General features: G+C 33.8%; 7 protein-coding genes across 10 annotated transcripts in view; 3 read left to right on the top strand and 4 right to left on the bottom strand.

Annotated features, from left to right (window-relative positions):
• Positions 1-1,320, bottom strand: part of LOC129892621 (uncharacterized) — a 1,655-nt gene extending 335 nt beyond the window's left edge. The window contains exons 1-2 of the mRNA XM_055968202.1: positions 747-1,320; positions 1-184 (exon numbers count right to left, since the gene is read on the bottom strand). The exon at positions 1-184 is cut by the window's left edge and continues 335 nt beyond it. Of these exons, the coding sequence (XP_055824177.1) occupies positions 1-184; positions 747-788 (226 nt within the window). The 5' untranslated portion in view covers positions 789-1,320. The remainder of the gene's footprint in view (positions 185-746) is intronic.
• A 33,467-nt stretch (positions 1,321-34,787) lies between these two features.
• Positions 34,788-39,404, top strand: LOC129891371 (choline monooxygenase, chloroplastic-like). Its single transcript, XM_055966710.1, has 10 exons — positions 34,788-35,116; positions 37,136-37,181; positions 37,373-37,508; positions 37,718-37,792; positions 37,887-38,099; positions 38,358-38,453; positions 38,564-38,679; positions 38,767-38,860; positions 38,938-38,988; positions 39,134-39,404. Exons 1-10 carry the CDS (start codon positions 34,831-34,833, stop codon positions 39,221-39,223), a joined length of 1,203 nt encoding a protein of 400 aa, XP_055822685.1. The 5' UTR covers positions 34,788-34,830; the 3' UTR covers positions 39,224-39,404.
• Positions 39,405-45,636: 6,232 nt separating this feature from the next.
• On the top strand, positions 45,637-50,226 carry LOC129891370 (choline monooxygenase, chloroplastic). Its single transcript, XM_055966709.1, has 10 exons — positions 45,637-46,000; positions 46,775-46,820; positions 47,010-47,145; positions 47,655-47,729; positions 47,835-48,047; positions 48,317-48,412; positions 48,567-48,688; positions 48,771-48,864; positions 49,783-49,833; positions 49,917-50,226. Exons 1-10 carry the CDS (start codon positions 45,715-45,717, stop codon positions 50,052-50,054), a joined length of 1,257 nt encoding a protein of 418 aa, XP_055822684.1. The 5' UTR covers positions 45,637-45,714; the 3' UTR covers positions 50,055-50,226.
• A 507-nt stretch (positions 50,227-50,733) lies between these two features.
• Positions 50,734-75,023, bottom strand: LOC129891369 (calcium-transporting ATPase 10, plasma membrane-type-like). Of its 4 annotated transcripts, none has more exons than XM_055966706.1 (35): positions 74,964-75,023; positions 74,624-74,699; positions 70,511-70,752; positions 68,670-68,786; positions 68,538-68,577; positions 67,535-67,659; positions 67,297-67,428; positions 67,097-67,186; positions 66,275-66,344; positions 64,835-64,905; positions 64,642-64,725; positions 64,480-64,557; positions 64,333-64,404; positions 63,973-64,056; positions 63,806-63,888; positions 63,612-63,720; positions 63,480-63,535; positions 63,212-63,254; positions 63,058-63,141; positions 62,742-62,879; positions 60,570-60,635; positions 60,386-60,484; positions 59,519-59,626; positions 58,965-59,132; positions 57,672-57,731; positions 55,692-55,856; positions 55,500-55,616; positions 54,987-55,085; positions 53,945-54,082; positions 53,731-53,831; positions 52,446-52,491; positions 52,221-52,355; positions 51,417-51,524; positions 51,203-51,294; positions 50,734-51,123 (listed from the first exon to the last, which is right to left on the bottom strand). In XM_055966706.1, the coding sequence occupies exons 3-35, from the start codon at positions 70,667-70,669 to the stop codon at positions 51,018-51,020; spliced, it is 3,243 nt and encodes a 1,080-aa protein (XP_055822681.1). In that variant the 5' UTR covers positions 70,670-70,752; positions 74,624-74,699; positions 74,964-75,023; the 3' UTR covers positions 50,734-51,017. The 4 variants fall into 4 exon arrangements, with proteins under 4 accessions (XP_055822681.1, XP_055822683.1, XP_055822680.1 ...); XM_055966708.1 differs by having other exon boundaries at positions 70,511-70,695; XM_055966705.1 differs by lacking the exons at positions 74,624-74,699; positions 74,964-75,023 and adding an exon at positions 71,074-71,227.
• A 12,587-nt stretch (positions 75,024-87,610) lies between these two features.
• Positions 87,611-96,351, bottom strand: LOC129891368 (suppressor protein SRP40). Its single transcript, XM_055966703.1, has 8 exons — positions 96,023-96,351; positions 94,537-94,601; positions 94,081-94,121; positions 93,803-93,999; positions 93,282-93,698; positions 88,892-88,981; positions 88,720-88,781; positions 87,611-87,963 (listed from the first exon to the last, which is right to left on the bottom strand). Exons 1-8 carry the CDS (start codon positions 96,278-96,280, stop codon positions 87,858-87,860), a joined length of 1,236 nt encoding a protein of 411 aa, XP_055822678.1. The 5' UTR covers positions 96,281-96,351; the 3' UTR covers positions 87,611-87,857.
• A 7,693-nt stretch (positions 96,352-104,044) lies between these two features.
• LOC129891367 (ABC transporter E family member 2-like) lies at positions 104,045-115,247 on the bottom strand. Its single transcript, XM_055966702.1, has 12 exons — positions 115,116-115,247; positions 114,893-115,032; positions 108,938-109,023; positions 108,754-108,851; positions 108,550-108,667; positions 108,383-108,472; positions 107,392-107,696; positions 107,111-107,306; positions 106,852-107,037; positions 106,486-106,755; positions 104,728-104,973; positions 104,045-104,535 (listed from the first exon to the last, which is right to left on the bottom strand). Exons 2-12 carry the CDS (start codon positions 114,996-114,998, stop codon positions 104,416-104,418), a joined length of 1,821 nt encoding a protein of 606 aa, XP_055822677.1. The 5' UTR covers positions 114,999-115,032; positions 115,116-115,247; the 3' UTR covers positions 104,045-104,415.
• A 24,004-nt stretch (positions 115,248-139,251) lies between these two features.
• LOC129892963 (uncharacterized) lies at positions 139,252-139,773 on the top strand. Its single transcript, XM_055968464.1, is given in 1 exon segment — positions 139,252-139,773. A coding segment is annotated over 1 exon segment (522 nt).
• The last annotated feature ends 4,406 nt before the right edge of the window (positions 139,774-144,179 follow it).

Below are 144,179 nucleotides of genomic sequence, written 5' to 3'. Positions count from 1 at the left end.
AGTAACCAGAGCAGTATAGGTGCATGTCTGTAATATTTTTGCTCGTCAACGCTGCAATTGCGTGTAGACATGGTATTTCATCTAGTTGAATCCTTCCACAATTGCATATTTTTCTTTCAAGACACAACATGTATCTTCTTCCTGATTCATAAAAAGAATATAGATATTCTGATGAAGCAACAACCTGCAAAAAAATTTATCACAAATATGAATATAGAACTGAAAAAAATTAAAAAACTATGTATCAATCAGATACATTCTATTAAATAACTGATGTATACCTTCATTCTCAAACACTTTATCGTGTTTAATATTAGGATATCTTCGAATTTTCTATCCAAAATCTATTTTGTATAAGCTGCTATTTCCCTATTTTTGCAGTTTCAAGCATCAAATAACATTCTCATCTCTTCCAAAAAGTCAATTATAGGCAACTCTCGTACTTCAACAAGACATCCATTGATACATTCTGTGATGTTAGAAGTCATCATTCTCCCCATGTTGACAGTTGCAGAAATTTTTGACCACTTTTTGTACCCCGCATTTTTTAAATACTCTTTCACCCTGTGATTAATTTTTTCCACTTTTGCCATTATTTTTTTGAATTTATCGTTATGGTATGCCTTGGACATTGAGTAGAAGAGGTCACTTAATATAGTTTTGGTCCTCCTGTAGTTAGTGCACACATTTTTCCATATATGCCATATACATGCAAAGTGAGGAACATTGGAAAACATAATACTTACACTCTTCATTGTGCTTTCGTTCCTATTTGATACAACACACATATTGTCCCTCTCACAAAATGCATCTCTGAAATACTGAAAAAATCACGATCATGATAAATCATTTTCTGTATCAACAACACCATACGCTAATGGCAATATGCAATCTAAAAATAATTCTTAGCCAAAACATAGTTAGTATAGTACATCAGATACACAATAAATATATTAAATAAGATGATACATTGCTATTCAATACCTAACAATAGAAAAAAGTAATACCTGACCCATCAAGTGTGTTAGCTGATATAAATATTCCTTTATAAGGTCCATCAAAATGAGCACCGTCAACAATAACTACAGGTCTGCAAAACTGAAACCCCCTCATCAATGGCTTTAAAGCTATGAATAGATACATGAACTCATCGCTTAGTGACTTTTGCACTGCTATGTACGAATTTGGATACACGGTATCTAGCATATGGATGTATATAGGTATTTGCCTATATTCATCAATAGGTTTACCTCTTAACATCTCTAAAGCATGTGCCTTTGCACGCGATGCTTGTTGATAGGTAATATCAACCCTATAGGCTGATGTAATATCCTCTCTTATATCATTAGGGCGTGAATTCTCTTATGATTAACTAATTTAGTTGTAGTAAATGCACTAACAAAAGCCTTTGTAGCATGAACTTTGTAGAAAATCATTCTCTTAAGGGACATGAATGTTCACTATTGAAATATCTTACTTTGAATATATTGAAGTTTTTTTCCTACACGATGCTTTCATTCTCCAACAACAGTCGTCTAAATAGAATATTAACATATAACTGCATATTTTTAGGAAAAGTTATTAACATGTACAAGATACATAAAGTTTCCTATGTATCATGACCAAATATAATATTGAAAAGTACATATTATAGCAAAATATTTTTCAATTGTACCAGATACATAATAATTTTTATGTATCATAACTAAAAAATAAAAAACTAATTTTCAAAAATAGCAAAATAGTAGGAAAACTTATTAAACTTTATTAGATACATAAGATTATTATGTATCATGAATAAAAAAAATAAAAAAACTGAGTGAACTTGATACAACTTGAAATGTACAGAGAGTTGTTTAACCATTGGGATACAATGTTTAGTAATGTATCAAGATTCAGATTTTCACTCATTTTCTATAAAACAAATTTAAAACTACATGTATCAGACAGTTCTTAAACACTTAAAGTCAATGCATCAAACTCAATATGTATATCTCTACACACTATATATATGTATCTATATTTTATCATAAGTCTAAATAAATATCAGATTTGTTAATGATACATTACATTTCAATGTATCATTAACATTTCAGAACTCATTTAATACCATATACATAGCAAAATATGTTCAAATGCTCATACCTTTTATTGTCAGATCTTTTAACTTTGAAATTGAATTCATTATCAATTTTTTATTTGGCCATTACAGCAACTAGTGTTGCTTTGTCCTTATACAATTGCTTCTTCTTTACTTCCACACCAATTGTATTCTTTATGTAGTTCGTCACTTCCAATTCGAGTATATAACAGGTAGCAGCATTCTCAGATTCACCTAAACTAAGAACTTGTGTATCATTTGTGCTTGCTTCAACACAAACAATTGCACCAGATATAGCATCGAATGATTGTATCTAACAACTCTTTCTATCTGATGTTGTTATGCACAAGGGATACATTGTGAATTCAAGCTCGTTCTTCTTCAACTTTATGTAAAGATTAACACCCATATCATTATGAATAATCATTGACGATGAGTTACATTGAACGATCTATCGGATTTCAATATTTTTCAATAATTCATCGATGCTCAATTCAGCAGCAATTGCTAATTTTAGATTCAGAACAATATATTATCGTCAACTATGATTCCATCACTTATGTATCTTTCATAACTCACCTCAGATTCCCAAACTCCAGAATGTCTCAGTAAAATCAAAATATTCATCTTCAATAGTTTGATGAATTTCGAAATTTTGTATTGCAAATTGAAAGAATACTATGCTCTGCTTGTTTAGATTTTTGAATTTTCAAATTCTACAATCTGTTACGGTTTGTTTGGGGTTAATTTCCTTCTTTTACTTCGTGATTGCTTGAAAGATGAAAACTAAATTTAATTTACGTTACCTCTCCATAAAAAACTCAACAACATTAATTACTATGTATCAATTCAGTATGCATCAGGCTATACAGTTATGTATCTTAAAAATGTGCCAAAATTAGGAAATTCGGGTAATTTAAGAAAGAGTAGGAATGAGTTGTAATTGGGCTTTTCACAATGAAATTTTAGTAAAATTTACATATCTAAATGAAAGCTAATTTAGGGGAACAAATTGAATAGACAAAACATAATTTTTCACAAAATACAACAAGCGGTACAAAAAATAAAGAAATCTAAAGTCATTCATTGATTAAGGCAAAACCTAAGTTGCTCGAACTCGGGTGTAGGTGTCCGAGACGGATACGAATTTGAGGGTTGGATTCGGCAAAATCTAAATTTTAAGATTCGGAGATACGAATTCGGGTATGGATACGGGTGCGGAAATTCGGCTAAAAATATTCAATATTATAAAAATTTAGTTATAAAGGTAAAGATATTCTTCCCCGAGAAAAGAAAAAGAAAGTCATTTAAGACCTTCCACAAACTCTCCTTACAGATCGTTGCTATTGTCTACCATAAGTCGAACACAAGTGTTATGTTGGAAAAAGAGGTTTAAAATTAATTTCAACTTTATAGAGAAAAAATTAATTTTAGAAAAGAAGAGTCGTCACTTAATTTTTTAAAGAAATTAAGAAAACTTAATTTAAAGACCCTACCAAATTTAAGTCTTAAAAATTTAGAGAAAAAGGTACGAGGTTCTTATTTCCAATTTGAGAAGGTGTTAAGCATTCAAAGTGGCCGCTAACGCGTGGTTATCCGACGATTTGAAAAATTATTTGACTATCTTTTGAAAATATTAATTTAAAAGTAAACAAAGACTTTAAAATTATTTTTTTGAAAAAATAATCAAACTTAAACATTGAAAATAATATACATGTATATATATAAAAAAAAGTAAAATTTTATCAAATGACTAAGTAACGGTAGAAAATCATTTAAAGAGTAATTAACAGAAAATGATTTATCTTTAGGGGAATCTAATTAAGTTAAAACAAATTAAAATTAACATCTAAGCAAACATAAATAACATATGTAAATAAATTATTACAACCCGAATCAATATAAATAAACAATAAATAACACATGAAAATATGGCCCGACAGTTAGTTTCTGTACGCCTGGACTAAGCTGTTGGACCACATGTATTTTGGGCCTTTGGCCCATTTTTCTTTTGTATACCACTGATGTATATCAGTGTATATTTCACATTTTCCCCTTGTATCTCTTGTATATCAAATATACAGCCTGTACATTAGTCAATTTTACCGACACCTATAAATCAGCTACGGGGACCTGTATATCGACTTTTGTTGATGAGGTTGGAAAGGAGATTTGGGCCTCCTTGGCCCAAAAAAAATAGAATACACAGGAGGTAAGAGTCCATCTTCAGAAGGCAATATATCTAAAGACAATAGACCACGGTAGTTATAAATCAATTAAAATTAAATTAAACCATATATACTATTGGATTATTACATGCATAGCTTCAAAATGTAGATAGGGGGATAATCACTGTATTAACCTGCTCCACCAAATTAAACTCTTACCAAATCTTAATTCGATACTAAATAAAATTAAGAAATAAAAATGAACTACTATCAATGCCTACCATAACAGATTTGGGATTGAGCTAACACACCATGATAAATTAAAAGAATGGAATAGATTACCATGAAGGGGGAAAGGAACAAAGAACTTAAAATGTATCAAATTATATTTCAAATTTATGAGAAACTGGAAATAGATGGAAAGATAAAAGAAGCAAGGGAAGGACCTAAAGAAATGAAACTGAATTTATCCAAAACAGGTTTGGTCCAACATAAGAGTCTCAAAGCATGATATATACTATACCCATTGCTTAAACATTTTAAAAAGAATAGGACCTATTATATAAGTGATATTAAATAATACGACTTAAAAGGCTCCAATTACTCAAAAACAGTGAATATCAGTCAAGCCTTCAAAATATTCGTACTCTCTCGGATTTGTGCTAAAATATACATCAAACGAACCAGAATATTGCCAACAAGAAAGAACAACATATTGTCATTAAATGTTGAAACCAAATTGCCGCCACACGAACACTTAATCATGCCACGAATTATAACAACTTTAAAACAACCGAACCATGCTTTCTTTGATTCAATACGGGGAATAAGCGGAGTAGTTGTAAATCAAAATATACCCAAGAGATAAGCTTTACACCTTAACAGCAAAAAACATACCCATTTGAACGAAATGATCTTGAGCATATAATAGCAACTAAAACCCATAGATTATTGCTAGATTTGAAAACAAAATTCCTAAAGTTGAGTTCATATTATGCATATTTTGTATTGTTATAGCTAAATAGCATGTTTAGAAACTTTCAGGTCTAAGTGAGTACAAATGGACATTAGAAGCATGATTTGATGGAAATTGGAACTCAAGGGAGAAATAAAATCACAAGGCGACTAAAATGCACTGCAACAAAGCAAATCGACATCACGGAATAAGGACCTATAGTTTTTATTCCAAAACATAGAATGTATTGGCCAAAATAGTATAGTCCATGCCAGGTCTGCGACCTGAAGAATCAACAATGAAGAAATAAAATTATTTCACGAGGTAGTGTGGTCCGCGACAAGTCCGCATCACGGACCTTGAAAATATGTTGATCAAAAACTGAAGCGTAAAATTATTTGGCAAAGCAGTGTGGTCTGCGATAAATCCGCGTTGCGGACCTCGGACATGTGCAAGCTAATTAGTCCCAAAAGCAGAAAATGATATTTTATGTTGAAACAAGACAAGTCTACATCGCGAATTTCAGTGTGATTTCTTTAACAACACATTTTCTAGTGCTATAAAGAACACTTTTACATTTTTTATTGAGTGCACTGGTTCTTGTCGGAGAGAAGCTGAAGAAAGACGGGAGAAGACCTAGTTTGGTGATATTTTCTCCTTTCTTTTTACCTTAAATTCAAGTTTATGTTATAAATGATTCATGTAATTATCTCACAAACTATGAGGGGCTAAATTCCCTTGTTCTTGGGTTGTAGCCATAAGATGAAAGCTTAATTCTTGTTTGTTTTGGTTGAAAATGGGTTTCATATGAGGTTAGTCTTATATTCTTGTTTTAATTATTTTAATTCTTGATCATCATTGAAACATATTTGTTGTCTATCCTTAACTCGGAAGATGAAAGGAAGATAGAACATTAAAATATCAGGAGCATGTTTGTTTTAGAGTTGTCTAGAATAATCAGTGTATAGAATGATTGTGACACATATCTATACACCATGTTTGGTTGCTAAACAGGATGAAAAGATTAATGCATTTTTGTTGGTTCATGCTTATCCCCGCTCAACGATGTAGTTAAGCTGTCAACAAGAATAGGCAATTAGAGATTGGAAGATCATAATTGTAAAATCAACCCTGTAAATCAGTAATTGGGAACCCCTTGGATACCGAGGTAAAGGAGATTAAATCGAAAATCTTAAATTGCTTCAACCTAAGGACTCTTCTTTAAATTGATAACTCTAATTGACATCTTTTAAGTAGTTTTCACCTAGATTTGGTATTATCATTCATAGATATAAACAAACTTAACTTTTTGAGACACACACTAATAATTCAATTCATTGCAAAGTTAACTAAGCCTAGTTGCATGTTTTCTGTGGGTTCGACATTCGGCTCTCAAAAAGAGTCACTATATTACTTTTGAGACCACTATACTTGCGTGTGCATTTGGAGAACAATAAGTTTTTGACGTCATTGTCGGGGACTTATGTTTAATTTGGCAATAGCTATCTTTGCAAAATTTAGTGCTAGTGTTAACAACTTGATATTGGCTGAAAAGATTTGTTGCAGGTAACTGAGACATTACACTGGATAGAGACAAGGAGCTTGTAGATCCATTAACCGAGTCTGAATATTTTTTCCAGTAAAAGCGGTGAACAAAAGCTTCAAAAAACTTAATACATAAACTTAATCTAGCGGTTAATCATGATTTAGAAGGAGAAGTCTTGCCAGAAGAGATCCCCGTGGAGATGGCAACCAGGACAGTGTGTGATATGGCAGTCCCACTCATAGCAAATGTTACCTCTAGCATCCAAAAACCTTCAGTTGGAAGAAGGTTTGAACTAAAACAGAACATGGTAGAATTATTGCACTTTAATGGTCAGTTTACAAGTTTACCACATGAAGATCCCCAAGTCCACATTCAGAACTCTTTGGAGATTAGCAACACATATACGCCTAATGGGGTATCTCCTAACTATGTGAGGTTAACATTGTTTCCCTTTTCTTTGTTGGGGGAAGCCAAGAGGTGGCTAAAGTCAGAACCACCAAATTCAATCACTTCATGGAATGATTTGGTTCGCAAATTTCTTATTAGGTTCTTTCCTTCGGGGAGATGGCTAAGTTGAGGGCTGAAATTTTGAGCTTTAAGCAAAAATTTGGAGAAAATTTATACCAATCTTGAGACAGATTTAAATCGTTACTCATTAGTTTCCCTCACCATTATCAAGCTAATGAGGTGTTGGTCCATACCTTCATAGAAGGGTTGGAACCCAATACCAAAATTCTTTTTGATTCTGGTGCAGGTAGAAAATATATGATGAGCTATATACATTGGTTAATCGCATATCTCAAGGAAACTCAAAGTGGAACAGAGGAAATGTTAGACATGTCGTTCAAAAGTAAGTAGGCATGTTAGAAGTTTACACAGTAACTGATTGACAACATAAATTGCAGCAATGCAAAATATGATGATAATATATTTCAACATTTTAGCAAAAGGACAGCAGCGAGCTTCAATGAGCATGGTTCAGCAACAACACATGTGGTGTCAGGTATGTGGAAGCAGTGAACATGTGGCTGAATATTGTGGAACAAATCCAGAGTTAGTAAATTTTATAGGTAATGCACCTAGGAGTGGTGGAAATCATAACTATGAAAACACTTACAACCCAAATTGGAGAAACTATCCTAACTTCTCATAGAGTGGTAATCAACAAAACCAACAACAAGGGCAGACTCAATATATACCACAAGAAGGTGGACAACAGTAAAACAATCATGGTCAAGGGTATAATAATCAAAGTTAAGAAAATCAAGAATCAGGAAAATCAGAAAGCATGAGTGTAGAGGACATGTTGAAACAGATCATGACAGACCAAGCTAATTTAGCTACAGATGTTCGACAGAATCAGCTAGCTACTCAGAATTTAGAAAAACAGCTTAAGAAATTGGCAAATGCACAAAGTTCTTGCCAGCAAGGGGGTTTACCAGGTAACACTGACCCAAATCCCAAACAGGTAATTATCGTGAGTACTCGTTGTGGTCTTCCCCTAACTGAATTGGCTCCCAAAGCGGCAGAATAAAAGGCAAAGAGCAAATTGGGGAAGAAGGTGAACCCAGCGGATCAAAAACAGTTGAGGAACCAAAGACAAAACCTCATTCCCCTTTCCTACAAAAGTTTAAAAAGAAGAAAGAAGAGGAGTGTTTTGCAAAGTTCATAGACTTGTTGAAACAAGTGCAAATTAATTCACCTTTAATTGATGTTTTGCAGGAAACACCAAAATATGCTAAGTTTGTAAAAGATACAACAACAACAACCCAGTGAAATCCCACAATATGGGGTCTGGAGAGGGTAAAGTGTACGCAGACCTGACTCCTACCAAGGTAGGACGGCTGTTTCTAAAAGACCCTCGGCTCAGTAAAATCAAAAAAGAAAGTCACATACAAATAAGAAGTTCAAAGCAATATGAAAAAGCAAGTAACGAAAGTAGTCCAGATAAGATAGAGCAATCAAAATACAGAAAGTACAAAAAGTAATGAAAATAATAAATAATACCAGGCATCAGACGACAGGAAATTATAGTGCGCTAGTACACTTACTAATAAGGAAGAATAACGAGACTATGAACTAGCCTTCTACCCTAATGTTGGTCCTCCACACTCTCCTATCTAAGGTCATATCCTTGGTAATTTGTAACTGTGCTATGTCCTGTCTAATGACCTCTCCCCAATATTTCTTCGGCCTACCCCTGCCTCTTCTAAAACCATCCATGGCTAACCTCTCATACCTCCACACTAGGGCATCTGTGTCTCTCCTCTTTATATGCCCAAATCATCTAAATCGCATTTCCCGTATCTTGTCTTTCACCGAGGCCACTCCTACCTTATTTCGAATAGACTCATTTCTAATCTTGTCACTTTTGGTATGCCCACTCATCCATCTCAACATTCTCATTTCACCAACTTTCATCTTTTGAACGTGAAATACCTTAACTGGCCAACACTCCGTATCGTATAACATAGCCGGTCTAACCACCACTTTGTAGAACTTGCCCTTAAGTTGTGGTGGCACCTTCTTTTCACATAACACACTGGAAGCGAGTCTCCATTTCATCCACCCTTCCCTAATACGATGTGTGACATCATCATCACTCTCCCCATTGCCTTGCATAATAGACCCAAGGTACTTGAAACTACTTTTCTTTTGGATGACCTGGTCAGCAAGCCTAACTTCCATGCCAACCTCCTAAGGTGTCTCACTGAACTTGCACTCTAAGTACTCTGTCTTGGTCCTACTCATCTTAAACCCTTTAGACTCCAAGGTCTATCTCCAATCCTTCAGCTTAGCATTAACTCCGATATGAGTCTCATCGATCAATACTATGTCGTCCGCGAAAAGCATACACCATGGCACCTCACCCTAAATTTGTCGCGTCAATCCATCTATCACCAAGGCAAATAAAAACAAACTAAGAGCTGATCCCTGATGCAACCCCATCACAATTGGAAAGTGCTCTAAGTTACCTCCGACTATCCTTACCCTGGTTTTGGCACCCTCATACATGTCCTTGATCACCCTAATGTATGCCGCAGGTACGCCTTTAGCCTCCAAACATCTCCATAGTATCTCTCATGGAACTTTATTGTAGGCCTTTTCTAGGTCGATGAATACCATATGCAAGTCCCTCTTCCTCTCCCTGTATTGCTCCACCAGTCTCCTCATAAGATGGATGGCTTCTGTAGTTGAGCGTCCAGGCATAAATCCGAACTGGTTCTCTGAAATAGACACGCCTCTCCTTACCCTCATCTCCACCACTTTTTCCCACACTTTCATAGTATGGCTTAGAATCTTGATACCTCTATAGTTGTTGCAACTCTGGATATCCCCTTTATTTTTGTATAGAGGGATCATTACGCTCGACCTCCATTCTTTGGGTATCACTATCGTCTTAAAGATGACATTAAATAACCTAGTCAGCCACTCTAAACCTGCCGAGCTCGCGCTCTTCCAAAATTCCATAGGAACCTCATCAGGTTCGGTCGCTCTTCCCCAGCGCATCCTACGAACAAATCCCTTAACCTCCTCGACCATAATACTCGTACAACACCTAAAATCGTGAGAACACCCTGTATGTTCCAGATCTCCCAACACAATCTCTTTGTCCCCTTCCTTATTCAAGAGTTTATGGAAGTAGGACTGCCATCTCTGTTTAATGAGGGTCTCGTCTATAAATACTTTTCCATGCTCGTTCTTAATATACTTCACTTGATCCACATCGCGTGCCCTTCTCTCTCGCGCCCTAGCTAGCCATAACAAATTCCTATCCCCGTCTTTCTCTTCTAGTTCAGCATAAAGGCATTCAAAAGCTGTCATTTTTGCTATCGAAATAGCCAACTTCGCCTTCTTCTTTGCTATCTTATAAAGTTCTCCATTCGTCCACTTCTCCACCTCATCCTTGCTTTCCATCAACTTTGCATACGCCATCTTCTTTGCTTCCACCTTCCCTTATATTTCTCTATTCCACCACCAGTCTCCTTGATGCCGGCTACGACTACCTATCGAGACTCCCAACATTTCCCTTGCTACAACCCTAATACAATTAGCCGTCCTATCCCACATACTGTTCGCATCCCTGCCACTATCCCAGGCCCCCATATTATTTAATTTCTCTCCCATCTCCAAGGCACTAGCTGTGGTCAAACTCCCCCATCTAATTCTAGGACGGTCATCCCCTACCCTCCTCTTCTTCGTCATCTTGATACCTAAATCCATCACTAAGAGCTTATGTCGGGTTGTAAGGTTGTCGATCGAGATGATATTACAGTCTTTGCACAGATCTTTGTCATCCTTCCTAAGGAGTAAATACTCTATTTGAGTCTTAGTCACCGAACTGCGGTAGGTTACTAAGTGATCCTCCTTCTTTGGGAAACTTGAATTGGTTATCATCAACCCAAAAGCTCTTGCGAAATCCAAAAGTGAAAATCCTCCTCTATTTCTGTCACCGAAGCCAAAGCCTCCATGCACATCATCATACCCTTCCGAAATAGACCTGATGTGCCCATTGAAATCCCCTCCTACGAAAAGCTTCTTAGTAGGCGGTATGCCTCCCACTAACTCATCCAAATCCTCCCAAAAATGCCTCTTATCCTCCTTTCTTAAGCCCGTTTGTGGTGCATACGCACTAATAATGTTCAACGTAATCCCTTCAACGACCACCTTAATCGACATCATCCTATCAGTGACTCTCCTAACCTCCACTACCTGATCCCTTAAATCACTATCTACTAAAATGCCTACCCCATTCCTGTACTTTGATCTACCAGAGAACCAAAGCTTATACCCGTCTACCTTCTTAGCTTTAGACCCTATCCATTTAGTCTCTTGGACACAAGCTATATTAATCTTCCTTTTCTTTAGAATCTTAACTAGCTCTATAGATTTTCTCGTTAACATACCAATGTTCCAAGAACCTACTCTTAGTCTAGACGCTTCTTTAACCCACTTACCTCTTCTTACCCTCAGCCCTGTCCCTATCCCCATCCCTATCCCCGAGCAAGAACATGACCCTAGTCTACCATCATTATCTAAAGCCACTAAAATGCGTATGAGCTAATAAATTATTCAAATAGATTATTCAAAGGTCAAGTCAGTAAAATATAACTACAAATGTATGGACAAAGAATAGATATAAAAGGATAAAAGATATAAAAATTGGAGGTACCAACTCCAGTCAAAATTAACCTGATTGCCACCAAAAGTGAGTTCCTCGGTGTGGACAGAGCTGACCAGCCGTGTTCCTAGACATAAAACTAATATCTTCTTCTGCTCAGGAAATCAATGTGCGGCAATTACTGAGAATTTTCAATAGTGCAAAATGTATATCCCACTATCCGTAAACCTCATATCTAATAACCTTATAACAAAGAGGTGGAAAAATTATACCATTATATGTATAAATATATATATATATATATATATAAATATATACACACATTTTTCTATAGATAAAAATCTCTTTGGATTTGTTTTTTTGTTGTGAGAGAAGAGAGGAAAAAAAATTGAATGAAGATGTCGGTGGTTTCTGGCGAATTATCGGAGTTTAGTGCTAGAGTTAAATGCCGGAGAAAATAGAGACGGGTGGCTAATAAGAGCAAGTTAGCTGAATTTGAAACAGTGGCACTCACTGAAGAGTGTAGTTCAAGAATATTGAACAAAGTTAAGCTTTCAGCTAAACAAAAAGATCCAGGTAGTTTCACAGTACAGGTAACTATTGGTAAGTATAGTAATGCAAGAGGTCTTTGTGATTTGGATGCTAGTATTAACTTGATGTCTAGATCTATTCTTAAGAAATTAGGCCTAAGAAAACTTAAAGCAACAACTATTTTGCTATAGTTAGCTGATCGTTCTGTAGCGAGACCTGACGAAATCATTGAAGATATGTTAGTACAAGTGGGATCCCTCATCTTTCCTATTGATTTTGTTATTTTAGATTTTGAGGCTGACCCTAATGTTTCTTTTATATTGGGACGTCCACTCTTTGCAACAGGCGGGGCACTTATTGGTGTGGCTGCAGGTAGGTTAACCATGAAAGCACATGACAAAGTGAAAGTGTTTGATGTATATCATGAACTGAAGTTGCCTATAGTCTATGAAGAGCTTTCTGTTGTAACCATTATAGATAAGGAAGTCTCAACTCAATGCATTGTAGCAAATAATCCATTGGCGAAAGTCGTGATGGGTCAAGATATTGAAGAGGACATGAAATTTAAAGAGTTAGCTAGTGTGATTAATATGCCAAATATCAATATGTGGAAGAAGAATGTGGAACCCTTGAATAGAGAATTGGGTCCTTCAACCAAGCCTTCTCTGGAAGAAGCTCCTAAATTGGAGTTGAAACAATTGCTAGCACATCTCAGGTATGTTTTTCTTGGAGTAAATAATACCTTACCTGTAATTATTTTGTCTACTTTGTCTAAGGCACAAGTCACAACAACACTTGAGATGCTAAAAAAGAATAAAAAGGCAATTGGATGGAAAATGACCGATCTTCATGGGTATCAGCCCCGCTTTGTACATGCATAAAATTTTCATGGAAGAAGGATATAAGGCTAGTGCACAACCACAACGCTGTTTGAACCCCATCATGAAAGAGGTTGTAAATAAAGAGTTAATTAATTGGCTAGATGCAGGCATGATATACCCAATCTCTGATAGTAAGTGGGTAAGCCCAATTCACTATTTACCAAAGAAAGGGAGAATGACTGTGGTGATCAATGAAAAAAAAGAGTCAATCCCCACAAGAACAGTAACTAGGTGGCGCATATGCATGGACTACAGAAAGTTGAATGATGCCACAAGAAAAGATCACTACCCTATACCTTTTATTGACCAAATACTTGACAGATTAGCAGGCTAAGAGTACTACTGTTTCTTAGATGGGTATTCATATTACAATCAAATTACCATTGTACTAAAGGATATTTGTCATGACCTAACTCTGTAGGTCGTAACTGGTGTCTGAACTGGACACCTGTACACATATCTGTTATCTATAACTAATTCGCAACTAAACATGATATGAGACTTAAGGAAATAGAATTTCATCTCAAAATTGTCTCATATTTATATATATTTATACCAAATCCATATGTCTCTTGGGGAGTCACAATCGTCAAAAGATAACATAGTATGTGAGCCGACAAGGCTATCATTACATGTAGGAACATCCCACTATAGACATATACACAAGCTGACAAGGCTTCCTCTACACACCTCATTCCAAAATGTACATACATGCAATCCGACATGACTGCCACTACAAAAGGGAATATCCCCGAACACATAAATCATTAATGTAGCTAGATAATGTCTATATACAACCCACATATATGTCTATAGGCCTCTAAAAATATCAATAATAACATATGATGGGACAGGGCCCCACCGTACCCCTAGATAAATAAATATATACATCAAAATATCTATACCAAAAGTCTAGGCTCTTGGACAATGGAGCACTTTCAAAACAGCTGAGTGGAAATTCTAAGCTGGTGGATCCCCGAAATGAATATCTGTACCTGCGGGCATGAAATACATCCCCCCAAAGAGAGAGAGTTAGTAGGAAATATGTACCGAGTATATAAAGCATAACATATCATAAATGAGATCACATCTAAAGTAGAGATTTAGGAGACAAACATGTAAATCAAGAAATCATTGTACCTGTATTTTATAATAAAGTTATACCTATCATTGACATATGTCGTACCCAGTCCATCATGGGACTTGGTAAATAAAGTTGTGTCATCATATTATCATATCATTACATCATCATATCGTCATATATATATATACCGTAACTGGACCTCTAGTAAGAGACTCAGTGAATAAAGTCGTATCATCATATCCATTTACCGTACCCAGCCCTCTAGTAAGGGACTCGGTGAATAAAGTTGTGTACACATATACCGTACATGGCTCGTCATGGGACTCGGTGCCATAATCATATCATTGCCTCATCATATACCGTACCTGTCCCTAGTAAGAGACTCGGTGAATAATGTAGTAAAATATGCATACCCGACCGTAGCGAGGGACTTGGTAGATAATATAGTGGAACTATACATGATAACATACCCGATCTATCGTAAGACTCAGTGGATAATATAATAACAATATGCACGAATAAGGTATAATTATCAACCATGTGTAACCATCATCTGAGACTCAATAGAATGAGTAAAATAAGCTAACCCTCGAATATCAAAATGATAGTTATGTTAAGTTCTCTCTAACTATCATCATGAACTATGTAAATAAAGCCTCAGGGATCATAGACATATATCAAATTAATATGAGACAACTTATAATAGTTAAGGACACTAGTCATCATAGAGCCTTTTTTAAAAAAATAGGAGTTTTTTTTCGTATCAATCACTATCCAATCATATAGAAGACTTGAGGGCGGTAGCTCAATTATTCCAAGAGTTCCAACATTAAGGAGTGGAAAAGAATCATAAATTATATCGAAATATGAATTATACCAAATTAGGATGGCTGGAATCATACACATGTATCAAAATATAATGATATAAGTTCTAGGAAATCAAGAACATTAGCCATCCTAGCATATCTAGGAATAAGAGCTTCTTTGGAATTTTATATATTTGTCGTCTGTTTGTTTCATATGGATCATGCCAAAAGAAAGAAAGATTAGCTTTACACACTAACTACTTCCCAACGTATAAAAGACTTGAGAAGCAATAGCTCAATTATTGTAAGAGTTCTAACATCAAGAAGTGAATAAGAATCATGAATCACGCTCAAAGCTTATGAATAGAATTACCCTAAATTTCATATACATATCATTCGTCACTTATATCTAAGACATGCCCTAAAGAAAGAAGGGATAGGCTTTACATAACTTTAGCGTTTATCCACACACAATATGAATATGCTGCCCTATTGGGTCTCAACCTATATTAATACGTTAAGCATTATGGTTAGGCTATGGAAAGGCATAAAACGTACTTCGTCGTTAGTAGGTTATTTCTAGAAAGAATTGGACAACACCTCCCCTATAATGCTCACTCTCCTCGTCTCCAAATCAGCCATACAACCACCAAGAAACATCAACAATCACACATTAAAATACCATGTTAACACTAGCCAAAACGAGATTCAAAAATATTCTGAATAGCTCACATAACATTCGACTTTCATTAATTATCAACATGGCGACTGCCGACTACGATGCTATCGGATTATTCCTAATAGGTTGCAGCTACCACACCTTATCAAAATGATTCATAATAGCCCAACAATTAACCATACAATGCATAATCATAACTACACTTAATTCTTCAATTCAACACAAGCAACCACACATTACAAGCAACCCTTAAATCAATTACAACTCCAACTTGACATGTCGAATGCTTTCATTTTCATTTTTTAATAAGCCACAATAACAACTACCACATTAATCGATATTAATCCACCATTAGTTTAGAACAACCCCAATATGGTTCAAATAAAGATTTAACATTAACATATACAATCTCTTCACTTTTAACACATAATCCATGATAATAATAGCAACAACGACAATCAAACCAATCTAATTCAAGCAACTCTAAATCTGTCCATTTCAACAATAACAATAATCATGGAGTTTTTTTGCTTCCAATTCCATTTAATATAAGTTAATCTGTTCATTATAATATTATTTGTAAGTTAAGACAGCCCACATTCATAACATCCGACAACAATCCAAATCCACATACAACTATTATATCTTAAGTCATCTTTAATGAACATAGTCTTAATATTTTCATCGGAGCATTCCTACAACAATTCAACCAACAAACAACACAACATATAACCTTAAATATTTAATCTTCCAAGCTCAACAAGAACAATAACAACATATCAAAACAACCCCTAATTAACAACATAAGGATGCTCAAAAATATTATGAACACCTACAACACGTCAAGCAAACCATCTCTAATTTTTATACGTTATTTCATACAATCTTTTTATCTAATTTGATGACATATCACAGCAGCCCCATGACAGTAACATCACCATATAAATGCAAGAAACCCATGTTAATGTTACACCAAGTTCAACCACAACCCATAAATATCATACCAAAGAGCTCCAAAATATATATACAATATCTTCATACACTTTAGTCTTCCAAATTCAAGAACAACAACTCATCACTAATATAAACAATTATTATACATAATCACACAGCTAATTTCATCCATTTAATCCACTTAAAATAGCCCCTTAATCCATAAATCTCAATAAATCAACAAACGAGTTTATAACGCTATTTTCTCCGTTCTAATCCGTTAAAACACTAAATAAACATCTTAACAATGAAAAAGAGACCTTAATATTACTTCAAGTGTGCAACAACCACATTAACACTTCTCCTTCTTGGCTGATATTTTTAGCTCAAATTGAAGACAACGCGACGTACAACACTTTTCTCTTCATGAGCTTCAAGATTCAGGGCTTCAATTATGGTCAATTTTGGTGTTTCTCTCTAGGGTTCTCCTCCCTCACTCTCTCTGGAAATTTCTGGACATTGTTTGGGTCTAAAAGCTGAAAGGAAAGTTGAAAAATTCAATTTAATGGCGTGGGTATTGGGCCTGACCCGAATTGGAATCAAGTTGGGTCGAATCCACTATTTAGTTTGGCCTGTCAGAATTAAAATATCCATATATTCTTATCCCGATGTCATATTCTGACCCACAATCTGTGGTTGGAAAAATATTTTAATTATTTACAACTTTTATTTTGAGAGTTTTCCCAAATTCCAAAATTCTGAAGAAGTTATGGCCTCGCGAAGTCAGATCACCCAAAAATATGACTTAAAAAAACTTTTTGATGGCTTCCACTTTGAATTGGCTCAAGGGTTCTTCTTGAGTTGTTTTTAACTTCACATATATTATCCATATAACTTATCATATGTTCTTTTTATAAAAATCCCATCATGTGGGCCCCATCTCAGCTTACGGTTATGAGGGCTATATATCTTTTAACATATTATTTCAATCATATTGTTCGAACTCCAATTATTATACCCATGCTATCATCATGCTACTATAGTATAATTTCATTCTTTATACTTGTAACATGTGTTTCTCTTCGAGCTCACATTAAGCCATTTGTAACCTTAGTTACACAACCTTTTCTGGGGTGTAACAATATTCACATGCCCTTACGGGACGTATACATTCAAGCATATGTCATTTGGTCTTTGCAATGCTCCTGCCACTTTTCAGAGGTACATGATTGCGATATTTCATTATATGGTGGAAAAGTTTGTAAAGGTTTTCATGGATGACTTTTTAGTTTTTGGAGAGTTTTTTTATCTATGTTTGAAAAATCAAGAGAACGTACTAGCAAGGTGTGAAGAAACAAATCTCTTCTTAAACTGGGAAAAATGTCATTTCCTGGTAAAAGAGGGTATTGTGTTGGGACATAAAGTATCAAAAGATGGTTTGGAGGTAGACAAAGCTAAAATTGAAGTGATTGAGAAACTTCCACCACCAATTTCAGTAAAAGGAGTTTGTAGTTTTCTAAGTCATGTCAGATTCTACCGGCGATTCATCAAAGATTTTTCAAAGATCGCTAGACCCATGTGCAGTTTCTTGAAAAGAAGGTAAAATTTATTGATGATAAATGTTTGTAGACCTTTTAACTTTTAAAGAAGAAGTTGATTAAAGCCCCCATCCTGCTAGCTCCTAACTGGGAGTTACCTTTTGTGCTAATGTGTGACGCAAGCGACACAGCAGTTAGAGCAGTTCTGGGATAAAGAAATAAGAGAATTTTTTACTCCAGTTATTATGCCAACAAGACTCTTGACTCTACTCAGACCAACTACACGGTTACGGAGAAGGAAATGCTGGCATTAGTTTATGTGTTCGATAAATTCCGTTCTTACTTGGTAGGTACAAAAGTGATTATTTTTTCTAACCATGCAGCTCTTAGGTACCTATTCAAAAAGAAAGATGCCAAGCCAAGGCTCATTAGATGGATTCTGTTGCTACAAGAGTTCGATATTGAAATCAAAGATAGAAGGGGATGCAAAAATCAAATAGCAAAGCATCTATCAAGATTAGAGGATTCATCCCATGTCGGTGAGCAAAAATTAATAAAGAAAGAGTTTCCAGATGAGAAATTATTGGCAATAGAAGTACAAGAACTACCATGGTATGCAGATATTATGAACTACATTGTTAGTGGAGTGTCTTCTCCTAATGCTACGTCGCAGAAAAAGAAGAATCTTATGCATGATGCTAGGTTCTACATACGGGATGAACCTTATTTATTCAAGAAAGGCATTGACAGAATGGTTAGGAGGTGTGTACCAAAAGCGGAGGTGCACCAAGTGTTGGATAGTTGCCATTCATCACCATACAGCAACCATCATGGAGGAGAGCGCACTGCGCATAAGGTACTTCAGTCTGGGTTCTTTTGGCCTACATTGTTCAAAGACGCTGCAGGGTATGTAAAATTAGTGTCAATGAATAGGCACAATCTCAAGGAGACATGAAATTCTATTGAACAACATTTTAGAGGTTGAAATCTTTGATGTATGAGGAATGGATTTCATGGCTCCATTTCCACCATCTTGTGGGAGTCAATATATCTTGGTGGCAGTGAATTATGTATCTAAATGGGTTGAAACAGTAGCCTTTCCCATGAATGACTCGAAGGTGGTAAGCAAGTTTCTAAAGAAGCATATCTTCACTCGTTTTGGAACTCCAGGGCAATTATTAGTGATGGAGGATCACATTTTACCAATCAAACAGTAAAGAACCTCTTGGCCAAATTCGGGGTACGCCATAAGGTGGCTATAACTTATCATCCACAAACTAGTGGACAGGTGGAAGTCTCTAATAGGGAAGTGAAACAAATTCTGCAAAAGACTGTCAATGCGCAACGGAAGGATTAGGCAGAAAAGCTAGATAAGGCATTATTGGCATATAGAACTGTGTATAAAACCCTCATCGGAACATCCCTTTATAAAATGGTGTTTGGTAAAGCATGTCACTTGTCGGTAGATCTAGAGCATCAAGCCTACGAGGCAATCAAAAAGCTCAACCTTAATTCTGAGCTAGCAGGACAGAAGAGGTTAGATCAGTTGCATGAGTTAGAAGAATTTAGGCTCCACGCCAATGAGAACGCCAAGCTTTACAAGGAGAAAACCAAGCGATGACACGATAAGCACATCATCACTCGTACTTTTGAACTAGGACAAAAGGTACTCCATTTAACTCTAGACTTAAGCTTTTTTCAGGAAAGTTGCAGTCCAAATGGAGTGGACCTTTCGAAGTCGTGCGTATGACACCAAATGGAGCTGTAGAATTGAGGAATGCAATGAAGACGTCCACATTTTTGGTTAATAGAAAAAGGGTTAAGATTACTTCAAGGAGGATATTGATCGTGAGGAGGAAGTCATAGAATTGGACAATGAGTGAAGCAATAGCTGGATTGTGCCACGATAATAAATTAAGCGCTACGCGGGAGGCAACCTGTGAGGTATTGTGTGTTTTAATTAAAAAATTTAGTTGCTTATTTTGGTTTTACTAACATTTAATGTTGTTGAGTATATAAGCTAGTTTGTAAAATATAAGAGCATAAAAGAGGCGATTTGGACATAACACAAACAGTGTGGTCCGCGATAAGTCCGCGTTGCGGACCTACTCCATTTCAGTGAAAAATATTGCCCAGGTATATTTCGAAGATGTTGAAAAATAATTCACAAAGAAAGTCCGCGCCAAGTCCGCATCGCGGACTTGGCTTATTTCAGCACAAAAATGCAACTTGGAGTCTTGGAATGCAAAAACAGACGCGGACCTTGGCCTATTTTTAGGAGGAATGCAATTTAAGAATTTTGGATGCAAAACAGTAAGGTCCGCGAAAATATCACATCGCATACCTAGAGCATTTTTTGGAAAACTGAAGATTAAAGAGGGGTTTGACCCATTTTTAATGGGTAGACCTACTGAAAATAGTTTTAAAACCCCTTCAACCCCATTTTTCCTCATTTCAAATGTTTTTCTTCATCTTCAACTCTCAAAAATCTCTCAAATCCGCGACGTCCCTTGCAATTTTCGAACTAATTTCTGTGGAATTTCTACTTTATCACCAAAAAGGTATGTGTTCTTGAACTACTTTGATGACCTAAAGTGTTGAAATCTACATATAGTGAGTTCTTGTGCCTTTAATTGATTTCCATTGAGTTTTAGAATGAAGTGCTTATGGGTATGAGTAAAACAATTGTGTAGAAATTCCGTGTGATTATTAACTGATTAAGGGTTTAGTTTTTGAACTCTAACCCTAATTTTGATGCTTAAAGGGTAATGGATTTTGTAATGGTTATGGGTATTGTGTGTTGAATTCTTGAGTAAATATGCATATATTAATGAGTTAGAGCCGAGTTTGATTTGTGAAGAAGTGTGGAATGTAGTCTATTGTGTTTCAAATCATGTTTTGAAAACATGCCTGCAGTAATGTTGAAGTTATATGCCTATTTATGCTTAACCTTGAATAAAATGTTGGGTTGATTTTTAGAGTAATTATAGGTTTAGTGAGGGTGATAAAGTAGTGTTGTGAAGTTTGGATTGAAATAGTTGTAGTGTTCAATTATGCAGATTAATTGTTTCCTTCCCAGAAATATGGTAAATTAAGGGGACTGTTCTGGAACTCATATAGAATGAGAATCATCATGTTAATAATTGTGAAGTATGGGTTGGTTTGTTAGCATATTTGTGCATAGTAGTCAAATGAAGGGAAGTCTGAGTACCTTCATATCATTTGTGTGCTAATGCAATGTGTAAGTGTATGGTACGGGACCTAATTTCTAATGCTAAGTCAAGATCTTATGTTTTGTTATTGGTTGGGTTATTTGCAGTAAACATGTCAACCAGCAGAAGACCAGGAAAAGAACTGGTAGCCCCAAGGAGAAGGAAGAGGAATAGAGGAGTACCCTCTACACCACCGGCTCTATCAATGCCTCGGGGTCAGACTCATCGATATGGCATCAAGGCAGTACACCCCAGTGGTAAGAATTGGTACAAGCGCCACACTGAGGCATGCTATCTTTCAGACATGCCGATCGATGAGGAGAAACTGGCCAGGAACTACCCTCACATTTTGCAGAGGCTAGAGGAGCGGAATATGCAGTTCTTATATGCTTAACCAAGCCCATACAACCTGTATATAGTGCGTGAATTCTATGCCAACTACCAACCAGATCAGCACACACACTTTATAACAGTCTGAGAGGTGGATTTTCCCCTCTCTCCTATGGCCATAAATGAATTATTGGGCACTCCTGAGATGCTGACCACCGTATTGACAAACCTGAATATTTATCCACCATACCAAGATATCAGACACACTTTGTGTGGGCCTCTATCTACGGCTAAGTGGGTACGTCACGGGCTGCGTGGCAATCATAGCACATTTCCTTATGCGCATCTCAACAAAGAAGTGTGGTTATGGACAAAGATTGCAATACATAGTCTGATTCTGGGCCTACACTACACAGAGTTGACACGGGATAGGGTATGCTTGGTTTATGCCTTCATGAAAGGGATAGATGTGAATATTGGTGCAGTGATCAAGTCCATCATCCGAAAGTGTAAGGTGCATAAAGGTAGGGGATATGCATTCGACGGCCTTATTACAGAAATATGCCAGCGAGCAGGGGTCCCCGAGGAACAATATGATTATATGCCCCCCCTCCCATAAGATTTATTAATGTCACAAACTATCAAGGGGTCTAACTACACTCATGGCCCAGTCCTCACTACACAGGAACGCGCAAGGCATGATGACATGATCTCGACCCACATGTTTGGCCTTTAAATGCTACACCAGCTCACAGGAGGACGCCCATCAACTGATGAGGAGCTCTGGGAAGTCGATAGGCAATACCCGCTGAATAAGCATGACATGACAGTTCTTGGATTGGGACCATATTTTATGAGCCAACTATAGATGTCATTCCTACAGATGAAGACAAAAAGAGGACCGGCTCGGATGTAGAATTAGACTTGGAAGCCACAGACTTTGACCCACTGGCAGAGGAGGAGGTAGATGCAGGTGGTCATATGGATGAGTAGACAAGAAAGTCTACTATTTTGTGCTCTGAGGATAGTACCCAACTTAAAGTGTGGGGTGGATATCTGTTTAATTATGTTAATTATTCTATTTATTCTTTTGCTATTAGTTGATGATTTTTACATGGATTGACAAAGTATGGTTGTTTTTGTTAGATTTATGTGTGAGTTATCTAGAGTTATGCTTGTTTATTTTTGTTCTTACTGATATTTTCTTTTGTGAATTTTTGGGTTACATGGCATTTGTTTTTGATTCTTTGGCCATGGACAATCCCTTTGAACCATACAAAAAAAGAGTTTAGACAGTTGTAAGACATATAAAGTGTTTTGCCAAACTATTAGAGTGCATAGATAGCAGGAACATTAAAAAGTGACTAACTGAAGCACCTAAACCTTGATTGTTAGCTTTTGAATAATGTTGAGTTCATGTGACTATGGTTAGAATTTTTGAAAAATTGTCATCTTGAAATTAAACATGTGCAATGTGTGTTAGTTCAATTGTGTAATCCTGGTTGTTTTTTATTGCTAAAACTTACCCTGCGTGTTTGAGTAGTGAAAATAAAGGAAGTTTGACTTCAGAGAAAGGATCTAGGCAGTTTTTTATAACCTCATTCTAAAACCACCTGTGTACCTACATGAAATTAAATCTTTAGTTAGCCCTGTTGAACCTTTAACTTGATTTTTTGGCAGCCTAATTTGAAATCTATTCTCATTTCTCTGTCTGAGACTATACTTTTGATCCACGAAGCCAAGCACTTTAGAAAAAAATGAATTGGGGAAATAAGAGGTACATAACCTTAGGTTGTTAAATATAAACTCAAGGGTGATATGAATTGACATAACGTCTTGTGTTGGAGAAGATAAAGCTGGGGAAAATGAAAAGAATGTCAACCCCATCATGGGTGAAGATAAAAAGAAAAATTCCTCTACACAAGGGAAATTAAGTGAAAGTTGAGCTAACAAAAGAACCCAGTGGTTGGGATAAGGTTATGAAATACTTGAATGGAATAAAAGAATGTAATGTGTTGAAAGCGCTTGGAATCCAAGACTAGTCATGTCCAGATTTGTACCCACTCATCTCCTCGCCCACATTACAACCTGAAAATTCCTAAGTGATCCTTAAGTCTTAGCTACCTCAATAGAGCTTCTCAATACACTAAGGGCAAGCCTATGGTTCAATTTAAGCAACCTGTGATTTCATTTGATGGAGTGAGCGAATTATAGTCTAAATACCCATGAATGTAATTGTGAGAGTATGGGTAATTATTTCTCAATGAGGGCACATGTTTAATAAAGAAATGAAAATTCAGAGAAGATTTTAATTCATCAAACCATGTAAACTGCTACACCATAAAGTTAACTTTTGAGTTTATAAGATGCTGAAGTAGTTAAGTGCTAAGACAAAAGATGTTTGTGAAATGAGCTATTTGTGCACTCATGGTGTTTTGACAGAAATTGCTTTATATATCATATAATTGGTTAGCATAGAGATAAAATTGGCAGTTTGTTCGAGGACTAACAAAGCCATAAGTGTGGTTGGTGATCTTAGGCACGTAAAACGTGCCCAATAGCAACTAAAACCCAAAAATTATTGCTAGATTTGAAAACAAAATTTCTACAGTTGAGTTCATACTGTGCATATTTTGTATTGTTATAACTAAATAGCATGTTTAGAAACTTTCAGGTCTAAGTGAGTACAAATGGATATTAGAAGAATGATTTGATGGAAATTGGAACTCAAGGAAGAAATAAAATCACAAGGCGACTAAAATACACTGCAACAAAGCAAATCGACATCACCGAATAAGGACCTACAGTTTTAATTCCAAAACATGGAATGTATTGGCCAAAACAGTATAGTCCATGCCAGGTCCGCGACATAAAAAATCAACAACGAAGAAATAAAATTATTTTACGAGGCAGTGTGGTCCGCGACAAGTATGCATCGTAGACCTTGGAAATATGTTGATCAAAAACTGAAGCGTGAAATTATTTGGCAAAGCAGTGTGGTCTGCGACAAGTCCGGTTTGTGGACCTTAGATATGTGCAAGCTAAATTAGTCCCAAAAATGGGAAAATGAAATGTTATATTGGAACAAGACAAGTCTGCATCGCGGATTTCAGTGTGATTGCTTTAATAGTGCGTCTTCTGGTGCTATAAAGAACACTTTTACATTTTTTTATGAGTGCACTGGTTCTTGTCGGAGAGAAGCTGAAGAAAGACGGGAGAAGGCCTAGTTTGGTGATATTTTCTCCTTTTTTTTCACCTTAAGTTCAAGTTTATGTTACAAATGATTCATGTAATTATCTCACAAACTGTGAGGGGCTAAATTCCCATCTTCTTGGGTTGTAGCCATAAGATGAAAGTTTAATTCTTGTTTGTTTTGGTTGAAAATGGGCTTCATATGAAGTTACTCTTATATTCTTGTTTTAATTATTTTAATTCTTGATCATCATTGAAACATATTTGTTGTCTATCCTTAACTCGGAAGATGAAAGAAAGATAGAACACTAGAATATCAGGAGCATGTTTGTTTTAGAGTTGTCTAGAATAATCAGTGTATAGAATGATTGTGACACATATCTATACACCATGTTTGGTTGCTAAACAGGATGAAAAGATTAATGCATTTTTGTTGGTTCATGCTTATCCCCGCTCAACGATGTAATTAAGTTGTCAACAAGAATAGGCAATTAGAGATTGGAAGATCATAATTGTAAAATCAACCATGTAAATTAGTAATTGGGAACCCCTTGGATACCGAGGTAAAGGAGATTAAATCGGAAATCTTAAATTGCTACAACCTAAGGACTCTTCTTTAAATTGATAACTCCAATTGACATCTTTTAAGTAGTTTTCACCTAGCTTTGGTATTATCATTCATAGATATAAACAAACTCAACTTTTTGAGACACACACTAATAATTCAATTCATTACAAAGTTAACTAAGCCTAGTTGCATATTTTCTGTGGGTTCGACATTCGTCTCTCAAAAAGAGTCATTATATTACTTTTGAGACCACGTATACTTGCGTGTGCGTTTGGAGAACAACACCAAACAACAACAGAAATATACCCATTTGAACCAAACATTGATTTACTGAAAATTAACAGCAAACCCAACCAGTTAAGGCAAACATAGACACTCAAAAAGGAAATAAAGAGATGAACAATTTAGAAAAAATACAACAAAAGAAAAAGAAAAATTTATTCAACTAACCAAAATATATCAACTAAAACGAGTTAAGATCAAAGGAAAATTTTACCTTTTCGGGAGCAACGAACTTGAGACTCGATGAGCTTTGGACAAAAATGAACCTTTCACACCATGACTCAACAACAATCAAGCAAAAAAAAAGAATCTAGACTCCTAGCCTCTGATTTATGTTTAAACAAAATGCTCGATTATCTTCGTTTTTCTCTTTCTAATATGTGTATCTCCTCTCTGTCTTTCTGTCTCCTTTTTTTCTCCTTTTCTTCTTCCTATTTCCAACTCTCTATTCCTAAACTTATATCTTTTTTTCAAAAACCAGAGGAGCCATCCCTTGAATATACTGTTTGTCGAGCGTGCTCGAGGAAGAAGATGGGACAGTGTGCGCGGCATGGGCGCACACACACGTCTGTGTGTGTTGTCGTGAGTATGCGTGTATACGCGTCATAGGTATTTTTTGAGTGTGCATGCGTTGGAGGTCTTTTTGTGTGCTTGTTGGAGTAAAAATGGAATTGGGTTTAAGTGAATAAGAAATTTTGGTTTGTAGTAGGTGGGCTTCCGGAAATGTTGCTATTGTAGTATATAGAATAATGTTTGTGATGAGCAGAATATGTATTATTGAGTGGGGTTGTGTGATATTGTCATATGTATGGTGTAAGGTTATAAGCATAGGTGTCGATTTGGCATGTTGTTGGAATTAAAAAAATGAGAGAATTGAAATGATTGTTGGAAAATCGACGTGTAATAGCAGATTATGAGTATTAGTTTAAGTGGAAAATGGGTGTGCTATTATATTTGTTTGTTGGAGAGGATAAAATTATATATAGTAGTAGAGTAATGTGTTGGATTGTAGGGAAATTGGGGTTTTGGATTTTATTGGTGGGTTAGGGCGGTGGAGTATGGTGTACCATATTATATATATATATGTTGTATAGTAGAAATATATTATTTGGTAGGTTAGCATGGAAATTATTATAATATAGGTGAAGGGATACCAAGGGTGATGGGTAGGTGATGGATTGTCAATTAGTTGTTGTGTTGTCATGTTGTGTAGGTCTGGAAAGTTGTAATATTGTGGAGTTGAAAAAGAAAATAAAGGGTATATGGATAATTGGTGGAATTAGGAGGAAAAGAATTAAAAGAGCTAGAATTTGCAATTAGGAACGGGCCACACGATTTCAATTATAATCAAAAAATCAAGAAATTAGCCAAATTGAATTTAATAAAAATATCGGCTAAGATTAAAATAAGATGAATAAACATTAATTAATTAACAAGCTTCTTAATTCTAACATGATCGAGTAATTCATTTACTTGTAAATTAATTCAAAAATATAAGCTATTAATTTACGAAATGATTAATAAAATTAAAATCTTTTTGAAATCATTTTCAAATATTCATAAAAGACAATAATTATAAGAACTATATATATCATTAAAACTATAAGAAATGACAAAATTTCTTTAAAAACTCGAAAAAATAAAATAATTACATTGAATTATTTAAAATTGTTGAAGCTTGATTATTAATTTACATCGCGGAGGATTAAAATTGGGTGTCAACAACAACCGCTTGAATATTTAGCATCTCTTTGTTTGGCTTGAAACATGAAGCACCATATATTGACCAAGAGGAAAAGTATCTTGATCAAAGTATCTGATGTGGGTTGACCGAATCCCACACGTATCCTGCACCTTCACTCGTCTGATGTATCTGATGCAGATTGTCCATGGACTCTTGGTCAAAGTATCTAATGTGGGTTGATTGAATCCCACACGTATTCCACAACTACAATCCCATCCGTCTCGTGTCAACAACAAAAATGAAGAATCCGTTGGGGCAAAACAAAACCAATTCTCTCATTTCAGAGCTTATGTCTTGTTGCGTAATTGCACAAATCAACTTCTCACCTTTGCATTTTCGAGCTAACATAGTCCAATTTGAAAAACCAACAACGTTTTTTACGTGTCTTTTAAATATTTTAAGTTAGTTAATTATTTTAATTTATAATATTTTTAATATAATTTTTAAATAATATACGTTATTCTCAATAGAATTTTGAGAATCATTTAAATATCTTATGTCTTTTACATTTTTAAGTTGTTAATTATGGTTATTTATAATACTTTCTTATAATAGATTAAAAAAATAAGAGAAATAAATTAAAATCAAGAATATACAGAAGTTCCAATATCTTTGAAGTGCTAAAGCAGGTGTGTTTACCCGCTGCCTGCTTTGGCACATGAAATTGTCTCTTAATGTGACACAATTTTTAGTATATAACAAATTAAAAAAATAAAACAAATAAATTAAAAGGGTGAAAATACAAATATTTCAATGCCTTTGATGTGTCAAATTTGTTATAAACTAACTAACTTGACAATTTTATAAAGGAAGAAGAGCAAAAGAATATATATAGAAAGTATTAATATAGAGAGCGTAGTAATATAGAGAGAGTAGTAGTAATTCTCTTCTTTTATGTGTGTTTTTACATTGAAGTATAAGGCTATATATATAGCCATATATACAAGTGGAGGAAAATATTAGTGGGCAATTTACCCACTTAAAAAGTAAATGGACTATCCACCATTGTAAAGTGGACAACCATTTTACTTGGTTGATAATACTCCCCCTTAGATGTCCACGAGAAATGTGTCTCATTAAAACTTTACAAAAAAAATAATATACATTGTTATTCTGAACATCCATAGATATTGTGTCTCGTTAAAACTTTACAAAAAAAATAATATACATTGTTATTCTGAACATCCATAGATATTGTGTCTCGTTAAAATCTTACTAGAAAAAACTCAATGGAAAAAAATCTAGTGAAGAAAAAAGAGTACACACATCTGATAATAAGTCTTGAGTGCTGCCTCATTAAAAACCTTATCAAGAAAACTCAGTGGGACAAAACCTTGACTAAGGAAAAAAGAGTACAGCGCATATTTTGCTCCCCTGATGAAAATATCATTTAATATCTCAAAGACGATGCATTCCAATTTTGTATCTCATTTTCTCAAAGGTTGAAGTTGGCAATGCTTTGGTGAACATATCCGCCAAATTGTCACTTGAACGAATTTGTTGAACATCTATTTCACCCTTCTTTTGAAGATCATGAGTGAAAAAGAATTTTGGTGAAAATATGTTTTGTTCTATCTCCTTTGATGTACCCTCCCTTCAGTTGAGTTATACATGCAGCATTGTCTTCATACAATATTGTTGGAGCGTCTTTTGTCAAAGAAAGGTTACATGTTTCTTGAATGTGTTGAGTTATTGATCTTAACCAAACACACTCTCGACTTGCTTCATGAATGGCTATTATCTCTGCATGATTTGAGGAAGTGGCAACCATAGTTTGCTTTGTTGAACGCCATAATATAGTTGTACCACCACATGTAAATAAATAGCCTATCTGCGATCGACCTTTATGGGGATCAAATAAATATCCCGCATCTGCATAACCAATCAATTGTGGTGTAGAATCATTTGAGTAAAACAATCCCATATCAATGGTACCTCGAAGGTATGTGAATATATGCTTAATTTCATTCCAGTGTCTGCGTGTTGGTGAAGAACTAAATCTTGCTAACAAGTTTACTGAGAAAGCTATATCTGGTCTAGAATTGTTGGCAAAATACATTAATGCACCAATTGCACTAAGGTATGATATTTCAGCACCAATAAGTTCTTCATCATTTTCATGTGGTCGAAATGGATCTTTATTAATATCAAGAGATCTCACAACCATTGAGGTACTCAATGGATGTGTTTTATCCATATAAAACCTCTTTAAAATATTTTCAGTATATGTTGACTGATGGACAAATATCCCATTTGTAAAATGTTCAATTTGTAGACCAAGACAAAATTTTGTCTTTCCAAGGTCTTTCATTTCAAACTCCTTTTTTAGACATTTTACTGCCTTTGAAAGTTCTTCTGGAGTTCCAATAATATTTAAATCATCAACATATACTGCTATTATGACAAATTCAGATCCAAACCTTCTCATAAAGACACAAGGTCAAATTGGATCATTTTTATATCCTTCTTTTAGAAAATATTCGCTAAGACGATTGTACCACATTCGCCCTGATTGTTTCAACCCATACAAGGATTTCTGAAGCTTTATTGAGCAATTGTCTCAAGAATTCTTGTATATTTCAGGCACTTTGAACCCTTCAGGAATTTTCATAAAGATATCGTGGTCCAATGAGCCATATAAATAAGCAGTGACCACGTCCATTAAGTGCATTTTAAGCTTTTCATGAACTGTCAAATTCATTAGATACCTGAAAGTAATTGCATCCATCACAGGGGAATATGTTTCCATATAGTCAATGTCAGGTCTTTGCGAAAAACCTTGGGCTACAAGTCGTGCTTTAGATCTTACGACTTCACCTTTTTCATTTTGTTTACGCACAAAAACTCATTTGTGCCCTATTGGCTTGACACCTTCAGGTGTTCGGACTATTGATCCGAAAACTTTACGTTTTTTAAGTAAAGTTAACTCTGCTTGAATTGCATCCTTCCATCTTGGCCAATCATTTCTCTGTCTGCATTCATCGACAGATTTTGGTTCAAGATCTTTATCTTGTTGCATTATTTCAGTGGCAACATTATAAGCAAAAATATTATCGATCACAATATCATTTCGATTCCACCGTTTTCCTGTCGAGACATAACTTATTGAGATTTCTTCATTCTCATTATTTTCAGGCACTTGGATCTCCTTTGTGGTATCACCATTTGTTGTGTCTCTGGGCTCTTCTTGAGCACTCGCCTCCAAATTATGATCATCTTGATCATTTATTCCTTTCCTTTTTTGAGGATTTTTATCTTTGGAACCAAATGGTCTTCCACGTTTTAAGCGTGGCCTAGACTCATTTGCCTAAATAAGTTGTCCTACCGGGACATCAACTCAAACTTGAGCATTAGCAGCTCGGATATGCGATTTAGTAACCCGTGGAAAGTTAGTAAATGCATCCGGCAGTTGATTTGCAATATTCTGCAAATAAATCATCTTTTGAACTTCTTGCTCACATTGATTTGTTCGAGGATCTAAATGAGATAGTGACATTGAATTCCAATCTATCTCATTTTTCAACTGCTTATGTTCTCCCCCTAATGTTGGGTATACTGATTCATCAAAATGACAATCAGCGAATCTTGCCGTAAATAAATCTCCAGTCATAGGTTCCAGATATTTTATAATAGAAGGAGATTCATACCCAACATATATTCCCAACCTTCTTTAGGGACCCATCTTTGTGCGGTGCGGTGGAGCAATTGGGACATATACCGCACAGCCAAATATTCTAAGATGAGATATATTTGGCTCTCTTCCAAACGCCAACTCTAATGGGGAAATTTTATGATAATTTATTGGTCTTATACGCACAAGTACTGCTGCATACAAAATAGCATGCCTCCATACTGAAATAGGAAGTTTTGTCCTCATTAGCAATGGTCTAGCTATCAATTGGAGGCGTTTAATCAATGATTCTGCTAGACCATTTTGAGTATGGACATGAGCGACCGGATGCTCAACTTTTATTCCAACCAACATACAATAATCATTAAATGATTGAGATGTAAATTCACCAGCATTATCAAGACGAATTGTCTTTATTGCATAATCTGAAAATTGTGTTCTTAACCTTATAATTTGAGCTAACAATCTCGCAAAAGCCATGTTGCAAGTTGATAATAAGCACACATGTGACAATCTTGTAGATGCATCTATCAAGACCATATAATATTTAAATGGTCCACATGAAGGGTGAATTGACCCACATATATCACCCTGTATATGTTTCAGAAATGCAGGAGATTCAATCCCAACCTTAGTTGCTGATGGTTTGATCATCAATTTTCCTTGGGAACAAGCAACACAAGAGAATTCCTTAGATTGAAGAATTTTCTGATTCTTCAAAGTGTGTCCATGTGACTTCTCAATAATTTTGCGCATCATATTATAATCGAAATGGACCAACCGGTCATGCCAAATGATAAAATCATTAGAATCAGTAAACCTTTTATTTACTATGGCATGTGATTCAACAGTACCAATATTTGTATGGTATAACCCAGAAGAAAGTGCAGGTAATTTTTCGTGCACAATTTTCTTCTCCATATTTATTGTAGTAATATAAAGGTATTCAACCTTTTCTTCATTTGCAGTCTCAATATGATAGTCATTTTGGCGAATAACCTTGAAACTTAACAAGTTTCTTTGAGACTTACTACAATACAATGCATTATCAATTACCAATATCGTTCCTCCAGGTAGTAATAAGGCCGCTTTTCCAGAGCCTTCAATAAATTTTGTACTACCAGATATTGTATTGACATAGGCCTTTTTCATAATCAAATGATAAAAATATTTCTTTTCTTTTAATATCGTATGAGTTGTGGCACTATCCAAAAAGCACATATCTCCATTATTCATCTTGAATCCAATTGAAGACTGAGAAATTTATTTATCTTCATAAAATAAAAATGCATTGTAAGAAATAAAATAAGTAGCAATTTTGTTAGAAAAACATGTCTTCTTTTTTTAAAGTTAAATTATGGTAATTTAGAATTTTAAAAAAAAATATAGGATTCAATTATGATGAATGTTACAATAATTTAGTTTATGGAATTATATTGTAATGAATTTGTAACACAGAAAAAAAAATTGATAATATGAACCCAACGTACCAAATTATAAGAATTAACAAACTAAGGTGTAACACGTTAATAATAAACATAATTTTATATAAATTAATAATTACTAGTGAATTAGTTTAATGAACTTAGAATTCAAAAAGTTTATGGCAGAATATACTTATTAACCTTAAATAAATATTATACATAAGTATTAAAACAAATATAAAATAAATAAATTTATAATTCATTAATATAATATTATTCATCATGTATAGATAATTTGTTTATTGGCAAAAATAATACAATCATTATATATTATTAATGTCTAAAATATCAACAAGAATAAACAATTAGTATAATGACATTAAATAAGGCAAATATTATTTTTAGTAACAATATGATATTAAGATTAAATAATAGCACACTAATAGTAATTAATTACAATATTGTAAAATATCATAATATAATAAACAATATACAATTATCATAAAAATGTGGCCCTGATTTATTTTTTTATTTTTTTCAAATACATAAACGTAAAAACACAATAATTCAAAGTACATGACAACATATTGAAAAATATGAAATTAAACATCAATTAAGATCCTTAAAAAAATCTTCAACCTCCAATTGAGTAATATCATTGAGGTCATTAAAATCATCATCCCTTAAAGCCAGATTTGCTTCAATATTATCATTATTCAAAGGCCTTGCCTCGTCATTATTTTCGAATGTCAAGTGTGACTCTATCCGAGCATTAGAAGAAGAGGCACCACCTCTATTTGCCTTTCTTTTGAAAGAATTTTGATAAAGTCTTACAAAATACTCAGTTGTCCGACATTCATTTTTCCAGTGGTCTTTCATGCCACAACGATGACAGTTACTTCTTGAAGGGCCATTTTGAGAACTGATATTGTTCTCCCTTTTATGTTGACCACCACCACGATGATTATTAAATCGTCTTCTGTCATTGTCACGTCCACGCACATTATTGTGGCCATAATTTTTATTTTGTCTTCTTTCAGACTGGCCGTGTGCTTTTATCATATTTACCTCCGGTAACGGAGCAGTTCCAGTAGGACGGGCTTGATGATTTTTCATTAAAAGGGCATTATGTTGCTCAGCCACCAGAAGGCATGAGATCAATTCAGAATATTTTTTAAAACCCTTTTCACGGTATTGCTGCTGTAATATTACATTAGAGGCATGAAAAGTAGTTAGTGTCTTTTCTAACATGTCCTCATCATTTATAGTTTCCCCACATAATTTTAATTGGGAAGTTATTCTAAATACAACAGAATTATATTCAATTACGATTTTAAAATCTTGAAACCGTAAATGCATCCACTTATAACGAGCCCTTGGCAATACCGTTGCCCTGAGGTGGTCATATCTCCCTTTTAAGTCTTTCCACAATTCAAGTGAATCTTTCACTGTCAAGTATTCCATTTTCAGGCTTTCATCTAGATGATGACGAAGGAAAATCATAACCTTTGTTTTATCCTGACTTGATGTTGTATTTCCTTCAATTATAGCATCACTAAGACCCTTAGCGGTAAGGTGAATTTCAGTATCAAGTACCCATGACAAATAATTTTTACTAGAAATATCAAGTGCCACAAATTCCAAGTTTGACAAGTTTGACATGATGAAAATTAATTTGAAAGTAACAAAGATAACTTAAAAATTAAATTTCTTTAGTAGATATACCTGATATAGAAGTTAATTTTCTGAAAAATTAGAGTTTCGTGCTGATAACGTGTTATAAACTAACTAACTTGACAATTTTATAAAGAAAGAAGAGCAAGAGAATATATATAGAAAGTATTAATATAGAGAGAGTAGTAGTAGTTCTCTTCTTTTATGTGTATTTTTACATTGAAGTATAAGGCTATATTTATAGCCATATATACAAGTGGAGGAAAATATTAGTGGGTAATTTATCCACTTAAAAAGTAAATGAACTATACACCATTAAAGACAACCATTTTACTTGGTTGATAATAAAATCAGATATATGTTGAGCCGCTATAGCACATCAAACTTTTTCCATCTGCTATAGTGAGTGACATTCTTCATCATTTTTCCATGGCAATGCTGCAGAACTTCAGTTCCTTTCATCAGTTCAAGAAACACAAATTATGTTGTCCTTTAACTCTACTAAAGATTCAGATTTTCACTTCTTCTGTAAAACCCAGAAAGCATTATCCTTCATTTCAAATCTCATGTGATTATACTCAAAAACTGGTTCAAGAATTTGACCCCAAGATCCCAATTGAAGAAGCCATTACACCACCAAGTTCTTGGTACATTGACCCTTCTTTTTACACTCATGAACTCAATCAAGTCTTCTTCAAAGGCTGGCAAACAGTTGGTATAACAGCATTGTTGAATTTTCATTTAAAGATTAATACTTTGGATAGCATTTTATTCTTGCTTTCTCTGCATTTTCATATTTCTGTGTTTTTTTTTTCATTTTGGTCTTCTGCAACTTACTGGAATTATTGAATTTATTAGCATACTGCAGCTTCTTTTAAGTTTTATTGTGAAGAGAGGGTCGTTTGTGTTAGAGTGGGTTAGGATTCCACATTGGTTGGAGATTGGTAATCTGCTTATATGAACTTGGACAATCCTCCCCAGCTAGCTTTTGAGGTTGAGTTAGGCCCAAGTCCTATATCTTTTCATGGTATAGGGGTGTATCTATGTACAAGCTTGGGGTGTCATGGCACCCGGTGGTCTTGGTTGAAACTCTATATATATAGGTTTAAATATATACAAATTGTGTCTATATATCACATGCCACCCAGAGAAGCAATTAGTTTTGTAGCTCCACTGGTAAGTAGTCAAATTACATTCGCTATGATCATGGGTTCAAATTTGTTCTTAGGGATGTTTTTATGAAAAATAGTTAACACGTTCAAGGCTTTTTATTGTTTAAAAATAAAGTTATAGTACAATGGGTCAAAACTTGATCATAAAACTTATTTAGTTGACTAATGTGAATATTCGAACCACACTATTGTTCAAAGTATATGTCGTGCGGCACCTAGAACCTCAAAATCTTGGATCCACCTTTGGTCAGGTACATCCCTGTTTTGGGCTCTCGGCTCACACTTCAGTGGGCTTAGGCATGAACGGGGCGTTAGAGTAGATTAGATTCCCACATTGGTTGGGGAATAAACTAGTGGTCTGCTTATATGGACTTGGACAATTCTTCCTTTGTGAGCTAGCTTTTGAGGTTGAGTTAGACTGAGGTACAATATTTTTACATGGTATCAATGCTTGGTCCATCCATATTTTTGGCTTTCGGTCCATGCTTTAGTTGGGCCTATGCGTGAATGGGGTGTTAGAGTGGATTAGAGTCTCACATTGGTTGGAAAATGGACTGGTGGTCTGCTTATATGCACTTGGAAAATTCTCCCCTTATGGGCTAACTTTTGAGGTTGAGTTAGGCTCAAAGTATCATATCTTTACAGTTTGATTTGAGTCTTGGTAGGCCCAGGTGTCATATCTCTACAGTTTGGTATGGTGGACAAGCATAAATACTCTTGGAATAAAACATAGTATCATCTTATCCCTTGTTTGGTTAAAACAATGAAAACATGTGGTCGCACAAACCCTTTTTCTACTAAATAAGGTGGAGGGTATGTTGTAAACAAACAACTTCGTCTTAGAAATTATACAATGTGTGTTATTTTTTAAACAACAAAACAAACTGGCAATAAGAAATAATCCAACATAACTAATCCCATTGTATCTAATCCCAGTATAACTTGTCTTCAAACCAACCAACCCCTTTGTGGGAACGAATTACCGGTGGGGAATCGAAGCCCCAACAATAGGTGGAAGTTCAGGTAGTCAACTAACTGAACTACTAAGATTCAGGTAGCCATTGTTTTTCTTTTTGATATTAATCTTTGCCTTTATTATCTGCATGGCTAAAGTTTGGATGTTTTAGAGCTTTCTTCCTTCATTTGCAACTATATCAGTAATTGGCATAGATGTTGGTATTGCAGTCTTGGAACATAGCTCTTGTAGATCTCTTACATAAGTTTCTCTCTCTTTCTCTGTGTGTGTGTTTTTCATGTGTACGTGTATTTCCATGGTGGGAATAGAGAAAAATTTAGTCTAACGTTGTCGAAGTAATTTGCCTATACTGTTATGAGAGCTCTTTCAAAGCACAACATGCTTAATATGAAGTATTTCCAAAGTGTAGCTTGCAAAGTTCAATTCAAAGTTAGTGCAATCTGCTTAATATGCTATATCCTAGAGGCGTTGGTAAAAAACCTGATCACGGGGAACAAAGTTGTGGTAATTGACAACAGGATAAGTAAAGAAAGAGTATTGAGTTATTCTGCTCTCTGAATGTGCATTTTCTCTTCTGCAATTTCAGGGTACACTGAACAGATCAAAGAGCCTAGGCAATATTTCACTGGAAGGTCCGGACTGTTATGACAAAAATTTCATTAGATTATAACCATTGATATTTGTGAGTTGCAAGTGATTTATATCCAAAGCTTTCATCACTTAAATGCAAGAGAAAGCAAAAATTAACTCTCATTCGTGTTATTCTTGAGATGAACTTATATGCCTATCTTTTTTGTTCAAGTAGCTAATCGTTGAAATACAGATTGGGCAATGTCGAGTATGTTGTATGTCGAGATGATGGTGGAAAAGTACATGCTTTTCACAATGTTTGTCGTCATCGTGCCACTCCTCTTGCTTCAGGAAGTGGGAAAAACTCTTGCTTTGTTTGTCCATACCATGTGAGTTTTTAATTGCAAAGATAGAGCTTTTTTGATCCTTTTAGCTATCCTTTATGTACTTAGATATTAGCCTCGTACACGCATCCCAGAGGATATCATTCTCTTGATACTTGTTTGGTTCTTATATATAGCATGTAATACTATAATTTTAGACATAGAGGACGAAGTACTATCCGATATACTTCATCTAATGGTTCTTCCATTCGCAGGGGTGGACATATGGATTGGATGGAGCACTTCTAAAGGCAACTAGAATAACAGGAATTAAGAACTTCAAAGTGAATGTATATATGTTATATAACCACATTCTTTGTTCATGGTCGATATGTAAAATGTTGGGTTGATTTGATCTTCTATATTTTTCTATATGAAGGATAGGAGATGGGACTAGTCCCAGTGAGAGTAGCTGTATGGGGACCATTCATACTTCTCAATTTCGAAAATGGAGTTTTGCCCCAAGAAGAAGCTGATCTTGACTTGGTTGGAAATGAATGGCTGGGTAATTCATCCCAAATCTTGGCTGATGGTGGAGTAGATTCTTCATTAAGTTTTTTATGCAGACGTGAATACACCGTTGAGTGTAACTGGAAGGTTAGTTCTCACATTATGGTTATAAACCAGATCTTTTCTAATTTTTGTCTTTAGCCTAGTTTTTTCGGAAGAAGATCTAGAAATATACGTTTACTTTTTATGCTTTCTCCTCGTGTTAGCTATGCATTTTAGTATAAACTCTGGTCGAGAAAAGTATTTGACGTCTCCTTTCTTACTATTTGATCAATTGCTTAGAATCAAGCTAAATTTTTAAACTTGAATCAATTTAAAGTTTCAAACCAGTCTGTTCTCTTGCAGGTCTACTGTGACAACTACTTGGATGGTGGTTATCATGTACCATATGTTCATAAAAGTTATGCTTCGGTTCTGAAACTTGATTCGTACTCCACCACTGTATGCCCAACACCATCTTCGTCATTCTTATTTTTTTCATCTTACTCCAACACCACCACTTATGGTTAACGTTTACTTCTATCGGTGCATGTAACTCCTCATAACGATAGATACTTGAGAAAGTCAGCATCCAACGATGTGATGCAGAAAAAGACCAAGAATTTGATCGACTTGGATCAAAACCAGCTTTATATGCATTTGTGTATCCCAACTTCATGATCAGTAGGTTGGTGCTTCATTCATATATAGATAAACCTCATGACCGGCAATTCTTGTATAACTAAACTCTTTGAGCTTTGTGAGGGGAATGTAGGTACGGTCCTTGGATGGACACGAATCTTGTACTGCCTCAAGGACCTCGTAAATGTCTAGTGATATTTGACTACTTTCTTGATTCATCTCACAAGGTAAATGTAGTACAATATGTTTTCTTACTCAAAGATAAAGGCATTACTTCGAGTAATTTCATCTTCTTTGTTCACAGGGTGATGAGAGTTTTATCGCACAGAGTCTCGAGGATAGTGAGACAGTGCAGGTACAGGAAAATATACAAGTTTTTTCCTGATCAACTTTTGTCATTGTCACGTTAATCGCATATATGTATGTAGACTGTATGTATTCAGACGCGCACGCTCATTACACTCTGGTTAACATTGCTGATTACATTATACAATTTACAGATTGAGGATATGAAGTTATGTGAAGCTATTCAAAGAGGCCTTGAATCACCTGCATACTGCTCTGGGCGCTATGAAAATCTTTCTAATTGATGTACTTCTTTGTGCTTGCTACATGAATTCACTACTAAGGCAAGTAATAAGTAACACCTTGAACTTTGAACGACAATTAGGATACCTTTGCTAATAATTTTCCCTTGTATCATGTTCAAGGCTATTAACAAATACAATTTGTATCAATGTTGAATTTTTTAATAAATTATATTTATATTCATGTATATTTGTATTATCTCATTTGTATTTTGTATCATTGAAAAGGATTTGTATAGAGAGAGGGGAAAGAGGTCAGTAAGAGCGCGGAGAGAGAGTGGAGAAAAGCGAGGGAGAGAAGAGAGAGACATGTACTATAAAACCCTAACTATTACTACCAATTGTAATTTTTTAAAACTATAGTTGTGTATGTTAGAACATGCATAGCGGAAGCATTATTCCATATCACCAACTTACAAAATATCATAACAATATAATTTGAACCCACTTAGAAAACACTAACTAAATTTTAATTGAAATGAAATCTTTAGGATAAATCAATGCAATTTAGGAGGCTAACCTATTGAAACTTTCACAAAACTCGTCCAAGAACAATGAATCCCGGATTGCAAGTCTACTGCTATTTTCTGACCAATTCTTTCAATCAAGTCTTGTGTGGGCAAGAATGTTTTTCAAAAAAGGATGATTTCTCCTTGATGACAACCATCCCTATTTATACTATTCAGTAGAAGGAAAAAGGTTTGAAAAGAAAAACGTTTTCAGTCATTGCCATTAACAACCATTAAACATCATCAAGGACAAGTAACAGTCATTAAACACCATCACTACCAATCAACAACAAATATTTTCTTCTTTCTTCTTTTAAGAGAATAAAATATAATTAATATATAAAAAATAAATTTATGAAATAATTTCAATATTATAATTTTTCACATTTTAATTTCAAAATGTTATGCAAGTGGCTGTGTACTTTTATACAAGTGGTTGTGTCCACTTTTTCATTTACGCTTAACCATGTCCCCCATCGTTATTCCTCAATTATTCACCCTTATCTTCATATGCATTTTGGCTATAAATAGTTGTTTGCAGTGTGTAAGAAAATAGACATAGATACTGCAATAATTCTCTCTGATCCCTCTTTTTTTTTTACTATATCCTTCTTATTAATTTGTTAAATTAGTTTATTTTATAACATGTTATCAGCACGAGCCTCCATCACTTTGAACAATTTTAAGAAGGTAACAAAAGGGTAAGAATTTTATTTTCTTAAAATATCAAATATCTCTAAAATTGAATTTGTTCCTGTTGATATATCTGAAAAATGCTACTCATCATGGGCACTAGATGCCGAAATACACGTAGAATCGATGGATCTAGCAGAGACCATCAAAGATGACAATATAGCATCTAGTCAAGATCGTGCCAAAGCCATGATATTTCTCCGCCACCATCTTGAGAGGGGTTAAAATTACAGTACCTCACATTAAAAGACCCCCTTAAAGTGTGGAAGAATCTAAAAAAAAGATATGACCATCTGAAGTTGGTCATCCTTCCACAAGCAAGTCATGATTGGCTCAATCTAAAATTAATGGATTTTAAAAATATAACTGAATATAATTATATCTTGTTTAGAATTATTGTTTAGTTAAATTTATGCAGAGAAGAAATCACTGAGCAAGACAAACTTGAAAAAAACATACTCCACATTTCCACCCGCGAATATGCTCTTGCAGCAGCAATATCGCGAAAAAGGTTTTAAGAATTATTCTGAATTACTTTTTCACCTTCTTATTGTTGAACGTCACAACGAACTATTAATGAAAAATCATAATAGTCGGCTCGTTGGTTCTTCGTCACTCCCTGAAGTGAATCGGACAAACTATAACCAACGAGAAATAGGTCATGGCCCTAGTCATGGTCAAAAAAGAAATTATAATCATGATGATCGGCTGGCACCGAGAAATGATCAACAATATAAAAAGAAGACTGAAAAGCCAGAAGCTATATCAAAGAAAAATTTAGAAAGTATATGTCATATATGTGGAGGTATGGGGCACTGGTCACGGATCTGTCTGTCATCAAAATGTCTGATTCAGCTATATCAGACATCCTTGAAGAGGAAAGAAAATAATCCAGAGATAAACTTTATCTCTGAAGATAATATTGGGCATATGCATCTGGATATAGCTGATTTTTTTAATTTTTTAAAAGAAAATATGAATATTGATAAGCCTAATAATATTTAAATATTTTTTCTTTTATTTGTCTGTACTAAATAATATGTTTGTAATTTTTTAATCCATGTAAGTAAATAAAATTTGTATAATGATTCATGTTTTAATTATAATATTTACTTTATTTCTTTTTGAAAAAAAATATGAATATGCCTCAAATTTTGTTTGGATCAATAATCAATCAGGAGAAAATTTATGTAATTGATAGTGGAATGACTCATGCCATTTTTAAAGACGAGAAATATTTTTCCAACTTGCTTAGAAAAAAACAAATGTTACTACAATTTTTGGTAATTCGAAAATGATTGAAGGCTCCGAAAGAGCTACTATATTTCTGCCTAAGGGGACAAAGATTGTTACAGAAGATGCACTATTCTTTTCTAAATTTTCAAGAAACTTGTTAAGTTTTAAAGATATCCGTAGAAATTGATATTATGTTGAGACACTAAATGAAATAAATACTGAATACATTGGTATAACCAAGAGTGTCTCAGAGCAGAAATATATTTTGAAAAAATTATTAATTTTGTCGTTTGGCTTATATTATGCCAAAAAACGTGCAATTGAAGCACATTTGATCGTAAATCAGAAGTTTACTGATCTAAATACATTTGTGTTATGGCATGATCGAATAGGTTATCCTAAATCAATAATGATGAGACGAATTCTTGAAAATTCAACTGGACATCCGTTAAAAAACCTGAAGATTCTTACGAATGATGAATTTTCATGTGTTGTTTGTTATCAAGGCAAATTAATTACTAGATCATCAACCCTAAAGGTTGGCATCGAATCTCCTGGCTTTTTAGAGCGTATACATAGAGATATATGTGGACCTATTCATCCACCTAGTGGATTGTTTAGATATTTTATGGTCCTAATAGAATCATCATCTAGATGGTCTCATATGTTCCTCTTATCATCTCGCAATCTAGCATTTGCAAAGTTGTTAGCACAAATAGTAAGATTAAGGGCACAATTCCCAGATTATCCAATTAAGGCTATTCGCCTTGATAATGCTGGAGAATTTATATCCCAAGCTTTTAATGATTATTGCTTATCAATTGGGATAAAAATTGAACATCATGTTACTCATGTTCATACTCAAAATGGCCTTGTAGAGTCACTTATTAAGCGCCTTCAATTGATAGCAAGACCTCTACTAATGAAAATAAAATTGTCGATTACTGTTTGGGATCATGCTATTTTACATGCAGCAACACTTGTACGTCTCAAACCGGTAAATTATAATAAATACTCTCCATCACAATTAGTATTTGGTCATTAGCCAAATATAGCCCATCTACGAATTTTTTATTGTGCGGTATACGTGCCTATAGCACCACCCAACGTACAAAGATGGGCCCTCAACGAATACTGGGCATATATGTTGGGTTTAACTCACCCTCCATAATTCACTACCTTGAACCGTTGACAAAAGACTTATTTACTGCTTGATTTGCATATTGTCGGTTTGATGAAATAATTTTTCTACAATTAGGGGGAGAGAAAAAGAAACCTGAAAGAGAAATTGCGTGGAAAGTTCTCAGTTTGATCCACGTACCTATACATGTAAGCAGGAGGTCCAGAAGATCATCCACTTATAGAAAATAGCAAATCAAATGTCAGATAAATTGACTGATTTGAAACGAATAACTAAGTCACATATCCCTGCAGTGAATGTGCCTATCTGTATTGATGTCCCAAAAGGACCATGTACTAGTATCATAGCTTTTGAATCCCAAATACACATGAAGCGTGGTAGATCATTGGGTTCAAAGGATAAAAATCCTAGAAAGAGTAGTGTGAGGAATAATAAATATGATACTATAAAAGAACCTCCTAAAGAAGGTCAAGATTGGAGTAATCCTGATATTCCTAAAGTAATCAGTGAACCCAAAACTCAAGTGAATGAAGAACTTTCAATAAGTTCTACCGGTGATGAGATAAATTTAGATCGATCGAAAATTACGATTGACAATGTTTTTGCATATATTGTTGCACTTAACCTCATGCAAGATAGTGAATGTCTTGAGCCTAAATCTGTCGAAGAATGTCGACGTAGATGTGATTGGCCAGAATGGCAAAAGGCAATTCAATCAGAATTAGACTCACTTACTAAACGTGAGGTTTTTGAACTTGTAGTCCAAACCCTTGAAGGTGTAAAACCAGTTGGCTATAAATAGATTTTTGTGAGAAAACGAAATGAGAGAAATGAAATTGTAAGATACAAGGCACGCCTTGTTGCACAAGAATTCTCTCAAAGATCCGGGTCAACTATGAAGAAACATATTCACCTGTTATGAATGGAATAACTTTTCGATATCTCATTAGTTTAGTTGTACAGAAAAATCTTAAAATACATCTAATGGATGTAGTTACATCTTACCTTTATGGTTCACTTGATAATAAAATTTACATGAAAATCCCAAAAAGATTAAAATTGCCTGAGCAAGTATTAAATCTCAGGAGATGTACTCAATCAAATTGCAAAGATCATTATATGGTCTGAAACAATCAGGGTGTATGTGGTATGATCGCCTTAGTGAGTACTTGATAAATGAAGGTTATATAAATGATGTCATTTGTTCATGTGTTTTTATTAAGAAAACGGAATTAGAGTTTGTTATACTCGTTGTTTATGTTGATAACATAAATCTCATTGGAACCCCTGAAGAGGTTCAAAAGGCGATTAAATATCTAAAGAAAGAATTTTAGATGAAAGACCTTGGAAAGACAAAATTTTGTTGGGGTCTGTAAATTGAATATTTAGCAGACGGGGTCTTTGTCCACCAATCTGTCTACATTGAGAAAATCTTAAAACGATTTTACATGGACAAAGTACATCCATTAAGTACTCCAATGGTTATTTGATCACTTGAAGTGGATAAAGATCAATTTCGACCTCTAGAAGAAAATGAAGAACTTCTTGGTCCTGAAGTACCATATCTCAGTGTTATTGGTGCACTTATGTATCTTGCTAACGCAACCAGACTTGATATAACATTTTCTGTTAATTTTCTGGCAAGGTATAGTTCATCCCTAAAGCAAAGACATTGGAACGGTATCAAACATATTTTGCGATACGTAAAGGGTACCATTGATATGAGTTTGTTTTATATTAACAAAGGTTGTGCAGACATTATTAGTTATGCAGATGCAAGTTATTTATCAGACTCACATAAAGCTCGATCTCAGACAAGCTATCTATTTATACACGGAGGAACTGTTATATCATGGTGATCTACAAAGTAGTCTATTGTTGCTACTTCTTCAAATCATGCTGAAATAATAGCAATTCATGAAGCAAGTAGAGAATGTGTGTGGTTGAGATCGATGATACAATTCATCAAAGAAAGATGCGGCCTGTAAAATGATGTCAAAGTACCCACAATTATATTCGAAAATAATGTCGCGTGCATAACTCAATTAAAAGGTGGCTTCATAAAAGGAGACAGAACGAAACATATTTCACCAAAATTATTCTTCACATATGATCTCCAGAAGAATGGTGATATTGATGTACAATAAGTTCGTTCATGTGATAATCTTGCAGATTTATTCACAAAGGCATTACCAACATCAATTTTTGAGAAGCTAAGGTATAAGATTAGAATGTGTCGTCTCCAAAATATCAAATGAAGTTTTCATCAGGAGGAGTAAAATACATGTTATACTCTTTTTCCCTTAATCAAGGTTTTGTCCTACTGGATTTTCCTGGTAAGGTTTTTAATAAGGCAGCACTCAAGGCATATTACCAGATATGTGTACTCTTTTTTTTTCACTGACTTTTTTCCACTGGAATTTTCCTAGTAAGGTTTTAACGAGGCACAACATCTATGGATGTTCAGGATAACTATGTATATTTTCTCATGTATAATTTTTTTTTATGAGACACATTTTACATGGACATTCAAGAAAGAGTGTTATGCAAGTGGCTGTCTAACTTTATACAAGTAGTTGTGTTCACTTTTTCATTTCCACTTAACCCTGTCCCCTATTGCTATTCCTCGATTATTTACCCTTATCTTCATCTGCATTTTGGCTATAAATAGCTATTTGCAGTGTGTAAGAAAATAGACACAAATACTGCAATAATTCTCTCTAATCCCTCACTTTCCATTACTATATCCTTATTATTAATTTACTAAATTAGTTCATTTTATAACACAAAATAATTTGTCCTTAAACTAAAGGACTAAAATTAGAATATTATCTTCTCACATTTTAATCTCAATCAGTAGCTAAATTCTAGATCATGTTATTGTTTGGCCTGCAAAAAACAGAAATAATTATCCCATGGCAGTGTTGCATCAGTTCAATTCTTTCCATCAGTTCAAGAAACCCAAATTATGTTTTCCTTTAACTCCTCTAAAGATTCAATTTTTCACTTGTTCTGTAAAACCCAGAAAGCATTATCCTTCATTTAAAATCTCATGTGATTATACTCAAAAATTGGTTCAAGAATTTGACCCCAAAATCCCAATTGAAGAAGCCATTACCCCACCAAGTTCTTGGTACACTGACCCTTCTTTCTACACTCATGAACTCAATCAAGTCTTCTTCAAAAGTTGGCAAGCTGTTGGTATAGCATCTTTGCCTACCTATTCTTGAATTTTTGTTTAAAGATTGATACTTTGGATAGTATTTATTCTTGCTTTCTTTGAATTTCAGTTTAAAGATTGATGCTTTGGATGGTATTTATTCCTAGCAACTCTTTAATTTTAATTTTTCAACATGTGTTGACTGTTGATTGCTTTCTTAAACTAGACAAACAAACTGAAACGTGTACTATTACATATAGGATAGGGGTTGGGAAATTGAAGGAGAACAATAGGATGGAAGTTCTCGTAGATAGCCAACCAACTAAGTTACTAAGTTTCCGTGGTTACATAGATACAAGGGCAATTATACTGCCCCTCAATCTTGGCAATTTTTTTCCTTTTTGATATTAGTCTTTGCCTTTATTATCTATATGGCTAAAGCTTGGATGTTTAGAGCTGTCCTTCTTCATTTGCAATTGTATCAGCTGTTGGTGTGTGTGTTCTTTCTCTTTGTGTGTGTGCGCGCGTTTTCATGTATTTTCGTGATGGGAATAGAGAAAAATTTAATCTTAACGTTGTGGAAGTAATTTGCCTATACTGTTATGAGAGCTCTTATAAGGCATATTTTCAAAGTGTAGCTTGCAAAGTTCAATTCAATGTGAGTGCAAGCTGCTTAGTAATGCTATGTCCTATAGGCAATGGTAAATACCTGATCACGGGGAACAAAATTGTGGTAATTGTATTGAGAACAGGACAAGTAAAAAGAGAGTATTGAGTTATTCTGCTCTCTGAATGTTAATATTCTGAAATTTCAGGGTACACTGAACAGATCAAAGAGCCTAGGCAATATTTCACTGGAAGGTACGGACTGTTATGACATAAATTTCATTAGATTATAAACATTGATATTAGTGAGCTGCATGTGATTCATATCAAAAGCTTTCACTTAAATGCAAGAGAAAGGAAAAACTAACTCTCGTTCGTGTTATTCTTGAGATGAACTTATATGCCTTGTCTGTTTTGTTCAATTAGCTAATCGTTGAAATACAGATTGGGCAATGTCGAGTATGTTGTATGTCGAGATGATGGTGGAAAAATACATGCTTTTCACAATGTTTGTCGGCATCATGCCTCTCTTCTTGCCTCAGGAAGTGGGAAAAGCTCTTGCTTTGTTTGCCCATACCATGTGAGCTTTTTATTACTCAGTTAGAGCTTTCTTGATCCTTTTAGCTGATTTCAGTTTTCCTCGTCTCAGTAATAAATGTGATTTTACCATCAGTTTTTGATGAGTTAATTTCTCAAATGGTCACTTAACTACGGGAGTGAACTAGCAGATATTGGCTTTAAATCTAAACTCATTCTACTCCAATAGTCAGCATGTAGTGACATTTACTAGAAGAAGAGAGTCTAGTTATGATGAATGGGTATTGTGACCATCAACGAGTCAGACGAGGGACATAATAATCAATTACTTAAATAGTTAATTCAGAAGTAAACTTTTTGCTTCTTGTCAATCTATTTTTATTTATTTTTTTGACTTCTCTATATATTTAGATATTAGGCCGCGTACACACCTCCCAGAGGATATCATTCTCTTGTAACTTATTTGGTTGTTATAGCGCGCAATACTATAACTTTAGACAGAGGAGGAAGTACTATCCGATATAGTTCATACTATGGTTCTTCCTTTCGCAGGGGTGGACATACGGATTGAATGGAGCACTTCTAAAGGCAACTAGAATAACAGGAATCAAGAACTTCAAAGTGAATGTATATTTTATAAATATATGTTATATAACCACATTCTCTGTTCATGGTCGATATGTATAATGTCAGGGTGATTTGATCTTTTATATTTTTCTATATGAAGGATAGGAGATGGGACTAGTCCCAGTGAGAGTAGCTGTATGGGGACCATTCATACTTCTCAATTTTGAAAATGGAGTTTTGCCTGTACAAGAATCCGATTTTGACTTGGTTGGAAACGAATGGTTGGGTAGTTCATCCCAAATCTTGGCTGATGGTGGAGTGGATTCTTCATTGAGATTTTTATGCAGACGTGAATACACCATTGAGTGTAACTGGAAGGTTAGTTCTCACATTATGGTTATAAACCGATTCTTTTCTAATTGTTGGCTTTAGCCTAGTTTTTCTTAAAGAGATCTAGAAATATACTTTCATATTTTATGCTTTCTCCTCCTGTTGGCTATGCATTTTTTTGGAAAAATATTTGACGTCTCCTTTCTGACCATCTGATCGGTTGCTTAGAATAATGATATCAACTTGATCACGGAAAGCAAGCTAAATTTTCAAACTTGAATCAATTCAAAGTTTCAAACCTGTCTCTTCTCTTGCAGGTCTTCTGTGACAACTACTTGGATGGTGGTTATCATGTACCATATGCTCATAAAAGTCTTGCTTCGGGTCTGACACTTGACTCGTACTCCACCACTGTATGTCGAACACCATCTTCGTCATTCTAATTTTTTCATCTTATTCCAATTTCCAGAATTTTATGGTTGTCTAAAGATGACTATTTTCTAATTACTCAAATGTATGGTTAACGTTTACTTCTATTGTTGCATGTAACTCTTAATTACGGACCAGATACTTGAGAAAGCCAGCATCCAACGATGTGAAACTAGTAGTGCAGAAAAGGACCAAGAATTTGATCGACTTGGATCAAAAGCTTTATATGCATTCGTGTATCCCAACTTCATGATCAATAGGTTGGTGCTTCATATATTGATAAACCTCATGACCGGCTATTCATGTAAAACCTAACTCTGGAGCTTTGTGAGGGGAGTGTAGGTATGGTCCTTGGATGGACACGAATCTTGTACTTCCTCAAGGATCTCGGAAATGTCTGGTGATATTTGACTACTTTCTTGATTCATCACTCAAGGTAAATGTAGTACAAATTGAAATATCAAAAATTCATTTTCACTGCATGTTTAACTCCTATACGCGCATTTTCTGTGAATTCTCACAATCTAGCTTTTTACAAGATGAATAAAGAAAATGGGCATCACGTTCTCCGGTTCCCGTGTGAAACTGCTCTTTCTCAGTTCTCTCCTAAACGAGCTGGAGGCACTCAATTGTTTAACTTCCTTTATTAATCTGCATATTTGGTAACTTCCTTATTATTGGTTGCACAAGATTAGATCATATAATTACTAGGTGGAATTTAGAGGTTTGGGACAGAGGGAAAGCGCTCTGTCAGGGAGGTGATTAGGAAGACAAGTGGGATCAAAACTTATATATTGTACTAGAATGATTTAGTCAATAGGGATTGGATTGGTGACAATTTTCTTAAGAGGCTAAGTGGTATAATTTCTGACTTGGTGGAACTTTGCAAGCCAGACTTCACCTATGGGATTACACTGGGTATGTTGTTGTTGTGGATCTTTGCAACTCCCGACAGGCTGCATTGTAGGCCAATTTCCATGTCAATGCGTGGTGATCTACAGTACAGCTGTAAGGAAAGTTGTTCATCTACATCTAGCTATTCCTTTATTGAGCCTGAGACCCTCCCCTTGTGAAGTGCCATTTTCTCTTTATCGAAGATCTTTTTGGGAACCAGTGGGAGGTGGGGCAAACAGCAGGAGTTGCTGCAACTTTGAGGTCTGCGTGGATACCAAAAGGAAACGTGTCTGTAAAGATAGCAGTTAAGATCAAACGTTTGAAATGGACACCTATGGAGGCTTCCTATATAGTTATTTTTCTATTGTGTATGAAGTGTGTTTCAATTGTTATGGTCTTTTGTTTTCTTCCTCAACGATAAAGGTACTACTTCCAGCAATTTCTTCTTCTTTGTTCACAGGGTGATTTGAGTTTTATCACAGAGAGTCTCGAGGATAGTGAGAGAGTGCAGGTACAGTATAAATATGTTGCAATCTTTATGTATATAGACGTGTGCACTTTAGTATACACACTGGTTAACATTGCTGATTACAGATAGAAGATATAAAGTTATGTGAGGCTGTTCAAAGAGGCCTTGAATCACCTGCATACTGCTCTGGCCGCTATGCACCACAAGTTGAGAAGGCTATGCATCATTTTCACAGCCTTCTATATGAAAATCTTTCTAATTGATGTACTTCTTTGTGCTTGCCACAGGTGAGATTTCCATAAAATGTTGTACATATATAAATAGCACACAACTTAGTGGGGTTCTGTTACAGTTGTTTGATTCCTCATCACTTCCATTGTAACATATAAGATATTAAAAGTATTATAAATAACAATTTGAGGATTTGCTCGATTATTCATCCTCCCTCCCCAGTGGCTTTCGTAAGCTCAACATGACACTCATTTTCCCTCCCCAGTGGCTCTCGAAAGCTCAACATGAAAGAATAAAGAAATGAGTCACAACACTATTCCCGACTCAAAATCCATAAAGGACTTTTAAGGAAGACAAAATAGGGGGCCTATACGATACACCTTGCTGCCTTGGAACAACTTCACGTTACATCATACCTGACCCCTGTTTGGATCACCTAACCGGCTAACCCTCCTCTGCTTGGAGTCGTTGGGTATGAAAGAAACATATGTTCGCAAATTTTGCCAAACCAAAAACTTAAATATAAAAATAATCGACGAACAATACTCCATATTGTGGACCAAACTTTGGTTGGTAACTTGAGAAAAAGTGAACATTCTTTGATCTTACGTGAATACGTTTCTTATTTGTTTGTTTTCCAAAATAATGTTATAATCAAGTGCATATACAAATGGGATGGCACAAGGAAAATTTTGAAGTAATGCAAAGTGATTATGATAAAACAAGTTTCCATCTTATATGAACAGCACAAAAGGGCTTTCTCAACCAGAACCATCACTGTGAAATACAGTCGCAGGAAAACTAATATCTGCTGCAAAAGGTTGACTGCATCCCCAAACTTAGAGAGGCATATTCAAGAAATATATGTATAATGATCTACTACATCCTCAAAATGAAATATTAACCGCATATTTATGTACAGCAGCAAAAGAAACGCTACTCTTACAAAGTACGACATACTTTTGGTTAGTTAAGTTTTGTGTATGTGTAAATGTCTATGAACACTCCTGACTTTTCCGTTTTGGTAATTTCTTGGAAAAATATTCACCAAATGGCTTCTCGGGGACGGGTATCAACTTCCCAAGAACAGCAAGGGGCCAGCTGTTGAGCAAAACCAACTTCACTTAGTACCAGAAAGATTAATGATCAATTATAATGCAGCGCATAAGACCATACTAACCTTATTGCTCCAATGACGATTGAAACAAGCCATAATTGCCAACTCAGTCTCACAGTTGAAGTGAATTTTCCAAGAAAGAATATTATGATAACCTAAGCAAGAAAAAGTTCATTGTTAATAATATTATGACAACCTAAGCAATAAAAAGTTATTCTTAATATAAAAAGGTCGATGTTCAGTGCAAAAAAAGGAAGGATAGGGATAATGTATATACCTGAAGCACCACTGTGAGGCCGACGATTGCAACAAATAGACGGTTTTTGAGGACTCCTTTGAACACATTCATCTCATCTGGCTTCCGAGCATTGAATTCATTGAAGACCTGCAGTTTTAAGTCATTACCAGTGATTAAATCTCGATAGGAAGGCAAATATCTGAATTTATGTTGCTCACTTGTCAAGAGTAATATGACGAACAGTTTCAGACTTATACTCCCATACACCCATACCCCCAAACAAACCAGCTTCAGACTTTTTACCTCATACACCGATCTCCCAAACCAACTAAAAGAAGAGGAAAAAGAGGGCTGCAGGAGAAATTGAAGGAAGCCCAAGAAGATTGTTATATCTCATATTTAATTCGGGAGTCATCTCCGGAAACACAACCAACATCCTAAAAAGGGAAGAGATCAAATACCCCGTCCATCCAAATTTGGTTGTCCACTCTTGATTCAATAAGGGAAGAGTCAAAAAATATGAATTGTTCAAAATTTGTTGAGTGAACACTTGGAACATGTTTTGATGTTTTTATCGGTGAATGAAGGAGAAATTATAAAAAGGTGGAGAAGTGGTGAGGCTAAAGTTTTTGTGGTATTTCAAACATATTTAGAATTTAAGAAAGTGGACAACTTGCACAATCCAAAAGCATAAGTAGGACAAATATCCTGGGACAGCAGACATGCTTGAGTTAGCACGAAGTACCGACACTAGATAATCTTTCTCGTGTAAGAAAGGAAAAATACAATATGAAGAGTGCAAAAGCCAATCATTGGAGAGTTTGTTATCAGTTATATTCTTACCTGACAGAAGACAAAAGCGTTGAAAATCAAGGTGTTCTTCACTTCAACAGCCCGCCTATTCGTCTCATGCTCCAAATGCAGAATTTGTTTACCTCGGAAATTGAGGACCAGGAGAACTGAAACTTGATACAGAGCCTGCATATGTTCAACCAGGAGTATTAACCTCAAAACTAATACAGAACGAATATTTCGCAACTTGGAAAATTGCTGTAAAATTTATTTTACCTGTATTAATAGGTTTCTCCACATGATATTGGTGACAAGAGGTTCCCTGAGATAGAATTAAACAATCAATTGATGATGCGCCCGAGAAAACATAATAACTATAGGAACATCACAGCTAGTAATACAGAAAGAAGCTGAAAATGAGTTGATCCAATTGGAAAACCATTGGCTAGAGTTGCAAAGTAGTTTCACCACTAGATGTTTTTAATACAAGCAAGCATGAAGTGTCCTAATGGTCAAAATTAAAGTAGGAGGAGAATCATGAGATCTCAAGTTCAAATCCAGTGGAGACAAAAGCACTAAGCACTGGGTGATTTCTTCCCTTCTGTCCTTCTAGCCTTGGTGGACAAAGTATTTGTTGTTGGTGGGAGGTATCAGGTATCCCGTGGAACTAGTCAAGGTGCGCGCATGCTGGTCCGATCACCACGGTTATCCAAAAAAAAGTACCAAACCATTAAAATGAATGGCAGAAGGTATTTGAGCAATATAGAAGTCCCTATAATCTAGTAACACGAGTGTAAAGAGTCGGAAACATATAGAATCCAGCTTACACTATAATCACATGAATGTTAAGAATGCAGTGAGATTGTTTAAACCCACTGAAAGAAGAATGCGCAGAAGAATGGTTTTCCTGTAGTGTGGTTTTCAGCACATCGTAGAGCCATATGTTAAATAGGTCGTGCTATTTAGAAGTTCTGATTCATACAGAAATTAATACATGGGCAGCATCCAAAATCCAAATAGGGTGTGATAACAAAAGATGGAGAAGACTAAAACAACTATATAACATTGGTGGGCGGGCCGGATTGCGCGCACCCCAACTATTCCACCGGATACCTACTAGCTCTTACCTCCCACCAGCAGAGGTACCAGGTAACACTGCAACCACCTAGCGTTTTTTTTCTTTGTTTGGATTTGAACCCTAGTCTCCAAGGTTTGAGTCCACTTCATTATTTGATGAAGTAACCTGGTAGGCCACTAGGCTACACGTCATTGGGTAATTGGAGCTCTACATATTTCACAGCTTAAATACAAACCTACTTCCAACACTTTATGCAAAAGAACAAATTCCACAAACCATCGTGCAAAGAGGCCTCCTTATAGGAAACCAAGTCCACAGCCCCATGACAGATTAGTTATATCTATAAAAGCCTAGCCCATCTGTATAGGCAGAAAAAGTAATGGAGCCAAGCTTAAAGTAACTTGACGTCACAAAACCCAACATCCTTGCTATTAAAATGCTGAAGCAAGCTTCATTTTTCAGAAGATCAATCTACAAACTAACCTTCGACCAACAGGAGCTCGGCGCATCAGATGATCAGTTGGCGGTTCTGTGGCCAATGCAAGTGCACCCAAGGTGTCCATAATAAGATTTACCCAAAGTAGCTGCACAGGTGAATGGAATAACGTAAATGATCATCATCAGAATGTAATGTAGAACACTAGGAGTGCATTTGCTAATCATTCTGATCAATGAAATGAGGGCAGAGAAATGAAACCTGAACAGCATTCAATGGGACATCACCAGCACTAACTGCAGCAACAACATTAATTATAAGAGCAGAAACGTTAACAGTGAGCTGAAACTGGATGAATTTCTGGATGTTAGCATACACGGATCTGCCCCATCGAACAACCTGCATTTGGTAAGGAAAGAACAATAGAAATAATTATACCGTGAACTGGTCTGAAAAATCTTAGAACTTCAATCAAAGCAACTAAAAAAGATACTTATGGGCTTGCATAATATATCAGGCATAAAATAGATCCGACTTCATAAAGAAAACATGCATTCTGAGATAGGAAACTTGGTGGCACTAAAATCTTAAGATCTGCCCATCGGACCACCTGCTTTTGGTGGGGAAAAGAACAATAGAAATAATTATACCGTGAACTGGTTTGAAAAATCTTGGAACTTTAATCAAAGCAACTAGAAAACTAATGGGTTTGCGAAATATATCAGGTAAATCAACTTCAGAACTGCTGAAGCCAATTTAAACTTTCATAAAGAAAACATGCATTCTGAGATAGGAAACTTGGTGGCACTAAAATCTTAAGATCTGCCCCATCGGACCACCTGCTTTTGGTGGGGAAAAGAACAATAGAAACAATTATACCGTGCACTGGTTTGAAAAATCTTGGAACTTTAATCAAAGCAACTAGAAAACTAATGGGTTTGCGAAATATATCAGGTAAATCAACTTCAGAACTGCTGAAGGCAATTTAAGCTTTCATAGAGAACATGCATTCTGGAATCGGAAACGCGGTAGCACTAAAATGTTGAGGGAAAGCTCTCATATAAAGTAAGATGACTAAGCACATCAGTCATTCCTGACGATTCAGAATTCCTGGCAGGATTATTCAATCCCCACAATAAAACTTATCCTTAGCATCATCGTATTTTAGGTTCAAACTATATAAACACGACTCTTGGGTATACCTTCAAAGCAATTTCGTCAAACACGCGAGGCAAGTTTGGGTTTTACTAAGAAAAAAAAGGCCAATAACTTCCTGCGAAAGCTGTCACCTTGATAAACTGACCTTCACAACAGAAGCAAAATTGTCATCCAGTATGATGATATCTGAACTTTCTTTGGCAACTTCTGTTCCAGCAATTCCCATAGCAAGACCAATATCGGCCTACAAGAAAGCAGCAAAGGAAATCTTATTGGCAAATATGGTGGTTAGTTGTGAAGGTAACACTGCTACCCTATGAAAGATTCAGAGAGAGCAGACAAGAAAGTTTGATCAACAAATTAAAAAACAGAACTGCAGATAAGTGGCAACTGATGTACCCAGTCACGATCTATGCATTTTAGACATACATCCCAAGGCCCTATATGTGTGTATCACCATAAGTAATACAAGAGCAGCGACTTCATTTTTCAAAGGTCCGGCAAGTAACCATATAGCAACAGAAGGAAAATCCTCAGGCTGAAGGGACAGCGAACAGGATAAAATGATTCAGAAAGAGAGTACAGCTAAAGTACACCTAGTAGACCTCATGTTTTATATAATCACACAACTACTTTCTTAACCAGCCAAGAAGAGCACCTCATGTAATGCAGGAGCATCATTAGTACCATCTCCAGTTACAGCAACAACATGGCCCTTACTCCTTAGTGCTTGAACAAGCAAGAGTTTATCATTGGGTGACGATCTTCCCATAACCTGGACATGGTGTTGAATTTAAAGTGAGGAACAACTTTGTTGAACGACTAAAAACACTCTAGTTTCATTCCTTACCGATATTTTGTCTGCCACTTCCTTTCTATCCTCCTCAGACAAAGCTCTAAACCTCTTCCCTTCAATCAGGTTTGGTTCAGTTGCATCAGCATCAGACCTAAGTATCCCACATTCCAAAGCTATTGCCCTTGCTGTTAGTAAGTTGTCACCAGTGACCATCCTTACCTGTGAATTTGATGGGAAACAAATTTATGCTATCACATATATTGGAAGGTATGGCAGCTAAATATTTATAAAAAGATTTGGAAGAGTTGACCTATATACAACAGTACATCCTATAGGGGTGAACATGCTACACTTCAAGCATATAACACAGCTCCCCATGCTGGGACTTGCTAAGTTCAAATACGAAAGGGGATAGGTTACAATATGACCAAAAAGAATCATTTTTTTATAGAGGCATATAACATGTATTGCCACACTCAAGCTTTTCGGAGATTCATCAACCGTTTCAGACATCACTATGCATGCAAGAGGAACAGCTTGTCAAGGAAAAACATTCCGTTTACATTCCTAAAACAGTCTAGCTGGTACAAGACAAGAACTGTACAACAAAATCACAGATTAACAAGCAGCTGAGGTGCCAAATTTGTTTGAGTCCCATAAATCTGAAAAGATCTCTACGAAAGTATACCAATAACAGGAAACACTCGTTCAATTCTTTATTGTCAAGGCATCACACTATCCGTTCAAAACCTCAACTACGATGAAATCAAAAAGAACCAATGTTTATGCATTACAAAATACAAGTATCACAGACACCCAACCCAACCACGAACTGCCAATCATTCATGGAGTTAGCAACTTTCCACATTGTTTCTTTATGGCACCAGAAACCCAGTACTGCATTATAGTACTGACTCATGTATCTTCGATTGGATTAACTGTATTGAAAACTGACAATCTGACATGCTTTAATAAAATGTCATTGACAAATACATGCAGGACAGTGAATAGAATAGAAAATTAAGATACAGATTACATAGAAGTAACAACAGATACTTTATCTTAATAATAAGTACAAAATAGGCTTAACAAAATATATTTGCAAATTCCCATTATAAAAAGCCAGAAAGGCTTTCTTCACGATTTCTCCCGTAAAATTAACAGCATCAGCACATCAATGTAATAAAACAACTCAAAACCCGTGAAATGTCATGTTTGGAAATAGAACATAGTTTTCTACAGAAACCAAAAGAAACTCGAATAGAAGAACCCTTCTTACAGTAAAAACAGAGATGTGAGCATCATTGAGCTAATAACATAATACATACAACAACAACAACCCAGTAAAATCCCACAACATGGGGTCTGGGGAGGGTAGAATGTACGCAGACCTTACTCCTACCAAGGTAGGACGGCTGTTTCCTGGAGACCCTCGGCTCAGTAAAAGCATAAATGCATAAAAAATGTTAGATAAGAATAGAAAATTAAAAGCTTTATGAGAAAAACAACAAACAAATAACGAATAGATAACAAATAAATACAAATAAATAAATACAAATAACAAATAACGATTAAATAAATAATGAAAGCGTCACGGGTAAAATTGAGTAATCAAAGCATAGAAAGCAATAAATAATAATAGAAATAACAGAAATCAGAAGTCAAAGCGCAAGAGATCGTAATGCACTACTACGCCTATGAATAGAGAAGAATAACGAGACTATGAACTAGCCTTCTACCCTAATGTGGGTCCTCCAGACCCTCCTATCTAAGGTCATGTCCTCCGTAAGCTGTAACTGCGCCATGTCCTGTCTAATCACCTCTCCCCAATACTTCTTCGGCCTACCCCTACCTCTTCTGTAACCATCCATGGCCAGGCTCTCACACCTCCGCACTGGGGCATCTGTGTCTCTCCTCTTCACATGTCCATACCATAATAACAGAATACATGACGAACCAAAAAACTAAGCAGGATTATATCCAATACAAATTTATATTTCAAAGAATCGAATGCAAAGGCACTATTGCAATTACCTTCACTCCAGCATCAATACATAACTGAACTGCATCTCTTACGCCTGGTCGGCATGGATCCTATAACACAATTAAACATGTGTGTAATAAGAACAAAGCAAATGATACTTCGGCATTATATATTCTTAAAAATGAAAAGGAAATGTAGAGAGAGCAGGAAGTGAAATGAATTGTAACTGCAGAAAAGGCTATGACACAACAACTTACCCAGTGAAATCCCACTAAGTGGGATCTGGGAAGGGTAGAATGTGCGCAGACCTTACCAGTACCTCGAGTAAGTAGAGAGGTTGTTTTCGAAGAAAAGGCTATGACACAGTAAGTAGAAAAACTGAGTACCCAGTTCCTCGAATTATCCAGGCTAAAAGATAAAGGTGACACTTTGTTAGGCTTATTTCTTTTAAGGTTGAGCTTACTCATCAGACGGCAAGCTTGCTGGTGTTCTCTTTTCTGATGTTGTGCATTAAAAATATTTAAAGAGGAAACCCTAGTGCTTGTCCAGTGGCCCTAACCACCCCTCCTATCTCTCCCTCCATTCTCAAACTTCCTAGCCACCACTGCTACTTCCTCCAAGTCACCACTACTTGATCACTACTCAACTTCCTCATAGTTGTGGTTCTGCACCCGATTGCTTTTACTTAGCTGCATAGATCGTTTTCACCCCCTTCTACGCGCCACCACTGTTGCTCCATAGCATCTACACTATAGGTTTCACTCCCCAAAGAGTAACCACATTCGACTCTCATACTATTGTGCTTTGCAGCTGGAAAACATAATTTGATTTGGAAGATCTCATGAAATCAATGTCAACAAGGCTTTGATATATTATCTCCAATCTCAACCTCGGGAATTTGCATTCATAGAAATACTATTTATGGCTTATGAAGTTTTTCCAGGTAAGATAAAGCCAAACTGAAAATTAGGATTTCTGTATCAGTCTTGGTTGTCAACTTCCAAAGTTGTTTTATCTGTTTGCCACCCTAGGAAAGCCTTCCGCACACAATCACAAGTTCCTAAATCATCCCCTTCAAGTCTCAGATTCAGTTGTCCAAACCCAAAAAAAGAGTTCGGACAAGGATCAGGTCAAGATGAGCCCATAAAGATCTCAGTTTGGATTTGACTTGGCTCAAAAATTTACACCCTTTAAACAAACGACCAAAATAATTCAATAACTTGAGTTCCGTAACATTTTCCATCAGTGTACCGCGTGTACCGCAGAAAAGTTTCCCTTGGTGCATAGAAGAGAAGAAGAAGTCCACACATATAAAACAGGTGAAGAAGAGTTTTACGAAGTACCTTAATGCCTACAATTGCAAGCAATATCAGGTCACCCTCAGGGATTTCCCACTGATCTATTTCTTCCTCATTAGGCACTTTTTCAACCTCATACGGCCGGTAGGCAATAGCAACACATCTCAAACTCGAAGCAGCCATGTTGCCAATTGCTTCCTTGAAATGTGACATCTGCAAACCATAAATGAACTTACACTCAGAATTGAAACGCCAAAAAATTTTAAAATAATGCTAAATCTTTTTGGATCGGTGAAATTATGCAATCTCCTGCAAAAATAACATGCAGAAATCACTCACATCTATATTGAAGAAAGTTACAGCAGACAGTAAAATTTCATGGAAGAGACCATTCGACTTTGGCATTCTTTTCTCTCTTAAAATGCCCAATTCAGATGAAGTGGTTCATATGACAAATTTCCCCGAGTGATAATTGACCGATATTCCTCAAAATGAGGAAGAAACATCACACTTTTAAAATAGGATAAATTGCTAGTGATTGATTAGTTTTTTGTTTTTTAACAAATCAACTGCTTGATAAGACCAACATTTCCACAAACCTTATCATCGCCCAGAGGAACCACCGACCCATTCTCATCAATGAAACTTGTACAACAAGAGAGAACAATTTCAGCAGCTCCTTTCCAGTGCAAGTGAACCTCAGAATCCTGCAAAACACCAAACCACCCATGCAGGGTCACCACATTTCGAATCAAGAAACACAGAATGGTATCACCTGAGGCATCATTCAGATACAAATCCTATTTTATGAGGTGGTTTTTCCATGACCACAAATCTCTAAGATCTGATTTACAACATCCGACCTTCCAGACAGCTTCAGATATTTTCCCTATCATGAGAAAACCTTATAGCATCCAAAGAAAAGATGGGACTTTTTTTTGGACAAGAAGAGATGGACATAGAAGCAATGTTTTGCTTGATTCATCTGGATGCCAAATAACAGATTCTCCCTAAGCAACTTTTGGTCTTTAGCTAGCCATGAAGTAGAAAAAAGATCCAGCGAGTCAAATTCCAGAATAATAAAAGCTCGAGGCATAAACAACTTTTACATTGTGAGCCCGACTCTAAAAGATGATGCGGAAGATTGCTCTTCACAAGCAGGTTGGAGAAAAAAAATTGGAAGAAAAAGAAAAAGCACATGGCTACTATTCAGAAGCAAGAATGAAATGGGAAATAGTATGTCACTTTTCTCTTAGTTTGCTCTTCCTGTTAAGTCCTCAAGTAAAAGGTATAATCACACTAAAAATCTACGTTGCTCAGACTCTTAATGCCTTCAGGTGTGTTCGGATCCTCCAAATGTGGTGCATTCTTTGGAATATCGGACACGGGTATGGGAACATTTTTTGGGAGTCGGAGCAACACAGCTAAAAACTAGTCCTATTATATGCTTCAGAATTGAGCATTACCAGCTTCACAGCAACGCCGCCTCTTTTTTTCTCTGAGTTGAACGGGAAAGCATGGATAATATATGCTTCTGATCGTACTGCATCAAAATTCATCCCAAGCTATAGAAGAAACCAGTTTACATCAGAGAATTCAGACATCAATTACTATAAGCATAAATCATAGCATTAACCATAGCATAATTACATTGACACCCCATTGGAGAATAGCTTTCTCTGTCGGCGATCCAGAAATCTCAACAGCAGCACCACCCTATCAGAAAATGAGGAAGCACATGATTTTTCTCTATCTAAATGGAAAAATGAAATTCCCACAAAATAAAAAAGCAAAACCAGTAAGACCAACCCTTAACTGATTAACACGAACTCACACCACAAGGAACCAAAGGACTCCAAGGTCACTGGTTTAATTAGAGAGATCGCTCTCAAAACAATCTGATCTTGTCTTTGGTAAGTACAATATCTATACACAAGCATCACCAGCACAGGCCCTAGGGAATCATGTTGACTGAAATATCAAGCAGTATCTCACCACCAAAAGGATTCTTTATGGAGAAAACAGTACCTGAGCCTACACTTTATTGAACTATTCGATAAGCCACCATTTTATTTAACCATTGATAATTTACATTCATCCGGCAGTTCATTTTCCCCTTAATATTTTGAAAAAACCTAGTGTGAATCCCTGTCAACTTTGCAATAAGCTTCCACTAATTGAAACACTATATTTCAAGGCAACAGGTTCATGTCAAAACTCGCCAACCCCACTTCTAGCAAGACCGCAATGACAATGCCAACATACAGCTCAAAAATATCAACTACCATATAAAATAAAATGTGGAAAAACTATTAATATAAGCGAAGAAACAGTTTCCCCACTAGTAATGGAATAGCAGATTAACAGCCATTCAGAGTTAACAGATTACTGAAAACATCAATAATTCCTCAAACATATATAGTATGTGTCAACGTCATATTGTCAAGAGAGTGCAACCAAGAACTCTTCTCCATTCATCATAATCTAGAAGCACGGGACAGGTGTTGGTGTAACTTGATTTTACTTTATCACAAGTGTTTCAGTTTTTCAAAGTATGAACAAATGAACAGTCACTCAAAAAACAATGCTACTGACTGAGACCATCAGCTGGGAGCAGCAACTGTTACACCAAAAATGAAGTAATAAAAGAAGAATCAACCCTCTCTTATGTTCAGTAGATTCAGCCTCACTTAAACCCCACTTCACAAACCCAATGTAATCCCACAAGTGGGGTTTGGTGAGGGTAGTGTGTATGCAGATCTTACCCCTACCTTTGAGAAGGTAGAGAGTTGTTTCCAAAAGACCCACGGCTGAACAAACAGTGAAAAGGAGGCAATAATAACAAACAGAAACAACAAGAAGATCATCCAATATCGAGGCAAAACAACAAAATAGTGATAAAAATCTAAAAATAAGGGAAAGAAATGAATAATACTAAACTCCGGAAAAAGGGAAAGACTACTAACTAAACTTCTACCCTAATCCTCATCATCCATACCATTTTATCAAGGGTCATGTACTCGGTGAGCTGAGTTGCACCATATCCTACCTAGTCACCGCACCCCAATACTTCTTAGGTCTACCTCTATCCTCCTCAAGCCTACTACAGCCAACCTCTCACACCTCCTTACCGCGGCATCCGCACCTCTCCTCCTCACATGCCCAAACCATCTCAGTCTCACTTCTCACATCTTATCTTTCCACGGGAGCCACTCCTACCTTGTTCCGAATATCTTCATTCTAATCTTATGTCTCCTGGTATGTCCACACATTCACCTCAGCATCCTCATCTGCACTGCTTGCATTTTTGTACATGAGTTCTTAATTGGTCAACAATCTTCCCCATGTTACATAGTCGATCTGACCATAACTAAGGAAACAACCCCTCCCTCGTCGATCTGACCATAACTAAGGAAATAACCCCTTCCCTCGTCCATTTGGAATGAAATGGACCTCAAGATATATAGCCCGACTTATGCATTCTACAATTAGTAGTAAAAGAAAATACTAAACCAATAGTTGAAAAGTTATTATGAGAGAGAAAGCATTGCAACAAAATCCAAATCAATATATTTAACGACTTGGATTCTTGAAATCTGTGCAAATAATATAACAAATATATTTTTAATAAAGAAATCATAAAAAAAAAGTATCATGAATGATAGTGTTAAATATTCTGGAATAACAAAAGACTGTCAGATAAATCAGAGCACTGACACTAAAACATCTTGTTACCCAAATTATATCAACTTCTAAATAAAAAGGATATAAATCACATAAAGGCTCCAACTAGACAAAGCAGACAAATTTTTATTAACTTGCCTGTGGTACAAAAATGCTGCCAGTTGTATTCAGTCCCACCCCTTCATGAAGCAGAGACAACACAGTTGGAGGCACTTCAGATCTATCATCAGGTGGATCAATCTTTTTACCAGAGATGTAGGCCTCAACCACAGCCATCTGCAAAATAAGGGGGGGGGGGGGGGGGATCAGAATTGAAGCTAGGCAGCATCTATAAATTGGCTCTTCATCCACAGCATCAGCACTAAACCCATCCAAAACCAAAGGGAATGAAAAGAGGAAGGAAGAGGAGGAAGTGGGAAAAAACAAAATAAAAGAGGATTTTTAAAAATTCAACCTGATTCAAAGTCAAGGTTCCAGTTTTATCACTGCAAATTGTAGTTGCAGAGCCCATAGTCTCACAAGCAGAAAGCCTTCGCACCTGCAGTTAAATATTGTTTAGGACACAGAAATCTTGAGAAAAGAATTCAGAGAAAGATGGCTGCTCCTACCAAAGCCTTATCTGCCATCATTTTCCTCATTGAATAGGCAAGCCTGCAAGACAAGTCAGAGACTACTTCAAAATACCAGTTGTGTAACAGAGAATTATATTGATGCAAAGACCACTAGTAATCCAAATTGATGAAGAACAGAAGGACCAAACTAATCAATCACTTGGAGATCTCCAGCTATACATATGACCTTCACAACCATATTCAGGTTTGTGTTTAACAACCAAGGAATCTAAAAGAGGGGCAAGAACTGAAGGACCGAACTTACGTTAGAGTAACTGCCAAAGGAAGCCCTTCTGGCACTGCCACAACCACAATTGTAACCTACATTTCCACAGGTCACTGGTTTGAGATGACAACCAATTAGAGAACATAAAGGTCATTATAAAAATGTACATACAGCAATAGTGAAGATTTTTATAGCTCCATCTACAGCCTTGCCAACCCTTGTTTTCCCAGCTGTGAATTGACGAGATCCGTCTGGGTTATAACTATGACCAGTAAAGAATCTGTACAGACATTCTTAAACTAAGACTCCTGGAGCAGTAGAGGTAAAGTCAAGGATAAACAGTGTCAATTGAATTCTGCCACTACCTGACCATAAGGACAATCAGAACAGCTAAAGCTACAGTGAGCCCAACTATGCCAATGAAGGTTGCCACCCCATTCAGACGGACCTAAAATGAAATACGCAAAAAAAATTGAATTCATGAATGTAGTAAATCTTTCAACAGAATCATAACATTTCACACTCAAATAACCTGCAATGGTGTTTCCTCTCCATTATCCTCTGTAATGCTTGCCATCAGCAATCCCCATTCTGTGTTTATTCCAACACCTACCACCTGGAAATGAACATGACGTGTATAAAATCATTTGCAAATCAATCAATAAAGCAAGCATGCCTCAGTCTCAAACAAAGTTCAGGTAAACCATATGAACTCATTGAACCATTCATATTGATTCGGGCCCTAATTCCAATGTTTTGCTTATTTAACAATGCCTTCTACAGCAAATCAGGGATCTCTAAAGCCATTTGAATATCTGAAATTAAAGTTTAACATGAAATGACCAAAGTAGGCCCTTCAAACACACAGACATCCTGCAGAAAAAGAGCCTACCAGCATCATTCCATATCCATCAGCTACTTTGCATCCAGACATTAGGAAAGGAGATTTAGAATCCTTGTGAACCTGGATAACAAAATTAATACCAGTTAACAAGGAAATTGCAGCAGTGTAACCTAAGAGATCACTAGAAACACTCACAATCTTGCTCTCTCCTGTCATGCTTGATTCATCAAGTGCAAGAGATTGACCCGAGATTAATATTCCATCAGCAGGTATCTGCAATCAATGTAGAGAAAGATGGTTCATAGAAATAATATCATCCTTACAACATCAAAAAAGGTAGAAGAAAAGGAAACTGACCTGGTCACCTATTTTCAGAGGTACAACATCACCAACAACTACATCAAATATTGAAACAGGAACTCGTCGCCCACCTCTAACGACCTGTTAACATTGGACCCTCTCAGAATGTTAAAAGAAAAAGGAAAAGAAAAAGGGAAGGACAAAAACGGTGATTGCCACAAGCAATACCAGGAAACAGTAGAAGACAAACCTCAATTTGTATGTTCTGCTTCTCTTCATTAAGATTTTGGAATTGAAGTGATTGCTTATAGTCACTAACAGCTGCAAATGCATACCGGGGACTTGTGAGTTACCAACAGGAGAGCATAAAATGAACTTTAAGACTTTATTCATTGGTCAGATATAATCCGGATGCTAAAATAGTTTCTATGCAATGGCTTGCATCAACAACTTTAGGGAAATAAACATAGACGAGTAAATGCATATTAGACTTGGATATCTTTTTAATCAGTTATTATGACGTAACTGAAACTACTAATCAAGCGCATGCAAGATTTGCTCCTAACTCATTTTCTTCCATAATTTCTTTCAAAATTCATCCATCTAACTAGGCAGAGATCACAGATTTGACAACATCTGCATCCTTATTACAAGATTCTGTGTAATGCTTTAGGTAATTAGGTATTGGCACTGAACATAGAGTTGTCTATTACCCTATAAAAGTGATTGCAAATTGGACATAGTTGTACCTAACAAAAACCTAAATTAAAATAAAATAGCTATTGGAACTGTTAATATTTGTAAAAGCATTGGTTGCTAAGAGAAATCAAGCTTCTGAAACTTGGAAGGAGATATTAATTTAAAATGTTTACCCAAGTGCACGAGACGTTCATCCAGAGCTCAAGTCTAAAGGTGGTGGTACCACATAACTCTCTTATACATCCTTTCTAGTATAGTGTTCAAAAAAAGTGATCTCACCTTATCCCATCTGACATGCCAAATGACTCCTAATTGGACTTCTGCTATGTAAAAAGCCTCCATGCACGATTGACATGTATGTCAAATTAGGATTATCAGTATAATCATCAATCAACCCCTCAATCTTTCCCCTTTTATATTAAATACCAACTAACTTAATCAGCCCAAGTCTCTCCCATTTTAAATCAAATTTCAACTAACCTTGTAGTACTAACGTTTGACATGAAATTTGAAAACTGTCAACTAGAGCAATCTAATAGCCTGTTTGGCTTCTAAGAAGTTATAAGTGCTTATTTTAGAGAATTTGAGATGTTTAGTCAAGCTCTTAGAAACAAAATAAGTGTTTTTGAGTAGTAGCAGAAAAAGTCTTTTTCAAAATCTAAATAGAGTAGATTTTCTCCAAAAGCATTTTTGGAACCTTAACCAAGCACATATTACTGCTCTAATATTATGGCAAAAGTGCTTTTGAAATTGATTAGTAAAACACAAATTGCTACTCTGCCAAAGTACCTTTTTGAAAAGCACTAATGACAAAAAGCGCTTCCCAAAATAAGTGGCCAAACAGGCTATAAATTACGAATCTATGTTTTTGATAATTTATCCAGTGTTGAGAATTGAGTGACATTGCACATTGCTTCATACTAGCCAAATTAAACTCAAGTTCAACATCAAGAGCTTTATTGAAATGAAATCGCTACATAAATCCTTGTACCTGTCACAACTATGACAATAATCACTGCCAAAGCAATGCTTCCTCCATCATACCATCCTTCTTTTATACCCTAACAGAGCAAGCTTAAATTAGAGTATGAGGAGAGACCCGCAAGCAGATATTAAATACTTGTTTGAAGACGAAACATACTGGAAAAGTCAAGACATAATAGGCCCAAAAATTGTTGGGAATAAGAATAAAGATGTTCACGGCCAGAAATTGATGGATATTGGTGTGTTATTCTCTATATATAGTGTTATTCTCTATATATAGTTATATACTCCCTACGTTCACTTTTACTCGTCACATTTGGACTAGGCACGCTCATTAAGAAAACAATGATTGACATAGATATTTACCACACTACCCCTATTAATTGATGTTTCGTATAAAGTCTTGGAAAATGATTTGGAGAATAAGTGTAAGAAGTAAAAAATAAATGTTTTTTTGATATGTAAAAAGTGGCAAGTAAAAATGAAAATCTATTTTTGGAATACTGGACAAGTAAAAGTGAACAGTGGGAGTACTTTGCATTGTGAAAATCCCATAAAAGACAAAGAACTTAAGAGATTTTTACTGATAGCCGATAGGTATGAACATAGGAGAGTTTATTAACACAAATGTGTTTTTCAAGATCTATAAGACTTTACCATTCTCACCCCTGGCTGCAGTTGTGTGTGTTCTCTAAATATATTTCCACTCAATATCAATAAAGAAAGACAGAGAATAGAAACTCTTTCTACTGAAATTTCAGTAAACAGTTTCCCAATGAGAATTTATATCCTAAAATGGTGACCAGAAGCTAGCATGTGTTCAGCACACCTCAGACTTTATGCCCAGCGCCAATGATGCAGCTGCAGCTACCATCAAAATTATCAGGGTTGTATCACAGCAAGCTTCCCAAACAAACCTCTACAGTGGAGCACACACAAAAAGGGTAAATATATTTGATGGTGAAAATGTGACATTGATTCTCAACAGTAAATCACGGCATTAAATGATGTAGTATCTGTAACACATACCCAGAAACTCCTTCCTTTCTTCCGAGGATATGTGTTGGATCCATATGCATTCTTTCGCTTCAGCAGATCTACTTCATCTCCATCAATTCCTTTATCTAAATTTGTTTTCAACTTCTCTGACACCCCTTTAACCTGATGTTACACCATTGCACAATAGAAATAGCAAAGATAGACTTTTACTTCACAAGCACTCGTATCACTAAAAGAAAAAAATTAAAGATTTTGAAGGTGAACTTGCCCCTCCACAATGCTGCAAAGCGGTAACATCATGCTCTCTAGACATAAAGGTCAGCTCCTCCTGGCTGATATCAAACTCGCCAGGAGAGGTAGTAGTTGGAGGCAACATTTTAAGAGACCCATCCCCTAAAACAAAAACAAAAAATGTAAGAAAAAATAGTACCCCACCGGAACATGTGACCAACAAAAAATTCTACCATTTCAAAATAGGACGAGAAAATCTAGGCTCAATGGTTCACCTACACAACCTTTCAAACTATGTTGTTCGGACTCTTCAAAGATGCCCATGGGTATATGTCGGATCCTCCAAAAGTAGTGCATTTGTGGAGAATCCGACACAGGTGCGAAAACATTTTTGGGGAGTCGTAGCAATATAATTCAAAAAACTAAAGTGAAAGAGCCTAATTGTAAGACTCCCCTTCATACACAAAACAAACTCACTGATAACTTTCGATGTGACTGTTGCAGTTAAAGAGTAACTATGGAAAAGGTCCACCTTCATTGGGCTATTGTCCTACATTCTGTGATAAATTCTTTGCAACAACAACTACCTATCAGTAATTAAATCTGCTTCTGTCTTTGTGATCTGCACCAAACAAGGATACAAGAACTGGGCTTCATCTTCTTGAACTATTTAATTTTAATACCATAAAGCAAATTAGAAAGGTATCTGATGGATATCTGTCGCCGCCTTCAGACGGTTACCACACTAACTTAAAAGACGAGATATTACAGATCAATCTCCTCACCAGAAAAAGCTGATTACATTCCAAACAGGGAAAGAGAGAACATAAACTTCCAATATATTGGTTCAAGCTTGTTGGTTCAAGTGACCTAACAAACAAACAACCATGAGACATTTTTATTTATAACCCACTTTCTCTCTCACCTACTCCAGTGTTCCTGTATTTAGATATGGATACAATTTTTTTAGGCTAAACACTTAGAGCTGTCACAACATAGTTTTCACTCAATGACTTAAAGTAGCATCAGGAAGTGTTTACCATTGACTGCTTTCCCTGCTTCTTGAAAAAGAAGAGCCGCCTGATTCATTGCAAAGAAAAAATGAACAAAGAATATTTACTTCCATTCAATGCACTGTAGGGTAATGTGAAATATTCAAGAGTAATATTTACCCTAATGACTTGTGCATGGGTTCTTATCTTAGCAATCAATTGCTTTCTTTCTTCTTCCTTTTTTAAGTCCAAGGTATATCGAAATCGACGAGAAGCATTAAGGACAAGCGCAGCTTGCTGAGATAAGAAGACTCAGGTCAGAAAAAATTTATACCCATCCTAAACCAGTGGAAGAATCACAGTTTGCAAGGCTTTCTAATAAATAAATTAAATTTATAAACGGGAAAGGCATGCATGCAGCAATTGTTCTCCAACATAAAAAAACCAACATAAACAAAAGAAGATTCACATAACCAGGAAACGAACTGCTCTCTGTTATTTTGTATTAAAAAAAATTAATTGTCTTCCTGAAGGCATAACTATCATTTTGGGATAGGCTTTATTAACGGTCCAACCACTGTGGTCGTGTCCATCCATTTCACAATAAAGAATATATCACCCCTGAACATAACATTGTCATGTAGAAAGTGAGCATTGATAGCCACATTGCATTGGGTAACAGAAAAGCTTCAATAATCCTCATTGTATTTGTTTTTTGATATTGTAATTTGCTCCCTTGTGACTCGAAACCATAACCTTAAGGTTGGAGGTAGAGGTGCTTTCCACTTGAGCTACCTCTCCTGTCCATCAATACTCCACATTGTATCCGCTTGGTAATAAAATTTTGGATTCAGTGTAACCGTCATGAAGAAGGTACCATAACCATTTGGGTTTTGGCAACGGTTGCAAAACGAACTTTTTCGTTTTAGCAAATAAGGGATTCATTGCTTGACTTCCTTTTTTATGTTTATCAGTTAACTCACGGGATTGGAATCCGAAGACCAATTTCCCAGTGCATTATGTCAAATGTAAACTAAGTTGTTCATGATACAACAACAACAGCAACAACAACCCAGTGAAATCCCACAAAATTGTTCATGATAGGCTAATAAAAATGTCATTAAGAAAAATCTCAAACATAAACACGAGGACGGAAAACAGAAAATCAATCTCTCGAACAGAGACACCTGTAAGTTCAAGCCCATCTCAAACTCCTCCCTCCAGTCAATTCTTTAACTATTTATTGTCAACCAGGTGATTCAAGTTGGCTATATTTAAAAAAAAATGAACGAAAAAACGTGAACGTAGAAAGAATGGAAGTTGGAGAAATCTATCCTTTTATGACAAAGCCAGTATCAAATTCACTGACATTTAAACCTAATGAAAAACTACAATCCATTTCCCCATAAATCTTGACCTATGCAAATTATACTCTCCATGATTCATTAAAGCCCCTAATTGAAAACCACAACTCCCTCACGAGTCACAACTCGACCAAAGCATGGATCCTTAAACCCAGCACACACAAAAACACAAGTCCAAATAAAAAGGGAAAAAGAAAAACCAATGGATAAACACCCACATGAGATTTTCATCCAAAAATCACTAAAACGTAACAGAAAGAAATGCATCCCAAGAAAACCCATATATAAATAAAGTAAAAATAAGCTCAATGATTACAACAATACCCCGTATAATCCCACAAGTTAGTCTAGGCAGAGTAGAGTGTACACACACCTTACCCCCTACCACAATGTGGAGATAAGGAGGTTGCTTCTAAATCGACTCAAGTTTAGCAAATCAAAGTATTTACCAAAAAGGGAAAACGACAGTGAAGAAAACATGTCAATTAATGAGGAAAGCATAAGTCATAACAGCGGCGAAATAATCGAATACCTAAATAAGATTTCACTCCAAAAACCACATGATACAAAAAAATAACTCACAAATAAGTAAGGATTCAAATATATATACACACAAAAATCATAACAATAATTTCCACAAAATGAAAAAACACTTACCCTCCACCTTTTCAACCGATCAATAGGTGCACTCTTAGTCCTTGGAATATCAAAAGGACTTCCACAATCATCAACAATAGACCTGCTACTATTCCCAGCTTCCAAATCCTCATTCTGATGCCGCCTATACGGCGACCCTTTCACATTCTCTTCACTCATCGTTTTCACTTCCAAAAATCCTCAGACTGTCGCAGGAGAGATGACACCAGATTTGATAACAAATTTTTTTTCTCAGATTTTCTCTGTAATATTTCACATCAATATAAAACAAAATCCAAAACAAACAAACATATAAATCTCAAATTAAACCCCAATTTCAAATAATTCACTAGGGTTTGTCACCTTAAACACCAACCAAATAAAATCATATTTACAATACCGAGAAAAACACAAATTCTACCATATTCAACCAAAAAAAAACATACATAATAATATACTATATACTATATTGTATTCACTGTAAATAAATTCATTCACTGAGCCTAAAAAATTTTTAATTATTTTTTTTAACTGAACCAATTTTATATATATATATATTCAAAGTATAGTGAGCGAGAACTTACCGGTAATGGAGAAACCGACAATATTTGGTAGAACTGAGAGAAAAGAGATTTGCAGATACACTTACAGAGAAAAAGGAAATTGCGATACTTATGCTAAGGAAAGTGTAAGGAAACTTCCTTTACTGTTGTGTTTTTTGAAAACAAAATATCTAATTTTTTATTTTTTTTCTTTTCTGTTATGATTTTTTACATCGAAAGTGTAGGGTATAATATATGGTGCCGACCTGCGTTGCGGAACGGATGTGGATTCCGAACACCGAATTAAAAATTAAAAAAAATATATAACATATTATACCATATAAAAAAATATAACATACTAGTTTAATTTTTCGGGAAAAAAATCCTTTTTATGGATTTTCTAGTTTCTTTTTTTGTAAATAGATATCCCAATTAATTCAAACTCGCTATGCTTTGAGCAAGGGAAGCGCTCCCTTGTGTGATTCGATTCATACTTAAAAGTTTGAATCTGAGATTTTTTAGCTTTAATTTAATTATTAATTTTCAGGTAAAAAAATAAAATTGACTTTTAAAAGTTATTTTTTGATATGTATTTTACTTTTGAAAAATATTGAAGTTTTATAAGTCAAAATTTTAAAACTAAATAAAAAAATATTTGAAGAACTTAAAATCTAATTAAATTTTATGACTAAATACATATTTAAATATTTATGATCAAACGCTAACTTAATTAAGGATCAAAAGATTATATTCATTGTACGATAATTCTCATTGATTTAAGTAAGCATTTGATTATATATTGATAATAAAAGAAATTGTATTTGAAATTGGGTTCAAAATGAGGCATTCGAAAGTTAAAATTGTGTTTAGATATGAAAACATAAATAAAATGTCGTGAATAAAAAATTTGAAAAATTACTTTTTATATTTCAAGTTTGACGTCAAAATATAAGAAATTATTATTTACAAATAATTTATATAGCATTATTTTAAATTTTTGAAATCCTATCTATGAACAAAAATGGGTCCACTCTACTAACTGAACTTAATTAATTTATTGTTCCCTTTTGTATAGTACTAGTAATAATAATGATATTCTTTTCTACTTCTTTTTTCATATAGGGTTATTAACTGCACTAATGGCTTTTATTTTATTTTAACTATGACGTTACACCTGCATTTTTTAATTTTTTTTTTTATAGAAGAAGAGAGAAAATTAATTAAGCCATCAAATAATTAACCTCCTCAAAACGCTCTTGCCCTATAATTTCTTTATCCATTAATTCCTATAGTTGCAAATTTAAATGCGATGCTACTATAAATTATTACTTTTTAAAAGAAAAAAAATAGTTTTTATACTTTAATATTCATTTTGAAGTTCAATTAATTTAATTAAACTCATTCATAAAATTTAAACTCATAATCTTTAATTAAGCACGAATATTTTTATTTTCACGTCACGTATACCTACTTACTAGATAAGTAAATTCCACTCATTGGTAAAATAAGTTGCGTGAGTTATGAGTAATAAATACTCCCAAAAAAGTGGAGTAATTTTTTAAGCAAGAGTGGGTCATGAATGTTTGTTTGGGGTCTTAAAAGAAGAACACGAGAAAATTCACTTGTAATAAATTAGCATAAAAAAATATATTTTTTTAATTTTATTCAAAATTTTGAAATTAAAATTGAAGGCAAGAGTTAACAACAACAACATATTTAGTGAAATCTCACTAAGTGTGATTTGAAGAAAGGAGGGTGTAAAAGTAAAGAAGTTGTTTGTTAAATACTCTCGGCTCAAGAGTCATATCTTCGGTAATATAAAATTGTGTTATATTTTTTCGATCTATCCCTATCCTTATCCGTACCATCTATAACTAATCTCTCACACCTTTTTATGAAAATGAAAAAAACAAGTCATAAACTATTTTTCAAATTTGAAATTCAAATTCGATTAATTTTTTTAATTAAGTACCATTTAAATAAAGTGAAAAAAAATCGAAATAAATAAATAATTATTTTTTTTTCATTTTAGAAAGGGGAGAAAAGAAAACGCGTTATTTACATTTTTGTATGTTAAAGGAAGTCCTAAAATGGAGGCACGTTGAAGGATACGTGGTACCCCCAAATCTTTAAGGAAACGACTACTCATCCACAACATTATTATTTTATTTAAAAAAAAACTATATTATGAAAAAAGTAAAGACACTTTTTCAAGTTAAATAAAACGAAAATGCCGTGACTAATATAACTTGTTGGGTTTTTTTTTTTTTTCTGAAAGCCGTAAGGAAAAAGAGATTTTTTCATTTTATTTAATTACACTATAATAATTGATATTTAGTGATTCAATTAATTTAAATTCATATTTTGTGAAGTTTGTTGAGAGAGAAAATACTTATTATTAAAAATTTATATCTTGTCTAAAAAAAAAATGAAGATTGTTTAAAATTATTTTTGATAAAGTCTTACATCAAGCACGATATTCAATTCATATGAACGAAATTCAAGTATGTATAAAGTTGATTTTATCAAGCTTAATTTCAGGATTATTTTTAAAAATTTTTGCACCTATGTTTATTTTAAAATAATAACTTTAATATATAATGTCTGAAATTAATTGTCCATAGGGACAGATGGGTCACATGCAAAAACTAAGATATATAAAGGACTTTTATTTTCTCCTCTCACTTGATTTTGACTTTATTATATCAGTCTTTATTTTAATGTTTATTTCCCTTCTTGGGGGGTTAACTACGTGTCTAAAAGAGGAATTATATATTTATATTTTAGTATTAGTTGTGTAGATAAATTAATTAACTGAAAATGACAACCTAAAAAAAAGGCGTATCTAATTGTTTCTTCAAAAGTATTGTTGTTTATTTGGTGTGATAATTAGGTGGCATTTTGTCTGAGTTTTTGCCAAAATAATATTGGCAAAATATCAGGTTTGTAGTAGTTGAGATGTTTTGAGTCTTTTTTTTCTTTTCTTATTTTTTTTAGTCTATTAAAAATAATTTTTCTAATACCCAAATAAAACTAAGAACAGCATATATTTGATCATTTTCACATCCCGTAAGTTATATTGTTGTTGTTTATTCTTATGTTCTATTTGAACATGATTTCAAATCATAATTTACGGTCACATAAAATTTGAATTTCTTAAATTAATTTTAAAAAATTCACAAACATAAAATCTTTCAATTTGTGAAAAGTGAAAACTATCACAATTTTCATACTTTTATATATAATCTTATCAAATGAGCAAATCATATTTCATAAATAAAATATTGAAATGTCAATTTTAAGGTGTCACATTAATAAATCGCAATTTTATAAATAAATGTTTGTCATTATATGTTACTAGAAACTTTCAAATAAACATCCACTAGTCAACAATAGTAACTAGTTATTTTTTAATTTATAATTCTTCCACGTAATATGGACAATCTATTCATATAGAGCCGACTCTAACATTCGACCAGAGATATCGGTGCTGGAGTGTTTTTTTTGCAAAATTAAAATGACAAACAAATTAGCAAAAAGATTAAAATGACAAACAAATTAAATGACAAGCAACATTTGATAGAGTACATACCACAAAAGCAGAAGGCACCACTCAGAATTGCTTCTTCTTGTTCTTCTCAACTTTTAAAAACTGCTAAAATATAAAGCTGCAATGAAACAAGTACTTATATGAATGTGTGCCTCAAGTCAATTATTATATAAATAAAAATAAAATAAAATTGTACTACTACTCAAAAAATAGAAAGAAAAAAAATTACTTCATTTATTTGACCAAATCATTTCCACAAAAAAAGGAGATGAAGAATGAAACATTTGAATTAATTGTTCACTTCCACATGATTAATCATCAATGACCCTTTTATATCTTTTGTTAACACAATTAATAAATAAATAAATATATTCTCTCTTACCTTTTTTAATAATAACTTTTCTTCCTCTTCAGTGATACTTCATTAGAAAGAAAAGAATTTCTAAGAAAGCCAAATGTTCATAATCTGTAAAATGGTAGATGCAGGCTTTTTATAATAGTAATAAACTCATATTCTCCTACCCCACTTTACTTTTTATTTTTTAGTGTTAAATATAAAAAGACTTACAAGAAAATTGTTTTTTATTTTTAATCTAAAATATAAAAAATGAACATGTATTTGTTCCAACTACATATTAAACAACTCATACGATATGATAAAATTGTGTATCAAAATTTTTATTCCAAGTAGCAAGTAAACTCAAAATTTTCATTAAGTTGTTTCAAAATATTTAAAAAAAAATATATATACAAAAAGTTGAATGAGTTCGACATCCAATATATATATATATATATATATATATATATATATATATATATATATATATATATATACATAAAAATAATTTTAATTATATATAAACAGTACAATTTAGCACTAATTTCAAGCGCATGAAATAACAATGATTGAATTTAGATTTTAAAATTTATGAATATTTATACAATGAGCTCAAATTAATAATGTGTATTACTTAAAAAGTCTTATTTTAATTTATACACTTTTAAATTATGAAAATCATGTCACACTAGTAGTCGTTTTTTTTTGTAGTCTCTTGCTCTTTAATTTCTGTTATTATCTATTGGCTATTGTAATTTTTTTCATGTAGTTACTGTTTTTTTTTTCAGAATATTTTATCATACTTTCTATTGTATTTCGTCATATTCCCTTCACTTGATCAATATATTTTTCTTGAACTAAAAAATTATCAAAAACAACTTCTTTATTTCTTAAAATAAAAATACAGTCTACATATATTGAATATTCAATATTATTATTACTATGACACTCTTTGAGTTTACTTTTCTTTTTCCATACTGTGTGTAAATTGGTAGGAAGAAGCTGTAGAAATGCAAGCTGTGAGTGAGTAATTATGATGATTCATGAGTGGCAGGTTACACGTTATGATGAGTCAAGGGGGTGAAAGCTTTGTGCCGACTAACACTTTTATTTGGCACCAAATACAAGCAAAGAAGGATGATAAATATTCTTTCGCTTTCAATTTTAAAATTATGAATTTAAATCATTAAATAAACAAATTGACAAAGTTAGTTTCTAGGATGGTTGAAAAAGGGATTCCTTCTAGCTCTGTCCTCTCCATTTTGCATATTTTTTTTTTATTTTCGTTTAATTTAAAATTTGTATTGAAATTCGATTAATTAGAATTCACATATTATAGGTCTATTATCAGAGGTAATGGTCTCTCAATAAAAAAAGAAATTATAGTCAGAATTTAAACTCAAAATCTCCAATTAAAAATAAAGGGATTTCAATTCTCAACTATCGCATCATAATTCATGTTGATTCCATTTTGCATAATAATATACTTCTACACTGCTCTTAAATATTGTAGACATTAAAATTTTGTGAGACTCTACTAGATGAATTCAATTTCAATTAGGATTCTTGGATGCTGCTTTACCCTAAATTTTAGATCACGCCTATATAAAGGGAAATATACTCCTTCTCGAAAATTACAAAAATTCATGAAATATTCACAAAAAGATCAAGATGTGGTCATTTCATAAAAATCAAATAAACCTCAAGTAGACCATATCATCTTAGTTTGAAAAAGTCATTAAGAAATCTCAAATTATGAAAAAATCTTAAAAAGAAGAATCAAAGAATGAACGTATTTATAATCACAGTCTGATGAATAAAAGTATTATTTTGATATATTTTGTGTTTATAGTATATTTCTCGACAAAAAATGTTGCAAACAAATATCTTTCTCAAAATATTCTTTGACGTAGGCGGCAAGGCATAAAAAAGTGTGGGAAATGAAAGGCTTTTTGTAGTCGCCTTAGATCGGGAGAATGGATTTGAGGTTTGAATTGAACATTTTAAGAAAATAATAAACAAGACTTTTGAATTTTCGTGATCATCAACTACAGATATGTAGAATTAATATATTAAAACATTTTTTAATCTTGTAATTTGAAATACGTCTTATAAAAAATTAAAATTAATGAGTTACAAATAAAAGAAAGAGACGTTATTTTTTAAACGAACTAAATAAAAAGTAAGACAAATAACCAATTGAAATTAAGGGATCAGTATTAAGAAATAAGAATTAGCAACAAACAAATTCTATAACAACCATCCATATAAGCTTCTAATGGACAAAATTATCCGTTATAATATTGGAAACAAAAGAATAAGTTCCCATCAAATTAGTCTAAGTACGTGCAAAATTTAGTTGTGTTTGTGAAATCACAAGTCGAAAAATATACCGAAGTATTAGTTGTCCTTATTGGTGCTTTTTTGTATTCAATAACTTGCTAGTTTGAAGGGTAAACAACACAAGTCTCATTAGTTTTGGAGCAAATTATACTTTTTTTTACGTGAGTTTTCATTATTATAAATCTTATCATAATTCGAACATGTGGATACATGTATCTAGGTGTCCAGATACATGTATCTCGAATACATGAAGTCAAATTTAGCTTAAATTTGTTCTAGATATATCATATGTTTGTATCCAAGTGAATTCACATGCATGTATATGACTCTCTCATTCATTTCTCTCCTATATTGTTCGCCTCTCTCTCCCCTTGTATACACATTTCAAAATGTATATGGTATCTACATGTATCTAATGTGATTCATATGTATCTTGGATATACAAACTCTCTTGCTCGCCTCCCTCCCATCTCGCTCGTCTCTCTCCTCTCTCGCTCGCCTTTCTCCTCTTCCGCTCGCCTCTCTCCTTATTAGTGTGTATTTCATAGTGTATCTGATAACAAAAATGTATGTATCTAAGTGTATTTGACTTAAAATCTGGTATGAAATTATTAATTAGTGAGATAATGTGTAATTTTTTCAAACTATAAGAAGAATTAACAAATATGATAGAATTATTTGTATAATTAAACAATTTTTCCTTCGATGGATAATTTTTTTTATCACAATAAACTTAATTTATTTTAAGTGTTTGAAATATTTGTCTCCATAACATGAATATGAGAGCTGATTTCAAACTGAATCTGTAATACTTCAAGTCAAACATGTCCTTTAATATTATTTTAATATTAACCCGTAATCTTCAAATATAATATGATGTTTTTGTTTAAAAGGTAAAGTCACTTTTCATTGTGTACTTGTATTTAACTTTGGACTTCGGGTTAATTGAGTAAGGTAATTTTATAAAGTTATTTAATATTTTTTAATTAAAAATTCATTTTAGATTATTTATTTTTTATTCAGTGAAATGTAGATTTATTAATAAAAAAATGAATATACAGTTTTTATGAAATGATGGGGGCATATATGCCTCATTTCTTTATCAAAAATATATTTGCTCTAAATAAAAAAAATTAAAGAATATATTTATCTATTTTCCCTTTTGTGTTTCTAAATTACTATAAGTTCAGCTAGATATTAGGGATAATGCATAATCATCCATTTGATATATGATCAAAATCTCAGCGACATACCTTAATTTAACTAAAACATACATCTCAAAAACTATTTTAAAATGGAATAAATACATCTCAAAAGCTGACAAGACACAAATAATGTGCACACTATCTTAAAGGCAAGTGATAAGTGAAAAAACTAGACACATATCCTTTTTTAATTAATAATTTTATAATTAGTTAGTAAAGATAATTACTGATATTAAAACTTATATATATATATAATTATTTTCATTTTTTTCTATGTAAAATAATTATTTTAATTTCTTCCTCACTTTAAACTTTTTTATTTTCTTTCATTAATTTCTTGTCTTTTCACTTTTAATTATTTTTAAAAAGTTATGTGGATTTACAAAAAAGTGTCCTTTAATTTTAACGTTTTAATTTTTTTTATATTTTTTGTGATTTTTTCACTTATTTTGATATTCATTCGAAATTAACTTATTTTTAATACGGGGCATTTGGAATTAAATTCAAAATCAAATCAAAAGAAAGACAAAGAAAATAAAAAGAGTAAATAAAATCAATAGAAAAATAAAAGATAAAAGACAATGAATGAAGGTAAAAAAAAATTAAAAAAATTTAAATACAAGGATTTTTTTAAAAATTTTTTTATTTATATTAACTTAATTTAGATATAAGATAAAAAAAATAAAAAGATTTTAAAAGAATTTAAAAAAATTAAAAATATATATTTGCTGACTTGGCGGCGCGTGTGTACAAACATAGTCAACTTACTTGATTGAATGTGTCACGGCGGCACAAAAGGTGCACGAAAATATGAAAAAATGAGTTGGGGTAGGGGGGAGTAATAAGACACTAGTTAAGTTAAGTTGTCGTTGGAATTCCGGTCATAACTCAGGGAAGTACTTATGCATTATTTTTAGATATACATTAAATTAAAGGATAAGTATTCAGGATACTCTTAAACTTAGTGTGAATTATGAGCTCGTTTGGATAGACTTAAAAAAATAACTTTTATGTATGAAGTGCTTTTAGAACTTTGAAGTGCTGAAAGTTATTTTTACAAATAAGCAGTTGAGTGTTTGAATAAAAGTGTTTATGTTGAAAATAAGTGTTTGAATTTTAGGATTAAAAGAATAAAAAGGGTAGTTTGGGAATTTAGTTAAAATATAAGGGATATAAAAATAATTTTCATGGTCAAACAAAATGACTTTAAGCACTTAGAAAAAAAAAATTAGAAATTCTAACTTTTCATTTTTGACTGACTTTAAGAATTTTATGGCTTAAAGTTAGCATTAGGCAAACACGTCCAAAAGCTAAAAATGGGCTTATAAGTTGGTTTGACAAACTTAAAGCCCAACCAAACGAAATCCAAATTGATTATGATAATCGAGAATCAAAATGAATGGACGTTTGTTGATTTAAAATTGAGTAAAAATCATTAGGTTAGATAATAATAATAATAATAATAATAATAATAATAATAATAATAATAATAATAATAATAATAATAATAATAATAATAATAATAATAATAAAGTATTTAGTGAAATTTCGAATAGAATAAACTTAAATCTAACTCAGACCGACGAAGTCACTCAATCTTGTTCAACATTTTTTTGCACATATTTTTAGTAATGTGTCCTTAATAATATATATCAACCTCAAGTCGAATAATGGAAAACAAAGAGATAAAGAGTGTTTTCTCTCAAATGATTTCTACATATGCGGTGAAATCTAAACTAGCCAGACCAATAGAGAAATCGAAACCAGATAATTATATATAAAAAAAAACTAACCAATTTTTGATGAAAGGAATAACTAATGACTTTGGTGTCTAAGTCAATTTGAGTTCATCAATTATTTCATCGAATATATATTTTTTTTCATTAGTATAGAAAACTCAATTAGGTAAGAAGCCATTATTTAACTTTATTTTTTTTATAATTTTCATTCCACTTTTCTTAACAACCAGAAACTTCTACATATACTTTCTGATCTTTTTTATAGCCATGAAAATATATAAAATATATTTTAAATTATAATTTCAATTTTTTTTTATTTTTTTATTGATTTTTTGCCTAGTCAAACAATGTCACATAGAGAGTATATATTATTGTTACTTATGGCTCTCCAACCTGCAAATACACGACAATAACTGTACCTTTCTTCATTCTACAGGCAGTAGAGATTAATTAGTTATATTTATTTTTATTTTTATTTTTATTTTAATAATTCATAAAGTGGAAATTTTATTCGGTGGGCTAAAACTGACGTGCATGCACTTTAAGAATTGTATACGTTTACCTAGGACTAATTAGGATCATTGTTTAATTATCTTAATTTGTGGACGGTGGATATTGTTCTTATTGTCTCTACTTGGATCAAATTATGTGTAATTTACATAAATTTTATATTATTAAAAGCTAATTATATTATTTTTTTACTCTTTTTCAAATTATAATTTTTTTTATGAATTTCGAATATATTACTGAACTTTTATACACATCAGCAGACATCCAGATATATAAGGGAAGAATGTATCCGAGAGGGGAGGGATGTATCATAGATCAAATAGAGATATATCAAAGAGAGGATAGGACATCCGAATACATAGGGAAGTGATGTATCTGAGAGTGAATGGATGTATCAAAAAGGAGAGGGATGAATCTGAGAGGGGAGTGAAGTATTCGAGAGGAAATTTTTGAATTTTTTTAAATGGCAGAGAATAAGAGATTATGGTAAAATAAAATATGTATTTAAGTAATTTTTCTAATTATTATAAACTCAAAATCCAATTTAATTAAACCCAATTAAGTTGAAAGAATTACAAAAAAAAAACTTTTGTCCTTTTGTTTTTAAGAGAACCAAGAGCGATAAGATTAGAAATAAGCCTATGCGGGACAAGGTAGGAGTGGCCTCGGTGTAAGACAAGATGCTGGAAATGCGACTGAGATGGTTTGGGCACGTGAAGAGGAGAGACACAGATGCCCCAGTGCAGAGGTGTGAAAGGTTGGCCATGGATGGTTTCAGAAGAGGTAGGGATAGGCCAAAGAAATATTGAGGAGAGATGATTAGACAGGACATGGCGGAGTTACAACTTACCGAAGACATGACCTTAGATAGGGGGGTGTGGATGACCCACATTAGGGTAGAAGGCTAGTTCATAGTCTTGTTATTCTTCCTTTTAGTAGGCGTATTAGAGCATTATAATTTTTTGTGATCTGATTTCTGTTATTATCTATTACTTTCAGTACTTTGATTGATCTATTTTATCTGGATTGCTTTCGTTATTTGCTTTGTCATATCGCTTTGAACTTCTTATCCTTATCTGACTTCTTTTTATGATTTTACTGAGCCGATGATCTTTTGGAAACAGCCATCCTATCTTGGTAGGAGTCAGGTCTGTGTACACTTTACCCTCTCCAGACCCCACGTTGTGAGATTTCACTGGGTTGTTGTTGTTGTATCCTCCCTAAGTTTTCAACATTTGATATCAAAGCAAATTATCTTAATTTGTGGACGGTGGATATCGTTCTTATTGTCTCTACTTGGACCACAAATTATGTGTAATTTACATAAATTAATTTCATAGTGTTAAGAGATAATTATATTATTTTTCTACTCTTTTTTAAATTATAAAAATCCTTTAAAATTTATGAATTTCGGATACATCACTGGACTTTCGGATACATCAGCAGACATCCAAATACATAAGGAAGGGATGCATCTGAAAAAGGAGGGATGCATCTTAGATGGGATAGAGATATATCAAAGAGCGGATAGGACATCCGAATACATAGAGAAGTGATGTATCTGAGAGTGAATGGATGTATCAAAAAGGAGAGGGATGAATCCGAGAAGAAAATAGGGATATATCAACAAAAGGGGAGTAAAATATACGAGAGGAAATTTTTGAAATTTTTATAAATAGTAGCATGGGAAAAGTGGAATTTGCACTATAGGATAAGGTAAGTTTAAAAATGTAAGTTTGAATTCATTTATTTTAGATGTTTTAAAAGTTAAAATAGTTTTTAAATATTTTTCAGTATTTAGATAAAATAAAAAAAAAATTAAACACTTATTTTTAAGTTAATTTTTTTTTTTGTTTGTGTTTTCCTTTCAGGTCTAGTCTCCTACTAAAGTCAACAAGGTAAGACTTATTGCATTGTCGTACCATAAAAACTTTGTCCCTTTCCTCTTTTACCCCTCACTTTTTATTAATAGGTTTCAAATCTTAATATCCTGATATATAAAGTATTTTGTATTTATATAAAATCCAAAAAATGGTATGATTTCTATCACAACTATCCAAAAATGAATCTCTTTTGCTGTAAAATCAAAGATACAGTATATGAAAAGAATCAATTAATGTGCAATTTATTCGTCTTCTTTTTAATTTTTTTAATGTGTGGATAGGATATAAAGTGATATATACTTGCCTTGTGTGATTTGTGAATAACCTAAACATGAAGTTAAAGTCCTCCAGAATCATTGGTACAGGCATTTTCTTGAATCCTATATATCCACAGTAAGAGAAAAAAGAATGAAAATAATAATACAATAAAGTCAAGAATAATATATTTAATCAAGAATCTTAAGAGATATGGAAGAATTTAAAATCGAATGCGCGTAAAACGCTTTAAAAGCCTGATACAATTGTTTACTCTCTAAAAATACTTCTTTTAGAAAACATTTTTGATGATAATAAAATCTTTTCTAAATAAGTATTTATGAATCGACCTACAATAATAACATGTAATTTGCTATAACAAATTAAATTATCGCAATAATACAAATTCCAGAAATAGTGTAAATTTAAAAAGTAACTTACCACACTAATTTCTTTCCATAGTTTCTTTCCATAGTTCTCTTACTCTGATGTGACCAAAAGGAATCACTTAAGCTCAAAGTGTTTTTGCTAGTGAGAAAAGGCAAAAGATTATTCAAGATAACTAATCATCTTTCCCTTTTATGATTCTAGTTTAGTTGAGAAGTCTTGGTCATTATTTTACTTTAGGAAATTTCCATGAAATTTCTTGAGATGACCCATCATGACTAAATTGCTGTCATGTGACCAGAAGATCACGGGTTCAAGTCTTGGAAATAGTCTCTGACAGAAATGCAAGGTAAGACTGCGTATAATAGACCCTTGTGGTCGGGCCCTTCCCCGGACCCTGCGCATAGCGGGAGTTTTAGTGCACCGAGCTACCCTTTATTTTTAAAAAAAAGAAGTTAAAATTTGATTATGCAAATTAAACTTCAAGATTTGATTTTTCTAGTTAATCTCTGTCCTCTGATGATCATTCTCTAGTGTAATATTTTTGATGTTAGAACCATGGGCTTTTCTTAGGTTCTTTAGGTTTATTTTATGATTCTTTATTTAAAAAAACATAAATTTTATATTCACCTTGTGCATAGCGGGAGCTTTAGTGCATCGGGCTATCCTTTAGAGAGATTTAAAAAAAAAAAAAAAGGGCAGTCCGGTGCACTTAAGCTCCCGCTATGCGCATGAAATTCGAAAGAATCATTTTCTTTTATTAAAAAACGTAAGTGGCTATAGAAGACCATTTCCTTGAATATATTCACACCGATTCTTCGATTTTTTATAGAAAAATTACGGATTCGGATCGTCATTATAGAGTATTCAATACGCATATATATACGTTTATCCTTCACTTCATTCTTTTTCTTTCTTAAGTTTCAATGTAAAAAGTCCTCTACCAATGCATTTAACTCGTTAGAATAGCTTCCATTGAGTCTCTGCACCTATCCTTTTTTTCATATATGTTGTTGGGATGTTTTGATTAAAAGAACTCTAAGAGTCTATTTGAATTGACTTTTGGCTTAAAATTAGAAATCCTAATTTATGATTTATAACTTATTTTTATCATTTTACCTTAAAATAAAATACTTATAAGCCTTTTGAATTTACCCCAATACTATAAAAAAAATGCTTAAAAACTATTTTATCTTAAAAACACTTAAATAAGCTACTAAAGTATTCAATTAGGTAAATAACCTTTTTTATTTGAGGGGATGACCTTTGAATTAGATTGAAAAATTTAAAAACAAGAATTTTTTTTTTTGTCTATTGTCTGTAATGATCAACCTCCTTCTTGGTCGATGTAAGTTTTTTTTAATAAAGATTTATTTAATATACATACTTAAGAGTCATTACAAAAGGAGACTAGTCTAGGCAACATAGTGCCCATCTTGTCTCTATCAAATACAGAAATAATAAAAGCGAAAAGAATGAGATACATCATTAAGCTTCCAAAAATATCTAGTTCATATTCTTTTTTTGCTAATTAATCCGCTACTCGATTAGCTTCCCTGAACGATGGAAGTTATTTTCAAACATTATTCTTTGTTATTTATCACATAGTTGCTAATGAACATTCTTCTTAATTGTTAACCCATTGTCACTGCTACTCACCAATCAACCTTTTTGGTCGATGAAGGTCATTTCTTACTTTCAAATTTACAATAAAAAAATGGAGACATTTCCTTAATTCAAGACTTGGGGTATAATTAAGGAGTAAATCAAACGTAATAATATTAGATTAAGGTTGGAATTTCCCATCATTAATCCAGTCTTCCCAACACATAATTAAACTTCTATTGTAATTCAACTTGTATTAATCCTATCATTATCAACTATGTTCTAACTAAGAGTTTAAGTTTCATGTATTGGGGAGAAGGGGTACTTGAAATAGATTTTGGAGATAGTATACTTTATTCTAAATTCATTTATATATCTTGTTAGCCAATAAGGATTGAAGAATATTTAAAAGTAGAAGGTTTTACGTATTTTCTAGGAACAATAATTCATATATAAAATCATATAAATTAAACTTGTGTTTGGAGGATCCAAAGGTTATTAGACTTTGATCACCATCAAGGGGTGTGGTGAAATTGATGTGATTTAGTTTTTCATCCTTAATTAAAGATCTCGATCGAATTTATATCTTCAAACAAAAAGAAAATTATGATTAGGGAGTGTTTTCCCCTTTTTAAGTACAAGGCGCGCGAATCTGAATCAGTTAGGCCAATAAGCTATAATAATACTAGATGATTATAACCAAAATGATTTACACTTCTTAATGGATCTACGAGTGAATGCAATTTGGCTAAAATAAAATAAATAAAAATATATACTTCACGTTGATATATATATAAAAATATATATATAAACTAAGCATGAAATAAAAGAAATTTATTGATCTCAATAATAAACAATTAAAAGGACATATTAGACATGTTGTGAAATTTATTTATATCATTTTTTTTAATTTCTCCATTCCCTAAATTATGCTTTCGAATAGAAATTTCGTATATGGTGACTTGGTGCTTTGGTAGGTCAAGACTTTTTTTTGATAATCAAAACAAAAAATAATATTTTTAATATGGAAAAATAATTGAAAATCCTTATCATTTCTTTGTTAACAAGTTTTGAAAATCTCTCGGTGGTCTTTATTATCTGCTTAAATTTTAATGAAAAGAGTTACTTGATATTTAGGTGCGAAAGTCACTGTTATAGTTACATTATGGTAGAACATAGTAACTTTTGATTTAAATTTTATATTATCACTTAATATATGTCAACAATTTATTCAAAACCTAACAAGAAAAAAAAAGTTATGGTCCCACACTCATAAAATTCGAAGACCTTAATTATTTATGTCGATACCTATGCTTGTGGCGAGTGGAAATTAAAAACCAACAAGTACCAATATAATAGTTAGTTGGGGTGTGGGGGAGCTCGTGTGTAGAAAACGAGTTCGGCAGAACTCAAAAGTTTTGATTTAAATCTTGTGTTTATAATAGAACTTTTTTCAATATATATATAAATTATAAGAAACTCAATAACTCAAAAAAAAAAAAAATCCAAACTCAGAAACTTCAAATTCTGATTATATCTTTAATAAATAATAATCAAAATTCACGCAAATTAATCCGAACAACACTATCATCATTTATTATTTTTTTTTTGGAAAAAGAGGATTTTTGAAATTTTCTTTTTCTTATGTGCTTAACTATAGGTAGTTTGGATTTGCATGGACAAAAAAGATTGATTCGTTTCCAAGAAACATAAGATGAGTAAATGACAACCATGCATAATGCATGTGGTGATGGGGGTTATAGTGACTTCCACCTCTTTTTTTCCACGCAATTTGCAGTTACTCATTCAATGAAAAATTACACAATTTATATGGTTAAAATCATTTTTCATGTATATATAATAGATGTTGGAACTCCTTCAGTTTCTTCGTGTGTTTACTTTTTTAAATTTTAACCCCACTTATAAAATTTTTGGCTCCGCCAAGTTGTCCTCTAAACTTAGTAGTCAAACATATCTCGAACCCTACCATAATAGCTGTTATACTAAAATTGGTACAAAAGCTAATGAATTTCTAATGGCCTGATTCTTGCCTAATTTTTTTAAAGTATTTCAAATATATACTTTAAAAACAATGAGGAAGAAATGATTTAGATAATGTATAATGATACCATTCACATTCACAAGGCAAAATATTAATTCAAATGATGTAAACCAGTCAATGGTTTTTTTCTTACTAGTGTGAGGAAAGGAGTCATTTTTTTATACTAAACAAAGGTCAAATAATTTAAATAACAGTATGCCCTTTTTTTTTTTTGTATAAAAAAGAAAAACTTTGAAGATTTTCCTAGGAAACTCATTTGGGGAATATTTATACTTGTCTGGCAATTTTCAACACACACAATACACAAAGCAACCCGCAGGGTCCAAGGAAGGATCACATCCCAAAAGATGTGATATAGACAATCTATCCTAATAACTTCCACGACTCAAATTCGTGGCTTAAAAATCAAACGGAATCAACTTTATTGTTGCTCCTAGGCTCCCCTTCACTTTCAATTGATTAATTATTGAAGAATAGGGATCTATAATTGATTTATTTTTCATATACACACTACATGTCACCTTTTCCACAACATCATGGCCCACGGGGATCGATCATCAGTTGTTCACAAAACTATTTGGACTTCAAAAGGCACAAATACTATATCTTGGCCTTTCAGCTTTGATCAATTGACTCAATAATGAAGATTAAGTTTAATAAAATGACAAAAATAATAGAGAAATAATAAAGGAAATAAGAGAAATTAAGAGACTAGGTTGATTAATATAAATACAAATTCATGAATTGACACAATTTCTGAGTTCAAAATCAACTTGAAGAAATTATCAAAGAAAATGCAAAGGACCTTTTTGCATAGGATCAACTTCTAAGTTTAATGAAATCGTTATCGTTCTGCTTAAATAATCAAAAACCTTACAACAGCGAAAAATAGTTCTTTTTTCTTTGTAAAAGGATGAAAGAGGCTCTCCCTGAAAATAGGCTGAAACAGGTTACTCCTCATCTGAGTAGTTGAACTTGACGGAGTGTGATTGCAAGTCAATTATCCCTCCTCTGTAACTGCCTCGCTTCTTCTTGGTCTTCTCATGTCGGAAATCCCTGGAAAATAGAAGGGGTAATTAAGTTTTGCCATTGAGACAAGAGTAGTACCTATGCAGACCATGATCACACTCAGGGTTCTCACTAGAGAAAATAACAACAATGACAAACCCAATATAATCCCACAGGAGGGGGTCTAGGAAGGGTATGGTAGTGTGTCCGCAGACCTTAATCCTAACTTGTGATGGTAGGGAGATTGTTTCCAGTAGACCCTCGACATAAGGAGAAATGAACTAGAAGCAGTAATAACAGATAGTAACAACAGCAAGATAACAAGATTAAAAAGCGAAAGAAAAATCAGATAGTACTAAAGATCTTAAGAATAAGCAATGTAAAAATACTATTGATACCTTTAGTACGGAAATTCAATAACCCCCTCTCACACACACACCCCGAAAAAAACGAACTGTCACTGGTCCCTCGCCTAACTATCAAGAAAAGAACTAATAATTAAACAGAAGATGAGCAGAGGGGGTGGAAGAAGATAACAAGTAAAAACATTGGTGCAAAATGATATTTAGATAAGCAAAACTTGTAAGATGATTTGTAATTTTCCAAGGCATAGCAGCATCAGCAAATGTAAGCAATCAAGCATTTTTCCCTACTACCCCTTGACAACTGACTTCAGAAATTTATATTTTCACTCACGCAAAACAAGCTGTCAACTAGGTAAACATTTATTTATAAATTAATTCATCTTCGTCAAGAGTAAATTCAAGGTCGGCAAACTTCTGGACGTGATTTCGAAAAATATACCTTCCTTTAACTTGGCCCAAAACCTCCTGAGCCTTTGCACCATAGCCAATGTCTGCACCATCCTGCAACAGTGGTACATGGAGAAGTGGAAAAGTTAATTGAATGGTAAAAGATGAATAACCAACATATACTAAATGAGTATAAAGGATGGAAGACGGGAATTTGATCATACCTTTGCCCAATAAGAATTATCTTTAAGTCTATCATCTTTAAACTCCACCTGATCAATTTTCACTCTTTGAAAGGCATTTACAGTTTTTGGCTGCAATAGCAACCAAAATGCATTTTCAGAACAATCACCATATAAATCATCTGTTAGCCAATGTAACATAGCCATACAAAATTACGCAGGAATGTTGGGGCACGAAACCAAGCAAAAGAACAGTGTATGACAAGCTTACATCATCAATTTTAATATGAAAGAACAAAAGAAATACTCTGTTAGGATTACATGAAAGTTTCCCTCCACCCCTTTCTATAATTAAAAATAAAGAATCACATCAGTTTCGCCTCGAATGAAAAATTCCAAAAGAGGTAATTGTGTCTGCAATGGTGGAAAGCTACCTATGCAGTGGAGAGAGTGCAAGACTGGGCTTTAAGTAAACATGGCTTATGTTTTTTGACTGTACTTTGGGCTGTTGTCTCAAACTTACAGTAGTAAGGTTCTCTTCCTCAAAATTGTCTACTTTCTCACTATCTTAATTGAAAAGAGGCAACCAAAACATGTCTGGCATAATATTCCAATTAAACTATAGTCTGAATGGTCAAAATAGATACTCCCTTTGTTTTAATTTATGTGGCTTGATTCGGAGGAGGAGGGTCAAACTAACTAATGTTCGGTGTGAATTTAAACATAGATCGTCAAAAATAACATTTACATATTTAGAAACTACATAAAAAGTACTATAAATCACAATAGTTAACAATTCATTCAAAATATTTAAAAAGTATTTGAAAAAATTATGGTCAAGAAAACACCCTTTGACTCTCCAAATAATAACCAAGACACACTCTCCAAGTAATAACTAAGACACATAAATTGATTTGAAGTAATTAACAAGAGTTATCTTTTGGATTGAAACAACAACATACCCAATGAAATGTGGGGTCTAGGGAGGGTAGAGTGTACTCAGACCTTACCATTACCTTATAGAGAGAGAGGCTATTTCCGAAAGACCTTCGGCTCAAAAGTATCCGTCCTCAAAAAAGAGAGAGCAACAATATATATACAAATCATATCATGCAAATTCTACAAGACAAGAACAATACCAATAGCAAAATAAAGTGATAATCAAAGGGCAATAACAACACAACTATACTGGCACGCCTAGAAATAAGACCAATCCTAAACCGTCACAGGGCTATACAACATTCTACCCCTGCTAACCTTCTACCCTAATACGCGACCTCCACTCCTTTCTATCTAAGGTCATGTCTTCGGTAATATGAAGTTACACCATATGCTGTCTAATCACCTCTCCCCAATAATTTTTCAGTCTACCCTTATCCCTCTGTATAACCCCCAAATCCAACCGCTCGCACTTCCTAACTGGGGCGTCGACACGCCTCATCTGCACATGCTCAAACCATCTCAGTCTCGCTTCTCTCATCTTGTCTGCCACAGAGGCTATTCTCACCTTCTCTCAAATAACCTCATTCCTAATCTTATCACTCCTAGTATGTCCACATATCGATCTCAACATCCTCATCTCCGCAACATGCATCTTCTGAACATGAGAGTTCTTGCTTGGCCAGCACTCCACACCATATAACAATGACAACCTAACCACCATTCTGTAGAACTTACCTTTAAGTTTTGGTGTCACCTTATCACAAAGGACTCCAGAGGCAAGCCTCCACTTCGTTCGTGCTGCCCCAATGCGATGCGTGACATCAGCGTCGATGTCCCCACTACTCCGGATGACGGACCCAAGATATCAAAAGCTTTATCTCTTGGGGATAGATTGAGTAGCAAGCCTCACTTCTATGCCTTGTTCATCCATCGCACCACTGAATTTGTACTCCATGTACTCTGTTTTGGTCCTGCTCAATTTGAACCCTTTGGACTCCAGAGTTTGTCTCCAAACCTCCAATTTATCATTAACTTTGTCCCGAATCTCATCAAACAAAACTATGTCATCCGTGAATAGCACACACCATGAAACCTCCTCCTGGATAGATCGTGTCAGCTCATCCATTACCAGGGGCAAAAAGAAAAGGACTCAGCATAAATCCCTGATGTAGTCCTATCTCAACAGGAAAGTGCTCTGAGTCACCTCCCACCGTCCTAACCCGAGTCTTGGCTTCAGCATACATATCCTTTATCGTCCTAATATACACCATCGGAACACCTTTAGCCTCCAGACACCTTCAGAGAACATCCCTCTGAACTTTGTCATAAGCCTTTTCAAGATCAATGAACACCATATGAAGATCCCTCTTTCTTTTCCTAAATTTCTCCACCAGTCTCAGCATAATATGAATTGCTTAAGTAGTCGACTGCTCTGGCATAAATCAGAACTGATTCTCTAAAATTGACACTCCTCTCCTCACCCTTATCTCCACCACACTCTCTCATATCTTCATAGTGTGGCTTAACAATTTGATACCTCTGTAATTATTACAGTTTTGAATATCACCCTAGTCCGTGTACAATGGAACCATAATATTTCCACCTCCATTCATCGGGCATTTTAGCTATCTTCAAAATAACATTAAACAACCTAATCAACTACTCCAAACCTGCCTTGTCAATGCTCTTCCAAAAGTCCACTGGAATCTCGTCGGGCCTAATCGCTTTCCCCTTCCTCATTCTACTAATAGCACGTCTAATCTCCCCAACCCCAAAACACCTGCAGTACCCATAATCCCATAGACTACGAGAGTGCCTCAACTCCCCCAAAATAATATCTCAGTCCTCTTTTTCATTTAAGAATTTGTGGAAGTAAGCTTGCCATCCTCGTCCTTGATGTACTTTACTTGGTCCAAGTTGCGAGTTTTTCTCTCGCTTTGACGAGCCTATACAATCTCTTGTCCCCACCTTTTCCCCCTAACTTGACATATAAGTATGCAAAAGCTGTCGTCTTAGCACTCGTGACCGCCGACTTGGATTCCGTCTTCGACATCTTATAAATAGATTTAAGCCTACACTTCTCAATCTCATCCACGCACTCCAACCACTCCGTATATGCAACCTTCTTAGCTTTCACTTTGCCTTGAACTTCTTCATTCCACCATCAATCTCCTTGACGACCACCAAAGATACCTCTCAATACCCCTAGTACCTCGGTAGCTACATTTCTAATGCAATCAGCAGTCGTGTCCCACATGTTGTTCACATCTCCGCTATTGCTCCATGCCCCCATACCAATTAACTTCTTCCCCATCTCCCAAGAGAGGGCAGGGGATAGGCCCCCCCATCTAATCCTCGGTCGATCATAAAGGGTTTTCTATCTCCTATCCCTCTTAATCTCCAAGTCTCATCACCAAAAGCCTATGTTGGGTGGTAATATTTTCACTCAAAATAACCTTGCAATCCTTACAAAGGCCTCTATCACCCTTTCGGAAGAGTAGATCAATCTACGTCCTAGCTACCGAGCTACTGAAAGTAACCAAGTGATTTTCCCTCTTTAGAAAACACGAGTTAGCAATTACCATCTCAAAAGTTTTAGTAAACTCCAGGAGAGATACCACACCACCATTCCTTTCCCCAAAACCAAAGCCTCCATGAACATCATCAAAAACAATAGACGTTATACTGATATGACCATTGAAATCTCCACCAATGAAAATCTTTTCGGTGCTCGGTATACCTCTCACTACCTCATCCAAATCCCCCCAAAAAAGAATATTATGAGAAGGAGAAAGTAATGAGCTTTGGTCAATTCAAAAAGAGAGGGGAAATGAGAGAAACCATAGGAGAGCTCATATGTTACATGAACACAAACTTAAGTTCTTTCCCACCCAAAACTACAAGGAGATTGTCATCCCTCTATCTTTCACAAACGATACCTAGCCTCATCCTTTTCAGACTGTTCCGCAATTTCTCACTATCCGATTGAACTACAATCCCTTACTATCCGATCCTTTTCTTTTCTTTTGTGTTTAATAAATCCCTCTCTATCAAATCATATTATGATGTCGCATAGCATAAAGTACATAAACCAAAAGTAAAAATAATGCCCACTTAATCCTCCACACAAGGCCAAATAACTCCTTTGTGAATGCCCGAGTTTACTTGATGAAGTCTCAAAGATCAAACAATTGAAATTAACTCGAGCACGCTTCACGATTATTTATTAAAACTTCACACAAACATGACATAAAATCATTTTCAAAGATTGAGATTATCTGCAATTAGGAATTCTTTTAAATCATCTTTCTTGTAGTACATAACACACAATTTAAGAGTTGGTTTTTGAGAAAATGTCAGTTAATCGCCATTTAAGAGTTGTACTTATGACATTAACAATTGACAGCAAATTATGAACCCCACTTGTTAAAAGTTGGTACACATTGACAATCCAAGGCCAAAAAGGAAACAGAAAAAGACGCAAGCATACCTCTACTGATCCATTAAGTTCTTTCTTCGATGATTTCTGCTTAGCAGAATTGTTCAACTCATCCTGATGATTACCATTAGAGTTTGCTTCAATGACTTCACCATTTTGTTCAATTCCGTTGTCTATGCAAAGAGCCTTTGATTCTTCCAAGCCTTCAGTCTTTCTGCGCTTTGATTCTTCAGTTTCAACCCCATCAACTCCCTGATTAGCATTTTCATCAGAAGCTAATCTTTTTCTCTTCTTGGAATCCTTAGAATCATTAGCTCCATTCTTTTCCTTGGACTTCTTCTTTTTATCTTTTTTAGTTGTTTCCTCAGTAAGATCGTTATTATCATTGTCTACAGGGTCTACACTTTCTAATTTGTCTTCAGTTTTCTTTTTTTTCTTCTCATTCTGCTTCTTCAAGGGCACATCTGCCTGTAATAGAAAAAGAGTATCATCAGCACTCTTCTTATGCTTCAGATTATTCTCACAACGACTATCTAGTAGCTCGTATGTTTCATGTGAATTTGATTGCTAACCTTATCATCTGCTAAAACTTCTTGAGCAGTAGTAGCATTTTTCGTAGATTCATCAACACTTTCAGGATGAGAAGCATCTGGAACATCGATGTTACTGTCTTCACTTTTATTTTTCTTCTTTTTCTTGCTAACTCTTCCCTGAGAGTCAGCATCATTGCTACTTATGTTGTTTCCCTTTGAGCCATCTTCACATTGCGCTGCACATTAAGTCTTATCACAAATACAAGCCTCATGAAAGAAACTAAGTTCAAGATGAATGAAGATATACGATAAATTACCTGCCTCTCTGTTGCCCTTTGATATTGTATCATTATCAGAACTGCATATTTGAGGAAGGTCAAGTAGCATGAGAGAAGGAACTGGAAAGTAAACTTGCTATAAATAACTGCACAGTCAAGTAAGAAGGAAGAAGGGGAACCCACCAAACAGCATCCCATATACAAGAGATGTCATTTCATTGTGTTGGACATAATTTACTCCTCCCCCCTTCCCCCCTACCCCCCAAAAGAAAAAAAATTAAAACAGAATACACTCTCGATCAACAAAATTGAAAAGATAAATTCTTGCTTTAGAATCATCATAGTTGCGTACTTGTGATGTTTAAAATCAAATATTCCTTCTAGCAACCAACTGTGCACTCTAGTGGTCAATGAAGTGGTTGAGAACCGTGAGGTCTCAGGCTCAAATTCCACTTACCATCAGGATAATGCCAGTTAAGCAATTACTCAACATACCTGTTGTTTAGATACTTTCTGTATAAATCCTCCAAACTAAGGGAGCAAGACTTCCAACTGTCACCCTGCATCAAAATTCAAAAAGTAGAAAAACGTGAATGACTGTACCAACATCCTTGCATATAGGCAAGTTGCAGATTCAAAAGAGACATCACAGATCAAACTTTTGATCAAAAAGGAATCAACCAAAAAGTACATATGAAATTTCAAACAAATCCAGTAAACACTAAAGGATCGGTGAGACCTAGCACATTGTTCAGTCCGTGGAACAGAATGCCGGACGTGATATAAGATGTTAATTCAATAAGCAGAGGTTTCTTCAACATAGTAACACTAACATAGGTGAAACTACCTTCTTTTTTCTTCTTCAAAAAACAAAAGCAATTTTCATCTTTGACTATAAAACACTATCACACAAAATAGCCAAAATAAGCACTTATTGAACATTTTCTTCTCCATGGGATAACCAATAGGACAAAAAGAAAGAACAAATGCTCTCTAGTTTCTGAGAAAATCATTGTTTTCGCACCTTCATAGTTTAAATTGTTAATTTCCTCGCCACTGCTTCATATCTCTCTTCACTCACTTGTTCCTATAAGTCAATAAAACATATTCAGATTCTACTACGTCTTTTCGCCATACACTCAACTTCTTCCCTACGAAACCAACCATTCTCCTTTTATTTTGGTTAGATAACAAAAACCAACCATCCTACTTAAATCATAAAATGTAATTCATCAAAGATAAGACATATAGTACCAGAAAACATAGCTCAAGAGTGCATTGTACACAGCATCCCATAAGCTCCATCAAACAGGAGTTAAAACATTTTATTCCTATTTCTCTGTCACCCCAAGACTAATACTCTCTTCTCCATAGTTTTATCACACTGTTTGAGAACTTATATAGCTTTTGAACACATAAATCTTATTTCAAAAATTTATCTGAATCTAGACAAAACCTTAAATAGTTTCACCCATCTGCTCCAAACAACAGTAGCAAACATATGATATACTAAAAGGTAACAAAAAACTTGGGTAAAAAGCACATTGTTAAAAAGAAGTGTTAGCGTGCAGTGTATACAGAATCCCACAAGCTCAATCAAACTGCAGTTTTGACTTTTGATTCCTATTTCTTGGTTACCCAACAACAACAACATACTCAGTAGTGTAATCACACAAGTGGAGATAATAATAATCCCTTTCTCCATATTTCCACGACATTGTTACTGTTTGAAAAAGTGTTACTTTTAACTTATAATCATGTTACTTGTACTACTTCTTTACAGCTTTTGAACACATAAATCTTATTTCAAAAACGGGAATTTATATCTAAATTGAAACTAAACCTCAAAGAATTTCACCCCCCATATAACATAACAACAGTAACAAACATATAACTTAAACAGGTTTTTAAAAAAAGAATCTTTGATAAAAACTCAATTTTTAAAAATAAAAAGTGCTAAGGAAATTAAAAAGAAAAGAACCTCCGTTTGAGTTTCTTTGAGGAAGTATTTGAGGGATTTGGAGAATCCATTGAGGTGAAGATAATGAAGTATAGATTGGTGTAAACCAGACTTGTTTTCTTGATTTTGCTCCTTCTTAGCCATAACAAGATTGGATTTTGATGATTGTGCTAGAAGTAGTACCTGCCTAGGTTTGAAGGCTAGTAACAGAGCTGTTGAGGATGATGAGGAAGAGGAAGTACTAGGGTTTTGCAGCTGTCTGGTTTTTGTCTCTAACATATATTAAGGAAGAAAGGGTTTTAGGGCAACGGATAAAAAATGACTCTTTGCCTCGCAAATATAACTTGTGTGGTCTCCTACAATATGTATGATAGTTGACCTAATTTATAGGAGAATTTTCGAATATAGTAATTTAAAAATATTTTAATTATGATTTATAGTTATAGTTTGACAATTATAATTTATAGCTAAAGTTATAATAGTGTTTGGATAATTCGCGCAGTATTTATATACGTTTGTATAATTTGTTATATAATTCGTATTTTTTGACAATTCATGCACAAAGTTTGTATAATTCGATATACAATTTGTAGTGATTGTATATTTAACTATATAATTGAATTCACGCACAGTGTTTGTATAAATCGCGCGAATTATACAAAACTCAAATTGTAATTACAGCTAGATGTTTGCCACGAGCCATAATTAATTCAAACTATAACTATGTTAGTTAATTAACTAGTATATGTTTGCTTATGCGCATAATTTTCCCTAATTTATATGGCATTGATAGTGGCGGACCAGTATTTTGACTAAGGAGTTCAAAATTTAAAGAAGCAGACATATGAACTTGTCAAAGGAGGCTCGACATCTATTATATATACATAAAAAATTATTTTAACCATGTATAATTTTCCGTCGAAGGAGATTTGGATGAACCTCTTGACCATTAGGTTGCTCCGCCCCCGGACATTGATATAGCAGACAAAATGTGTGATTTACAAGCACATTTAAATAATTTGATGTTCATAATTTCGACCTAAAATTTAAATAATTATATCCTAAATCTCCCCCCCCCCCCCCTTTTTTTTTTTTGGCAGAAGATCCTAGTCCATCTATTTCTTTGAATTAGTTGTTTCACAAAAGACCTACTCATGGTGATTTTCAATTCATCATAGATAATTTAAACTCTAAGCTCGTTGGTTGGAAAACGAAAGTTTGAAATATCGCTGGGACACACTATTCTTGCTAAAGCTTCCCTATTTAGCATATCATGAAATGTATTACATTAGTCTTCCTCGTAAAATAATCAATCAAATCAATAGGCTTCAGAGGAACTTTGTTTGGGGTACTACCAACATAAAAAAAAAAAAAAAATCATCTTGTGAGTTGGGATATATGTCATTACAAAATCTAATGATGAAGGAGGGCATGTCATGCATAAGACAGAATTTAAGAATAGTGCCATGTATGGTAGCCTGCCATGGAGGCTTTTCAAGAATCCTAAATCTCCATGGGCTAATGTCCTTATTTCGAAGTATTGCATTCCTAACATATCATTATCCAACTGGAAGTGCATTCTTAATGGATGGAAAACATGTAACAAAGCTACCTCCTCATGAGTCGTTAATAATAGTTGTTCAATTAACTTTTGGCACGATATTTGGATACCCTTCCATAATAATATTAGAAGTTGTATTCAAGATCCTCTAAATCGTGATGAGAAAAATATTAAGATCAAAGTCCTTTTCATCAATGGTATTTGAAATTTTAATAGATTTTACTTTTCTTTATCCTAGTCTCTCATTTTTTTCTATACAAAATACTTATGTCCCTAACATAAGCTCCATTAATCATAAACTCATATGACGTTTAACTTCGGATGGTCTATTTACAACAAAATCGGATTACAAGCTCTTAGACTTCAAAGAGGATAGCTTTGTTCACAACATTAATTATAACTTCAATTGGATTTGGAAGATTAAGGCTAAAAATAAGATTAAGTTTTTCATTTGGTTCCTTCACCAGAACAAATTATCTACTAATCAATATGTTAATTTTATTGACATGAATATGTCTCATGCTTGCACATTTTGCTGGAGTGCAAATGATACCATCAATCATATTTTTTTTTATTGTTGCAATGTAAAAATATTCTGGAATAAGATCATCCAGAATAGCTCTAATCCCACTCCAATCAATAATATCATCTTTTTTCCTGATGAGTGGTGTAACACCTGAAATTCAATTAAGAACAATTCCTGTAAAAACTTCTTATCTTGGAAAGAACTAATTTCATCTTGTTTTTGGCATATTTGGTTAGCTACAATTCCAGTCCTTTTAATCAGAAGAAGGCACCCATCAATACTTATGATGCCATTGCAAAAGGTACTGAATATGTCCTTTTAATTTCTAAGATTGATATAGCTATTAAGCACACTATTAACGTAAAATGGGAACCTCCATTAATTGGTCATTATAAATTCAATATTGATGGTTCCTCCTTAGATAATTTCGGTGTAAGGGGTATTGGAGGAGTGATACGTAATAATAGTGGTGATTGGATACTACGGTTCATCAAGGGTATTCCAAATAGTACTAATACTCTAACATAACTCTTAGCTCTTATGTAAGGGCTCAAGATTGGAAAGGATAATAACTTATTACCTCTGAAAATCTACACGGACTCAACCGAGATGATAAATTTTTATAAAAAAATTACCATAAATTTTATAACTGTGTAATTCGTGAATGCATGTCACTAATGCAACAATTGGAAGATCTAAAACTCTGGCATACCTATAGAGAGTAAAACAAGGTAGCTGACCTCTTAGCCAAAGGAAGGGGCCAAGAAGCAATTATTTGGTAGCATAAAAATTTTGCAAATGAGGCAATTTGGGCAGATATACTAGGAGCTACGTTTACAAGGAAAATTTCGGCTCATAATAGTAATTTGATAGCAACCAATGCTACAATATATACAGGGAATAATACTATTCCTTTATTTTGTAATATTACTTGAGATTCTTTGCTAATAATATTATCAGTTGATCAAAAAAAAAAGTAGGCATTTGATCTTAATTTGTGTATGAAGTCTGCACCAAACTTTAATTTCTCCTTTAAATCATGATTTCAAATCTAAAAGAAATGTGATGATATGTGATTTGTTAATTCGGTATTTTAGGATATTTGAATAACTTGCTTTTGTATTATGGTTTGTTTATTTGGTAAAATTGTACAAGAGTCAAATAAATTTTGATGATTTTCATAAATTGTGGGACTTTTACATTTACGAGAAAAAATACAACTTAAGAATTTTAAATTGCATGTCCAATAAAAAATTCAACTTCAAATCTACATGATTTTAAATCATATCCAAGCGAGCCCTAAATAGTCGTTCGATTGCCAGTTGGAGAGGAGTTATTCATATGTTAAAATAAGCATAATTTTATATATTGTTTGGTTGTAAAAATAGGGGGAAATTAATCTTCACATAAAATGTAGCATAAGTTATATAATATTTGATTGCCTTTTTCTCTTTTCCACTCAAATCATAGCATTTCTAATAGGCTAATACAATATTTGATTCATGATTTTCTTTTCTTCATAACTGATACATATATAAGTTATGACAGAATCAATGTATTATTTAATATAAAAATAGAATAACTAATATATAAATGACTAAATTTCACGTAAATAATTCTTACATAATTAATCTGATATATTATTAATGCATGTAACCAACAACCAAAATGTTATTCCACCTCCAATATAAATATCCAGGGATTAACAATCCCGAAATTATAATCTTGAAATTGATATCCCACCTCGAATATGTGATACTTAATACTCATATTTTGGAATAATATATATATACATATAAAATCAAAACATGAAATAAATAAATATAATTTCAATTTTTATACAAAAAAATTGTAATCTATGGATTGTTTACACCACAATCTTTCATAATTTGCATTTTTAGTTTCATATGATTTTTACGTAATTTCGTGCACCTTTTGCCTACGTTGCACATTCTGTGACTTCACCTAGTTAAGGCGTGTGGAGGATTTGTTAGAGGTGACGAAGACCAATAAAAAGGGGCCATGTGTCATTAGAACATTAAAAAAGCTTCCATCTCCATTTTCTTCTTATTTTTACATGTCCATTAATTCATCATATTCTCTTTCTTGCCATCTCCGGTTTCTTCTTCTTTTTACATTTATATTAATTTTCTTTCAATTTCCATTATTCTCTTCTTGAAATTCCTCTAAATCAAATATTATATTAGTCAAATTCGTCATGATTGATAATGGTAAGGTTATTTTCTGATTTTAAGGTCTAGTATCTTTAATTTACACACTTTCATTTCTGATTTTAATTTTTTTTATTTAGGATTTGAGATGACAAAATCCGAGTTGAATAAATTGTGTGTGGATGAGAATGATGCAACGATCAATGCTGAAGTGCGATGCAACCATGTCATTTTGTTGCAAATGAAAACTTCTTGATCAGATCGAAATTCGGGGAGAAGATTTTTGATCTTGTCCTCACTATGAGGCCACTAATTGCAATTTTTTTCGAACACAAACCACCAAGTTTATGATCTTCTGAGTGTCTTGAATGAGATTGTTTTTGAATTGGAATCGATTGGAGTGAAAATTGATGATGAAGACAAGGCACTTCGACTCATTTGGCCTCTTTCATCTTCCTATAAGCACATGCAACCCATTTTAATGTATGAGAAGGAAATTGTGATTTTCTTGGAAGTGACGAGCAACTTGATTTTTGAGGAAAAAAGACTGAAGTATGGAGATGAAAAATCTCAAGAAAATTCAACTCTTGTTGTTAAAGAAAAATGGAAGCAAAATAAAAGCTCTAAGAAGAAGGTCGTTTGCTGTGATTGTGGTCAATTAGAACACGTTAAGAGTAAATATTCAAATAATGAGGCTAGTTCGGCTGGAAGCTCCAAAGAAAATGCTGTCAATGTTGTCTCCGAGGGGGATGATATTCTTTTGTAAGAAAGATGAAAACCCTCATGGCATGAATGCTACCTTTAGAATTGTCATGGAAGAAGATGTTTAATTGGTAGTTGATCCATAAGTTTGCACATGGGAATTGGTTGATAGATGATACAAGGTGTATGGTGGAAAGGATGCTGATGGCTAATGAACTCTCAAGAAATCAACAAGAGGGTTGCACCATAAGTTATTAGCAAGTTTTTCGACATGAGCAAAAATTAAAATTCTTGAAATTGGGAAGTGATTTCAAGTGAAAATTCTTAGATTGGTTTTTTCAATCTGAGTGGATGTACTCTTTATGGTGGGGTATGATAATTCTTGAATTTAGAATTATGATTGTCAGTAGCAAACAATGTGAAAGTTGCAGTTACACATGATTGGCCTAGTTTAAAGTTAGGTTGAAAACTAATTCTATTATGTGTAACTGGACAACTGTAAAGGGCCAACGAATTGCATTTTCTTCTCTTCAAAAGGTGGAGATTTGTTGATGTTAGTTTTGGAAAAGAAGAAAATGCAAAAGGTCTTTTTTGAGTTATAAAAGGAGCTTAGCCTTTTGGTTTATAACACCATCAAAAATTCAATTCCTTGCATATTAGAGAAGAAGTTTAGAGATAATTCTCTTGAAGACCTCTTTGGGAATAGTATTTTAGGAATAGGAGTGTGTGGGAAAAATATTGTGCGTTGTATGGTGTAATAATTTTCATATATTGAATATTTTTCTGAGAGGCCCGTGGCTTTTCTCCAATTGGGGAGTTTTCCACATTAAATCTTTGCGTTGTTATTCTTTTTAAATTTCTCTGTTATTTTCTGTTTGAAGGCAGTTCAGAAGGGACGAAAATTAGTTGGTGCTTTTTTCCAACGTAATGTTGATACAAAGCTAAGAGATCTATTAGTAGAAAATAGACCAATTAGAATTACTGACACATGTTTTCCAAAGGATAAATTTTTAGGGCACTTTTCTACTACACATTATTTTCAAAAGTTGGCAAATAGAAAAAGACATGAAAGAAGATGGTTAGTTTTTTTCAAAGATTTGAATAAAGTATTTTATTTTTGTTGTAAGTTGTTTAATACGACTTTTAATGCTAAGAATAATAAATTAGCTAATGAAGGTAGCAGAGATTGAAAAAATCTTAGTGCTAAGCTTAGAACTCATGAAACAACCAACCAACATATTACTAATATGAGTTTGTGGATTGATTTAGAATTTAGATCGCGTAACAATATTAGCTATGACTATTTGGTATGATGTATTATTCGCTATTAATTGAATTATCAAGAGTTTACCATCAAAAAGATATGCATATTGATGTCGCCATAGATTAATTAACAGGTCTAGTTTCTTTTTTTTTAAAACATATAGAGAAGAATGATTTACGATTGTTATGATTTCAGCTAAAGAAATTGCATTAGAGATGAATATAGAACCTGAATTTTGTAAAAAAAAAATGTGTAATTTATAGAAAGAATAATTTGATGAGAAATATTGATAATAAAATTACAAAATCTCTTGAAGAATCTTTTAGAGTTGATTACTTCTTATAAATAGTAGACTAAGCCATCTTTTCACTTCAAAATAGATTTGAACAATTTGAAGTATATGAAAATATTTTTGGTTTTTCATTTAGTGAGAAAAAATTGAGATCATTAGATGACGAGAATCAAAAAAATAGTGTCTTAATATTGAATGTTCCTTAAAACATAATACTCACTCTAATATTGACGGGTTAGACTTATTTTCTGAGTTAAAAGTGTTAAGGAAAATCATACAAGTAGAAGATAATACTCTAATCGAGATACTCAATCAAATAAAAAGGCTTGATTTTTTTCAAATGCTTATATTGCTTATAGAATAATGTTAACAATTTCTGTAATAGTCGCCTCAGCAGAAAGAAGTTTTTCAAAATTAAAAATAATAAAATCTTATTTAAGATCAACAATGTCTTAAGAAAAATTATGTGGTTTGGCTATATTATCAATTGAAAAAGAATTATTAGAAAAAATCGACTACACAAAAATTATTAACAACTTTGCATCTTAAAAGGCTAGAAAAAGAGATTTCAAATAAAAATATGAATAATTTTATTTATTTTGAATTTAAGCCTCTCATTTGATTTTGTCCTTAGGCCACCAAGGAGTTTGAGTCGCCCCTGCATCAATGGTAGATGTTTTGTCTCTCCGGCTCGTAGGTTTACCGGATAAGACAAGGAACGAAAGAGAAACCGGAGGAGGGTCTGGTCCGATGATTTGGTGAGGTCTGATTGTTGCTGTTTTGTTGCTCAGTCTAAGAGATTCGAAGCTCACTTATAATGGTGTTTTTAGGAAGACATTGACGGCGATGTGGTGATCTAGCTATTTGTTTGGGGTTTTGGGAATCTAGTGGTGGAGCTCCGGTGGTGGTTTAAGTTAACGATGAAAGGGATTTGGGTGGTGGTGTAGTGGTGAAGCTCACCAAAAAATATGTAGAGGAAAAAAAATGAATAGTAAAGATTAGAAATGGTGAAGAAGAAAGAAGTGAGGGTGTGGGTGGGGGCGGGGAATAAAAATAAGTCCACATTTTAAATTTTGATTTTAGAAAATGTATTTTCAATTATTTAATTAGTGTAAATTAATTTTAAGAAGTATTAAAGAATAAATAGTGATAATAATGATATGGTGCTGACATGGCTATGTTATAGCACTTAAATGGCGATGAAGTTGCAAGTGAGTGATATTATAATTTCAAGATAATATATTTAATTCACTTCAAAGTTGTTGTGGGGACATTTAAATATTCGTATAGTTAAAGTGCTAAACTTCCAAGATCAGAAGGGATTTAATATATTTACTCAACCAGAAATGCAAAAGAAGCATTTAAATTTGCTCTAACTTTAAGTTGGACATACCATACACTCAACCCAAAGCATTTCCAATGACAATCGATGTGTTGAGCATTTCGATCAGCGAGACAACATTAATCACACAACACAAAAACTGAAAATTTTCATTAGGAAAAATTTTCAACAATAGGAGCACAGCATTATTCAAAGACATTTCATCAAGTGTCACTTCAATTTTCATTCATGTGCCACAGATAAACATACAAAATGAGAAATCAACTACTCCCTCTGCAAGTCAAAATTGGTGAACAAAACTACATTTATGAGTACATAATACCAGTAATAATTACTAAATCAACGATGAAACAAAAGGCATTCTGCTGATATCTAATCATGTGTTCGCTGCTCTCAGACGTCTAATAATCACGTCAGACGTCTATGATATAAGAAAATAACCAGAGGCTGCTCGTGATCATCGATTAGCACCTTAGGGAAGAGTGGATCTTCTGTTAACATCAAGGTGCCAATTAAAAGAGGTAAGCAAGGATCATGGATGCACAACCTGTTCTGGTTAATCATCCAAATAATAATAGGATCCAGCTGACTTCTGCTCCCTATCCTTGGTTGATTCCAGTTTGTTGATCCTTGGACGAAAATTAGTTGGGTCCCTTCTAAATGTAATATTCAGATGCTGCAGACAATTTGGATAGCACACACATCAATACGAACACAAATCCAATCAACATATCAGAGCTGAATATAAAGCTACTGCAGCAGTCTAAACAGCATTTGTTTTACATGAGAAAATATGTGCTACACGATGATGAACATGTTAGCAAAAGAACCTTTAAATAATGAGGCAAGATATACACAGAAGGCTTACTGATAAAAATAAGTTCATTCCGGTCAACAGTGACTGAGGTGCATTTGCAACACAATCTATGGAAGGCGTCCCTTCGTATACAATGACTCTATCTGCCAGGTAAGTCGCCATTATAAAGTCATGCTCTACAACAAATGCAGTCTTCTTCGCGTGAAGAATGAATCTCTTGATGACTTTAGAAGCTACAATACGTTGCTCAGAATCAAGATAGGCACTTGGCTCATCGATCAGATATATATCAGCGGGCTGCACAGAGTTAAGTGAGCAAGTTAGGTTATAATTTATAACATCACTAGAGTAAGAGAGATGAGTGTAATAGTCTTTATAAGCTCCCCTTGCAGACTAACTTTGCTCTTCATCTACACTTCACTACTAATAGTACCCCTCTCTAAATGGCTTTAGAGTAACGTGATAAAACATATTTTGTGCAACATGTTTATAACCGTGCAGTAAGAAACACAGATTTTCAATAATAATTATAGCACAGGGTTAGACTTATAATAAACAAAATGGAGGCAGAGGAGCAGCAAGATGCAATATGGATACTAACTACCCATTGCAACCCAAGATGCAAATAGAAATTTCTTGCTGGTTTTGTCGATTAACTTTGCAAAACCCTCAATATGACACCCTAGACCCACGAAAAAAATAAAATAACCACCCATGAAAAAATATTATAACATCAAACAAACAGATGTTTTGGTTGTCAGGGCCGTCTCGATCATAAGGCCACTAAACCCTCGCAGGGGCCCCCCAATTTTTTTGGGGCCCCCATTTTCTCCCAAAGATGTATGTATATGTATACAATACATATATTGTTAAAAAAAATTCATGTATTGATAAATTTGAAAAGAATTTTTTGGGTATAAAATATAATAATTTTTTACATCATTTAATATAGGAATCGTTGTAATAATTGAGAAATGAAATAGTGCTTAATTAATTGTAGCATTCTTTCTTATGAGGCTATATTTTTTATTGCCTCATTTATATTCTGACGATTATGAACCAACATTATTATTCTTACATTTACTTTTTTCCTCCCCTTTCACTATTTTTATTCTCACATTATTGAATATTCTAAAGTCTCTCAAACGGTCAAACCTTCTACATTATGCAAAATTTATTGTTGTGTATTTATAAAAAGATCAAATTTATTTTTTGGTGTCTTCTTCAAATTTCAAACACTAAAACTAATCAACAATTCAACACTATTTTAATATCATTATACCAACTTATCAAATTCCGTGCAACGCTATTTCAATATTTATATAAAAAAAAGGGCAGCCCGGTGCACTTAAGCTCCCGCTATGCGCAGGGTCCGGGGAAGGGCCCGACCACAAGGGTCTATTTCAATATTTATATAGACTTTTTAAAATTTTTAGTCAGTTTTTATTATTTTAACTTTATATTATATGTTTTTCATTGAAACTTTACATTGTTTATATTCCTACCTCTCCAGACTTCATTTGTAGGATTACATTGAGTTTATATATGTCAACTAAAAAATATAAGGCCTCTCTATAAAATTTGGCTTTAGGCCCCCAAATTGTTGAGACGGCCCTATTGGTTGTTTTGCGTTGTTAGATCAGACACCTATACATCTGTTTGTAACATCAAACAAACAAAAAATGTTATAAAATCAAACAAACAGATGTTTTGGTTGTTTTGCGTTGTTGGATCAGACACCTTTACATCTACCAGATCAATGTACAAAACAACCAAAGCAGCAGTTCAACAGAGTGGGAGAAAAATTACCTTTCCAAGGCAGAGGGCTAAGGCAACTCTTTGCAACTCACCACCAGAAAGATTCACAACTTCTTGGTCCATCAATTGCTCAATTTGGAGAGGCTTCATCACATCTGAACAAAACTGGGGGTGTGTATAAGAATCACGTATTTTTTGATGTAGCAAATGCCTCACAGTGGATGGAAATTTTGGACTAATTTTCTGGGGCTTGTATGAAACATTGAACTCTGGTATCTCAATATCAGATCCTTCCACCACATCAGGCTTTAATAGACCAGCCTGCAGTATACAGAAACACAGGAAGAGTCTTTATAACATAGAAGACTGGAAACAGCAGCAATTTCAGACATGACATATTTGTGAAGCAAAGCGTACCAGCATGCGAATGAAGGTAGTCTTCCCAGTCCCATTCTCACCGAGCATCACAACAATCTGTGAATCAGTAAATTCACCCTCGGCAACCTTAAGCTTGAAATTACCCTGAGTCTTAGTCATGGTTGGATATCTGTAGCGTGCATATGATTCAATTTCCTCAGCAGCCTCTTGTGGGGTCTCAGCAACCTATGGAAAAATGTTGTCGTTCAGATAATATTTTTGCCATGACATTTGGGTTATACAAGAATCTGAGTTCTACCTTAAAAGTAAGACACTCGTCACGAAAACGTAGATTTTCTGTAGGCACAAACCCAGCCAAAAATATATTAATTCCTTCCCTGACTGAGAAGGGTAGGGTCACAACCCCGTATGCACCAGGCTTCCCATATAAACAGCAAATGAAATCCGACAAATAATCAAGCACACTAAGATCATGCTCCACAACGATGACATAGCTGAAACATAGAAGAATATTTCAGTATGTAGACTGATAAATAGAAATCTTGATTGTTGAAAAGTCAGAAAAGAATGGACGAGGACCTATTTGGTCGAAGCAAGGATCTGACAACTTGGGCAGCTTTAAGCCTTTGCTTCACATCAAGGTAACTCGAAGGCTCATCAAACATGTATATCTCTGCATTTTGTATTGCAACAACAGCAATAGCAAACCTCTGAAGCTCTCCACCAGATAGATCACCTACATTACGATCCAAAACCTGATTCAGCTCTAGATCAACACAGAGTCTTTCCTTCACGTCTCTCTCATCTTTTTGGTCAAGCACTTGTCCAACATTTCCTTGAACTGCCTTTGGAATATGGTCGACATACTGAGGCTTGATAATTGCCTGTTTGAAGAAAGGCTCAAATTACAAATGAGTAAAATACTATATGGTCAAGAGTTAAAGGTGATTAGACGCAACAAATAATGAGCTAAAGAAAAAAGACAGCTTTTTTTTAAAAAAATAAGGTAACTAGTAAGAAAAAAAGATATCTTGATATAGAATGGTGTGATGAATTTTAAAATTTAAGTTGTTCAACTTCAACAAGTCTTTGAATGATGCATTCCATCATTATCCTAGAGCAGTTGAGCATCCTTTATTACTCAAAATGGCAATGACCTACTGAATATTTTATTCAGATGTAGCGGGTGGTCTTGCTGCTCCCTAGTAGAACAAAGGATATGCCAGAATTTCTACACAAGTTACGGATACCGCCGTACTACCATTGAAACAATGGAAAATCATAACAGATCTAGTCAGGACCTAGAGTTAGGTGGATAACTAGTAATGATTTGACCAATCACAATGGTACAGAAAAAGAAAAACCTAGTCTGGAGAGTTACAATGCCCTCCCGGTCAGACAACTAAATCCATTGTGCTGTAAATGTTTTGTTTATTTTAACATTATGCAGGTACCCCCTATTAAAAGGAGCAAGAGGCAATATGTATATACAAAGGTGAGTGGTACTCGCAAAGAAACCAACTAAACAAACGGGCATTTAGGATAGCTGAAACATTGAATCATAAGTCACCTTTAAATTATCTTCCAGAATGCGAGTGAAGTAATTCTGCAATTCGGATCCTCGAAAGTGAGTCAAGATCTCTTGCCAATCAGGAGGGTTCTGCCACAGAAAGATTAAAGAAAGCATAAGCAAATTGTATGTACATGAATTGACTAGTGATGGCAAAAGAGTAGTACACTGAAGCGTCCCAAGTTTGGCTTCAATTTTCCAGCCAAAACTTTTAGGGCAGTTGACTTTCCAATACCATTTGTTCCAACCAGACCAAGAACCTGTCCTGGCCTAGGGACAGGTAACCTGCAACAATGTTTCAAGAATTAACTTTATAAACAGGTATTTGATTAGCAAAAGACTTCTCCAGAAGAGCTGCAGCTTAAACAGACCTGTGCAATTTGAAAGTGTTGGGACCATAACGATGGGTTGTATCCTTGTCTAAATCTTTTGGCAGATTGATGATCTGAATTGCTTCAAATGGGCATTTCTGTATTAACAAATAAAATATCAGTCAGCCAGCACAATGATCAATCTGCAGCAAAATGTATCCCCACATTTGTGATATATACAAACCTTTACACAAATACCACATCCAATACACAGCTCCTCTGAGATGAAAGCAATCTTTGAGGCTGTGGTGACCTCTATACATAACTTACCTGCAAAACCAAAGCTTCATTGACTGAAGAAGACATATCTTAACGTTACCAACAACAACAACAACAACAACCACCCAGTGAAATCCCACAATGTGGGGTCTGGGGAGGGTAGAATGTACGCAGACCTTACTCCTACCAAGGTAGGACGGCTGTTTTCGGGAAACCCTCGGCTCAATAATGTTAACATATCTTAACGTTACCATATAATGAAAATGAGCAAACATATTTCCCTGCTATACTAAGTAATACTACAGTCAATTATACAACAACAACATGCCTGGTGTAATTCCACTAAGTGGGGCCTAGGGAGGGTAGAGTGTACGCAGACTTTACCACTACCTCGAGGAGGTAGAGAGGTTGTTTCCGAAAGATCCTCGGCTCAAGTGCCTCAAACCCAAGTAAAAGAAGAAGAAGAAGAAGAAACAATGAAGACAACATAGCAATTAATAAGAAAGGCAAATGTAAAGTCTACAATAAAGAAACAACAATAACAGCAAAATAGTGTGATAATAGATACATGATACACAACAAAATACGTTGATCCTCCACTAATCCTTCACCCCTACTGACCTTTTACCCTAATACACATCCTCCACTCCTTCCTATCTAGGGTCATGTCCTCGGTAATATGGAGTTGTTCCAAATCCTGTCCAATCACCTCTCCCCAATACTTCTTTGGCCTACCTCTACCTCTCTGATTTCCCCTACAACCAGTCTCTCGCACCTCCTCACTGGAACATCAATGCACCTCATGTGCATATGTCCAAACCATCTCAACCTCGCTTTCCTCATCTTGTCCGCCATAGGGGTCACTCCTACCTTCTCCCGAATAACCTCATTCCTAATCTTATCGCACAGGACTCCAGACGTAAGCCTCTATTACATCCATGTCACCCTAATGTGACGTGTGACATCACTATCGATATCCCCACTACCCTGGAGTACGGACCCAAGATATTTAAAACTTTCACTCTTGGAAATAGATTGTGTGGCAAGCCTCACTTCCGCGTCTCCTTCATCTACCACACCATCAAATTTAAACTCAAAATACTTTGGTTTGGTCCTGCTCAACCTGAACCCTTTGAACTCTAGAATCTATCTCCAAACCTCCAACCTAGCATTAACTTTGTCTCGTGTCTTATCAACCAATACTATGTCGTCTGCAAATATCATACACCAAGGAACCTCCTCTTGAATAAATCGCATCAACTCGTCCATCACCAAGGTGAATAGGAAAGGACTAAGAACTGATCCCTGATGCAGCCCCATCTCTACTGGAAGTGCTCTGAGACTCCTCTCATCGTTCTAACTCGAGTCTTAGCTCCATCGTCCATGTCCTTTATCGCCCTAATATACACCATCTGGACACCTTTAGCCTTCAAACACCTCCAGAGAACATCCCTCAAGTCTTTGTCATAAGCATTTTCAAAGTCAATGAACACCATATGAAGATCCCTCTTCCTTTCCCTATACTTCTCCATCAATCTCCACATAAGGTGGATGGCTTTAGTAGTCGAACGTCCTGGCATGAATCCAAATTGATTTTTAGAAATAGACACCCATTTCCTCGCCCTCATCTCCACCATTCTTTCTCAAACCTTCATAGTATGGCTTAGCAATTTGATACCCTTGTAAATATTACAGTTTTGGATCACCTTTGTTCTTGTACAATGAAACCATTGTACTCCACCTCCATTCGTCGGGCATTCTTACCATCTTAAGAATAGCATTGAACAACCTAGTCAACCACTCCACATCTGCCTTGTCTGTGCTCTTCCAAAATACCACCAGAATCTCATTGGGTCCGGTCGCTCTCTTCCCCTTCTCATCCTGCTAATAGCGCATCTAACCTCCTCAACCCTAATACACCTACAATACCCAAAGTCCCGGAGTCTATCAGAATGCGCCAAATCACCCAACACAATGTCTCTGTCCGCATCTTCGTTTAAGAGTTTGTGGAAGTAAGTTTGCCCTCTTTGCTTAATAGAGGTCTCTGTCACCAACACCTTGTCTTCCTTATCTTTCATGCACTTCACATAATCCAAATCACCAGTCTTTCTCTTTTGCGCTTTTGCGAGCCTATACAATTTCCCATTCCCACCTTTATCCCTTAGCTCAAAATATAAGCGTTCAAAAGCTATCGTCTTAGCAGTCGTGACCGCTACCACAACTTCTCTCTTCGCCGTCTTATATACTTATTTAAGCGTCCGCTTCTCTTCCTCGTCCACGCACTCAAATAACTTTGTATATGCAACCTTCTTTGCTTCCACTTTGCCTTGGACTTCTCCATTCCACCACCAATATCCTTGATGACAACCAGAATTACCCCTCGATATCCCTAGCACCGCTATAGCTGTTTCCCTAATGCAATTAGCTGTCATATCCCACATGTTGCTCACATCCCCGCTACTACTCTAGGTCCCTATATCAATCAACTTCTCCCCATCTCACGAGAAAGGAAAGGGGTCAAGCCACCCCACTTAATTTTTGATCGGTCATATAAGGTCTTCTTCTGCCTATTCCTCTAAATCTCCAAGTCCATAACCAAAAGCTTGTGTTGGGTAGTACGATTCTCACTAGGAATGACCTTGTTGTTGGAAAAAAGGCACCGACTAATTTTCGTCCCTTTCGAACCTCTTCAAGCAGAAAATAATAACAGAGAAATTAAAGAGAATAAAAACAACACAAGATTTAACGTGAAAATTCAATGCGGGAAAAACCACGATCCACCCAGAAAAATATTCACTATATGGAAAATTGTTACTACCATATAATACACAATATTTTTCTCACACACCCAAATACCTAAAATACTATACCCAAGAGATCTCCAAGAGAACCTTTCCTAAATCTCTTAATAGTAAAATACTATATCCAAAAGATCTCCAAGAGAACTATCACTAAACCCCTCAATGATAAAAATACTATATCAAGTATTTTACAATAGTAAAACTATACCATGTATTTATTACATCTTGGTATTTGGTATGATTTTTTAGTGTAGATAAAAATAATGGAGCTAAGCTCCTTAGCTAACAAAAGCTATAAATATTTGTTATCTCACCGATGTGGGATAGCAATATTTTTTACTAGTATTTTTTTTCTCCTTTTTCAAACCTACCAACACTTGCAATCCTCACAAAGGCCTTTATCACCCTTCTTTAGGAGTAAGTAATCTATTTGACTCTTAACTACCGTGCTATGAAAGGTAACCAAGTGGCTCTCCCCTTTCAAAAAGCACGAGTTAGCAACCACCAACTCAAAAGCTTTAGCAAAATTCAAAAGCGAAGCTCCACCTCCATTTCTCTCCCCAAGATCAAAGCCTCCATGATCATCACCAAAGCCACTAGAAGTTGCCCCGATATGGCCATTAATATCTCCGCTAATGAAAATCTTCTCGGAGTTCGGTATACCTCTTACTACCTCGTCCAACTCCTCCCAAAAGAGCTTTTTGACCTCCTCGTTCAAACCCACATGGGAGAGCATAAGCACTAATAATATTCACATTAAACCAGCCAATGACTAGCTTAATTGTCATCATCCTAGCATTGATCCTCCTAACCTCCCTACTTGCTCTCTAATGTCCCCGTCTACTAAAATAACTACTCTATTTCTATCCCTTGAACATCCTAAGTACCACAACTTAAACTCGTCCACATCTCGTGCCTTGGTACCTAACCATCTGATCTCCTGGACACAAGCTATATTTATCCCTCTTCTTGAGAATCTTCACTAGCTCTATAGACTTTTCTGTCAACGACCTTATGTTCCACGACCCTATTCTTAATTTAGGAGACCTCGCAACCCGCTTACCACTACTCCCCCTAGCCCCCGACCTCAACCGAAGACATGACCCTAGTCCACCATCATTCCTCCAAGCCACTAGGAAAATGTAAACCTATACAACAAGTACAAGAAAAAGGATTCTACTAAAATTTTGAATCACATAGAGAGTCTATCACAGACTAGCAAATCCAAAACCAAAGAAAAGTAAGAACATGTACAAGAGATGAAAGATACTATCCAATCAACACTACAGTCAATTAGACATACTCCATAAGTTGATTATTGATTTGTTAGTCAATCAACTACACCTTGATCCCAAGGATTGAAACACAACTACACCTCAGTTCTAAATAGGGGTCAACTACATGAGTCCTCCACAACCCCACTCCACTTGGACCCATTTCATTCAAATTCTAGATAACTTTCCGTAACTAGAAGTTCGCTTATTTAACACGGATCTCTAAATGATGTACAAGTATCTAACTCAACTAAAAAGACCCTAGTGTAAATGTAAGAACAAGGAATAAACCTTGATCCCTATAAGCTGGTATAATCTAAATAGACACATGCTTCGTCTGTTGAATTCTTAAACAAAACACATTGATTCAGAGAACCTCACCTCCTATTAATACTTCAATTATCAAGAATGAATGAATTAAATGAAGAAATAAAGAACAATTTACCACCCAACCTGATAATCTATTTTTTCTCTGTTAAAACAATATAATGAATAAATGGTGAACAGTAGGTTCCTTTGGAATTTTGCCCATATACCCATGGTTGATCTTGTGCATACCTATAAAGACCCCATATGCCAAAATTCTTACTCCTGTTTTTCCTGAGATCTAATATTTCTTCTACTGCACATCAGGGGATACAACCCCTTGGTTAAAAAAATCCTTTATCCTCTTCCTCACAAACAACAAGGAAATTCTATCCATAGCTTACCTTGCCACGACAGAAACATTACATATGATTTACGAATATCCATTCCCATGGAGAAAGAATATCCATTCACCAAGTCCTTGTAGCCGCATTCTACTTTCCCCAACAATGACTCCAACACAACCTCAAAGTAACAGAGGAAGCTTTTCAGCACCCTTGTTTCTCTTTTCCTTTTTCTTTTCTAGGTTTATTGGTATACAGGGACAATTGTAATGCACGTCTATCCACAGAAAACTACATGGTAGCACATTTACTTTCTATTCATTTATAGATATAATAGCTTTAGGCAAAATTCAAGAATAAAGGTCAAATAAAATACCAACAGACCTCAGAATTCACTGAATGTATTTACAGAACTGTCCGTCCGCTTTACTAGGGTGAATTCATTATAAAACATAAAGCTGATATCTATAGTCCAGACGACATTATATACTTTAAAAGTCAGAACTACAGGTCAAAACATCATAAACTTCCAAGACAAAACCTCTTTTTAAGCCCAATAGCTCATATCAATAATATACTCCTCAATCATTTATGCAAATTGTAGTAGATGAATCCCCTTCTTTACTCAACCGTGCAAAGCTCAAAACATTAAAGGGGTACACAGCAAAAATATACACAATTAATCCTAGAAACTAACCACCACCACCTCAAATTCTTTTACCCACGAAAATCCCAATAGACATAATACATGATACACACAAGAGAGGTTTAGCCGTTAAAAGGGGGAAAACATAGAAAAAAGCATATGTATAAAAAGGGTCTGGCTCGAATGTGTTAATGGGTTGTTTGTAATGATTGTAACACTTTATTTTGCGTAGAGTACATAAGGAAAGGGGACAGTCCATCTTAACTTCACACGACCCGTAATCGAGGTATGTAAGGCTAAAACCTCTAACATTAAGGCTATGGGTTCGAATAACGAGTGGAAGCTCCTGCAGAAGGGGTAAAACAAAAGGGCATACATGATATATCTTTAATCTATAAATTCACATACAAAAACATAGTCTTGTTATATACATAGTCCAAAATACACAAACAAAACAAAAAAAGAGAACTTTTAGCAAAAAAATAACCAAACAAAACTGAAAATTTTCACAACAAAACAAAAAATAAGATTTGGCATCGAATGGTATACCAGTTTTAACAACTGGGCAGCTCTTCTTGCATTCTTGGCGGCACTTCTTGGGCTTGCACTTGTCTGCGCTAACGATGGCAATACGGGTCAATCTCTGATCCGACATGATGTCTGTATTCACCGATCTGATTCCCTAAGCCCTAAATTTCACCCAAAAAATTGAAAAAAATTGAAATTGCACGGAAAAATTGCAGTTTTGTTAGAGAGATAAAGGAAATTATACCCTAAGAGAGAGAAAGGAAAGGAGTGTGGGTGGCACGGCTGTTGTCGACACTTCAGCCCTAAGAACACGGGGATTGTTGGATTCCACCTAGCCGCCAAAAATACTACTATCATCTTTTATGGTAAATTAGGGTGTTTATGGGTTGTTTATAAACTTATTTTAAATTCGCACATTGCAGGGCTCATTCAGAGCTGACGCTTCCAATATGATTTTTTTCATTCCACAATTCAAATTCGAGACTTCTAGTTAAGGATGAAACAGTCTAGCAACTGCACCACAACTCATGTTGGTGAGCACCCATAGTAAACATCCTTACAAACCCTTTTTATTTAAGAGGAATATGTTTATGTATCATAAAGTTATATAATTTTGTCATATTTTATGAGAAAATCGAGTTCAAGGTGACAAATAAGTTTTCAATTAAAAGAAGGTGACAATTTTAATTGGTCAAAGTCAAATTTTTTACTAATTAGGGATTAAGTTAAGTAAGAGGTAAAATGTATTTTTAAAACTTTTGAAACTTTAATAAAATACAAAAGGAATCCACATTTTCCCCGTTTCAAATTTATTTTCTCTTTCTTCCACTTAGAAATTCTCCTTCTACATCTCTTTTTCTTTGAAAGAAAACTTAGAAAATTTCTCAACTTCTTCTTCGTCCCTTCTTCTTCTCCATTTTTTTCTTCTTTTTCTTCATCGTCGTCCTCTTTTTCATTCTCGTCATCTTGCTTCTCTCATTGTTAGGTTTTCAAAACTCTTCAAAGGTAAAGTTTTTTTCTTTCTCTCATAGTTAGGGTTTTAATTTTCCTTGTAAAAATGATGATTTAGATTAAAGGAGACAAAAAAGTATATGGATTTCACAAATTTGATTGTTGCATGCCCTAGTAAATATGTTTTTGGGTTGTTTTTATTGTGGTGTATTTTTAAATATATTATTGTTCTTTAATTTTCTTGTTGTACTCTTTGTGATAAAATATACTGTTCTTGAAGTTGTTTTACTCATTGAGAAAAAAATATGTTTTTGTAATTGTGGTGGATTGATGTTGGTGGTTGATTCCTCAAATCTTGCTATGAATAAATGAAAAAGTTGCTAAAGTACTTACAACAACTCATGAAGTACTTACAGCAACTGCTTAATTTTCTCTAAGAGCTTAATGAGTCAGTTGCTGAAGTTTCTATAGCAGTACTTCTATAGAAGTTTTAGCAATTGTTTCACTCAACTATAATAAATTAAAGATGAAGAAGCACATGAATTTCTTGAGTTGATCATTTAGTGATGTATTCTTAATATGTTGTTCTTGGTTGTTGTTGTACTCTTCGTGATAAAAAAAATATTTTCTTGTAGGTCGTGTTGATGTTTGGTTGATATTCTAGTATTGAGCTTGAACAATGTGCATATGTTGTAACAACCTTAGAACTTGTTGTGAATAGATGAAGCACTTGTTGAAGTTGTTATAGCATGTCTACCTAATTGCTAAATTTGTTGCAACATCTGTTGAAATATGTATAACAACTGCTTAAGTCTATGACACTTACAACAATTTCAGAATTTGCTGCAATAGTTGCTTAATCAACTTCAACAATTAATTCATTTTCCTCTTTATTTAAAATGATTGATTAAATTAATAAATTATTTCTATTTTATCTCCGGTGTGTAGATTAAATAGTTTGAACTAAATAAAAAAAACTAAAGATGATGTTCCTACTAGAAGCTCAAAAAGAAAATAAAGTAGTATACAAAAAGAGGTTAAACAACAACAAAATAAAGTCACTGATGAAACACAATTGACTAATCTTGCTGAGCATGTCATTACTGATGGTAAGATAGTGTCAAGCCCTAGACAACTAGATCAAAATTTAGAGCAACCTAGAGAAGAAGAAAAAGAATCTGGAAAAAAATGATTCTTTCAAAGATGTATATGATTCTGATGCTGCTGATAATTCAAAAAAAAATAAAGATAATGGTGAGGGTACATGGGCTTCAAAAGTTGAGGACAAGGTTAAGAATAGTGAGAATGGAGTTAGACAAAAAAGGCATCATGATCAACCTGTACTGGAGTATCCACCAGCCAGTCCTTTTGTCTCCGTTCCTTCAATTGCTAGCCCTTCAACTTCTAGTCCTTTAGCTGACAGTCATTCAGCCGCCAATCATTCTGTTGTTAGTCCTTCAATTGCTAGTCCTTCAACTACCGGTCCTTTAGTTGTTGGTCCTTTAGTTACTAATCCTTTGGTTGTGGATCTTTCAATCGAATTTGTCAAGCCTGCCAGTTATTTATCTTATGACTTTGAGACACCTATGGATACCCATCCAGACATGATAGGTGGTTTTGTGGTAAGTTCAGAATTGGAAGAACCATTGAATGATTTTAGAGAAATATTGCAGATTCAAAATTTGAAAAAACTCTTTAGGTCTACGGTGCTTGAAAAATATCTAGACTTAGATGAAAGTGTGAATGCTTGATTTCAAATGAAGTTGGTATTTCAACTTCTTCGACGTTGGATAAAAAGTGAGAGAACAGGTGAGTTTTGGATTAATTATTATGGCATGACTATTTGTTTTGGCATGAGTTCGCCAATGTAACTGGTTTGAACTTCAATCTACCTCATCATTATGTCGCCATGTCAACCAAGGTAGACAGAAGATATAAAAAATTGTTTATGCAATGAAAAAGAAACATTGCAAATGGAAGGAGTTGCTTGACTTTTTTAAGTCTAAGAAAATAAAAAAGAGTCTGAAAAAATCATTGTGTTTAATTTTTTTTGTACACTGTATTCTCTATGATAAAGATCCGAATAAAAATGCTTGTGCTTCTTGGTTTAAATTTTTAGTTGACCGAGAAGCATTTTATGCCTATCCATGGGGTCTAGAAAGCTATACTCTAACATTAGATTATCTAGTGAAGGTTGCAAGTTCAATTGCTAAAACTAACAATCTTTGTGGTTTTTTGTGGGCTTTTATGGTAAATATTATTTACTATTTTTTTAATTATCACTATGTTTATATTTTATTTATTATTTTTCTGATCATTTATGATCCTCTGCAAATTGATTTCTGTAACATAATATAGATGCAGTTTCTTATAGTAGTTTGTGCATATTTTTCAGCTGTTACTGCATAATTTATAGCAATGCTGAAGAATATGCAGAAACTATTGTACACAACTGCAGCTATAATATGTTTTTAGAAGTCAGTTGTTAATTGTAATTTATTGATATAATTTTATTCAATTATTTTCATACATTATTACATTTGTTAAAATAATTGATTCTACATGTAGATTGTGTACTCATGGGATACTTCCTACTGAAAGTGAGAAACAAATGGACTTTTTGACTGGATTTGTACCTTTGAAAAATAAGATTGAAAAATTAGTGAAAAATTTGATCGGAGTTACGACAATTAGAAGATATGAATTTAATGCTTCAAAAATTATTGATGATATTCTGATAGATGTTGCGAGTGTTGGTGGTACTGATGCTGGTGTCGGTTGAATTAGTAAGAATTATTTAAATATTAGTCTTTGTATTAAAAATTAGACTCTATTTCATATTATAATTAGTGTTTATTATTTTTCAATTGTTAAATTATGTTGTTACAGCTGTTGAATTATAGCGATTGCTGAAAATCTTCTGACAATTATTGTAATATACATCAATAAGTTAGGTACTTACTAGGATTGTTTTAGCAATTGTTATGAAATACATCAACAAGTTAGTTATTTACTTAATTTTGTTTAACAATTGTTGTAACATATCTCAACAAGTAAGATACTTGCTGAAATATTTTAACAATTATTGTAAAATACATTAGCAAGTGTAACGGACCCGACTTTCGAAAATAGTCTCAACTCTCCTAACAGTCATTTCTAATGATATGTGGAATTTTATTGGTCCAATTTAAGACTAAAAGTTGAATTTAATAGAGATTTTAATTGAATATGTTGTAGTAAGTTAGCTAGTTGTTGTAAGTGTTATAATAATTGAATTATAGAAATTGCTAAAATTCTTTTGAAAATTATGGTAATATACATCAGCAAGTTAGGTATTTGTTGGGAGCATTCTAGCAATTGTTGTAAAATAGCAACAAAAAATTAGCTACTTGCTGGAAGTGTTATAGAAATTGATGTAAAATGCATCAACAAGTTAGCTACTTGTTGAAACTCATCTAGTAATTGTTGTGAATTATCTAGCGGTTGCTAAATATTTTTTTAGCAAGTTAATAGTTGCTATAATAAATTGAGTATTCACTTGATGGATAGATCATATCTAATGATAGATGGGCTGGTGTTAGTCCAATTTAAGATTAAAAAGTCCAATTGAAGACTAAAATAGATTCAATAGCAATCTTATACGTTGAGATAGTAATTAGACAAGTAATATATGATCAGTTGGGAAATAACACATATAAGTCGGTATTACTATATTAAATTAATTAGTTGGACGAATCAATCAAATCTAATGATAAATGGGGCGTGTTAATTCAATTCAAGACTAAAATTTTTATTCAATAATGATCTTATACATTAAGATAGTTATTAGACAAGTAATGCGTAATCAATTGAGCAATTGCACATGTAAGTCAATTTTGATTGAGTAAATTGATTAATACTTAATTGCACCAATCATATTTATTGATAATATTGTTGTTGTTGTTGTATAGTGGTGTCAGTTTAATGTTAGAATAAAAGTTAGATTTAGTAAAATATTTAGTAGCTAGTTGTTGAAAATGTTATAGCAATTGCTGTAAAATGTATGCAAGTTAGCTACTTGTTGTGACTCATCTAACAACTGCTCAAATTATTCATAACGACTTAGTGAGTTGTTGTGAATTATCTAGTGGTTGCTGAATGTTTATATAGCAAGTTAGTTAGTTGCTACAATAAAATTGAGTATTAGTTGGATGGATAAATCAATTATAAAATAACTTATTCATAGTGTTGACATTCAATTTTGACCCTCCACAACACAAATTACCTATTGAGTTTCTTTAAATTTCGAACATTTTTGAAATAATTAGCTTTTATAAAAAATAAAAATATTTTTATGTTGTTCATAAAACTGTTTTTATATTTTTATAAATTTTAGTATAATTTACATATTTTTATATAACTATATCTTTGATTACTATTTATGTAGTTATTCGAAAATCATCTCAAAAGATTTTATCTTTACTAAATACAATATTAGTTAGTTAGTTTAATTATAAATTGTATTTTTGAAATTTTTAATTTTTTTCTAACAAAAAAATCTCATTCTCCACATAAAAAATTCATGAAGAATTTGGGGTTTGTAGAGCCTATATAAAGGTTCATATTCTCATTAAGGGGGAAGATGAAGTAGGAGGTTTTTTAATCACCCCAAAGTTAAAAATTTTATTAACTTGGCTAGGATTTTGGACTTTTATCCTCTGCCTAAAAGTTGTAAAATTTATAACTTTCAATCTATATTTTTCTTCAAGGAAAATAGGAGATTGAAGTCAAAATTTATAGTAAGAGCAATGTTCTTATAACATCGAACCCATGAAGGTTCGAGTCTAAATTTTCAATTATTTTTGATTGAAGTTCCATCAAGCTCTTGGGTGGTGATGAAGTTGTCTTCCGCTCGTCGTCTTCAGTCTCGCTACCCGGAAAGAGGTAAAATCTTTTTTCAGCTTTATTTAATTTAATTATTTCATGTCTTATATTTAGTTGATTCGTAGTCTTATTTTTTTTTGTTGGCATATATTAAGAATAATTAGATTAGTGATAGAAATTTCTTATAGTTAACATGTGCTATGATTAATTAGCTATCATGTATTAGGATTATTTCATGAAAGCTCTTAATTTTGTTCATTATTTTTCCAACTAGTTTTCTTTGACAATATAGATTTTCAAGTTTTCAATTTCTTTTTTTAACACGATTTAGATAACAAAATATGCTTAAAATTATTACTTAATTAGAACTCTCATTGCCTAATTGATTTAATTCTTTCTTTAAAATTTGTGTTAGTATAACATATATATTAAATCCGTGTTCTTTAGTTACTTGTATATAATTTTTCTTTCCTTTTCTTTGCCTACATATAATATATGTTGTTAGTCACATCTAGGATGCCCATCAATTTGATACCTTAACATATCATAATATATTCCTTGGTTTACCTTAAAATGAGTAGATGCTTATGTAATTTAATTTTGGTGTATGTGATATCGATTCGAGTCCATCTTTAGACTCCATCCTTGTATATTGTTGAGTTTTGAGTTTTCTATCATCTTATTGAAATTGTTGGAAAGTTGATAAATGGAAAAGAAGCAAATATACATGGTTTGAATATTGATATTGGGTTGTATACACGAATACAAGTGGAAAACAGTGTTGTGTACACTGATATATAATATATATACAGTCTGATATATATATATATATATATATATATATATTGATATATAACAGATACAGGGAACAAACATGTGGTATATAATGTGTATACATTTTGATATATAAAAATAATATTGTATACACTGTATATATATACAGTTCGATATATACAGTTTATATACAACTACGTTATACAGTGGAATTGTGCTTAAGGCCCAAAATGCAGATGGTCCAACAACTTCGTCCAAGCTTATAGAAACTAACTGTCGGACCATATTTTCATGTGTTATTTATTTTTTATTTATATTGATTTAAGTTGTAATAATTTATTTACTTATGTTATTTATGTTTGCTTAGATATTAATTTTAATTTATTTTAACTTAATTAGGTTCCCCTAGAGATAAATTAATTCATGTTAATTTACTTTTTAAATGATTTTCTACCTTTACTTAGTCATTTGATAAACTTTTACTAATTTTATATACATGTATTTTATTTTCAATGTTTAAGTTTGATCATTTTTTCTAAAAAATAATTTTTAAAGTCTTTGATTCTTTTTAAATTAATATTTTTAAAAGTTAGTCAAATAATTTTTCAAATCGTCGGATAATCGCGCGGTAGCGACCACTTTGAATGCTTAACACCTTCTCAAAGTGGAAATAAGAACCTCGTATCTTTTTCTCTAAATTTTTAAGATTTAAATCTGTTAGGGTCTTTTAAATTAAGTCTTCTTAATTTCTTTAAAAAATTAAGCGATGGCTCTTCTTTTCTAAAATTGATTTTTTTCACTAAAAAGTTGAAATTACTCTATTTTATCTACAAAGCTTTCGTTATTTGCTTTACAAATTGCTTTGAATTTTTTAGCCTTATCTAACCTCTTTTTATGTTTTTTATGTTTTTTATGTTTTTTTATATTTTTTTTGAGCCGAAGGTCTTTTGAAAACAGTCGTCCTACCTTGATAGAAATAAGGTCTGCGTACACTTTACCCTCCCACACCCACGTTGAGGATTTCACTAGGTTGTTGTTGTTGTTGTCGTCTTTTTCTGACATAACCACATAGCAGAAGATAAATCGAGTAGTTACACGCGTAGTCAACCTTGATTGAATATTTTGATTGTTAATTGATCATATCAATCATATTAAATAATTAATAACGTGATTTTTATACATTATAATACTTAAACTTGATTTTAATGGTGATATTATACAATTACATGGGAATTTATTTATAAAAAAATAATAAATTGAGTAATTGCACGCGTAGTCGGCCTTAATTGAGTAATTTGATTGTTAATTGATTACATCAATTATATTAAATGATAAATAGAGTGATTTTAATATATTAGAATATTTAGACTTGATTTTAGTGGTGATTTTGTACGATTAAATAGTAATTTATTCATAACAGACTATAAATCGAGTGATTGCACGCGTAGTCAATTATGATTGAGTAATTTGATTGTTAATTGATTATATCAATCATATTAAATGTTTAATAAAGTGATTTTGATATATTATAATGCTTAGACTTGATTTTAGTGTGATATTATATATTTACATAGTAATTTATTTATATTAATGACAGCAAATATCTTAGTTGTTACAGCAAATTCCGTAACTTGCTAAGAATTCTCTCAGCAAGTACAATAATTGCTTAAGCAGATTACCTACTTGTTGAGATTTTTCTCAGCAAGTGAAGCAGTTGCGTAGGCAATCTTGCTGAAGAGGACTAATTACTTGCTGAGATTTCTCTCAACAAGTGGAACGATTGTTGAAGCATACTGCCTACTTGCTGAGAAAATCCACAGTATGTACAACAGTTGCTGAAGCAGACTGCCTACCACTGTATGATTCAACAATCTCACATGTAATATTTTGAGAACTTAAGTATTCATTAAAAAGATTGTTCAACATCAACATTACATATAAATTTTTAAAAAGTTCACTTACAATAAATAGTAGTTACAATAGCAAATCTATTTTTATGGACCATTTCGCTCCGAGCATGTTGTTCTTTTATGCCCAACACTTTTGCATATGGAACATTTATTTTTCTTTGTTGAAAATGATTCTCTGATTCCTTTTCGTCTCTTAGTGGTCCTTCTTCCTACCTTATTTGGCTCAACATACGGAGGATGTATTTCCCTTTCTAAGAATATCAGAGGAATTTTTCAAGTATTTTCAGGTGGCACGGGTTTAATTTTCTCCAAGTATGAAAAAAAGAATGTCTCCACCTTGTAACATTGAGATGAATTTTCATAAATACACATTCTATAATCATCACCATATTGACATCGACTTAGAAAAGGCTTACGATAAAGTCCCACGAGAGATACTATGGAGATATTTGGAGGCTAAAGGTGTACCTGTAGCGTACATAAGGGTGATCAAGGACATGTACGAGGGTGCCAAAACCAGGGTAAGGACAGTAGGAGGGGACTCAGAACACTTCCCAGTTATGATGGGGTTGCATCAAGGATCAGCTCTTAGCCCGTTTCTATTTGCCTTGGTGATGGATGGATTGACGCGACAAATTCAAGGTGAGGTGCCATGGTGTATGCTTTTTGCGGACGACATAGTCCTCATCGATGAGACTCGTAGTAGAGTTAACGCTAAGCTGGAAAATTAGAGACGCACCTTGGATTCTAAGGGGTTTAAGTTGAGTAGGACCAAGACAGAGTACCTAGAGTGCTAGTTCAGTGAGACACCTCAAGAGGTTGGCGTGGAAGTTAGGCTCGGGGACCAAGCCATCCAAAAGAGAAGTAGTTTTAAGTACCTTGGTTCTATCATGCAAGACAGCGGAGAGATCGACGAGGATGTCACACACCGTATTGGGGCAGGATGGATGAAATGGAGGCTCGTCTCCGGTGTGTTATGTGACAAGAAGGTGCCACCACAACTTAAGGGCAAGTTCTACAAAGTGGTCATTAGACCAGCTATGTTATATAGGGCGGAGTGTTGGCCAGTTAAGGTCTCCCACGTGTAAAAGATGAAGATTGCCGAGATGAGAATATTGAGATGGATGTGTGGGCATACCAGGAGTGATAGGATTAGAAATGAGGCTATTCGAGAAAATGTAAGAGTGGCCTCGGTGGAAGACAAGATGCTGGAAACGTGACTGAGATGGTTTGGACATGTGAAGAGGAGAGTCCCAGATGCACCAGTGCGGAGATGTGAGAGGTTGGCCATGGATGGTTTCAGAAGAGGTAGGGGTAGGCCGAAGAAATATTGGGAAGAGGTGATCAGACAGGACATGGCGCATTTACGACTTACCGAGAACATAACCCTAGATAGGAGGGTGTGGAGGACACACATTAGGGTAGAAGGCTAGTACATAGTGGTTTTATTCTCCCTTATTCGTAGGCGTATTAACGCACTATGATTTTTTGTACTCTGATGTATGTTATTTATGGTATTTATGTTATTATCTAATAATATCTACTGTTTTTTGTGCTTTGATTATACTATTGTTTGGACCATTTTCGTCATCTACTTATTTACTCTAATATTCTTGTCTGACCTTTTTCTATGCTTTTATTGAGCCGAGGGTCTTTCGGAAACAGCCGTCCTACATTGGTAGGAGTCAGGTCTGCGTACACTCTACCCTCCCTAGACCCCACGATATGGGATTTCACTGGGTTGTTGTTGTTGTTGTTGTATTGACATCGGAGCGCTATCATAGCATGTGGACAAAGTATTTTGTCGAGGTCAAGGACTCTACAAGTGCAAGATTTGAATCGCAAATTGACCGTTGCAACTGCATTATGAACGATGATAATGTACTCGTAGTTGACAGTTTGATGAACCAATAACTTGTTCCCAAATTAATATTTTTCGCAATTTTTTATTCTATCTTAAGAACGAAAATGGTTGATGCATTGATTAATATTTTGCGCATCTCATAAAAATTTTCTCTGTATTATTGATTTATTTCATAAAAAAAGCAACTGGATATTCTCTTTTATCAAGAAACATTGCATTAATCTTCTTAGTAATATCAATGTCATAATTTTATACCTATAAAAATAACAATCAAAATTTTTAATAAAATTAAAATTACTGAAATACATTATACAAAGCAGCAGTTTCAACAATTATTGTATTTGTTTCACAATTATTGCACTTGTTTCATGCATCGGATGTAGCAGTTGCTGCAATTATTGTAAATACAATACACTACTATTTAGACATTTATTTACGGTCAAATTCAGAAATAGAAATAGGTATAGGAATTGAAGAAGTATGTTCGTCGATAATTTCTTTTTTTGGAAGATCATTTAACATTTCTTGATTTTGATGGTTCTCAATCAATGTTTAAACAATATATACCCTTAAAATGGATTTACCTTCATCTTCTAAATAAGAATGCAAACTTATTTAATTTTTTATCTTAAAAGGAGCTACATTTTGCTTTTCACCACAACAATGCATGTAAGTAATAAAAAGATCTTTCAACTCACAATTCAGATCACAACAAGAAATGATTTTGTTTGCAAAATCATCATACATGATATCTTGATCCACAATCAGCGCAATCATCTTTATCATTTTTTTTGTATTTTCCAAGCCAAATATAACTATTATTCGACTCAACCCATTCATCATTGCAAACCATTCCAATAAATATTTTGTTCTCCATTAATGGAGTTAAATGTAGGTACCTATATTATGATTCAAAAAAAATTAGTCATAATTTTTTTCTGATTCTGACTGTAGTAAAATTTTAACAATTGTTGTATCTGTTTAGTAATTGATGCAATAATTGTTGAGAAAGTTTCAGCAATTACTGCATTAATTATTGCAGCACCTCAAGCATCTAAAATAACAGTTGCCGAACATGTTTTAATTTGTAGTACTTATTTCAAAAATTGACGCAGCAATTGCTAAAATATATTTCAACAACTGGTGCAGCACCTACATCAATAATTGTTGAATATATTTTAGTAGTTGCTAAAATATAAGCAGCAATTAGTTCAACAACTACTAAAATAGATGCATCAATTGATGTAACATATACAATAGTTGCATTTATTTCATCATTTGCTACATTTGTTTTAGCTGCTGAAATATATGTAATAGTTGCTAAAACGAATTCATCAGTGACCAGAACAATAGAAAAAATCCAAATGAGCAATAGATACAAAACAACAATATTTACTTACTAAAATGCTCAAAAATCACCCTCCAAGCAATGCCCAATGCCACACCGCAATTTAGTTCCAAATTGAATAAATTTTAAAATAATTTCCAAATCAAAAAAGAAGAGAAAAAAAAAGGTGCTCTGCTTTCTTTTCTTTTAGACATAGTAATACCAACAACACAATACAAGGAAAAAGAGAAGAAGAAGTAGTAGTAGTAGTATAATAATAATAATGATGATGATGATGATGATGATGATGATGATGATGATGATGATGATGATGATGATGATGATGATGATGATGATGATGATGATGATGATGATGAGGAGGAGGAGGAGGAGGAGGAGGAGGAGGAGGAGGAGAGGCAATTTTGAAAGAGCTGCTGCACTTTTTTTAAGGTTTTATAGAAATTGGTCAAAGTGTAAAAAATGACTTGAGGATTTGTTGAAAAAAGGGTCAAAGCTCATTAATTACTAACCTTAAAATTATCGCCAACTCTCAATTTTTAAAACTGTTGTCACTCTTTTTAAATTCTAACACTTTTTTGTCACCCTTAATTAACTCTATGATGTTTTATATTATTTAAAAGTATCATTACAAAGGATAACAAGAGAGTAGAATATCGTACTTCCAATGATTTTTAGATAATATACTCATACATAATACATGGGATGTCATTCAACTTTCTTTTTGACATACTATACCTTCTATTGTCATTGTCTTTATTTGTTCTATTTATATTTTATCAGTACAACGTTCGAATACCGTTTACTAATTTTCTACTCCTAATGAATCATTTTATACCAATTCAACTTATTTCTTCCTTCATATTAAACCCCTCATGAGTGACCAATGACACAGAAGCTTGTCTCAAAAACGACTTCGAAAATTGTACATCCAAAATAAAATTAAAACGTTTTTTGGTTTTTACTACTCACAACTTCTTTCATATCTTTTCTTCCTCATCATGCCATTGTTGTCCATTAACTGAGAAAATTATACATGATACTTTCTTTGAAGAGGCTCGCCATGTAATTGATATGCTAATTTGGCAAGTATTTTTTTCCGATAATACACAAGTACCCCTAATTATAATCGAAATCGCTAGAACACACCTAAAGTAAATTAAGGTCATATTACCTTCCGAACTGATTTTTTACGTAATTTTGTGCACCTTATTTGCGTGCGTTGCACACTCCGTCAGCTTACTTTAATGAAGTGTAACCACGCACGACCCCACCAAAATTTAAGTTAAATTAAAAACTTTTATTTTCCACTTATGCTATCAAAATATTCCACGTGGAATTTAATTTTCCATTTAATTTTAACATTTCAACTTTATTACCTTTCCAAAAATCTTTTAACTTTATTTTTCCCTTTCCAAAACGTTGCCTTTCCCTTTCCCAAAGTTGTAGATTCAATCCATTTCCAGAAATTTAAACGTTTAGATTCGAAATAGTTATACCTTCATCTATTTGCAATTTATGAAATTTGTCCTTCAAATATAGCATATTTGAAATACTTTTGATTTGGTATAATTCTTCAAGTTTCTCCACAACTCCTTTGTTGTAGACAATCCAATTACATTAGCAAAAACATTTTTAGCTAAACACAAGTGAATCTGACTTGTCGCTTCCATGTCTAGCTATTCCATTCTTCATTACTAATTTTGGATTTTTTCGAGTCTCCACTGCTTTCATATTTTTCTGAACCCTTGTCATCTTTTCCGCTAGTTGGTCTCCCTTTCAACGCCTTCTGTAATCCATATTGAATTAACACAATCTTGACTTGTACTTCCCACAAGCCAAAATTAATTATCCCATCAAATTTCTCAATCTTAAATTTTGTCCCCATCTAGCTTATGGGTACTAATAAATGGACAATAGCAATGAAAAGTATCCACTAAATTAGTTCCTCGGAAAGAGAGGTGGATCAGAAATGATACACTTAAATACTAAGTCTTTTCTTATCCAGAACCTCTTTAAATTGCACTTATTCCACTATTACCAAATATACAAGTACTCCAAAGCAATTCCACCAGAATAGCAAACTTCACTGGAATCAGACTCCACTTGCTACGCCATCGGGATGAAACTTCTGCTTGAAAATAATAATTCTAATTCTGACGTGGAAGATCAGACAAAGCTGCAACCATAAAGCATACTAAATTTTAAAAATAATTATTCCACACCTAAGGCTCAATAATTCTAATTCAGAATTTTTTTGATGTGGAAGATCAAACAAAGCTGCAACCACAAAGCATACTAAATTTTTAAAGAATTGTTCCACAAAAAAAGCTCTAATACCACTTGTTGGGAAAAAACACTAACTAATTCTCGTCCCTTCCAGACCGTCTTTAAGTAGAAAATAAAAAAAATTAAAAAGAATAACAACACAAAGATTTAATGTGGAAAACTCTCCAATTGGAGAAAAATCACGGGTCTCTCAGAAAAATATTCACTATATGAAAATTATTACACCATACAATGCACAATATTTTTTCCCACATACCCAATTTCTAAAATACCCAGACCCCATGTTGTGGGATTTCACTGGGTTGTTGTTGTTGTACCCAATTTCTAAAATACTATTCCCAAAGAGATCTTCAAGAGAATTATTTCTAAACCTCTTCTCTAATATACAAAAAATTAAATTTTTGATGGTGTTATAAACCAAGGAGCTAAGCTCCTTTTATAACTGAAAAAGGAATTGACCATTCCTTTTTCTTCGATATTGGACAAAGACCTTTTGCATTTTCTTCTTTTCCAAAACTAACATCAACACATTATTCCATTGACTAGGATCATATAAGTTTTTAGGAGTATGATTATTTAATTCATTTATAAGTTCTTAATTTTTTTGGGAATCTACATTCGATTTTTCACTAGTTTCCTCCCCCTCTTCTTCTTCTTCTTTTTGGATTAAATAATTACCTGATTCAACTTCAACTAAGTTAGTGACTTGTTCATCTAAAGAACAATTTTCTATATTTTTTGATCTTATTTTGGTATTGTTTTCTAAAAATTTATCAAGATCGCCTTTTTGAGATTTTATCAAATTATCAACTTTTCTTTTTCTTTTAAGTTTTGAATGATCGGATTCATATTTTCTAGTTGACATATTAAAATTTTAATAAATATATAAACACTATCTATAATATCAAATAAAAAATATAAGAAACAAAAGACACAAAAATAATATTAGAATTTAGAATGACATTACCCGATTTAAGAACTATGAAGACTTAGAACTCTCCAATATCTAAGCCACCATCTATTAAACCTCCTGGTAGCAGCAGCACCCATCAACACTCATTATGGGAGTCTAATCTGGGAGACCATTGTTCTTGTTTGTGTGGTTGTTTATTTGTGAATGCAGGCTGCTGGAACATCAGAAGCTGCAAAATCCATGAAGCTGCAGTTGTAGATATCATGCCACAGAGTGCTGAAGCTGAATTTGAGTGGAAGCAACAACAACTTCACAGATGTGGAATGCAGCAGCTACAAAGACCATCAACAAGAGGAGTTGCAACCAGCCACAGCATCCTTGCAGCAAAGAGTGATATTTGGGATTGCTTTAGAGAATTATTTCCCATTTCACATTCTGATCTGAGGAGACAACAACATGGCAGCTTAGGAACTCAACAACACACCAACACTACTCTCATGCCAAATTCCTTGATGCAGCACCTGCAACAGCTCCCCTACAACTCAAGCTTCCTGGAGCTCCTGGCTATGTTCACTTGTTATGTGCAGGAACAGAAACATGCAGCAACAAGCACTGCAGCTCAGAAGGACCATCTACAATTCTTGTTAGCATGTTGTCTTGTTTTTGTGGACATGTGCAGGTATTTTAATGAGCTGAACACTTCAAAGGAGCTGATCACTCTATCTTTGGAGGCAACAAGAAGCTGTGTACAGTTCCACAAAGAGTCAAACAGAGGGAGACAACCTTGTACTCAAAGCCCATCCTGGTTGGCATATAAGGTACCTTCAAAGGAGCTGATCAAATCACCTTTGGAGGCAACAAGAAGCTGCCTACAGGATTGTAACAGCCCTCACAGATCTTATACTTGTTTGGCTCTTTGGTTAGTTGTTTGGGCAGGTACACAATGTCTCAGAAAAAGGGAGAAAACAGCAACACATCCCCCTTCATGCATACCAGATGCATTCCATCAACAGCTGCAACAGCTACCTTACATCCAAGACTCTTGGAACTCCTTTTTGGTTTATTTGTGGATGTGCAGGTACATCCCTGATCAGCCTCGACAGAACTGGAATCATGCAAAGTGTAAGGCACACACTGATAGACTTCCAACCAGCAACTCAAGTCAGGGTTGCACCACATACAAAATGCATTTTACAAATATTCTGTCCCTCAGCTTCCTTAACTACAATCCCAAGCAAGATGACTGCTATGGCTACATTTACTTCCTATCATTTCATCCCCCCTAGCTGTGATTGTTGTTGCTGCAAACTTCCTTGGACTGACTTGGTACGACAAGACTAAAAAGAGCAAAGATGAAAAGAATTTTCCCATCCCATGCGAGATAGAAGTTTCGTATACTTGTTCTTCTTCAATGTAGCTATGTCTGGTACGTAGCATAGTTGGAATAGGACTAGTGTAGGTTACTTTTCTTTTTTCTCATGGAAGGGGAGAGTCTCCCTCATTTATGCTTTCATAGTTGAATTGTACCGGGAGGAGTCCTCTCACAGGTTTACTGCTTTCTAGTTATAGTTAGTATCTTTTTTGTATCGGGATGAGTTAGCCGACCTTAATAGGTTAGCCGACTTATGAACCACCATAGGATCGGAGGTAAGGTTTATGTCCCCCTCCTTGTATTTTTAATTTGATTATTTATGTTAAGGCTTGGGGGTGTTGCTTAACCCCTGACTGTGCACGAGAGGTGGGAGCCTCGTGTAGGGTCTGTTCCCGAAAAAAAATAATAAAAAATCATAAACTATCTTCTCTTCAAGTTGAAATCATCAATAAAATGAAAACTTAAAACTTTAAATGAGTTATTTGTTAATTGAAGAATAGAATGGAGAAAGAGAGAAGAAATAATGGCCAGTGGAAGAGAAGGAATAATGGAAAATTTTTGTTTGAATAAAAAATAAGGTAAAAAGTACACTTTACTTTTATTGGACTAAGGTAAAAAGTATTCTTTATAAAAAGAAAATAAAGAATAAGATAAAAAGTTCACTTTACTTTTATTGAAAAGATAAAAAGTGGAAAAAATTCTTTTGAATTTTGAAATTGAGACTTTTCTAAAAAATTTTAAAGATATAATCTTAACTAGTAGTCTAGTATATACCAAAAAATGGGCCCCCTATATTTTGGGGGCCTAAGGCCAAAGTTTTTTTTTTTTTTACACAGTACAGCCGCCTCTAGGTAGATGGATAAAGTGTATAAAATTTGATTGATATCATACTATTTGCAAATTGAAGTTTTTTTAATTGTATCACTATAAAGATTCTCTCTATATATTTATGGTAATTACTGGAAAGTATATTAATTCAAGTACATTGTTAAAATGAGCCAAGATTTTTTAACTTAATTTATTTTTATGTTGAAATTTTATGTCAGCCAGGGGACCCTGATCATAAATGGGTTGTTTATCAGAATTAGCCACTAATGGATTGTTTATCAGATTTAGCCACTAATCTCTCTCTCTCTCTTCTTCTATTTTTTATTCATTTTTAAAATTTTCAGATGTGAGTTTATCGTTGATTTGTTAAATGAATGTTGTTTCTACAATGAAGGTAGTTATTGCAGAGATGATGATAGTTAACTAATTTGTTTGGAGTGAAATGATTGGAATTATATGTATATATAACTAAGGGGTCGTTTGGTAGAGTGTATAACAATAATGTTAAATAGAGTGTATTAGTAATGCTTGAATTAATTATAATTACATTAATTATTTCTTATATATTATTTGGTTTGGTATATTAAAAATAACATGCATTGCATAATTTTTTAAAAAATTATAGGCACTAGTTCGGATGGAAACCCCGATCAGGTAGGTGGCCTAGCTAACATAGCAATCCGTCATTACAAAGATACCTTCCACAAATGTGCTGGAAAAGATGTAGAAAAAAGTTTTTTAGGGGCAATTGAATATTTAAGCATACTAATGCATGCATTAAATCCCATTACATTACTAATACCTATAAATCCATGATATTAGTAATACACATCTTAATACACAATAGTGTATAACTAATGCAAGCATTAGTTATGCATAACATGAAAAAGTGTACCAAACAAGGTATTACTAATACATCAAATTAATACATTAATTATATTTGCTAATGCATTCTACCAAACGACCCCTAGGTGATTGGTAATAACTCATTCTTTTGAAGAAATTTACATATTAAGTCATTACTTTACCTTTGTTATTGGAGTTACTATGATTATTAAGTTAAGCTTTATAACTAAATAGATATGGTTTGCGAGGAGAAAACAACAATAGGAGGCCATCTAGTTATTACTCCCCATGTATGCTTTTTTGTCTTAATCTGTCTAAAAAAAAGGATACATTTTCATATTTAAAGATAGTTTGATTTTTAACCCTTTATTTTTGAGGTTGTAAATCTCATGTTATGGATCCCGAGAATTTTCATTTAGATCACATGACATTACATCAAATGTCAACTTTTAGCAAACAAAACGACATTTATGACAGGAGACATAAAGCTAGAAATGGATCAAATCATGTACAATTTGGACTAAAGTCTATGAATTAATTTTATTACTTATTGTGATGTGCAAATTAAATTGAATAGGGATATGGCATGACTGAAGCAGGCCCAGTATTATCAATGTGTCTAGCATTTGCAAAACAACAATTTGAAGTCAAATCAGGTTCCTGTGGGACAGTTGTTCATGACGCCGAGATGAAGATCGTCGATACGAATACCAGGGCACTCCTTCCCCGGAATCACGCCGGAGAAATTTGCATTAGAGGTAACCAGATCATGAAAGGTAATATATGCGTTCGCGTTAATTCTAATAATATGTATTGATAGAGATTATAATCAGGCCCAATAATATTTACTAGCCCAATTAATAGACTTTATGTGTGGACGTCCTCATGTTTTTTTTGACCCAAGTATAATGAGTAAGAAGTTTCTTGACACATAAAAATGCAATATATGGGCTGCAACAAGGCTCAAATATGAAAGTGAAAAATTTGCAAATAACTAATATAAAAATCTTAATATGCTGAAATAGTTACAATTTAGGTAATTATATTTCGTAACTATAGTTATAGCAGCTGTTTATATAATTCGCATACCCATTTGTATAATTCGCTACGAATATATAAATCCGTTTGTATAATTCACTGACAATATACAACAGGATAAGTATATACAAATTCTGTATTTATACATTTTAATAATTTTTCAGAATTTGTAGAAATCAAATGTATCAATATTATCACTATATACATGGTAGGGTAAGCATATATAAAATCTGGATTTATTCAATTAGAAAATTCTGAATTTTTACAAACAAATTCTGAATTTATACAATTGAGAGCTTAATTATACAAATTCTGGATAACTGTAACTATGTATATTAATTACTAAAAAAGATTTACCGCGAGCGTGAATTAACTTTAACAGGTTATATTCTACAAGCGAATAAATCGAGTATTTTTCATAGAAGTAATTCCAAAAGCTCCGTCTGGAAAAATACTTCGAAAAGATTTACGAGCTAAGCTTGCTCTAGATTTAGCTAATTGACTTTTACTATGGAAATAGATATTCTATATATTTTTTTTTCATTTAATAGTTACTTCATGATATATAGGAATTTGTAAAAAATATGAACCAATTTTATAATATGCTTATAATTGTTCGATTGGTATATTGATCCACTCATTCTTTTTGGTTAATTAAACGAAATGACATATTTTATGTGGTTAACTTAACTATCTAATAGACAAATGAAAACACATGCAAAAAAAATATCTAAAATTTAAAGAGAAACTATTGGAATATTTTATTAGAAGTTGAGGTTCTCAATTGATACATGACTTAATCCGAGTATCTAAATGAAATATCCTGACAAATTTAAGAGATTGATTAGGTATTAAACTTTTTTCTTTTTATTGGAAAGGATGTATGTATATACTTGTAGCCTATAGGATATACAATTCACATATTGCATACTTAAGTGTGATATTCAACTATATTTACAATTGTATATCATTGAGAATACAAAAAAGTGAATTGAATAAATTACTATGCATTTAACTGTTGCAACATAATTTTTAAAGGTACAATCAGACTATAGACAAGAGAATATTTTATCGAAAATGATTTCTTAGGATCATATATAAATTTATGTTTATATATCATAATATCCACAAGTTATGTCCGAACATAATTTCAGTTTTTAAAGAATTTATACCTCACTAGACCCTCCCCATTTGAAGTAGGGATGGACGTTTGGTTATTCGATTTGGTTTTATCAAACTTTGAATTGGTTCTTCAATTTTCGGTTATGAAAAAATATGGTACCAATTAGTTGGATTCGATTCGTTTTTTCTTCTTCAAATTGGATTCAATATTTCTAAAAGAATTTTTCGATACAAATAAAAAATAAACTAAGGACCAAAACAAAATATCAAACATTTAAAAACGTAAAAGCATTTAAATTTCCTAAAGACTTCAAACATTTAAAAAAAATCAAAAATCCTCTCTCGGATACATCACTCTCCTCTCGGTAATACATCCCTACCCCCCTTCCGGGTACATCCCTCCCCTCTCGAATACATCCATCTCTTATGTATTCGGATGTTCTATCTTCTCTATAATACATCTCTATCTCCACCCTCGGATGCATCATTCCCCTATGTATCCGAACATCTGCTGATGTATTCGAAAGTCCAGTGATGAATACGAAATTCATAAGTTTTTAAGGGATTTTTGTAATTTGAAAAAAAATTGGGAATAATATAAGGAAAAATTATCTAATTACATTGTTTTGTTTACCATATTTTCCATTACTCTCATCCATTTTAAAAAATTTCAAAATTCTCTTCTTTATATCCGGATACATTAATTTTGATTCATAAATTATCTCTATGTTCAATGTATCATGCTTTAAATGTTACCTGCTAATACATAAAATCCTAATTAATGTATCCGGATTACTGAATTAATATATATGGATTACTGAATTAATATATCAAATTACCATATTTTAAAGGGATTTCTGTAAATTGATAAAGGGTAGGAAAAATGATAATTAATTCTCTATACTATGTGATTCCTAAAAAAATCTACATAATATAATTAACTCTTAACATTAGGAGATTTATTTAAGGGCAAATCACCTAAATGTACAGTATTCAAAAAATATTTACCATATAGAGCAACATAATTATTTTAACCATATATAGCAAATTGTTTGAATTAAATTATTCTCACCCGCTATTTTCTCTTTTCCTGTTTCTCTCCAAATTTGCTACACCAATATTCTCTCCAATCTTCTCACCCATAATTTTCTTCAAAATTAGGGCTATACTTAGCTTCATAGCTTCTCAACCACAACTTTCTACAACATTTGTACTCCAATTTTGCAATTAAGTGATGTGTATTCGGTGGAATATCACTTCTCAGAAGAAATTTTTTTGTTCTCCATAGACAAAAAGAGGAAGAAGCAAACTTGAGCAACAAATAGTACGATATTCAACAATATTCATGCGAAATTTTCTCCATTTTTTTTTATTTTTATTACCGATTTTCTTTTTTTTGATTGCAGCGATTACTTGTTCAAACTATTGTTAATCGGTGATTTTTCTGTCGGCAAATCCTATTTTCTTCTCAGATTCACCATATGTTTATCTATTTAACTTTGATCTCCTATGTTTACAGTTTAATTCAAGTTTAATGTGTGTGTAATTCATTTGTTGTTTAATTTTAATTCATTTTTGTGGCCTACAGATCACTGAAGGTTGATTTTGTTAGCTATATGTTTCATTCATGTCTAATACTCTTCTAATTCAAGTTTAATTCATTTTTATGGCTTACAGAGAAGGCTAGTTTCATTAGCTACAGGTTTCAGTCGTCTGTAATTCTCGTTTAATTCAAGTTTAATGTGAGTTTAATTTCTTTGTTGTTCAACTTTAATTCATTTTTGTGGCCTACAGATCACTGAAGGTTGATTTTGTTAGATACATGTTTCATTCGTGTCTAATTCTCTTCTAATTCAAGTTTAATTTATTTTTGTGGCTTACAGAGAAGGCTGGTTTCATTAGCTACAGGTTTCAGTCGTCTCTAATTCTCTTTTAATTCAAGTTTAATATGAGTTTAATTCCTTTGTTGTTCAACTTTAATTCATTTTTGTGGCCTACATGTCACTGAAGGCTGGTTTTGTTAGATACATGTTTCATTCGTGTCTAATTCTCTTCTAATTCAAGTTTAATTCATTTCTGTGGCTTACAAAGAAGGCTGGTTTCATTAGATACATGTTTCATTCTTGTCTAATTCTCTTCTAATTCAAGTTTAATGTGTGTGTAATACCTTTGTTGTTCAAGTTTAATTAATATATTGTGGAAAGGCAGACCACTTTGCTAGGGAATGCACTAGCCAATCCGTAAACTGATCATGTATATGATCTTTCTCTTTTTTCTATCCATCCTCTAAGTACTTATTTTCTTTGCAGTGACATATTTTTCCAGTTGTTATTTGATTAGCTATATGATCAGTTAAGTTTTTGGTTGATAGATTTATATACAAGTATATAAAAAAGCTGAAGGTTTAATTCTTGCATTTTAGGAAAATCTTTTATTCTTATAATAAATATGATACTATAAACAATACATATAGACACTCATATATTTGTGCTTCATGGGAAAAACTTGAGAATTCACATGATGCATGATGCTGATTAAGTTGAGTGACTTCAGTTGTGAGCCTGATAATAAGTTTGTCCTACTATATTGCCTTTTATTTGGAATCTTTGTGATCCCTGCTTGTGTTTATATTTCTATTTTTCTTATTTGTTTGTCGAGAATATACTACTTTCTTGGTCAAAGTAATAGTGACAACAACATAGCCAAACATAACACTGGTTTTATTTTCAAATCAGCATTTTTATTGGCATCTTCAAAAAAATATGCAGGAGAAAAATATGGCTAATTTGGTTGTGCTAATTTACTTCAATGGCCGATGGGATTCTAGCAACAAGTATATTAATTACTTGGCAGATGGTGTGTAGATAAATACCGATTCAACATTTGCTATCCTCGTTTCTATGATTGCTGCTCAATTGTCAATAGATACATCAACAAGTAAAGTTGAAATCAGATATAAGATTGATGAAAGGTCTCCTCTAATTCAAATTCATAACGATATGGGAGTAAAAGTGTATATTGAAACAAAAAAGAAACATAGAGATATGTCAAAATGCCCTTTATGTGTTACAACTATTGAATCGGTCAACTTGAAGAGTGATTCCACCTTAATTCCACTATTATGTTCAGACACTTCAGAAGACATGAGGATTACACACAATTCATACTTTTCTAATGCATTTAGTGGTATCGGTGATGCGCTGGAGTTAATTGGATTTGGATCATGTGGGAAAGTTGATGAGCAAGAAGAAATACAATCAGGCATCATTATTAACCCCAATCAATCTTTTTTTGAGAAAGATCAAGTTTACAAAAATAAATATGTCCTTACTAGTGCACTAAAAAGACATTCCATTCTTAAACACTTTGAATTCAAGACATTGAGATCAAACTCAACATGGTAAGACTCAAATTCAAGTTAGTTTATACTATTGATTGTCTATTAATAATTTTTTTTCAACAGCTATTCAATACAATGCCTTGGAGAAAATTGTAGTTGGAATTTACGCGCTTCAAGCGTGAATAAATCTCAAATGTTTGCTATTAGAGATTTTGAAAGCTAACACATGTGTTTGTTGCTACATAATTCATTATCAGAAAGACAAGCAACAAAGACAGTTGTTGGGAGTATTATTGTTGACAAATGTATTGATCCAGATGTCAACTACACACCAAGAGATATACAAAATGACATGTTACAGGAATATGGTGTGCAGCTCACATATATACAAGTTTGGAGAGCTAAAGAAAAAGCTTTTGAATTAGTCCGAGGTGATCCAGCTCAATCATATGTAAAGTTGCTAAGTTACTTTCATATACTAGAGGCAACTTACCCTGGTTCTTATATAAGATTGCACAAATCAGAGGATGACCATTTCCTATATACATTTGTAGCTCTGTTTACATCGATAAAAGGATGAGAGTATTGTAGACCAATTGTAGTTGTTGATGGAACTTTTCTAAAAGGAGCATACAAAGGGACAATGCTAACAGCTAATACCTTAGATGCAACAGGTGAGACTTTTCGAATACAATACTAATTCTTCTATAAATGAAATTCTAATTTTAATTTGTATTAAAAGTCTGCACAATGTATTAAAAGTGTATTACACATGAAACAAAAATGTATTAAAAATGTATTAAACATTATACCTGATGTAGGGAGTATACTGCCTTTTGCTTATGCCATTGTTGATTCAAAAAATGATGCATTTTGGAGGTGGTTTTTTGAATAATTCAGAGAGGCATTTGGTCAAAGATCAGAGATGTGTATCGTTTCGGATAGGCATGCAAGCATTATTAAGGCAACTTCAACTGTCTATGATGAAATACCTTATTTCGCGTGTATATGGCACTTGTTGCAAAACATAATGAAAAACTTCCAAAAGAGTCAGCAAAAGGTAACAGAATTGTTCTACTCTATGGCAAAAACATACACCACGGTAGAGTTTAATCAATATATGGAAATTGTTGAAAAGATAGACAAGAGGATTAAAGACTACTTGCTGAACATTGGATACAACAAATGGTCATGTGTTCATGCTCAGGTAAATAGGACTTGGATGATGACATCAAACATTGCAGAATCAGTCAATTCAAGAACAAGACATGCCAAAGTTCTTACAGTTTTGCACCTCCTAGAATTCATGTGATAACTTGTTCAAAAATGGAATAACAATAACAGGTCAAAGACAATATTTTTAGGATTTTACCTTGGGAAAAAGTATGAAAAAATTCTACAACGTAACAAAACTGCATCGGAGAAATTAAGAGTATGGTATTTGTAAATTTCTTTTTGCTAGTATTTTTTCTTCTGATTCACATGTAATATCTCTCTTGCTTATATTTTTTCTTATTTTTTATAGGTTAGGGAGACAAATCAATATATGTATACAGTACTTGATGTCATTACACGATTCACAATATGTCTTCAACAACGTACATGCACATGTGGGATATTTCAATTGGATGAGGTGCCATGTCCACATGGTTTGGCTGTTTTAACAACAAAACACACTAGTTATGAAAAATATTGCTCTAATTACTACACAAGAGGGAATTTATTGTTGACATACCAGTTTCACTTGAATCCCCTACAAGATGAAAGCACTTGAAATATACCAACACACGTTCTTGAAGAAGTTGTACTTTCACCACTTGGAAAGAGACCTCCTGGGAGGCCAAAATATAAAAGACAAACAATTGAGAGAAGATAGATTCAAAAAATCAAAAATAACATGCAGCTATTGTGGACAACAAGGTCACAATAGGAAGACTTGCAAGAATGTTAGGCCTTTGGATTAAGAATAAAGAATGACATTTGAAATAAAGAATACACTCTGTTTGTTTTAGGGCATTAGTTTGCTACAGTAATTCATTTTTTAGTTCAAGTTTAATTCAGTTTTTGTGGTCTATAGATCACTGAAGGTTTTTTTCATTAGCTACAATTTTCATTCGTGTCTAATTCTCTTCTAATTCAACTTTAGTGTGTATGTAATTCATTTTTAGTTCAAGTTTAATTTATTTTTGTGTTTTATGGATTACTGGAGGCTTTTTCAATAGCTACATTTTCCATTCTTGTCTAATTATCTTCCAATTCAACTTTAGTGTGTATGTAATTCATTTTTGTGTTTTTATAGATCACTGGAGGTTTTTTCATTAGACACTTTTCATTCGTGTCTAATTCTATTCTAATTCAACTTTAATATGTATGTAATTTATTTTTTATTCAAGTTTAATTCATAACACTACTGAAATACATCACTGAAGGCTTTTTCATTAGCTACAATTTTTATTCGTGTCTAATTCTCTTCTAATTCAACTTTAGTGTGTATGTAATTCATTTTTGTGTTTCTATAGATCACTGAAGACTTTTTCATTAGCCACATTTTTCATTCGTGTCTAATTCTATTCTAATTCAACTTTAATATGTATGTAATTTATTTTTTATTCAAGTTTAATTCATTTTTCATTCAAATTTAATTCATAATGCAGGTTTCAGTTTTCTAACACTACCGAAATACTTTAACATTAACGTAGCTATGTATTGCATTATAAAAAAAGAAGATATATTTTACATGAACAAAAAACTATATTAAAAGTGTATTTTACATGTACAAAAATCATCTTAAAAAGGATAGCACAAAACAATCTTCAAAACCTAACTAATACATCAGCTATAAACTGTTTTTAGATAACATAGTTTTCATAGACATTTTAACTAATATAACTATATTTATTTATTGATGTGGTCTTTCGTCTTCACTTTGAAGGTTACTCTTTTGCTTCTTCACTGCATAATCTCATAGTAGAGCCCTAAACCTCTTTCGGAGACTGTCTGCACTTAGTTGTTGATTTGCAATATTCTGGATATTGCTCAATAACTCCGCAAATGTAACCACAAAAACTCCACAGTCCCTACAAAATTTAAAATATAAAATCATTATAAAAATACTATTGAGTTTAATAAGACCAATACAAATGATAGTATTTATTTGATAAATAATTAAACTTACAATGAATCTTCTTGTTGTCTTGGAATCCCTTCAGTTATGAACTTACATTTAATGAGCTCAAACTCATTTTTTCTATTGTATTTAGGTGATTTCTTCAATTCAGGACACTTATCATAGAACTTGACCACACTTAAGTAGTATGGTAAAACCGATGAAATCATGCCAACAGCATTTTGAGTCAGAAAATTCACCCCCCCCCTCTAGCTGAAAATGAATCATACACCTTCAAACACCTTTCAACAATATCAAACACAACAAAAATCCAATGATAACCCTCTTTAATATTTACTAGAAAGATAACATAATCCACTTTGTCCCATGGGGTGCTTGCCAACAAATGGCGTCCGCATATATACTCAACAATAGCATCTGAAGTTTTGATTTCAAATTTCTTCTTATTTTCATGAACTTCATAAAGTTGAAAATAAGATTGAGCAATCTTTGCCTTGAATAGACAATCAGTAGTTGTAAATCGATTATTATTGTTGGTTTCATACTTCCCCTTCTTTCTAATACAATAAAAAATGACATCAAGATGTTGCAAAAGATTTAAAATGATGTCAAGTCTCAGATAATACTTTAAATCTGTAGCAAGTGTCAGTCAATTCAGTGAGCTCATTAAAGCTTGTCCAGAAAAATGGGAGAAGAAGTTGATTCAGAAAAATGAGAGTGTTCAACTAGAGTTTACATAACTAACCTCATCATTTCATGCTTGACCAGAATGTGCCAATTTGAAAACTATTCTTTTGCTTGTATATTGCAAACACCTAATTCAAATGCTGGCTTGAGGACATTAACAGCATCTGGATACGGTTTCTTTCCCCTTTAAAGCATAAAAAATGAAATTTTCAGTTAGTTAACTCATTTAAACTAAAGAAGTTTTTTGACATATAAAACAACGAACATAAATAAATTACCTCTTTTTTGTGCCCGTATAAACCCACAAACTGAATGAATCTATCAAATCAGATTCATCATCTACTCCGATTACAAGTGAAAAGGGATATTTTATCTCAAATATTTGACGTGTTACACATAAAATCCCTTCAAATTCAAAATGCTATATATAAGGAGATTTAATTGACTTTTCTAGAATTTTTTTCCTTGCACGCTTCCTCGGTGTCACTTTCTTTTTATTTTCATTAATGGTTGCTTTCTTTTTCTTTTTGTTTTCCTCAATAGTGGCTGCCTTTTTCTTTTTATTTTCCTCCACAGTGGCTTTCTTTCTTAGATATGATGCTTCTGCCTTACGGATCTGGGAAAGATCTTCAGCACACAACATGAAGTCATCAAACATTTGAGGAGTTTTTTGACAACCCTTTGCTGCATCGGCATCAGTAGACGCACCACAATCTAGTTCACCTTTGTTAACTGCACTACTATTAGGTTGTGCCTCAACTGAATTAAGATCAACAACTTCTTCTCCTATATACAAAATAAATCTTTTAGTAATGCATTAAGGGAGGAGCAAGTAGAGTAATTAGAGATCAAAAAGGTTTATTTGAACTTTCAAAATAAAACTAATATCATTTATATCAGCAACAACCCCAGATAAAACTTGTTCAATAGCAATTCCTGCAACATCTTCATCTGTACATAAAATGAACAATTTAAACAAAGTTGAATGAAAGTATATGAAATATGTATTATATTTGTATTAAACCCTTCATTACCAATTTTGCTTTCAGAATTCCCAACAGTAGCAAATTTAACGATAGTTTTACACACTTGAGATTTTTCATGCTGAGCTGATTCTACAACTTGAGTGTCATGCCCTCTTGACACATGTATTGATGCATCAACACAAGGAGAAAATGATGTGTGTAATTAAAATATATTACAAGAAAAACATGTGAATAAAAGTTTGGGAAAAAGTGGAAAACTAATCAATTTTGACAGATAATGTTCTATGTTGCTCGGACTCTTCAAAAATACAATTAGGTGTGTGTTGGATCCTCCAAGAATAGTGCATTTTTGAAAGACCCAACATGGTGAGACAACATTTTTGGAGAATCTAAGCAAAATAGGCCATTTTTGGTTTCTTGAGGAGAGTAAGGGAGAAGGAAGATTGAAAAAGCCAAATGGATAATTACCCAACTATCTTGCTGTTATTACAATTTCCTAATTTATTTCACTACCAAACTTGGAAAATGGATGACACGTATCCACTTTTACTTCCACTCCTCTTTATCCCAAGTTACACATAGAATTCGATAAGTATAAGTATTTCCATTATCATGGGAACATATTTTAGCTAGAACAGAGAATTTTTAACATATTAAAAATCTCCAACTTCAAACAACAAGCTCTGCTACAATGAAAAATCTCCTCCATCTCATTTACATCCAATTTCTCTATTCAAGATACTTTAACCAAATTTATGGAGTGAAACGGAAGACGATTAACTAGACACTACATTCGAGTATGGAAATCACTAAAGCTAAACTATATATGACAGTGCTAGTCAATGTTACTTGAAAACTATAGCACACAAACAATTTTAGTTTGGTAAAAGAACTCATCCACATTAGCAGAGAGAATACAAGCACGCAATCCACTATTCAGATCTGCAATGCCTATGATTATGAATAGTAACACTAGCAGCTAAACCATATACAACAACAACATACCATGTGTATGGGGAAGGTAGAGTCTTCGCAGAACCTACCCCTACTTTG

This window comes from Solanum dulcamara, chromosome 6 (assembly GCF_947179165.1).
Source record: "Solanum dulcamara chromosome 6, daSolDulc1.2, whole genome shotgun sequence".
Lineage (NCBI taxonomy): Eukaryota > Viridiplantae > Streptophyta > Magnoliopsida > Solanales > Solanaceae > Solanum > Solanum dulcamara.
This window is presented reverse-complemented; position numbering and strand designations above follow the sequence as displayed.

Excerpts from the sequence above, each read along its gene's own strand:
- LOC129891371 (XM_055966710.1), top strand. The coding sequence starts at position 34,831 with ATGGCAATGCTGCAGAACTTCAGTTCCTTTCATCAGTTCAAGAAACAC. Across the intron at positions 37,182-37,372 it reads AGGCAATATTTCACTGGAAG|ATTGGGCAATGTCGAGTATG; the intron begins GTCCGGACTGTT and ends GTTGAAATACAG. Across the intron at positions 38,989-39,133 it reads AGGATAGTGAGACAGTGCAG|ATTGAGGATATGAAGTTATG; the intron begins GTACAGGAAAAT and ends TACAATTTACAG.
- LOC129891370 (XM_055966709.1), top strand. The coding sequence starts at position 45,715 with ATGGCAGTGTTGCATCAGTTCAATTCTTTCCATCAGTTCAAGAAACCC. Across the intron at positions 46,821-47,009 it reads AGGCAATATTTCACTGGAAG|ATTGGGCAATGTCGAGTATG; the intron begins GTACGGACTGTT and ends GTTGAAATACAG. Across the intron at positions 47,146-47,654 it reads GCTTTGTTTGCCCATACCAT|GGGTGGACATACGGATTGAA; the intron begins GTGAGCTTTTTA and ends TTCCTTTCGCAG.
- LOC129891369 (XM_055966706.1), bottom strand. The coding sequence starts at position 70,669 with ATGAGTGAAGAGAATGTGAAAGGGTCGCCGTATAGGCGGCATCAGAAT. Across the intron at positions 64,558-64,641 it reads CTCTGAAAATAGGTGACCAG|ATACCTGCTGATGGAATATT; the intron begins GTCAGTTTCCTT and ends CATTGATTGCAG. Across the intron at positions 51,525-52,220 it reads ACGCTTTTGTCTTCTGTCAG|GTCTTCAATGAATTCAATGC; the intron begins GTAAGAATATAA and ends TTAAAACTGCAG.
- LOC129891368 (XM_055966703.1), bottom strand. The coding sequence starts at position 96,280 with ATGTTAGAGACAAAAACCAGACAGCTGCAAAACCCTAGTACTTCCTCT. Across the intron at positions 94,122-94,536 it reads AGAAAGTATCTAAACAACAG|TTCTGATAATGATACAATAT; the intron begins GTATGTTGAGTA and ends TCAAATATGCAG. Across the intron at positions 87,964-88,719 it reads TTGGGCCAAGTTAAAGGAAG|GGATTTCCGACATGAGAAGA; the intron begins GTATATTTTTCG and ends TCTATTTTCCAG.
- LOC129891367 (XM_055966702.1), bottom strand. The coding sequence starts at position 114,998 with ATGTCGGATCAGAGATTGACCCGTATTGCCATCGTTAGCGCAGACAAG. Across the intron at positions 108,852-108,937 it reads GATGTGGTATTTGTGTAAAG|AAATGCCCATTTGAAGCAAT; the intron begins GTTTGTATATAT and ends TTGTTAATACAG. Across the intron at positions 104,974-106,485 it reads TAGCCCTCTGCCTTGGAAAG|CCCGCTGATATATATCTGAT; the intron begins GTAATTTTTCTC and ends AACTCTGTGCAG.